This window comes from Phyllostomus discolor, chromosome 12 (genome assembly GCF_004126475.2).
Source record: "Phyllostomus discolor isolate MPI-MPIP mPhyDis1 chromosome 12, mPhyDis1.pri.v3, whole genome shotgun sequence".
NCBI lineage: Eukaryota > Metazoa > Chordata > Mammalia > Chiroptera > Phyllostomidae > Phyllostomus > Phyllostomus discolor.
The window spans coordinates 8,035,387-8,149,983 of record NC_040914.2 but is presented as its reverse complement, the minus strand read 5'-3'; the positions used below and the strand labels follow the sequence as shown (position 1 = coordinate 8,149,983).

Sequence of the window (114,597 nt, the reverse complement as noted above, 5' to 3'; positions counted from 1 at the left end):
TTTGTCTGCTAGAGGCAACAATATATGTAAACCACTAACCACAAATTAGGTGAGATAAAAATGTCCAATATTTACCCAAAACCTGGCAAAGTAAGCACTGGAAACATGTTTGTATGAATATTATTTATGTCCACCTCCATCAGTCTGACTAGGGAACTTGCCTTACCCTGCCCACCTCCACTGCCTTCAGGGAGTCCACCAGGCTTGCACTGGCTTCCCCTTCCCAGAAGCCCTCCATTTCACCAGTGCCAGTCAGTCAAACTGGATGCTTCCCCTGCCTGATGTGGGGCTAGCCACAGATGCCTCGCACCAGGGCTCCGAGACTGTTTTGGCTGCCAAGAGTCCAAACACTGGAGCTGGCACTGGCCCCACTCCCAGGGGGAACACTTGAATAAGCCAGAGTTTCTGGCAAATGACAGGCAGGCAGGGAGATCCACGGGAGGGTAGATGAGAGGGAAGAGGGAGCAGGATTGTTCTATCTGGGAGAGCTACCCTGTTATTCTATCTCCTTAACCCCTCTGGTTTTTCATCTCATTTATCACTATGAAACATATTACAGTAGTCTCTTTATCCACAGGGGACATGTTCCAAGACCTAGGATGGCCTGGGGGGACGAGGGTGGGTGCCTGAGACTGTGAGTAGTACCAAAACCTTCATATACAATGTTTTTTTCTGATATGGACATACCTACCTATTATAAAGTTTAATTTATAAATTAAGCAAAGTAAGAGACTAACAACAACTAATAAGAAAATAGAACACATAACAATATGCTGTCATTAAAGTTACACGAGTGTAGCCTCTCAAAACATTTTGTCTGGTACTCGTCCTTGTGGTGACGTGAGACAGTGCGATGCCTGCGTGATGATGTGAAGGGGGGTGGATGGCGAAGGCATTGTGACTCAGCGTTAGGCTGCTACTGACCCTCTGAGGAGAAGGGTGCCGTGGACACAAGCACTTCGATGTGTGACAGTCGATCTGACAACAGAGAGGGCTACTAAGTGGCCGATGGGAGGGCAGCGTGGACAGCGTGGATAGGCTGGACAAAGGGATGATTCACATCCTGGGCGGCAGGGAGCCGGATGCTGTGAGATTCCATGCCATTCAAAACGGCGCGCAATTTAAAACTTAGGAATTGTTTATTTCTGAAATTTTCCACTTAATATTTTCAGACAGTGGTTGGCCTCAAGTAAATGAAAGAGCAGAAAGCAAAACCAGGGATGGGAGGTGGAGGGCTACTCTGTTTCTGTTGTTTGTAGTTTGAGTCTTCCCACATCATTGTCAGCTACGGGAGGCCTGAGATTTTCTCGATTTTGTTTGTGGCTGTGCCTCAGGGCCTGGAACAGCGCCTGGTACAAAGTAGGCCTTCATACTTATTTGTGGGATTGGGGCATGAGTGCCCACTGGCCTCAATTTTTCACTGACTCCCTGCACTCTGTGGGTCCCTCATCCCCTTGGGCCACCCTAACCATCTATTCTCTTCCATTTAGTTGTCTCTGGCCACCATTGGCCTTGTACTGTCTCCCCAACCCCATGCTTTTCACGAGATGACAAGAGACCCAGGACTCTTAGGGTTTGCAATGATCCTAGAATATTAAACATGAGATTCCACCCAGAATCATCAATGGAGGCTTAAACCATTGATGAAAGTTCAGTGAGGAACAGGACATTTATCTAGTCTCAAAGTATCTTCCCACAGGTGACCTGTTTTCTACAAAGGAAAAATATAGTTAGTGCAGAATATTGGCAGACATCACCTTAACCAGGTGATAGAAGTTAACATCACCAGCAATGCAACAAACTGACATCATGTGCCTCCTGATGTGCACTGAGAAGGATGTAACATAATCTCTGTGGTTTTTCTGCCAAAAATCCATCATCTGAATCTAAACTTGAGAGAACATGAGACAAAGCCAGATTAAGAGACAGTCTGTTAAGTAGCTGGCTGGCCCTGACTGGTGTGGCTCACTTGGTTGATCATCGACTTGCAAAGCAAAAGGTCACTGATTCAGTTCCTAGTTGGGCACATGTGTAGGTTGCAGGTTTGGGTACAAGAAACAACCAATTGATGTTTCTCTCCTTATCTTTTTTCCCTCTCCCTTCCCCTCATTCTAAAAATGAATGAAAGAAAGAAAGAAAGAAAGAGAGAGAGAGAAACGGAGGGAGGGAGGGAGGGGGGAAGGAAGGAAGGAAGGAAGGAAGGAAGGAAGGGGAAAGAACAAAGGAAAGAAAGAAAAGAGAAAAAAAGAAAAGAAAAGAGGAAAAGGGAGAGGGAAGGGGAGAGAGGGAGAGAGAGAGACAGGAGTTTGGCTGTGCTCCTCAAAAATGTCAGTATCATTCTCCTCCATCTTTCCGTGTCACCAAAACGGTGGACATGAATGTCCTGGCTGATGCTCTCAAGAGTATCCACAGTGCCAAAACGAGAGGCAAACACCAGGTTCTTATTAGGCAGTGCTCCAAAGTCATCGCCCAGTTTCTAATTGATGATGAAGCATGCGCACATTGGTGAAATTTGAAATCACTGTTGATCACAGAGCCAGAAAAATTATTGTAAAACACACAGGCAGGTGGAACAGTGCAGAGTGAGCAGATTTGATGTGCCACTTGAAGATTTAGAAAAATAGAAGAACAACATACTCGCATCCTGTCCGTTTGATTTCATTGTACCAGGCACCTTGGCAGGTATTATGGTCCGTGATGAAGCAAGAGGAAAAACATAGGAGGGAAAATCTGGGATTCTTTTCCTAGGGATGTAATACGTACATGCAAAATTTTTTAAATTTATTTTATTTATGTATTTTTAGAGAGAGTGGAAGGGAGGGAGAAAGAGAGGGAGAGAAACATCAATCACACATCCTGTACTGGGGACCTGGCCTGCAACCCAGGCATGTGCCCTGACTGGGAATCAAACCGGCGACCCTTTGGTTCTCAGGCCCACACTCAATGCATTGAGCTACACCAGCCTGGGCTGTATATGCAAATTTTAAAAAGTCTATTAACCAATGCCACTCTAACACATTTAATAAAAAAGTAAAATAAAGAGCTTGATTAAGCCTGTAAAAACATGTCAATGTAATAAAAAAACAAAACAATAACAAAATTTAAAACCTGGCAGGCCTGTTCTAGATTCAAGGTGACTTAGGAAATGTGACAACTAAGAACAAAGTATGATCCTGGATAGATGGCAGATAGTGATAAAATATGTTATTGGGAACAATGGGGAAATTTTGAACATAAACTATGAATTAGATAATTTTATATCAATGTTAAATTGGTTCAGAAAATATTAAATTGGCATTATGATTATATAGGAGAATTCCCCACCCCCACCTTGTTCTTAGGAGAATTTGACTTCTGGAAATAATGTTTCCCTGGCTGGTGTGGCTCACTGGTTGAGTGCCAGCCTGTGAACCCAAGAGTTGCTAGTTCAAATCCCGGTCTAGGGCACATGCCTGGGTTGTGGGCCAGGTCCCCAGTAGAGGGCATGTGAGAGACAACCACACATTGATGTTTCTCTCCCTCTCTTTCTCCTTCCCTTCCACTCTCTCTAAAAATAAATAAATAAAATCTTTTAAAAAAACAGGCAAAGTGAACCGGCATTATTAGAAATCCGGTTAGTGGTTACCATTAGGGGGCATCCTGGGGAGCTGCTGGTGTTCTTGAGCCAAGCTCTAGTTACCACTTTAATTCAGTTTATAAAATTTAATCCAGCTCTTCATTTATGATATGTACACTTTTCTGTACATATATTATACTTCAAAACAGTGTTTTTTAAAAAGAGTGAGTTAGATATTTATACATAGACATAAATTCCCCAGATGTATCACTGAGTGAAAAAAGCAAACTGTAAAACAATATATACACTCACTATGGAAAACAGTCTGGCGGTTCCTCAAAACATTAAAAATGGACTAAACATATGACCCAGCAACTCCACTTCTGGGTATGGACCCAAAGAACTGAAAGCAGGGTCTTGAAGAGAGACTTGTACATCCATGTTCACAGCAGCTCTACTCACAGCAGCTGAAGGGTGAGAGTAACCCAAGTGCCCACCAACTGATGAGTGGAAAAACAAAGTGGGGCATATACAATGGAGTGGTATTCAGCCTTGAAGAAGCAGGAAAATCTGATATGCACAGTCACATGGATGATTCCTGAAACATAATGCTAAATGAAATAAGCCAGGGATAAAAGGACAAACACTAAATGATTCTATGTATATGAGGTACATGGAGTAGTCCAATTTCTAGAGACAGAAAGTAGAATGGTGGTTACCAGGGGCTGGAGGAAGGGAGAGGGGCAGTCGCTGTTTCATGGGTACAGAGTTTCAATTTTACAAAAAAAAAAATAGTCCTAGAGATTGGTTGCATAATTATGTGCATACACTTAATGCCACTCACCTGTACACTTAAAAATGATTCATGTGGTAAATTTTGTTATGTGTACTTTACCACAATTTTTTAAAAGTTAAAAATAAGAAATACATAAATATTCAGTGTGCTTCTTTAAAAAGTATGTAAAATATACCATTTCAGTAACAATAATAAACACAATCAATAATAGCAAACATTTTGCCAGGCACTGTCCTAAATTCATTACGTATTTGTATAAGTAATTTATTGCTGGGTAACAAATCATCCCCCCAAACTTAGTGGTTAAAACAACAAATATTTACCACTGACACAGTTTCTGTAGGTCAGTAACCTGGCGATGGGTTAACTCAGTGCTTCAGGCTCAGGATGTCTAACGAAGTTACAGTTCGAGTGTTGGCCAGGCGCAAAGGTTCTCTGAAGGTCTGACTGAGGCTGGGAGATCTGCTTCCAAGACTGATTGTTGGCAGGGCGCCTCTGTTCTTCCCCATTTGTGTCCTTCCATTGACAGCTTCACTATTGTTACATCATGATGGCTGACCTCTCTCAAAGTAAACCAACCAAGAGAGATTGAGAAGAATGCTTTTTAGGGCCTGGTTTTGGAAGTCATATAGTAACATTTCTACCACATTCTATTAGCTAGAAGTTAGTAGTTACCAAGTGCAATCTATACTCAAGGGGAAAAGAATTAAGCTCTACCTAGTGAAAGGAGTGTCAAAGAACCTGTGGACTTACTGCTACTTTATTTTATGTAAAATATATATTTTACTTATTTACTTATAAAGACAGGGGAAAGGAGGGAGAGAGGGAAAAATCAATGTGGGGTTGCCTCTTGTACACACCCTACTAGGGACCTGGCCTGCAACCCAGGCATGTGCCCTGACTGGGAATCAAACAGGCGACCCTTTGGTTCACAGGGTGGCACTGGTCCACTGAGCCACACCAGCCAGGGAGACATATTGATAGTTTAAAACATCTTCATACATTCTTTAAATCCAACAAGGTGGAGACCATCATTCATACATCACAGATGAGGAAACTGAGGCATTGAAGGTCACAAAGAAGGGGCAGAATCCAGACTAAAATCAAGGCCGTAAAACAGGGGAGCATTTTCTTAATCACTAATACCAACCAATAGGAAAGAAACCAATTGAAGAAAAAATATTTGAGAAAGAGAATTAACAGGCGTGGTAACAGGTTGGATATGGGAAGTGACAGCACCCAGGATGACACCCAAGCACAACTTCCATATTCCTGGAATCTGGGAGACTTGTATCCAGGAGTAACAGGAGAGCAGAGAGGCTAATAATATAAAGTTTACAGACAGAGTGAGACAGAACTATGGTCAATTTGGCAAGGCAAATGACTTTTGTCCCAATTTCTTCATTTTAAATAAAGCTGGTAATATTACTTACCTGGTGGGATGTCTGTGAGGATTAAGGGAGATCGTACATGCAAAATGACCAGTTTCTGGGGGACTGGTACAAAGTAATAGCTCAATAAACAGCAGCGTTCAAGTATATCTATTAGTAAAATAGTCCATTGAATTATTTTACCTATATAAATATTATCCAATTGAAATGCTGTCCCCTCCCTATGACTTTGAGTTGTTGAGTCTAACTTTCGCAGTCCCATTTTACTAAAAAGAAAGAGAATGCGTTCCCTTCGGTCTCCTGTGTTGGGCGGGAGGAATATGGGACTAAGGCAACTGACTGCTCAGTTCACCAAAATGTGTGAGTGCCTCCGACTCAGTCACTCTCCTTGTGCCCATTACATGGATGAGGAAACTGAAACCTAGAGCCGAGCAAGGTCACAAGACAAGTTACTGGCAGAGTCCAGTTTTTAAGAACCGGATTTTCTGCAGATAAAGAGGCCTCACTTCCTCATTTCTCACCTTCCCCACGCCCCCACCCTTGCTCAGAATCTGCACGGTGAAGAAATGGGCAGTTTTTCTGAGGAGGAAGTTTGATGATCAGTCCCTTCAAGCCGGAGGAACTTTCTAAAAAGGGAAGGAAAACCCCCTCCTCAACTTCTTGAGTACCTCTGAATGAGGAAGGACTTTTTTTTCTAGTTATGAAGCAGGAGGATGCACTCTCCTAAGGGACAGTGTTTGTGGCCCACGTTGGGGGAGAGACTTGAGGGTTATGGGGTATCTACAGGTTTATTTGTGGAGAGGGTATCTGGGAGAAACAGCTGCACTCAAACTTCGTCAGCCACACTGCAGATGGCGGCTGCTGGGCCACGCCCCAAATCGCTCAACCGTGTCTCGGAGCTGGACAGACTTTACCCAAAATGGAGAGGAGAGAGAATGTCCATCAGAGTTTGGCCCCGCCCCCGAGGACAGCTAGGGCCAATTAAGGACCCGCAGGGCGGGTACAAGGCCAGGGGAGGAGACTGCTGTTGCCCCAGCAACAACCAGAGAAAACGTAGGCGGGCGCGGCTTTGGAGGGATCGTGGTGCCTCGGTTATCTCGCTGCCGGGAAGATCCGGGGAGAAGCGCGAGCTAGGCCTGGGAAGTCGGCGCCCGCGGAGAGAGGGACAGGTCAGGTCCACGAACTCCAATCCCGGGGCCGCTTTCGCCTCTCCTAACCGTTCGCTGTTCTAAAGTGTGAATAGCGCATGCGTACGATTAGAGGCGGGGCTTTGGCGCCCTGCTCTTACAACGCATGCTCCTCGCGGAACTGAGGGGGAGGGAGGAGCTGAAGCAAGGAGGCGGGCCCTTAGTGCTTGTGGGCGGAGCCATTGACCTCTGGGCGGGGCTTTCCTGTGCGCTGAGCGAGAAGGTTGTTTTTGAGTTAGGTGTCAGCTCTTTAACCCCGTCCTCTCTAATCCCCTAATTTTTTTGGCACTCCCCTGGAGAGGCATTTAGGATAATGGTTAAGACCGCAGCATCAGTGGTTTGACGAAACTACTTTGAAATCCTAGTACAGTCCCTTGTTTGGAGGGTCTCAGTTTCCTCTTCCCACAGGTGGAAATAACAGTACACTTACAGGGTTGTGATTCTATTTTTACTCTCTCAGGGCCATGGCTGAGGTGCACGTGATTGGGCAGATCGTAGGGGCTACCGGTTTCTCCGAAAGTAGCCTCTTCTGCAAGTGGGGCGTCCACACAGGTATTCCCAGACCTAGTTCACTTCCCCACCAAGACTCCCAAGCTAGAGGTTTCTCGCTCCTTCCTTGACCCCGTGGCCCAGTCCCTGATCCTCGCTCTCAGGACCATCTACTCTCAGGACTCCAAGCTGCGGACCACACTGTGTCCATGTGTCTCATGTGCTCTTCTTATCACTTTCCATCCCTTCTCTGGAGACTCTGGTTTCTACTCTCTGAACACACAGCCCCTAAGGATTTGGAGCTGTAGGCTAGACCCCACACCCACTCCCAGCCCTCAGAACACTGCACAGCCTTAACCCTGCTGTTTGGACTGCATTTACTGTCTTAGGGGTGTCCTGGGTCTCCCCTCTTCTCAATTCTTTGCTTAAGTCTCCATTTATTGAGTTCTTATTGTAAAATGGAAGTTTCCATTCCACACTTACAGAGGAAAGGCTCCCCTCCTGTATTCATAATTCTGTGTGAGAAAGTAGGAACCAAGTTCTGGTAATCATCCCAGTCTGTCCGCATGGCCCAGGAGGGACCTCAGAGGCCCCATGTGAAGCTGAATAGTGTGGTGGTATGGCATAATGGGTTAGGGCTGCCAGGTCTGGGCTCAAATACTAACTCTCCCACCTAATAAATCGGGGGACCTCTCTGAGCCTCAGTTTCCTTGTTTTAAAATTAAGCTAGTAACAGAGGCAGCATAGTATTGAGGTTAAGAGTACAAACTGCCTGGGTTCGAACCCAGTTGTTTATTTATTATGTGGCCTTGGGCACTTGTCTTTGCCTCGATTTCCCTGTCTGTACAATGGTGATAATAACAGCACCTACCTCATGAGGTTGGTTGTGTGAGCTAAATGAGTAACAAAAGCACTTAAGAGGGGACCTGGCCTAGTAATTGTTTAGTAAGTGTTCACCCTGCTCAGGTAAAAGTTGGATGGGTCTTGTTGGTAAAGCCCGGGGTATGCTGCCCAGGACACATAAATGCCCATGTAACGAGTGTGGCTAATTGCCATCGAAATATTTTCAGGCCCCAGGCCCTTGGCGATTTCACTGGTGGTAGGGTGGCTGAGATTCCCTGGGAAATCGTGGCCCGGTAGTTGAGCAGATAAAGAGGCAGGCTCTGGAGTCAGGCTTGTTTCTAGTCTGGGCCCCACCTGCTCTGTGATCCTGGGCAGGTGCTGTTTCCTTTTGGAGCCTCAGTTTCCTCATCTGTAAAGTGGGATAGTTGTCCTCCATAGGGGTGTTGGAAAATACTGTATGTGAAAAGCCAGACTCAAGGCCTGGTGCTTTCTTTGCCTGGACCAGAGGCAACAATAACTCATATGGTTTTTACGACTTAAGGGGACTGTTGAGGTGGGAGCAGTTAATCCTGCAGAGAACTCAGAGGTAGATAAAGGGCTTGGGCCCTGCAGTCCAGCAAAGCTCAGTCTGAATCCAGCTGCACCACAGCACCCCACCTGGGTCTGCTTCAGTCCTGCTGTACCCTACATGGAGAGCAGTGCTTGGCACACAGTAGGTGTTCAATAAATGTCAGTGGAATGAATGGACAAGTGACTCTCTTTCCCAGAGTCTGTTTCTTTACATGTGAAGTGTGGGTTATATTAGCCCACCTCCCAGGCTCATTTATTTGTCCAAAAAACATTTTTTGAGCATCTTCTATATACTAAAATCTGGGGCTGATGTGGGGATCCAGCAGTGTACAAGATCCCTGATCTCCTGGGGCTCATAGGAGGAGAGACAAATAAATAAGCAGATAAAGAAATGAGTGTAATGCTCTGGCTGGTGCGCTCAGTGGATTGAGTGCCGGCTTGTGAACCAAAAGGTCACTGGTTTGATTCCCAGTCAGGGCACATGCCTGGGTTGGGGGCCAGGTCCCCAGTTGGGGGTGTGTGAGAGACAACCACACGTTGGTGTTTCTCTTCCTCTCTTTCTCCCTCCCTTCCTATCTCTCTAAAAATAAATAAATAAAATATTTTTTACAAAAAAGAAAGAAATGAGTGTAATGATTACAGATGGTGATAGAGATAAAGTAATAGGGGTAATAGGGGCTAATTTTGGATTGGAGGATAAGGGAGGACCCCTCTCTAAAAGTGGCACTTGAGCTGATCCCTGAAGGATGAACAGAAGCCAGGCATGGGGACATCCAGGAGCATGGCTTTCTAGGCAGAGGAACAGCCAGTGCAAACGCCCTGAGGAGGGAAACAAAAATAGGACCAGTGAGGCTAGAGATAGTGAGGGATCAGGGGAGGGTGATGGGATATGAGTCCGGGGAGGGGGGAACACAGGCCAGGTATAGGGCTTTGTGGGCTTTGGGGAGAGTTTGTAGACTGGGGTTGGGGTGGGGATTCAGAGTCCTAGAGGGCGGATTAAATGAATTCATCACTAAATTGCTTAGCACAGCGTCTGGCATTTGGTAAGCATTCAGTGCATTTTGCTCTTAGTTTCACCCTCAGTAGGACTGGTATTACTGTGTGCCTTTCTTAGTGTGCTCATGCTCTTTGTCGAAGGGCTCCCTTGGTACCATCCTAGTCCTTGGACCAGGCTTGTGAATGCAGGGTGAGAATAGTAACTATGACACCTGACACTTACCCGGCACTCACTGTGCCCCAGGCTCTCTTCTAAGTACTTTGTCTGTATTAACTCATTTAATCTGCTCACAAAGTAACAAGGAATGCATTATTACACCCACTTGATCAATGGGGAGACCGAGGCAGGGAAAGGTAACTTGCCTAAGTGTGCACAGGCAGGAAGAAGTAATGCCAGGTATTTGAACCCAGACATCTGGCTCCAGAGTCCATGCTTTGTATCTCCTGTTCCCCAGTGCCAAGGAGGAACGGGTCTCACAGCCACAGTGGCATCCCCTCCCTGATGGCTGCCTCCCACCCTTCCCTGCCCATCAGTGACCTGGTTCTCATTGCAGGGGCAGCGTGGAAGCTCCTGTCAGGTGTTCGGGAGGGCCAAACACAGGTGGACACTCCCCAAATAGGGGACATGGCCTACTGGTCTCACCCCATTGATCTGCATTTCGCCACCAAAGGTCTCCAAGGTGGGTTCCTGGCCTGGGCCCTGAGCCAGGCCAACAGGACGGGGGTTAGCAGCACCCAGTGGGGCTGGTCCTGACCCTGCTTCTCTGCCCTTTGAGTCCCTTTTCCAGCCAGGCCTGGCCCTGGAGAGGCTGAGCTGAGGCCTCCCATGGCTGGCTTTAGAGTGTGCCAGAGGCCAGGGGTGGAGGGGGAGAGGGGAAGGAGAGGACCAGGGGAAGAGGGGAGGTGGCTTTCAAAGAGAGAAACCAAGAGAGTCTCAATCAGGAGGAAGCTGGAGGAGTTATGTGAGAGAGAGAGAGAGAGGCAGGGCTGCTGGCTCTTCTCAGGCAGGGCTCCTCAGCTGTTCAGAGGAGAAATGAGTATTCGGGGGAGGAAGGGTATCAGCAAATCTTTTTCTGGTGGAAAATTTGGGTCATTGGAACGCAGTGGATTCCAGGAAATAGCCTGGGTAAATATGCCATATATTTCAACAATATAAATAATATTTACTGAGTCCTGCCCTGAGCCTGGCCTGTGATTTCTGGGAGATGTCAGTGATTGAGACTGCCCCAGCCCTGTCCTCACAGGGTTCGCCATCCCATGGGGGAGACAGACCTGTTCCCACACAGTGGCAGCCCAGAGTGGGCAGGGATGGGATAGGGAATTCTCGGGGGCAATGGGAGCCAGAGATGGGAGGCTCCTGACTCTGCTGGGGAGTTCAAGGAGGGCTTCCTGGAGGAGGGGATGTTTGAGCTTTGCTGTGAGGGGCCAGTGGGAGCTAATAAGGCAGAGGGAAGGAAGAGGGTTCAAGGCAGAGGTCTGTGTGGAAAGCTCAAAGGGTAAAGTGAGCCAGGGCATTTAGAAGATGGAGGGAAAGCAGGAGGACTGCAGAGGGTAAGAGGACAGGGAATGGGCCATACAGGGCCTTGAATGCCAGGCTGCAGAGCTGAGGCCCTCCCCTGAAGTGGGGGGAACCACAGGTGACTGACAAGTCAGATTTTGCTTCTAAAACTCCCTCTGGCTGCTCATGGGTGGAGGATTGGAGGGTGAGGCAGGCAATTATCCTTCCATTCTTCAGACCCCACTGGGCAGCTTCCACTGGAGGGCCTTTGTACAGGCTATTCCCTCTGCTGGGAATGCTCTTCCCTAGATGTCCTCATGGCCCACTCTCTTCCTTCCTTCACTCAAATGTCCTCTTCTTAGTGAAGATTTTCTTGATCAGTCCCTAAAACTACATCCCACCCCCACCCTACCTAGCTTTATTTTTCTCCAGAGCAGTTATCACCATCTGACATACCCTATAATTTGCTTATTTACTATGTTCGTTGTCAGCTACAAAGGCAGGAATTTTGGTCTGCTCTGTTCACCTCTGTGTCCCCAGCTTCTAGGACAGAGCCTAGCACAGAGAGGCTCAGAAAGGAAGGCAAAATGGAACTGGATCTCCAAGGGCTTTGCCTACCAGGCTAAGGAGCTAAACTGTATTCTTAGGACACTAGGAAACCTATGGGAGGAGAAAGATGCTTCCAGGTGCCAGGTGGAAGACGGATTGAAGGGGGCAAGAAGGAAGGCCCTGAGCCCAGAGAGGGCAGGAGGGTGGGAATGGGGGAGGTGTCCAGGACAAGGCCCAGGGAGCTTACTCTCCTCTGGGCTAGGCTGTCCTGAGATGGGGGCACAGAGGAGGCCACAGAGAGGGAAGTCAGCAGAGGCTAGTTTCAAAGAGCCTTGAATGCTGAAGTTGGATTTTATCCTGAGGACATTAGGGAGCCATGGAAGGGTTTTGAGCAGGGGAAGAACATGGATTCAGAAATATCCCTTTGGCCTCTGTGTGGGAGTGGAAGTCCCGAGAGGAGGCTGGGGCAGAAACCTAGGGAGGAAAGGACTGAGCCTGGAGTCTCTAGTGGGGATCAAGGAGGTGGGAGCCCAGGATGGGGAGCTGCACGCATTCCTCTCTCCCTCCTGTCTTGCAGGCTGGCCCCGGCTCCATCTCCAGGTGTGGTCCCAGGATAGCTTCGGCCGCTGCCAGCTAGCTGGCTACGGCTTTTGCCACGTACCCAGCAGTCCAGGCACCCACAAGCTGGACTGTCCCACATGGCGGCCCCTGGGCAGCTGGCGGGAGCAGCTGGCACGGGCCTTTGTGGGCGGTGGGCCTCAGCTGCTGCATGGGGACGCCATCTACAGTGGGGCTGACCGCTATCGCCTGCACACAGCCGCTGGCGGCACCGTGCACCTTGACCTGGGCCTGCTGCTGCGACACTTTGACCGCTATGGTGTGGAATGCTGAAGGACTGCCTCCACAGCTCCCATCCACATCCCTGGACACCCATGAGGGGCAGACTTATACAGCGGTCAGAAGCGTGGGCTCTGGAGACTGCCAGACCTGACCCCAGTCGGGCATGCCTCGGCTTCTGTCCTGGCTAGCACCTCGTCTCCCAGCTGTCCCTCTGAAGTCCGGTTTCCCTATCTGTGAAATGGGGGCAGCAAGTGTGTGGGGGTCCCAGGGATTTGGGAAGGAGCCTGCCTCCTGTATCGAATGCTAAATAAAAGAGAGCTGTTCTGACAGGTGTGGGTGCCTTCCTGATTCCTGACCTGACCATCCTTCCACTGACATCCTCCATTCCCTGATCCCCACTTTCTGTCAGATTCGCCTCCCCGATCCTTTGCCTCAAGCTCTGACCCCCTTCCCACTCCGTGACCTCTTATGAGCTCCTCTCCTTGGGGGCGTTCCCTTACCCTGAGCCCCTCTCCCCCGGTCTCCCACTCCCTCCGTTCTGGGTCCCCTCCTCTGATCCCATGTACTCTTTGTTTCCATCCTCCCATGGAGCCCTCCCCGCCAGGTCTGCATTCTCTCGGTGACCTCCGCACAGCCATCAAAGCCACATGCATCCGGGTCGTCCGTTTTGGTAGCTCTTAGCCGCCAGGAGGCAGCACCCTGTTCGTGGGGCGGGGCCGAGGTGCCAGTGGCTTAAAAGACCCCCCTCAGAGCCCGCCCACGCGAGCTGAGGACGGTGGCCCGGCCCCCCCATGCCCTCCCTCTGGGGGCCGCCCCCGCCCCGCGCGCTTCCTGGGTGGGGCCGGGCGGCTTCAAAACCCCCTCGCCGCCGCGGCTGGTCCTCGCGCCGCCGCCCTTCGCGCCCCGGGTCGTCCCACCCCCTCCTCCCAACGCGATCCACTAGACAGGGAGGCCTACGGCCCCGGGCAGGGGGGACGCCCCCTCTGGGGCACCCCCCCCCCCGCTCGGAGCCACCCGCGGGGCCGGCCTCGGCCAGGAGCGGAGGAAGGCGCAGCCTGAGGCCCCAGAGTCTGCGACTAGCCGCCACCGCCCCCGCCGCCGCCGCCGCCGCCACTGTGGGGAGGAGGGGGAGGAGGAGCGGGGAGGAGGGACGATCTGGTTGGGAGAAGAGGAAAAAAGTTTTGAGACTTTCCGCTGCTGCCGGGAGCCGGAGGCTCGGGGACGGCTTGGCGCGGTGCTGCCCGGAGAGGAGACAGGACTTGGGGGCCCCAGATCGCTACCCCCTCACTGCCTCCGACGCTTCCTCTCTCCCTGACCCCCTACGCGGCGTCCCGGAGGCGCCCCCATTCCGGACCAGCCCTCGGGAAACGCAAACCCGATTCCCACGGAGACTTGAGTGAAGACTTCGGGCGCATCCCCCTGCACGCTCCCCACCCCCAGCCTCTCTTCTGAGCCCCTACGCATCCAAGGATCCTTCTCCCTCGGGGTCCGGTTGACTGAATCTCTCATACCTGCCTCAGCTCCCCTGTTTGGGACCACTCACCTCCGGTACCAGATCGCTCCCATTTCGGGTTTTTCCGTGGGATAACCAGAAGCCACCCACCAGAGCCTCCCCTGCATTCTCCCTGAAGACCTCAACTCTCCCTCCCGCCCCCGGACCCTCCTACCTTTCTTCCGAAGACCCCCTCAGCCCCAGGAGGGGTGGGGCCTCCCTTTTCCCACCCTAACCTGGCTCGCGCTCTCGGCGGTGCCGGGAGCGCTGCCTCCCCCATGCCGCCCTCCGGGCTGCGGCTGTTGCCGCTGCTGCTGCCTCTGCTGTGGCTACTAGTGCTAACACCTGGCCGGCCGGCCGCCGGACTGTCCACCTGCAAGACCATCGACATGGAGCTGGTGAAGCGGAAGCGCATCGAGGCAATCCGCGGCCAGATCCTGTCCAAGCTACGGCTCGCCAGCCCCCCAAGCCAGGCGGAGGTGCCGCCCGGCCCGCTGCCGGAGGCCGTGCTGGCCCTTTACAACAGTACCCGCGACCGGGTGGCTGGGGAGAGCGCCGAACCGGAGCCCGAGCCAGAGACGGACTACTACGCCAAGGAGGTCACCCGTGTGCTAATGGTGGAAAACAGCCACGGTGAGCTCCGAGGGGCAGGGGACCCCGGAGGGGAGCCCCCAGGGGGCGCCGGCGTGCTGGGGGCAGGGGAGGAAATTACCAGAGGGGGAAACTGGCTGAAGGAAGAGAACCCCTGGGGGCGTCGGGAACGTGGGAAGGGGTCCCCAAAAGAATAGAGCTGAGCTTCCTCCCCCCCAAGTATCTGGTCTTGAACAGGAGGAGATAGTGAGCAAAGTGGACCTCTTCTAGAGGCCAACAGGAGCATGCGGGATCGTGGGGGAAGTCCCCTAGAGGGAGCGAAGCAATTCGGGGGAGGGGGAGGACAAGACTTTCCGCTCCAGGGAGCACTCGAGTGCAGGGGTCGTGGGGTGGGGCCTGCAGAGAGGGAGCTCGCTTTGGGAGAAGCGAGGACCCCAGTTTTGGGCAAGGAGTGGAGCTCCACACCCGGAGCTCAGGGGTCCTGAGGCAGGAAGATTCAAGAAGGAAGGAAAAGCTAGGTGGAGAAGCTCCCGGGTGCCCTCAGGATCAAGTTCGGCCTCCACATTCAAGGCCCTTTGGAGGTGACAGGAAAATGGACAGAGGACCGGCTTGCAGAGGACGCGAGGAACATGCAGGATTTGGAGGTGGGATGCAGAGAGAGGGGTTGCGAGGGGGTGAGAAATGCTGGGAAGAAAGGGGCGCGAGTTCGTAGGGAGGGAGAAGCTAGCCGGAGATAAGCCGAGACCGCAGAGGGTGCCGGGGATGCTCGGTGAGGCGCCCAGGGTTTTTCACAGATGGACGTGCAAGGAGGAAGCCAACCCCCAAGAAACCTAGAGCACTGGGGTCGTGGGAAGGGGTGTTACGGAGAGGGGGGACAGGCGTGGGAAAGGTGGACCTGGAGGGGGGTGAAGGAGAGAGAAACGGCGCTCTGCTGGGCGCAGCGAGCCCTCACGCCGCAAGCTGGAAGGGAATGGGCTGAGTGAGGCCTCGAGCCGCAGGGGGCGAGGTGGTGGGTGCGACTCTGCAAGCTCGCGGCGAGGAAGCCCCACGTGGGTGCCACGCGCGGGGGGAGGAGCTGCGCGCCCGGAAGGGAGGAGAATGACCCCGCTGAGCTAAAGGCTGAGAATCTGGACCCCGAAAGTGTCAGTTCCTCTCCTGGAGGCTGGGGAAACCCCAGCGTCCGGCCGCCTCGCCCGCCCTTCCTCCCTTCCCTTTCCTTTCCGTGCCCCCGGGGGCGGGGATCGCGCGGGGAGCCTGGGGCGAGACGAGGCAGGTCCGGTCCCCGCCCTCGCGGCGGCTGCGCCTCCCGTCCTCTTCACCCCAGTTCCGGGCGGAGCCACTGTGGGCCCGCCCCGTTGGCGCCCACGCGGGGACCCGGGAGTCCCAAGGAGCCCAGTGGCTTGCTTGGGGCGGTCCCCCTCCCCCTCGTTTCACTTTCCCTATTGGGCGGTGGACTTGTGGGTCCTCGGCCCATTCCTTTGCCCAGTTGATGGCTCCAGCCAAAGAACGCCCGCCCCCACCCACATTTCACCTCACCTTTCTCGTCCTGGCTTCACCTTCGTTGTAGAGATTCAACACTTGCACCTTCTATCCTCTCCACCCGACCCCCAAACCCTACGTGGCTCTCTCCGTGTGGCTCCCACCTCTGTCTTTGCATCTCTCCCACATCCGCAGTGGTCTCCATCCCTTTCCTCCCTTTCTCTCTTTCTCTTCCACACTTCCTTCCCCTGTCTCTGCAGTCTCTCCCTGACACCATCCGCGGGTCCCTGCCCCCTCCTTTCTCTCTTCCCTGTTTCTCCACCCCAGGCTCTACCCTTCCTCTGGGGTGCTAAAGGCTGAGAATCCCTGAGCCTTGCTGAGTAGCCCCTGGGCCAAGATAGTGCTTATTTGCAGGGGAGAGACTGGCCTGGCAAGAGTGGGGAGGAGTGGAGGAAGGGGGTCCCAGGAAGGGGATCTCATCAGATCCTGCCTCTGTTTTCACTTCCCACCCTCCCCACTGCAGAGACCTAAAGCCAATGCCCCCACTTGATCCAGGAGTTCACAGCCTGTCCCCTCAACCCCAACCTCAACCCCAAACTTTCCCTAGACTGGAAAACACTTCCTAATTTCGCCGTCCCCCACCCCAGTCCATTCCTTCCTGGAATGAACTCTGCCTTTTCTAACCAGTTGAGGGAGGAAGCAATTAATAATAGTAATAGTGATAGTAATAGTAATAATGACATCACATTAGCTAGGAGGTGGCATAGCGTAGGATTTGTCTCTGGATCCAGACTGCCTAAGTTTGAATCCCCATTCTGCAGCTTCTTAGGTATGTGACCTTAGGGCAAATTACTTGATCTCTTTGTTGCTTCAGTTTCACCACCTATAAAACAGGTATAATAGTATCTTCCTCACAGAGTTGTTGTGAATTTTAAATGCAAAGTGCTTTAACACACACCATAGAGGGTCTCCTGTGGGCAGGCTGTGCTACGTGCTTTATCTGCATCATCTCATTTACTTCACACTCTCACCCTGCAGTCTGTTCTGGTTTTATAGGTGAGAATCTGGCCCAGAGGTATTCACTTGTCCAAAGTTACACAGTGCTTCTGTTGGGAGAACCTGAGTTGGAAGACAAGGGGCCTGAAGTGGTTGCTATTTTTCAAAGAATAGAAGGAAACTGAGGCTCTGAGAGGGGATGTGACTTGCCAGGGTCCCAGAGCTGGAAGTCAGCAGAGGCATGGTCTGCTTCAAATGCCCTTGACCGTACACTGCCATGTAGTTGCATTTGAGGCTCCAAGTGCTGGAGAGGTCTGAGCAGGCGAGCAGACTGATACCTTTGTTGCCAGCTGTACTTTACAGGTGATGGGAGAGAAGAGTTTGACAGAGAAGAAACAAACCCATAGAGGGCAAGCCACTTGCCCAAGGTCAGGGTCGGATTCCAACCCAGGGCTGTCAGCTCTGGAGCCCACCCTCTTATATTTGGGTTGCATCAGCTCCCCTGCCCCCGCTACACCTCTGACACTCTGCTTCTCCACTCCTTCCGCCTAGAAATCTATGAGACATTCAAGCCTAACTCACACAGCATATATATGTTCTTCAACACATCGGAGCTCCGGGAAGCAGTCCCCGAACCCCAGTTGCTCTCCCGGGCAGAGCTGCGCCTGCTGAGGAACAAGTTGAAAGTGGAGCAGCACGTGGAGCTATACCAGGTGGGGGAATGGGCCAGGTGCAGCAACTGGGTCACGGGGGGCTGCAAGGTCCACACAGATGAACCCTGAAGGATGGAGAAGTGCAGACTGTGGAGTCATAGGGCTCTTTGAAACCTTCAGACTCCTAGCACCCTAGAATGTTAACCACTTAGAAGGCTGGAATCTTAGCAATTGGATTCTAGAGCACAGGACTCTTGACAGTTGAAATCTCCTCAACCTGCTCTGTCCCATTCGGAAGCCACTAGTCACATATGGCCATTTAAAAGACTATACTTTCAGGGACCATTTCTATAGTTACATATGGACATTGAAGTTGATTACAATTAAATAAAAGCAAAAGTTCAGTTCCTCAGTCTCACTGGCCATATTTCCAATGGCTGTAGTCACATGTGGTCAGCGGCTGTCTTGGATGCCTCAGATCAAGAACATTTCCATCATCACAGACAGGTCTCTTGAACAGCTCTGTTGTGGGAAAATGTGTAGTCTTCAGGAGGACTGGGGCATCTGGAAGGGCTGGAGTCTCTAGAAGGCCAAGTGGCCTAGAATCCACGTCACAGGGAACATTAGACTCAACAGTAGATGGCAGACTCTTACAAGCAGGGAAGTTTGTCTGAGGTTAGCTTCTTGGTGTCTTAGAGAACCCAGCTTCATGCTGCCAGCCCCTGGGGTGTTCCGTCCGGCCCCAGGAGGTCAGTCATTCTACAGCTGTCAGGTGTCTGTAGCTTCTGGGCTTCTGGACTCCTGGATTCCTGGATTTATAGAATGTTAATCTCTTAGAACTTCTTAGGCTCATGGACTGTGTCATTCTTGGGATGCTGCCAAACCCTGGAGTTACAGAATGACTTCTAACACAGGCCCCTAGGAAATCATAGACTCAGAATACAGGGTGTCAAATTTGCAGAACAGTATGCTGAGTGAAGCCCAGGCTGTCTGCAAGAAAATCTGAGCACTGTGGGCCGTCCAGGCTCAAAGGGACCTGGCATTTTGCCAGCAAGGAAACTGAGGCCTAGAGAGAAGAGAAAAAGGAATTTCCACAGCCCCAAAGGGTCAGGGACCAAGGCTGAGCCGCTCAGGTAGCTTGACTCCCAGCCTAGGGCTCACTGTTCCTGCAGGGTCCCAGAGCATGGATGTCTGGGAGGGGACTGTCCAAGGGACTGTCTGAAGATCCATTCAGGGGAGCAGATAGAGTGGGGGTACAGGCTGTGGACATGGGGCCACATGGCAGCATCCCCCCACCATCTCTCTCCTTCCATTCATCATCCCCCAGAAATATAGCAACAGTTCCTGGCGCTACCTCAGCAACCAGCTGCTGACCCCCAGCGACACGCCTGAGTGGCTGTCCTTTGAGGTCACTGGAGTTGTGCGGCAGTGGCTGAGCCACAGAGGTGAGGACCACTTGTCTGCCCCATCCTATTTTGCAATGGGGTCGACCCCATTGTTTGTCCTGGGGATACTCTGCCTAGCACCCCCTACCCTATGGTGGTGCCAAAGAACCAAGACCTGGCCCTCCCCCAGACACTCAAACCTGAGTGATTAATGGATCGATCCATTTCCTGAGCACCTGGCCTGTGCTGGGTGATCCTGGGGACACAGCAGTGACAAAAACAGCCCAATCCTTGCCCTCACAGCCCTCATGGTTCATTGCTGGAGCGGGGGAAGGGGATGAAAGACCTGTAAGTCAAGCAGTAATGATCCAGAGGGATCAGACCTGGAATGGGGAGCCCAGAGGAGGTGGCTGCACAACCTGTGATCAAGGAGAGCTTCCTGGAGGAGGGGATATCAGAGCTGATGTCTGAGGGATGAGTGGAACCAGCCCAGAAAAGAAGGAGGAACAAGACTGTTAGAGGCAGAGGGACAGGATGTGCACTGGCCCTGATTCTGGGAATAGCCCAACACAGCCTATCTGTCTTTGTGGAAGAGGACGGTGTCTGTCCTGTCCTGGCTGAGCCCACAGGCCCACACGTCCTTTCCCAATCTCCCCCTTGTTTACGCAGCTGCTCAATAAACACTAGAAGGTCCCTGCTCTGTGCCTGTGTGGCAGGGCAGATAGTGCTGCCAAAGTCCTAGCAGGCAGTGATGACCAGAGTGATGAGGGCTGGGATGGGGGCCCAGAGCAGATGCCCAAACCCATCTGGAGGAGGCGGCCTGGGAGGGCTCCCGAGGGTCAGGGTGACTGGGTTGAGCCTCATGGGATGAGTGCTGGTTTGGCCCGATGGAAAGATGGGGGTTAGGGAGCAGGGCCCTGGGAGAGTAGCTGGGGCCACTGGACAAAGGCCTGTCTTGGTATTGCTGAGTCCAGAGCACTCAGTACAGGGTCCAGCACATGGTAGGCAGCTTAGAAAATCCACTCATTCATTTAAGAGGCTAGACTGTGTGTTCATCCCAGCCCTGCCTTTTCCCACTTTGGGTAGGCCACCCCCTCTCTGTGCACCTGGGCACCGTCTCCTGGAAAATGGGTGGCTTTGGTGAGGATTAAAGGGGGTAGTGCCCACAGAGTGTTAAGGACAGGCCTGTACCCCGTGTACACTCCTGCACTTTGTAGGGGTTTGTTTTTATGATGGTGGGCCAGGCTTGTAGGGAACAACAAAACAAGGATCCCTGCCCCTGTTCATCCTGCTCTCCCCTGAGAACAATGTAGGAAATAAATAGCCAAATACAAAGGAACCAGAGGGTCAGTGTTATGGAGAAAATAAGGTGATGTCACAGTGGGAGTGGGGCCTGCATCCTGGAGGGCTTCTTGGAGGAGGTGACATTTGCTCTGAGACCTGAAGGTAGAGGAGGAGGCAGCAAGGCAAAGAACTGGAGCAAGAAGGTGCAGGAAGAGGGTCAGGAAGGAGTCCCCAGGGATTTGCTTCTTCCTTCTCCTCCAGGAGCTTGGTGAGCCACAGCCTCACACTGGCTCCCCTGTCCTCACTCCTACAGGCGAAATCGAGGGCTTTCGCCTCAGTGCCCATTGCTCCTGTGACAGCAAAGATGACACACTCCATGTGGAAATCAATGGTGAGGCCCACCCCTCTGTCCTGGCACCATGTGCAGTGTGTGTGTGTGTGTCCAGCCTCCACCCCCTGCCCATCGCCCATTCACCATCTGAGAGTGTGTATGTCTCTCCACCCCCCACCTGCTGGCTCCCAAACTCAAACAGGAATCAGTTACGGCCGCCGGGGTGACCTGGCCACCATTCATGGCATAAACCGGCCCTTCCTGCTTCTCATGGCCACCCCACTGGAGAGAGCCCAGCACCTGCACAGCCCCCGGCACCGCCGAGCCCTGGACACCAACTACTGCTTCAGGTGAAGACCGAGGCCTTCCAGCCTAGGGGGACCTGAGGCAGCACTGCAGGGTGGGCGCCTGGCCAGTTCTGTGCTTGCTTGGGCTGGCATCTCCTTGGGCCTGGAAAGCTCAGAGGAAGAGGTTTGAGTCCTAGAATGCAGGCATGTGTGACCTGGGAGTCCTAGAAGGTTGAGATCAGGTGGTTCTCTTGCTGGAGTGTGGGAGTCAGAGACTATTAGAATGTTGAGCGCTGAGAATGGGAGTTCAATGTTGGGAGGCCACAGTGTTCAATTTTGGTATTATTGACAGGTTGAAGTCCTAGAATGTTGGGATTCCAGGATGCTAGAATTCACTGTTAATTGTTGAAACTTGACAGTGTTGGACTCAAAGAGTGCTGAGATCCTCATTTGGGAATTTGGGATTGGAAGGTTGCCCTTACTGGGTTCCTGTACCATCGACAGGCTGGAGTCTCCAGTGTTGGCAGATTGGAGTCCTTGAGTCTTCCGCTCAGAATGGTAGAATCACGTGTGAAAATACTAGCACTCACAAGTAGAGTTGGAGGAAGGCAGAATGTTGGTATCCTAGAGAGTTGGGGCTCAGTGTCAGAATGCTACATTCTTGGAAGGCTGGGATCTTAGAAAGCGGAAGCTTGGACCTCTTGAGTGATAGGCTCAGAACTGTGGAATGTTGGAATGTCGTGTTGAAATATTGGAATTCAGGAATGCCAAGATCCTCGAGAGCTGGAATGTGGGACTCCTAGAAAGCTGAAAATGCTGTTGGAGTGTTAGAATCTTCAGATGCTGGTATCTTGCAGTCTAAGAAAGTTGAAAAGTTGGATTGCTAGAATGTTAAAATTAAGAGTTAGAATATTGCAAATTTAGAATGATAATCCGACCCTGTCCCTCCCTTGCTTAATATTTTGATGGTGCCTCTGGGCTTTGTCACATGCTGCTCCTCAGGTGGAAAGTCAGCTTTTCTCCTAAGCTCCTCCCAGACCCTACCCTCCACCCAGCCACTCTATGAATGAGGAACAGACTGAGGTCCTGGGTGCTAACAGCTAGTAACTGTGCAAAGACAGGCAGCCAGCCAGCCATGTGAGCCTCTGTTGAGAGGGACACAATCTCACCTTGGAAATCTTGCAAAAAAAGTTGATCCTGAGCTGATCAAGATGGTAGATCTGACTAACAATTTTCCAGAAATAGAGGGATGGTGGGCCATGTTAAACACCGCCACAGGCGCGCTGCTAGAGGCTTCAGGACTTCGGGAAGCCTGTCTCGTCTTCAACAAATACAATGCAAAGGCAGGAAACAGACAGAAAGACGGTTCTGTGGATTGTAAACGGGATCTTGAGGGGTGTATTGACCGACTGCGATGTGTGGACCTTATTTGGATCTTTATTTGTACAGACTCAAAAAAGAAAAGATGTTTATGAGACAGTTGGGGAAACGTGAACTCTAACTAGATATTTGATGATATCAAGGGATTACTGTTACTTTTGTAATGTGGTATTGCGGTTATGTTTTAAAATAGTCCTGAAATTTCTTGGAGATACACATGGAAATATTTATGGGTGAAATGATATGGGAGAGAGGAAGTAGGGCAGGGATAGTGATACGAGGCAGGACCAAAAAAAACCCCAAAACGGAATTATCTTCTGGAGGGTGGCCCCTTGCAGTGCAGGCTTCCCCTACTGGGTCAGCGTTCGAGGAACCCATCTGTGACAGTGCATCAGCTGGCATTGTTGTGAGAGGCTGCGTTCGGCTTTACTGAATTTTCTTGAAGATTCTTTCACCTCGTTTGCCCATTTCACCATGTGTAATTTATGAGCGCACCTGCCCACACCGTGCTGAGTGTTTAGCAGTTTTTGACCAAAACAGCGGGACCCCTGTGCCCCACCCTCCCTATTCACCTGATCTTACCCTGAGCAACTTTTTTGGTTCCCCTGGATGAAAAAAAGTTCTCAGAGGGAAACGGTTTGCCACAGTGGAAAAAGTGAAACAAAAAAATGGCAGAAGCACTAAGCAAATTTTTATAAATCAGTCCCGGGTGTTGTGGGCCCCCTGGCGTACAGTGAGGTTAGGCATGCTTTGATGAGTGTTGAAGCTGGGTGATAGAGATGTGAGGGCTCAGTGGAATGTGCTCTGCTCTTGTGCATGCTTGAGGTCCACACACCGTCTTGTTGCTCTTAGCTCGAACCCCATCTCCACTGGGGAGCTTCCCTGACCCCCTCACCAGCATCCACAGTGAATGGGACACCCCTCGGCCTGCCCTGGGGCCCCACGTGGGCTTCTTGTGCTCCTCAGGTCCTGTTGGGCCCTGATGGGCGGACTGGATGGGGGAGAGCTCTGCAGAGCCTGGGATGCAACAAGCCCCCGAAGTGCAAGTGCCTGGGGGTCACTTGGCAGGCCTGTTAAATCTGGCCTGCACTGTCCCACCCCGCCCCCAGTTTCTGGTTCAGGAAGTCTGGGGCAGAGCCCGTGAATTTGCATTCCCCCTAAGTTCCCAGGTGATGCTGCTACTGGACCCCATGTGGAGAATAGCTGAGTTGGATAATAGAATCACAGACTATTTAAATCTCAGAACCTCAGAACCTCAGCCAGAATTGGACCAGAAATGAAAGCTTATTCTGGACAGTGGGTCTTCCACTTCTGTGGGTCCAGGACCCCCTTGAGACACCAAAAGCCAGGAACCTTTTCCCCCAGAAGTATGTGCATATGTACACATATATGTGCATATGGTCTGGGGGCCTCAGGACCCTCCCTAAGCCTGTACACAGGCTTCCTTGGGCCATAGGATATGGATGCCTTATTTGATTCAATGTCCTCTGCATCTTTGATGGGGAAACTGAGGGAATGGCAGAGCTGAAGGAGCTCAGTTTCCTCATTCCCTTCTCAGGTCTCTGTGGCTCTTAGAAAGATCTTGCCCCAGGAGATCCGTGTTATCATGTCTTTCTCCTCTTGTGAGTTGACGCGATTGTTCTGGGCCACTGAGGCCACAAGCTCTGGGGCGGCACAAAGTTGGCTGTGAACTGGGCTGAGAACCTGACTCCACCCCTTACACACTGTATGTGAGCAGGCAACATCCTTCTGATGTGAGGCTCAGCTTTTCATCCTTCAGATGGGAATAATAGCCCTGGCCAGGTGCTCAGCTGGTTAGAACATCATTCCAGTACACCAGGGTTGCGAGTTCAATCCCTGGTCAGGGCACATACAGGAAATCAATGTTTCTTTCTCTTCCTCTCCCTCTCTCCTTTCCCTCTATCTATCTCAAATCAATCAATAACAAATAACTTAAAAATGGGAATAATAAGAAGGCTCGCCTCACAGGGTTTTGAAATTTCTTGATGAATTCTCTGTTGATTACTGTGTGAATAGATAAATACAAGCACATGGACCCAGCCTAGAAAGAATCTCAGAGAACCTCCAGCTCTGACCCCCAAACTCTCTCTGAAGAAGTGTCCACTTTTATTATGTTTGTGTCTCCTTCCAGAGAGTATCTGTATGAGGCACTTTTATGTGTTTATTTATTTAGTCCAAATGGTAGTCTTGTTTGGTGGGGCAGAGGTGGGGGTGAAGGGCTGCATTTTCATTCTTTTAATTTCTTTTCTGATTCTAAAAGTAACACATATTCACTGTTACGAATTTGGAAAAGACAGAAGGACATCATCCATCATGCTAAATGCAAATGTCATAGAAGTAGAAATACAAACAATATTAACCATCATGCCACAAATAAAAAGTCACCATCAACATTTTAATATATTTCCATTTGCTTTATGCAAAATAGAATTCGGATTATACTGTACCTTCAGCTTTGCATAGTGTTTCTTTCACATGTTACAGCCGTGGAATATATCGTGTTCTTGGCTGCAGGAAGCTATTTAGCCAACTCCCTGCCCATCTCAGCCATGGCCCCAGGGGCCATTAATGCCCAGGTCCTTTCAAACAAGCAGAAGCCTGGGCCCCAGCTCTGGAGGACTGGTCTCTGGATCTGAACAAAGGACAGAGATTACAAGTCCAGAATGGTAGCATCTTATACACCACTATTCTCCAATGTGCTTAAAAAAAATCTAACACATTGAGCAATGGATTTATACATCCAATATTTGCAGGGTGCCTACGGTGTGCCAGGCACTGCTGTAGGCACCAGAGATACATTAGAGGACAAAAGAGAAAAAAAGGCCTGTCCTGCCTTGGCTGGTGTGGTTCTGGACTGAGCACCGGCCTGCGAACTGGATGGTTGCAGGTTTGATTCCCGGCCAGGTCCTCAGTTTGGGGTGTGTGAGACGCAACCAATCAATGTTTCTCTCCCTCCCTCCCTTCTCTTCTCGCTAAGAATAAATAAATAAAATCTTTAAAAAAGAAAAGAAAAATGTCCTGTCCTCAGAGGAAGGCAGATAATGAATAGATAAGCAAATCAGTCTCTAACAAATAAAAGAGCAGGTGGCTATAAGTTCTAAGAAGGAAACTAAATCAGAAAAAAGAGACAGAAAGAAAGGTATTGGAGACTATTTTTCCTATTCTGATTTTCATTATGAAAAATTTGAAATGTATGTAAAAGCAACTAGCGTAGAATAATGAACTCTCATGCAGCTTCCACAGGTTTTAAGATTTTGTCCTACTTCAAATACAGTAATTTTTAAAAAGGTTTTATTTATTTTTGGAGAGAGGGGAAGAGAGCGAGAAAGAAAGGGAGAGACACATCATTGCTTGCCTCTTGCACACCTCCATCTGGGGACCTGGCCGGCAACCCAGGCATGTGCCCCGACTGGGCTCAAACAAGGGACCTGTCAGTTTGTGGGAAGATGCCCAACCCAGTGGGCCACACCAGTCAGGACCAGACATTTTCATGTTTTCTTGCATACCTGCAATGCTTTTGCTACACTGAATGGAATTGTATTTAGATGGGTTTTTTTTTGATCAGATGGTCCAGGAAGGACTCTCTGAAGAGATGACATTCATTTGTTTCACTATTTGTTGGGCAGCTGCTGCATGCCAGGCAGTGTTCTAGGAGTGAGGCTCCCTGAGTGGAGGTCATTTGAGCAAACATTTAGAGGACGTGAAGAAACAAGCCAGGGCAGGCATCTGTGGGAATAGCAAGCCAGAGGGAACAGCAAGTGCAAAGCCCCTGGGATGGGACTGTTTGAGGAACAGTGAGGACACCAGTGTGGCTGGAGTGAGAATGGAGAGGGAGTGAGATTAGTCTGATCCAGTAGTGGCTTGTGGTTCATGACAAAGGCTTCTGGTATTTGTCCTTACTGAGGCGGAGCCACTTTGGAGCAGAGGAGCAACATGACAGGCTCTCGAATGTGGCCCCAGAGGGCAGGGTTTCTGTCTGTTTTATGTGTGCTGAGTCCCCTGTAGACCCCGGCCCAGCACACAATAGTTCAGTAAACATTTGCACACATGGAAATATCAGTACATATGGAGCTGCACTATGCTTCTTTAAGAAAAAATATATTTTATTTTTAGAGAGAGGAGAAGGGAGGGAGAAAGAGAGGAAGAGAAACATTGATGTGTGGTTGCCTTTCATGCACCCTCTACTGGGAACCTGGCCTGCAATCCAGGCATGTGCCCTGACTGGGAATCAAACCAGCAATCCTTTGGTTCGCAGCCCATGCTCAGTCCACTGACCTACAGCAGCCAGGGCTACACTGTGCTTTTTATGTCCCAGTGTGTAGATGTTCCTCTTGGATGGTCACTGGGCTTCTTTTGGGCTTGTTTTGAGCATCACATGAGATAGTTTGTTATGATGCTCTGAGCACAGTGCTTGACCAGAGGAAGTGCTTGGGCTCCATCAGCGACGGTGATTATCAGTACTGTTGCTGTTGTTATCACAGGGGCACAAGGGAGACCAAGGTGGGGATGGCGCTGGGGCAGGGACTCTCTCTCTCTCACACGCATACACACCCCTGTGGGGAGAAGGGGCATGGCCAGCTCACCTGGGCCCCTCTGTCCTCCTGACCTGGTTCCTCACCCATGCCCGCAGCTCCACGGAGAAAAACTGCTGCGTGCGGCAGCTCTACATTGACTTCCGCAAGGATCTGGGCTGGAAATGGATCCACGAGCCCAAGGGCTACCACGCCAACTTCTGCCTGGGGCCCTGCCCCTACATTTGGAGCCTGGACACACAGTACAGCAAGGTGCGTCTGGCCGACGGGCTGGAGGGAACAGGGATGGAGGGAGAGGAGGGAGAGAGATGCAACTGGAGATAAAATGAGGAGAGAAAGAGAAAAAGGGAGAGACCGGGAGACTGGAGGAGGGGGTGATAAAGAGATGGGAGAGGAGCTACAGACTGGGTCTGCGCAGGTAGAGACACAGGGCGCAGAGGGAGATCGAGATATGGCCAGACCCGTGGGGACAGAGTAACCAGTAGGGGGTGAGGGGACAAGTGAGGAGTTGGAGGGACAAAGAGAAACCCAGAGGCAGAACAAGATAGAAAAAAGCAGGAGAGCACCGGTTGATACAGATAGAGTTAAGAAGATGAAATTAGACCGAAAGATTGAGGTACAAGCCAAGAGCGTGAAATGGGGAGAGGCAGAGATTTAGACCTAACTGGTGAGATGAGACTAGGGAGATAGGGGGCGACTGGTAGGGTGGGGGCACTGTGCTCCGACCTCGGCCCTGACCCCGCCCTCCCGCCCTCAGGTCCTGGCCCTGTACAACCAGCACAACCCGGGCGCGTCGGCAGCGCCCTGCTGTGTGCCGCAGGCGCTGGAGCCGCTGCCCATCGTGTACTACGTGGGCCGCAAGCCCAAGGTGGAGCAACTGTCAAACATGATCGTGCGCTCCTGCAAGTGCAGCTGAGGCCCTGCCCCCAGGCCCCGCCCACCGGCAGGCCCGGCCCCGACCCCTGCCCGCCACGCCGGGCTGTATTTAAGGACATCGTCCACCCCAAGCACACCAGGGGGCCCATTAAAGGTGGAGAGAAGACTAGGGGTCTCTGTGTCATTGGGCGCCTGGCCAGGTCTCTCACTACCGTTTCGGGACTCCGGCTCCACCTGCCTCCTCCAGTCTCTCTCCACCATTCATCTGCCCCTCCTCAGACACTTACTAAGCACTTCTTATGTTGCATGCACTCCTGGTAAACATTAGATTTATTTATTGAGCACCTTGGGTCTTGTTCTAAGTGCCTATGTTAATTAACTCATTCAATCACCATAACAAAGCTCTGAGACACTGGGAACTCTAATAACGCCCACTTTAAAGGTGAGGAAACTTGAAGCCCAGAGGAGTTAAGGGAATAGTTCCTGCCCACCAGGAACCTGCTTTCTGGGGAAGAGACTGACATGGTGAGTGGGTGGCATGAAGACAGGAAAGCAGGATGGAGTGAGGGAGGGAGGAGGGAGGGCTTCTTGGAGGAGGTGGCATTTGGGACTTGAAGACAGCTCAGGGGAGAGTGTTCTTGGTAGGAGGAATAAAAGGTCTGGAAGTGAGGAGAAACTTGGGGTGAGGGAGGAAGGAACAGGCCAGAGTGGTTGGAAGGGAGGGGCGAGGGTAAGGGTGTTGGGAGCTGAGTCAGATGGTTACACTCCCAGGCCAGAGAGTAATAACAATCCTCCATGCCAGGTATGAATCTACCAGCTCACTGTATTCCCCCCACAGCACAGCAGAGGCAGGGGCTGACAAACCGTGGCCTGCAGGCAAATTCTGACCCGATGCCTGTTTCTGTAAATAAAGACTTATTGGAGCACAGCCGTGAATCGGATCATCTTGGGCTGTTTTACTGCTACAAGGCCCAGGTCAAGTAGAAACTATGCAAAATAAAAAAATATTTGCTATCTGGCCCTTTATAGAAAAACCCTGCCAACTGCTGCTATAGAGACCACGTTATAGGTGGGAATACCGAGGCACAGAAAGGTTACTTGTTAGCTAGCAACACAAGCAGCAGAGAGGGGACTCCAACCAGGCAGCAGGAGTTAGGGAGCTTGGCACTGGTGCTGACCTGACCCCTTCCCAGACCGCATGGGCCCTGAAGGGTGTGGGAACCTGTGAGAACCTGCACTTGGGGGAAGATGGCAGCCATGGCAGGGTTCCATGTAGAGGAGGGGTACAATCTCACTAAGGTGCTCAGAGGATCCAACTGGCTGACGGCTGACAGTAGATCGATAGGGAGAACATGGTTCAGGCTAGAGGCGCTGGTGCCTGCACCAGGGTGGGCTTTCCTCTGGGCCTCGTTTCTTCCCATCTGCTATGGTCTTGCTGGTGCCTTCTCCCTGGTTCCTCTTTCTCTAGGCTGTTGGTTTCCCCTCTTCCTCCCGGGTTTCAATTCCTCCATCTCTCCCTCCCCTTCCCAGGTCCAGGGCCCTGAACTGCTCCCTTGCCCACAGGGGCCCTGGGGGAGGGCTGTGTGGGGGTGAGGCTCGTTTGCCTATGCACAGCACTAGGTCTGGGTGAGTGGGCCCTGGGGTCCTTCCCACCCAGCCCAGGGTGTCAGTGGCATTACTCCTCCTGCCACAGGTCTGGGAGCCACAGAAGGTAGGGTGGGGTGGGGTGGGAGAAGGAGGTGCTCATTATGCAAGGACAGGGAGCCATTGTCACTGGCCTCCTGTGTGAAGACATCTGAAAGGACACCGTGACCTACCGCAGCCCCGTGGTACATATTCACACACAGGGGTTGAAGTACGGACAGTGTCCCACAGCCACGCAAACACACTGACCTCTCGGAGCCATGGTGAGCACACCGAAACTCCTGCAGGACACCTGGCAGCAGGCACAGCCGCCGAGTGCCACCCCATTACACCCACACAGCCTGGCCTGGAGCTTCCCTGGGACCCCACATAAGCAGAGACTTTAGTAGGGACATGGCAAGACACACTCACACAAACACAGTCTGTAGGGTCAAGCTCACAGCCACCACACACCAAAGATTGAGAGACAGTGCCACCGCCCCCCCCCCCCCCCCCCAGCCCCTCACAGCATGAGGAAATGAAACAGAGCCTCTGGCAGGGACCCATCAGCAGTTACACAAACATCCTCTGCGGCTGGGGTCAGTCACAGGCACAAACAAACGCACACACATGACCTGACCCGTCTGTCCCCCTGGGCACACACCACACACAGAGACCTGACACGTCTCGATCGCACAGCCTGCCAGGCGGTCGTGCCCACTCGCTCTGACATTTCACGGCCCCACACACTCAGGCCTGTGGTGTCCCACGTGACCTGGCAGGCAGCAGCCAGCCCGTCATAGCCAGACACACGGTCACGCCCCTGGTCCCAGACGGAGCAGTCCCACACACCCGGACACACCCCCAGGGTCTCGGCCCTCACACGCCCAGCTCGTGCCTGGGCCCCAGGACAAGTCCTGGCTGTGTACTAGGATTCAGTCACACTCCTGGTGCCCGAGCGCTGGCCACGCCCTCGTGACACACCCGCCCACCTGCCTGCCGCCTGGAAGGAAACTTGCAGGCTCAGCACCTTTGCACCACATGAGCACTGCTCCTGCCCTCCCCCTGCTCCCCAGGGTGGCTGGGAACCGGAGGGACAAGGCAGCTCAGGCTCCCAACCAGCCGCATGGGCCAGACTGGGGGGTTCAGGGGGCCCCTGCTCCCCTCCCCTGCCTCTGGGCAAGCCGGGAAGTTGTGGGGGGAGCCTGGGTTCCGGCTGGAGCCCCGGCTTCCTATCCAGCCCCCACAGGGCAGGAAGCAGGGCTGGGGGAGGCCAGCTCAGGCCTTCCTGCCCCTCCCCCAGACAGGCCTGGGCCTAGGGTCAGTGGGTGAGAGAGACAGAGAGAGAGGCACACACACACAGACAACAGCCCGGTCCTCTAAACCTCTAGACCTCCTGTTAGTCTCGGTTTAGGACACCTTTGTGCGTGTGTCCCCAAGCTCTGCGGTGCGAGTTGTATGTGTCAAGCACAGGGGTCTCTTTACACACCAGCTGGGTACCTGAAGGCTTTGTTGCGAATTTCCAGCATGTTCAAATGCGTGTGTAGGTGACTGCCCTGCTCCTGGTGTGTGTACCTGCTGCACAAGTTGGTGTGCTCCCTGGGCTCTGGGTCCTGACACATGTGACTTGGGAGGTCTATGTGCAAAGTGGGTCGTGTGCTTGGGGCATCTGATGTGCCTGAATTTTTTCTTAATATTTTTGCTGCTCTCCTACAGGTGTGAGTTGCACATCCCTAGTGTTTGACTTGAAACGGGGGTGTCCTCTGTGTATGTTTGTGCGTCTGTGAGAAAGGTGTTTCCAGGAGGCAGTGTTTTCTCACAAGAGCTTTGTTTCCCGTGTGGGTGACAGGTCCCAGCATCTGCGGGAGACCTGTTCCTGGGCTACACTGTGACCATCGTGTGTCTGGCGTTCTGAGCACGTGTCCACGAGGTGTGTCTAGCCTGCTTGTTGTCACTCCCAATGTGTGTGTGTGTGTGTGTGTGTGTGTGTGCGCGCGTCCATCTCGGGGACTGGTGTGCATAGCCTCTGCAAGCAGGTGCAAGCGTCTGCATCGGGCTGGTGGCTTCAGTGTGTGAGCAGTTGGGGGTTCTGTTTTGTGATCCCCTTGGGGGTGTTTGAGCTCTCAGTGGGGTGTGTGCACACATTTTGTGCTGGTGTTTCCCAGTGAGGGGGCATCATGAGTCCTCATGAAGCCACTGGCATCCTGGGCAGTGCGCCTGGTGGCCTCCATGCTGAGTGGAGGCCACATCTGCGGCATATCCCCTCGCCGACTGGTGCCACGCTGGCTTGGGGCTGGCTGTGGCGGGCAGGGCAGGGCAGGGCAGGGCAGGGGCTGCGGTGGGCACTGGACCCGCGCCCAGCCCTCGGTATAAATATCCCGGGCTGCCGGCAGCGGTGTTTACTCTGTCCCGGTCTGGGGGCGGCGGCCGCCCAGCAGGTCCTGGGGCCGGTTTGGGGGGGGGGGTGACCAGGCCACAGCACAGACACTTCCTTCTGGCCAGACAGGCCACAGCCTCACTGCCCCTTCCCGCCCCCATTCTGCCGGGGAAGGCGACCTCCGCTTCTGGGCTCCCAGGGGCCACCAGTGAACCTCTAACCTGGACATCCCCTCTGGGCTTCCCAGGATTTGGGAGCCAAAGAAAAGGGGACAGAGACCGAGATGGGGTGAGGGGGCCGGGCCAACAGAGACGGCAGGGAGAGGAACAGGAAAAAATGAGGGTGAAGAGGAGCAGAGTGACAGTGAGGGGAGGCCCCGACAGAAAGGCAGGGGAAATGGGGTCACCAGACAGTGCCAGAAACTCAGGCTCAAGATGCAGGGACCTACGAGGGAGAGAGGAAGCAGGGCCCCGGAAGAATGAGGAGGGACAGCGGGACTGCAGGCAGACATCAACAGTCAGAGGTGCAGACACTGAACGGGTGACAGAGAGGAGCGTGGGGGGAAGAGGAAGGAGAAGCGGACAAAGGGCAGGGGCGGCGGGCAGAGGAGGAGAGGGGTGGGGAGCCCTCCGTGTCAGCTTTGGCAGGACCTACAGAGGTGTCACACGTGGGGGGTAAGGAGTGGGGGCGGCGGCTAGCAGGACAGACAGGAGACCGGGGGTGGGGGCCGGATGTGCCAGGAGGGGCTCTCCCCGCCAGGGCCCTCCCTCCCTGACTCAGCCTCTCCACCCACCCCAACCCGACCTGGGAGCGAAGGACAGGCCACTCAGGCACCTCCAGGTCTCGGCTGCGCTGCGGCTGTGACCTGGGGGGCGGGTCTCTCCTCGTCCCTCCTGACCAGCTCCACCTCCGTCTCAGCTACTGACACTGACGCTCCCGCCTCACCATCTGACTCACCCTAATTCTTACTCAGCTGCGGTCCCTCATCACCTAAAGTAAACAAACAAATCTATGTATGGCAAAGTATATCACAAATTTAATGACTGAATGACAGACTGGCGAGAAACGTGCACTGATGCCCGTACCATGGGTGTGCTCACAGCTGGAGTGCCGAGCACAAGTCCCAGGAGACGAGGGTCTCTCCTGTGACCTGCCTGGCTCTCACGCTGGGCCTCCTTGGGGAGGTGGGTTATCAGTAGTGATAGCACGCAGCCCCCAGGACCCTGTGACGTCTGACTCAAGCGCTGCCTTCTCCACCAGGACGGCTCCGTCACATCTGCGTGGATGGCCTGGTGCCAGAGGAGGGCCCCCAGACCATTAGCTGCTGTTACCAACAGCTAGCTCTTCCCCTTCCCCATCTGAGGACGTCTGTGTCACCTGCCCACCCTGAGGGGCCTGGCAGCTGGCAGGCGGGCCCTAGAGAGCTCTCTCTCTCTCTCGGATTTGTGCTTCTAGACCTGAACATCCACCTTCCTTCCCAGTCCCCTCTACGAGCTGAGTCCCCAGTTTGAAGGGACGTCTGGGGGATTTGGCGTAGCCGCAGGCACCTTGCTGGAGCCTGGCACAAAGTAAAACTGCTCAGATACCACAACTTTCCTTTTCTGAAGTCTCACTGAACAGCCTGAATGTCCCTTGGCCCCTTGTAGCTTTCACTTTCTGTGTCTGGCTCTAATTCTGGTTGACCCAGAGGGCAGATCTGAGACCCAGGGGTCAAGAGTCAGGGGCGCCAGGAGGCCTTGGGATCTCTGCTCACTCTGGACCTCATGGTTGGAGGCAGCCTGGAGGCCCCTCAGGCTCGGATGGGGAAGGATGCTGTCGCTGCAGTGCCCAGGACCTAGTCCCCGATGCGCCCCGCCTCCCCGACCCCTGGCCGTGCCCTCCCGCAGACAACCCTTTTCCGTGTGTCTACTAGGGGAGCACGAGCTGGGTGTGGGGGCATGGGAAGGCGGGACGCCTGGGTTCCCACAGGCCAGTGGCTGAGTCACCAGGCGGCCATCTGGCTCTCATTAGCCTGGGGAGGCAGGGGGCTCCGTGGGGCGGGCCCTGTGGCTGGCTGGGGCAGAGACGAGGGGCAGCCTGTGTGTGTGGGATGACTCAGGACCCATGATAACAGCCTGTGAGTATTTGGGGAGTGTAAACAGGACAGGGAGAGGGAGGCAAAGGAAGTGAATGAAGGGAAAACTGTGGCTGGGCAGAGGGGGGCCATGGGCTGTAAGGGGAGAGCTCCCCTCCCCTACACCCCTCCCCCCACACCCAAGCTGGCAGGCCCACGATACCCAGCGTGCCCCTGCCCACTCCTCCCAGGCCAAGGTCCCGATGGAGAGGTGACACCTGTGGCCACCTCTGGTCTTACCCCCGCCTGCAGCGAGGTCCCACTCAGGGGGCACACTGGAGCTGACACTGAAACCCAGAGTGATAAAGGCTGAGACCGGGACGCCACAGGGGCTGGGAGATAGAAAAGGACTGGCGGGGAGAACCACAGGCCCACGAGGCTGAAGGATGGAAGGGAACTTAGAGGCAAGGAGCACTCAGCACAAAGGGGACAGGTAAAGGACTGAGGCCAGGACCGGGAGGGCAGACAGTGAGCTGCTCTGGGTCCCAAGGGCCAGCCCGACCCCAAGTTGGGTACCGGTGTCAGCCTGGCTGGCTCCAGCCACAGAGTCCTGCTGCCTTGTCAGGGAAGGACCTTCGCCCTGCAGTGGGGGCGGAGGCCAAGGCACAGAGAAAGGGGGAGAAACAGAAAGGCCGAGAGGAAACAGAATGAGGTGGAGAGAGGGAGACTCGGAAAGCAGGACACAGAAAGGCAGGGAGAAAGTGACGGAACGACTGAAGACCAGAGCTGGCAGTGAAAACGGGGAGGCAGGGCAGGATTGGGAGGGGCGGGGGGGTGGGCCGAGAGCTGCAGACACGGGCGGAGGGGCAGCCTCAGATGGGACCAGACCCAGAGGGAGGCCGGCGGTGTGGGCGGCTGCACGGGGTCCCTGAAGCAAGTCTCTGAGCCAGCCTCCCACCAGCTGCCTCATTTGGGCCGGGACAGGGTGGGTGGCTGGGCCGTCAGTCCCCGTCTGGCTCTGGGCTGGGCGCATCCTCAGGCTCCTCCTCATCGAAGTACCTCTCCTCCTCATCCCGAGCCACGATGTCCAGATTGTCGAAGTCGGGGTTATCGTCCACCGCGCTGTGGAAGGAGGGCGCTGTCAGGGGCTGGCTCTGCCTGGGCCCCAGTCCCCACCACTGCTCCTCGCCCTCCAGAGAAGCAGGGGACGAGGCCCCACAGTTGGAGGCCACAGGCCACAGCTCCGAGCCCCAGCTGACCCTTCCTTGAAGGGGACGTTGGGTCTCCCAGGGCTTCCAACAAAAGGCGACATTTTCCAAATCAGAGATTTTACATAAAACTTCTGGTTTCTCTTGAAAAGCTGGCAGGTGTGACGTCCTAATGCTAGGGCCCACATTGTCAAGGCACTGGTTCTCACCCAGGAAGGCACTGTCCCCCCAGAGGACATCTGGTTGTCACAACTGGGGCCTGCTGCTGGCTGCCAGTGTGTGGAGGCCAAGGGTACTATTCAGCATGCTGCTGCACACAGAACGGCACCTTCCCCCGCTCCCCGCAAAGAATTATGCAGCCCCAAGATCAATAGTGCTGAGGCCCAGAAACTGCGCTAAGGTGGCAAGTGACCCTAACCTGTGAGGAACCTGGCTCCACTCTGAACCCCCCGCCCCCAACACCCCCAGTCAAGCTCACTCCCGTGCAGGAAGCCCCATCCCGTGATGAGACCTCCTGCCCCCCCCAGGAGCCTCGCCAGGAACCAGGTTCGCTCTTCCCCCAGGTGTCTGCCGCTCCCCACCTCCACTGCCTGCCTCACTGCTCTCTGTGCTCAGAGGGCCTTCCCGCCACCGTGTCACCCGCCTCCTCACCTGCCCCCTTCGTTGTTCTTCATGGCCCATCATCACTAAATGCTTGATGCTTCGTTTTCCTCACTGCCTCCAGGGCAGGCAGCCTCTCATCAATTTTGTCCCCTGCTCTAGCCCCAAAGCCTGGGCACAGCAGGCACAATGAGGGGACCACTTGGCGCTCTGCCTAGTAGAGCCCTCTGGGGGGGCAGGCTTTGGTCCCCACTGTTCCCCATTCCTCACGACAGGCCTGGGTTCTCTCGGGGTTCATGGCGGCAGCAGTGTCCTCACTGGGGGCTCCCACAGCCCAGGCTCTCTGCTCACTACTCTGTGGGCACTTGGGTCGCAAGGCTGGCCCCAGGGGGAAGTGGGCCCGCCAGGCCCAACTCCGGAGCTGGGCGAGTCCGCGCTGCTGCCGGGCGCCCAGAGGGCTGCTAGTTCACGTGGCATCAGAACTGGGTTTGAAACCAGTGCCTCTGTGGCCACGCCGGTGTTCAGCACCACCGGCCTTGCCAACAAAGCCCCTTACTTTTGATTCTGATGTCTCAGCCTCCTGTATCCTCCCTGATGACAAAGTCCTTCTCGAGTCAGGTGGCCCATGTGTCCTGCCCTGGTGTTACACTGGAGAAGTTACCCACTGGCACCACAGGGGCAGCCACCACAGGCCCTTCCCTGCCACGCAGTACTCTGCCAGGGGTTACTGCCGGCAGCACAAGGTCTGGGGTCCTGGGGGCACTTGTGAGGCCTGGGGGCACTTGTGAGGCCTGGGGGTAGCAGCATCTTGCCAGGCCACCCCACCTGCCAGGATGGAAGTGTTTCAACGCTATGTCAATACTGAGCTGCATGTCAGCCCTGCTCATTCCCTCCTTACATTTGGGGAGAGGACTGAGGCTCTCAGATGCACAAACTAGTCCAGGGTCACCCTCTGACCTGTGGTTGATCTGAAACCCTGAGGCTGGCAGACCGGGAACTGTTCTGAGGCTCCATGGAGGTGCCTCAGGTCTAGCATGTGGCCGACGCCTGTGAGGTGCTGGGCTGGGGGACAGGGAGGTAGGGGCACGGGAGCACCTGTAGTCAAAGTCTCCGTCCTTGCCATCCAGGAAGCGCTGGTGCATCCGGCTGGTGAACTCCTCCCGCAATATCAGCCGCTCTTCTGAGTCAGGGACCCAGACTTCTGAGTCTTTGCCGGAGCTCTGGTCTGCAGGGGGAGATATCCATGGTGGGGGTGTATGAAGGACACACGCGGGCAGACGCTGGGCACAGTCCAGAGAGAGCTGCTTCTTGGTGCTGGGCGGCACCAGGAACATAGCAGTGACCAAAAAGCTTCCAGCCCCTGCTGTCCCAGAGCGTACACTGAACACACAATGACAAGCCAGTGCTCTGGGGGCTGCAGAGAGTAGGGCCAGAACGGGGCGCCTGAAAGGTGGTGGAGGGAAGGCATTCCTGGCAGAGGGAAAGGCAGGTGCAAAGGCCTGGAAGCGAGGGATTGCCTGGTGCTTTTGAGGAGTGGGGACATAGATGCTGGAGAGGCTGGGAAGGGCCAGGGCACAGAGGGCACTTGGGTCAGGCGGGGGAGGGACTCGCTGTCTGCTCGTGCAGGTGGGACTCAGCCTGGGCCATGGAATGGGAGGTGTGCAGGCCCAGGACTGTGGAGTTCAGGTACTAGAGCCTCCCTGCCACTGGCCCTCACCTTCCTTGTCACTATCCTCTACCTCCTCCTCTTCCTCCTGGCAGGCCTCTTCCTCCTCCTGCTGCTGGAGCAGCCGTTGCTGCAGCTCCCGCTCCTGGTAGGACTGGAGCAGCAGGTCGGAGAGCGGGCAAGCGGGCGTGCCATGTGAGCCGGGCTTGGGTGGCTGGTGGGCTGGGGTGCGGGCGCTGAGCTCCTCCTGGGTGAGGTACTGCCCGATGTACTGCTCGTACAGCAGCGGGGCCCGGAACCGCATCTGCTCGTCGCTGAAGTACTCGCCCCCTGCATGGAGAAGGCAGGGTGGGCATGGGGTTGGGATTGTGTATAGTGTGACAGTGTCCGTGTGTGAGTGATCGTACTGGTAGGAAGATATGAGCACATGCGTGCGAGTGTGCACGAGTTCAGATATGTAGGAAGATAAGCAGACGCCCGAGGTCGTGTGGGCACTAGTACTCATGCACGCATCTGAGGACCTGTGCTCGTGTGTCCCAGCATGTCTGCACACAGTCAGACCCACAGACACCCTGGCTCATGGCACCGGTGGCCTGGGGCCTGCGGACAAGCACCTGCCCACACCCTCCCACATGTGTCAGGGCACTGCCACAGGCACCTATACCTGGCGTGCAGGATGATGCAGGCAGGTGTACACACAGGCTATAGGCTGTGTGCTTGTTTGCTGAGCCCCATCTGGCTGTGGTGCACACATCTGGAGACCCCTGCACTGCTGGGCACCTAAGTGTACATCTGTGTGGAGCCGGCATGTGTGTGCACGGGATCAAGTAGGGCAGGGCGTCTGCCCAGGTGTGGTGTGCCTGCTGGCCTTCTAGAGCCTGGCTCTCACCTCTCCCTAATAGCTACCTTTCTGCAGCTACCCCCCAGGGAGGCCTGGCACCCTCACCACCCCAAACCCAGCTTCTCTGCATCTCCCCTGGTTGCCTATTTCTGCAGGGCAGCTCTGTCCCTCACGTAACAGTTAAACTGAGCTGGGTCCCTCCCACCTACTGGCCCTAGCCCGATCTTCGAAACACAGAGGAGGAATCTGCCAAAATCCTGGCTTCAGGTGTGACTGCCCTGTCCTGCCTTCCATCTTGCCTTCTCTCTTACCCCCGGCTTTGGTGTTTCCTACCAGATTGTTTCTCTCCCTCCTTTCCCCTGGCTGACTGATGCCCCTGTCTCTGGGTCTCAGTTTCTCCCCCTCCTTCTCTGACCCTGGTTTCTGTCACCCATCCCCCCTCACTCATCATCTCTCCTGTTGTCATTTTGCTCATCTGTCATTGTGTCCCACTCTTTCCATTTCCCTCAGCCTGTGCCGTCTCCCTAACCAGAAACTTTCTCACTCTCTGCTTCATTCACTCTCATCTTTCACCTTTAGTTCTGCTGTCCTTGGTCACAGAGACACCTGTTAGGCTGCGGTCAAACATGCTGATGTTTGCCTTCATGCTTTTCACATGTGTGCCTTGTTTACGAGGGCCTATGTGTCCTCAGGGTCACAGACATGCCCCCTAGGTATCCAGCAATGCCTCTGTATTCAGTGGGAGGGAGGGATCTGATTTTCCTGAGAGATAACCAGCCACCACAGTGCAAGTTGCTGTGCCCTTGGCCCACAGACCTGAAACGGTACTTCTGTCATTCCCACTTGCTTCCCCCAGATCCCTGTTTGTCTAATCTGCCCGTCTCACCCCATCACTTCACATTTGTATCAGTCTTCCCCTGTGTCCCTTGTTGCCACACTTCTCTCCCAGGATCTCTGTGTTTCTGCTCTTGCATCCTTCTTATTTGCTTTGCCTCAGTTTCCCTTCCCCTCCAGCCCATCTGCCCCCACACCTTGGATGAGCTCACGCAGGGCAGCGTAGCGCCGGTTACGCAGGCGGGTGCGCAGGGTGCGGGGTCGGGCAGTGCCCTGCCGGGCCACCTCAGCACAGTAGAAGTCAGCACGATGGTCACCACGCAGATGGTCAAAGCAGGTCAGGTGTTCTTCACGAAGGCCTGTGCGGAAACGCTCCAGGAACACCAGTGGCTTCTCGTGATAGAGTTGGCCCAGGATGGCCACCTTCTCCTGCTCAGTCAGGTCAGGCTCTCCCTGCTGCTGGCTGCATACGGGCAGGCGGCTGGCAGCCACAGCACGAAGCATAGCGCTCACTTCCGTGGTCTTGGCCCCAGAGGAGTCGTTGTCCAGGGCCCTTGGCTCTCCTTCCGCTGCTTCTTCCTTGTCCAGGGGTCTGGATGGAACCGGCATCCAGCTCAGCTCTCCCCAGTGCCTAGGACTGGGGCCCATGCAGCCTGTGGGGGAAAACGGAGATTTCTTAATCTAGGGACAGGAGTAGGGGATGGGGAGTGGGTGCTCAGTCCCTCACTCACTTCACATTTACCGAGCACCTACTCCAATCTGGGCACTGTGTTAGGCCCTAGAGACATCACAGTAAACAAGAAGTTGACATTTTAGTGGGGGACACATAATTAAAAACATAATTACTAAAAACATATTGTGTGTTAGAAAACATACAGTGTGTCTGGTGTTTCCAAGAGCTGTGCAAAAAAAAAAAAAAAAAAAAATCAGGTGGAAGGAGAAGGGATGGGGAGAGAGGCTGCAATTTTAAGAGAGAAAGCTTGCCAAAAAAGTGACATTTTAGTAGAGATGTGAGGTGGTGAGGGACTGAGCCATGAGATTTCTGGGGAAGAAGAGTCCAGGCAGAGGGAACAGCCAGTGCGAAGGCCCTGAGGCAGGAGTGCATTTGGTGTGGTTACTTGGTCCTTTACCACCTCATTCACGGATTCACTCAATTCTTTGCCTTTTCTTAATACTTTCACTGACTTGTTCACTCACTCACTCATTCGTCCTTTCCTACTCATTTACAATTCATCCAACTACCTTTCAGGAACTGTAAATCTACTCAAGGCCCTGAGCTGGGTAATGCCGAGGAGTCACAGGGAGAATCCAATCCAGCTCCTGCCCTCAAGAAGCCTCCAGTCAATGGGGGAAATAGGCAAGATCAAAGACAATACAGGAACTGGAAAGAAGGAAGCTGAGCACTAGGCAAACCTGGGTGAGAGCTGCTTCTTGAAAGCAGTGGGAACTGGAGCTGGGCTGCAGCAAGCAGGAGCCAAGTGAAGACAAAAAGTACAGACAACTCCTTTAGGTAGTTTGGCTGGGATGGGGAAGAGCAAGGGGGTGGTGAAGGTTGCGGGTGCATGGGTTTCAGGGAGGGCTTTACTCACTGGCAAGAAGAGAGTGCACTGGACCAGGGCAGGGCCTGTGGAGGAGGGGACAGGAGGGGTGGTGGTCAGACAGATGCCTGGGAGGCCAAGTAGACAAGCCCTGGGCTGAAGGGCTGGGAGGTGAGAGAGGCATCCAATTAATATTGGGACTCTGGCTCCTGGACTAGTCAAGCTGTGACTCGAACGGAGATGTGGATGAGGAGCAGGTGGGAGGGAAGATGCTGAAGCCAGGTTGGGACATACATTGGGGGGACACCCCAGGGGAGACCTCTAAGAGACCGGTGGTACCTGGGACTAGACTTCTCAGGAGAGAAGTGCTGGGCTGGGGGCAGGGTTGTGAGTTACAGACCCAATACAACAATTAAAGCTGAAGGAAACAAGGGGTCATGGGGAGGACAGGGAATACGTGTGAGGGATGAGAAAAGGGGTTAGGAAAGAGCACCAACCAGATGTGCAGAAGATATGCCTGTGAAAAGCTAAAAAATGGTCCCCTAAAAGATAGCCATGTCTTAGTTCCTGGAACCTGCAAATGTAACCTTATATAGCCAATGACAACAACAAAAAGGTCTTGCAGATGTGACTAAGTTAAGCATCCCAAGACAGGAAGATTATCTTGCATTATCCAGGTGGGTCCTAAGTGCTATCCCAACTGTCCCATAAGAAAGAGCCCAAGATTTGACACACATGGAGGAGATGGCAGTGTGAAGATAGATGGAAGTGGAGATTGGAGTGACGTGGCCACAATCCAAGGAATTCCAGAAGCTGCCAGAGAGTGGAAGAGGCAAGGAATGGGCTCTCCCCTAGAGCCTTTGAGGTTGCCTTCTACGGTCTTGCTGACACCTAAGTATTAGCCCAGTGATACCAGTTTCAGACTTCTGGCCTCCAGAACTGTCAGAGAATAAATTTCTGTTGGTTTAATCACCTAGTTTGTGATAATTCATTATAGCAGCCATAGCAAACTAATAGAGGCTGACAAGAAAAAAAATTGGAAAGAAGGGTGTCAGAGAAACCAAGGGAAAACATTAAAGAAGACCCTGGCTGGTGTGGCCCAGAGAACTGAGTGCCGGCCTGTGAACCAAAAGGTCGCCAATTCCATTCCTAGTCAGGACACGTGCCTGGGTTGCAAGGCCAAGTCCTGGTTGGGGGCCTGTGAGAGGCAACTGATCAATGCATCTCTGGCACACTGATGTTTCTCTCCCTCTTTCTTCTCTTCTCCCCCTCCCTTCTCCTCTCTCTAAAAATAAATCTTAAAAAACAAAACGAAACACGTTAAAGAAGGATGGAAGGGTCAATGGCATTGAATTCTCCATGTGTTCTAATGAGAAAAAACTGAATGGGGTAACACAGGGAGGTCACGGGGCACCCTAACCACAGCAGTTTCAGAAGGTCAAAAGCCAGATTGCAGTGGGTGGGAGGTGAGCAGGTGGAAGCAAGTATGGGTGACTCTTTGGGAGAGAGAGATGGTTTCTGGAAGGGAACATGGGATCAAGGGACAGATTTTCTTTTTAGTTTAAACGATTTTATTATGTAAAATTTCAGACATGCACAAAAGTAGAAAGTTCAACCCTTCACCCTTCCATCATTCAGCTTCAATAGTGACCAATTCTTGGCCAGTGAGGTTTCTGCCTGCCAACCACATCTCACCTTACATGGGATTATTCTGAAGCAGCGTGATGGAATTTTAAAATGAGTGAAACAAAAGCAGTTTAGATACACATGGGAAGGCATCAGGAGAAGCAGAGACTAAAAATGCAAAGGAGACAGAATGGGGGAGCACAGAAATAGATTAAGGACCCCGAGGTGGCAGATGGGACTGTGACCTTTGGGGGAAGAGGAAGTGGAATGAAATGGGGGAAGCCGCTAGTCTGGGATAAATAGAGTTTGCATGGGTCAGGAGGAGGGTTAGTCCAGGGAAAGGGAAGGGTCAGTTTGACAAAATGAAAGAGGCAACTTGAGAAAGCAGGGCTGGCTGAGACAATGGTAGAGTAAGCCCGAGGCAGGACAGAGGTTTACGTTACCTGAGAATTAGCCTGTCAAGGAATTGGCTTAGAGTCGGACACGGAAAAGGGCAGACTGGAACGCGAAAGAGGTTAATATCGCGGGAGGGGATGGGGTAAAGGAGGTCAGCCCGCAACAAGAGGGGTGAATCTGGACAAAGTGGTGAAGGGACAGGGTGAGCCTTGGGCAGGTGTATCACTATAAAGAGTCCTTCTTCGCACTCTGGGAATCATTTCCCAAAGACATCGCAGCCCCATCCTCCCCGCGCCTCAGAGTCGCCCGGACCTCACCTTCATCGGGTTCTCTAGTCGTCGCCGCAGTCGCCACAGCTTCCATCCTAATTTTTTATGCTTATTTAACCGCCGCGGTAGGCTCAGCACAAAAAAGTCAACCCCATACCTTCAGCGGCCACTTCCGGCTGAGCACACTACCGGGTCCCGATGCTCCGCTGCTCCCGGAACCAAAGTTCCGGGCCAAAGACGGACCTTCCTATGCGCATGCGTTCCTCGCTCCGCAGCGGGAAAGAAAAAGGGCACTTGGGTCAGAGGGGCCCTTTCGTTCTGCACCCTTCAACCCCACCCACACTCTGAGCTCCTGGAATATTGGAGTATCAGGAGGGAGATGAACTATTGTTCAACCTGTTCACTGCTGGGACTCCAGAGCTTGGCACGCTTAATTTTAGAGGGGATGACTTGTTAGTCGAATGAGAAACACTTCAAGGTCTCAAAGGGTTTGTGCTCTAGTTTAGGCCTCAGTCTATCCTCTTCTTTCTTTACCATTTCAGAGAACATTTATCAAGCTTTGTCTTTGCTCTTTCATCACACCCATTCCCTGGCTAGCATGAGATAGGTAGTGAGGACTGGGACAATTTGCAGATGTGGAGGGACAAAACCGTGGCCTTAGAAAACTGATTTGCCTTAGGTAGGGATTCATAGTGTTACCACAGTAGACCGACATGTCACCAGTGACTGCCCTGAGTGTCAGGGCTCATAATGGAGCGAGGGGACTAATAGCGCTGCCATTCTGGGGGGCCAGGGAAGTCTTTTGGGAGGACAAGACGCCCAAGCTGAGATATGAAACATGAATTAAGCCGAGACATATGGAGGTAGGGAACAGTCTCGTGCAGGGGGATGGGTCAGGCAAAGACCCAGGAGGAAGGACATGTATGGATAGTTCTGGTTGCTGCAAGGACTTCGTATGGCCAGGAATAGTAACGAGTTCCAATTGAAGGCCTTGACTGGGATGCACTGAATCGAGAACCTCGCAAATCTTTATGCAAAATTCCACGAACATGTAGATTTGACTCATGACATTTATAGATTCTTCAAGGGATTTGCGACTCCTGGGAGCAAACCACTTATCCGGAGTTCAAAGGAGAAGCAGCAAAAGACGAAGCCAGTGAGGTCATCAGGGGCTATGCATGGGGCCTCATACACCATATAAAGTAGCTTGAGCATCTCTGTATCTGTGGGGAAGGGGCAGGGGTATTAGGGTGAGACTCGTGGCAGGGATCTGTGAGGCTGGTACAGTAATGCAGACACATGCTAGGAGCAGTCCGCAGCCCCAGGATGTTTGCCACATGGGATAGGTGGGGACTGCGTTTAGACATACTACCAGGCAGCCAGCAGAGGGGGCGGTTGCCCAACATATGGACTAGAGTCCTTAAGAGGATTCCGAGACTAGTGGATTGGAGGCCCTCCCTGAGCAGGGAAAGAGGGGCACTTAGTCTGGAGTCCTTTAGTCCAACTAGCCACCCATCTTGACTCTTCTTACTTCAGGTATCCCACCCTAACCTCAAAATGAGTCAGCCTTTCTTTTTTTTTTTTGTAACCTGTGTCCCCTTCACAAGGTTGAGATACTTCCTGTGCAGGATGAGATGGGGCTGAGCTGGCCACTCTTGTGCCTCCAGCACTGGCCCCTCAAAAGGGGCCAGGAACACAGCATGTCCAGAGGGAATGAATAAATGACCCACGTTGCTGGGGAAGGATGACAGGCTGTGGGAGTGCCATCAGAATGTCCTTTACCCTGACTTACTCCTATTTAAAAATATTTTCACTTCTTGCCATATTGATGTGGTGGTTGTCATCCAACCAGGTAAGTCTGCCAGTTTGCTTCTGGGCCAAGGCACATGCCTGGGTTGCACGTTTGGCTTCCAGTTAGGGTATATACAAGAAGCAAACAATCAATGTTTTCCTCTCACATTGATGTTTCTCTTCCACTCTTGGAAAAATATCCTTTGCCCTGGCTGGTGTGTCTCAGTGGATTGAGTGCTGGCCTGCAAACCTAAGGGTCCCTGGTTCCATTCCCAGTCAGGGCACATGCCTGGGCTGTTGCCAGCCCCCCAGTAGGGGAAGTGGGAGAGGCAACCCCACATTGATCTTTCTACCTTAAAATCAATCAATCCATCCATCCATCCATCCCCTCCTCCCCCAGGAACCGCCCCCCCCCCCCCCCCCAGGCTTGGTGCTATCATCAGTTATTTCTGGGCTGGGAGCCCAGGGTCCAGGACTGCCTTGGCCATGCTCTGTACCCCAGCACCATCCAGACCAGGTAAGGAACTGAGCAAGTACCTAACATATTGGCTGGATAGAGGCTTCTGGAATCTCCACTAAACTGGACCCAGGTGCAAAGGCAGAACTATCCTACATGCAGCTCACAGGCCAGGCTTGGAGTGGAAAAGCAGTCGCACCCAGTGATGACCCCCAAGAGATCAGCCTCGGTGCCCACCCCACTGGCCTTACCTCACCCTCCACACCTAGGGACCTGGTTCTGTGCCTTCTATACAGAATCCTGGAGATTTGGGGCTGTGAGTGGACAGGATCAGAGAACCACTTCAAAAAGAAACTAGTGGGTTTTAAACTGAGCCCCAGGTTTAAGGGGGCAGCCCCAGCACCAAAAACAGGGCCAGGCACATGAGTCCCTCCATAAGAGTTTAATGAATGAGTAAATAAAGTCCCCTTGAAAAGGCCCCACCCCAATTAAAGGCCAACTGCAGTAATGCTTCCAGGTTTCAACCCTTCTTCCTTCCTGCTAGGAGGTGCCATGTTTTATTGAAACAGAACAAAACAAAACAAAACAGGGCAAACACATTTCTTAATAAGTGCAGTTTGTTAAAATCCTGTTAAAAACAAATGGGTCAAGGGGAAGTAAAAATAATCAGAGGATCACTGTAGGAAAAATGTTTAGGTCTGGCACATGGGAGATCTCTGGAGAGGAGGCAGTGGGAGAAATTTCATACTCTGAAGGGAAGGAGTCCCCTCCCCGCACCTCCCCTTCTTCCCTCTTGCCCCATTCATCCCACCAGAAACTACCAAGACGCCTGGAATAAAAGGTTTCAAGTTCAATAGTCACACTCTCTCCAAATACAAAAAGCAGTTACAATTCAACTCAACACAGAAGCTTGTGTGCAAAGTTACGTACGGGAAACTGAGACATCGTATAAAAAGTTAGGTTAAAGATGATTTTGTGGTTTTGTTTTGAGGGTGTGGCTCTTTGTTGGTTGCTTGAACTCAGCAAAGTAACAGTTATCCTGATGAAATATCAACAGCCGACCCACAGTAAAAACAGACAAATTCTAAAAATTAAAAAAAGCATAATTACCAAAAAAATGTCACTGCTTCCTCCCCCACACTTTGCTTTTTAAATTTTTTTTTTTAAATTTTTGATTTTTTTTTTAATCCTGAAAAGTAGACAGTAAAACAGCTCCTGGAAGAATTTACAACCAACTGCATGAGGGCCTGGGAAGCTGAGAGGCTGGAGCAGGGCTGGGACAGTGGACAGGAAGGGCCCCCCAGTCACTGTATGACCAAGGGAGGGCAGGGGAGGGGTGCCTTTAGTCAAAAAGGAGGGAGAAAAAGGAGGAGGAAGGAGATAGGGAGAGAAAGAGAAAATAAAAGGTCACTGTTGTTTGTTTGAATCCAGAGAAAAATGCCCAGCCCTGTGGGAGAAGAAGCCCCTCAGAAGGGAGGCAGCCCTGGGTTGGCCTGTCCCCCAGCACCACAGGACCCTGTGGGGCAGATGAGGGACCGAGGTGGGCGCTGGTGGAGGAAGCCGGCAGGGGCCTCCGGGTCACACTGCTACTGAGTGCTCGTGCCCCCCTGTGTGTTCCCGGTGTAGCTCCCGTAGTCGTAGTTCCCGTAGTAGGGTGGCCACTGGCCCTGGTTCTGATAGTACTGGTTCCACTGCTGGGCATACTGAGGAGAAACCAAAAGTACCAAGTTGACTCTCATCCAGACCTGTATTTGGCTCCTCCCCTCACCCCTCTCACCCAGGGCAGAGATGGGTGCAACGACAACAGCTGATACACGGGTCCCCTGATAGAGAAATCAAGGCACCTAGGGAGAACAAGGGACTGGCCTGATATTGGTCTGGTCAGCAGGTAATGAGGGACCGAAGCCCCGTCTCCTGGCCTGCCAAGTCTAAGCCCTCAAAGGTGTAGGTAAATTCCACATTCAAAATACTTAACCACAGGAATGGTGGGCTAGCACCAATCATCAGAATGGACATGGCGATGGTGCTGAGACAGGACCAGGAGGCCTTGCTGCACTGGGGGGTGGGGCTCAGATACCAGCTGTTTAGTAGCTAGAGCAGAAGTGGTCACCACATGAATCGACTACATCAGATGGATGCCTTCAGGCTGCCCATCTTCTTTGGATAAGCAGGGGCTCAAGTCTGGGAACACACATCTACAAGTCTCTCCATTCCACAGCCTCCACCCACCCCACCCTGCCCGGTACCTACCTGCTGATACTGGTTATAGCTGGGCTGAGGGTAGGTCTGTGCAGTTGGGGGCGGCGGCGGGGTATATGGGGCCGGGGTGTAGGCACCGTAGCTCCCATAGTTGTAGGCAGGTGGTGGTGGAGGTGGAGGTGGTGGAGCCGTATAGCCCTGGCTATAACCTCCCTGGTTGTAGGGTGGCTGGCTATAACTTGGCTGGAAAGCAGGGGAAAAACACAGGAGAAAAAAACAGGGCTGTGAAAAGGCCAGCTCAGTTGAGATGAAGGAAGAGCCTTTGTAAGCAATGGGCCCACAAGAGACTTCCCTAGTGGAGGTAGAGGACGGAGGGGGAGGTGGGTTAGCCACATGGTGGGACAGGCAGGGCAGGATGCAGGGCTGTGGTCTGGATTCTAATCTGAGACCCTGAGGGAATAAGGCACATTTTGAAATTACAAAAGAACTACCCTTCAACTGCCTTGCATATCCAATAAGCTGGTGTGCACGAACCACTGAGTGCTCAGTAAACTGGTAGTCGTTATGAGAAGAGCTGCTGAGAAAAGTAGTTGTAGCTGTTTCCTCAGGGTGTCCTGTGTGCAGGCTGGATCATCACCCCACCCCACCCCCACCAGCCTCACAGTACTGGGGAGGAAGCTCAGAGTCAGGGAAGTGAGGTCGCTGATTGGGTCAAGTCACATAGCTAAAAAGTGGCAGAACCAGGATCTGACCCCAGGTTTGCCTAGTTCCACAGCCTGCCTCATGAAGCTGTAATGCACCACCCACCTCCACAACAAATCTAGGATGTAAGTTCTACTATAGCTCTAGTCTTTATGAGAAAAATGAAGTCCAGAGAGCTGAAGCTGTCTGTCCAAGGTCACAAAATCAGAATGTTTTAGGTCTGGGGTTTGAATTTGTGCCTGCTCAACTCCTGTTCTATTCTGGTTAGGTCAGGAATAGAGAACCATTCATCTGTCTCCTGGCAGCTGTTCCCAGGCCTGGCATGTGGAAGGTAATTCAGGAAATGGCTGCGCAATGAAAGGGGATTGCTGATTGACAGGGGTCTGTCTGGAGCTGCTCCACATGAAGGCCTTCAAGCAGAGGGCAAATCCTCTCTAACCTTAGGGCCTGCCTCCACATGCTGAAGACAAGGGGATCAGACCATTCCAGCCTGGGCAAGGGGCAACTCCAACTAGGTGCTCTCTTGGGGATTCAGTGAACCAATGACAATGCCAAGAGAAATGCACTTGCTGCACGGACCCACAGGCGGCTGGGAGCATCCTGGTTAACAGTACTCTGTCTGGGAGAAAGAAGGGCAGAGCCGGAGGTGGGAGTGGACACGGACTGAAGCAGGTGCTGGGGAATTCCCTGGTCCCACCTCATCTCACCTGTGGAGGGCTGTAGCTGCTGACAGTGGGGGTGCTGGTACTGGCAATCGAGCCAGGGATGTTGCTGTTCTTGCTGTAGCTGACAGCCCCTGGTGGGTTCCGGGCAGGGCTGTAGCTGGGTGGTGGCGGTGGCTGCTGTGGTGGTGGCTGTGGCGGTGGTGGCTGCTGAGGAGGTGGTTGCTGCTGGGGAGCTCGGTTGTAGCTGCCTCGGTTGTTGGAGTTGTTGTTATCCCGGCTATTGTTACCCCAGCGGTTCTGGTTGTAGCCACCACCTCCGCTCCGGTTGAAACCTGTGTTGGAGAAACCAGATGAAAGGCCTGTCATTCTTGAGTTGGACCTGCAACTTAAGAATGGGCTGGGCTGACCTGGTGACTGCTGCAGTCCCAGTGTGCCCAGGTACAGAGCAGAAGTTCTGTCCAATGAGCAAACAAAACACCCCCTCTGGGAGCCCCCAGACCCCTGGGCACACTCCCCCATTCTGCCTTGGTTAACACTTAGTCATCACTGCTGGCTGAAGGTTTGTCTTGGTTTCTACTGTGTGCCAGCATCTTGATAATTATTTAATGAGTTGGAAGAGATGTTCTGGAAGAGGGGCTGCTAAGCACAGAAGACAGTCCTTGGAAGGTTTGTCCCAATGGGCCAGTCTCTCCTGAGCCCTCATGCAGTTGTGTCTCGAGCCTGAGACCCTTCCCTCTTCCAACTCTTATTGGCCTCTGGACCTTAGTGTGGGCATCAGCATCTCAGGAGACCTTTCTTGAGCTCTGCTCTCCTGCCGACTGGCTCCTTGGGCTTTCCAATTAAGCCCAGAAACCTTTTGGAGTGTCACTACAGGGTGATGTGTGTGCCTAGGTCACGACTGTTCCAAAACTACCCACTACAAGACTGAAACATAGTTGTGCATGCCTGTTAAATTATGATTATACACTTTATTGCAGAGACAGCCTAACTTAGTCACAAAGAACTTAGGCTTTGGGTCACCTGATCCCAATTCTAGATTTAGCTGGGCAAATTAACCTCTCTCAGCACCTTTCTACATTTGTTTTAAAACCAAAAACCAAAAGCAGGCCTAACATTTGTCTCAAACCAAGCCCTGAGCTGGGACCCAGGACTGGCAGTAAACTCAGTCTGGCCCCTCATCTCAAAGTCAGATGGTAAGATTCACAAAAATGGCAGCAATGAGATACCCAGATGGGCAAACGCCCAGGGGAGCAGGACAGTGGGAACGTCTCTCTGAGGCCCCAGAGTCTGACTCATCCTGGCTCTCCCCTGGAGTGCAGCCCAGGGCTGGTGCTAGGGAACCTTCACCTGCTGCCTAAGTACACAGTCACCGAGCCCAGCTCTGACCCAGGAACCAGAAGTGCGGAGAACTCACCTCCTCGGTAGTTGTTTCCTCCACCACTGCCTCCCCCTCGGTTCTGGAAGCCTCCTCGGTTGCCCCCCGGTGGACCTCGGTTGTCGTAGCGCTGGAAACCGCCGCCACCCCCACGGCCCCGGAAGCCACCGCCGCCTCGGTTGTCAAAGCGCTTCTCGGGGGGTGGCCCGGCCTTGCGACCCTCCTCGTTGTATTGCCTCACCAGCTTGTCTGCTTCGTCCCGCTGCAGCTCAATGAACAGCACCTCATCCAGGAAGTCGCCAACATCCGGCAACGTGAAGTTGGCTAGGAGGGGGGGCCCCAAAAGGAACAAGTCAGTAAGTACCTTTTGAGGTGTGGTGCCCTCCACAACCAGCACACTAGTGTAGTGAGCAAGAGAGGTGAGACAGGATCCCAACCTCAGCCTCTGACAATGGCCAGTGGCTAACAATGACCTCTTCTCCCTCTCCTGAAGGGGTAGCCAAGCTCGCCAAACCAGTGCTGATAAAGCTCCCTCCAGCCTCCCCTACGGAGTAGGTCAGGCAGGTGGGATCTGGGAAGCGAACCAAGGCTCCCTCAGGCAGCCCACCCAGTGGGGGCCAGAAGCAGGTGCCCGTACAGGCCTCTAGCATTTGCTCCCACACATTCCCTTCCTCACCCTGCTCCAGTCCCATCTAGTCTGAAAACCTTGCCACAAGAGAGATATGGGCAACGTTTCCATTCATAGCTGTACTAGATGGGGGAGAGACAAAGCAGAAGCAAATAGAGATAAAAAAAACAAATCGAGGGGCAGGAGAGGGAAAAACTACATAAGGAGCTTTTTTCCAAGGACCCCACTGAGATGTTCCTCTGGGAATCACTCATCTCCTACCTTTCATTTCCAAGACCGCGTGATCCGGGACATCTTTCCCTTCCTCGTCGGTTCGCTTTATTGTTCGGTCTTTTAGGTCCTCATCAGTGGGACAAATGACAATAGCTTTGCGCTGGAAGCCTTCAAATGGTCTCATTTTTCGTCTCTGAGCTGATCCATAAACATTTGTCTAGGAGTAGGTAGCAGAAGAGGCAAGAGATAGTACATTACAGGATGGTTTTCTCATCTATGAGGTGTTATGTGGGCCAAGGATAAGAAAAGGGCGCTAGTTCTTTTGAGCAGAGAAACCCAGGAAACTGCCCTGACTTGGGAGAGCGACTGCTGACAGTCACAGGGATTTCAGTGGTTGGGCTTCGCGCTTTAATCCTCTTGTTCCAGGTGCTGCACCTTACAGTGCCCCCCACCCCAAAGGAATCCAGGCCTTGTTTTATTGACGTCACAGATGTGTGTGTTTTACAGATTGAAGGCAAGACCCTCCACCAGCAAAAATATCACAACTCACTTCACTGCAGCAGTCTGGAACCGAGCCCACTGTATCTTCAAGGAATGCCTGCACATGCTCGTTGAAAAAATCCAGAGTACAAAACTTGAGAACACCTTCATCCACCTACTTCCAGTCTTAGTTGCCAGGGAGGAATTGTATTAAACTTATGTCCTTCTAAAAACACCTGTTATTTTTAACACGAGCTGAACCATACTAATCATACTCTTCTGCAGCCTTTTTTTTCATTTAATAGTTCTCTAGTATTTTTCTGTGCCAGCGTTCTCTTTTTAATGGCTGCATAGTATTTATAGAATGGCTATCATAATTAAGCAGCCCCCTCTAACAGTTGTGTAGACCGTTTTCCTCAACACTGATTCTTTTATTCCCTCAGTGCTTCTCTGAAACATCAGTCTCACCCACAAATTTCTAACCAAGAGGACTCACAAGGCAACAGCCCCGGCTTCTCACAAGTATAGTTTTAAAAAAGATTTTTATTCATTTATTTTCAGAGAGAGGGGAAGGGAGGGAGAAAGGAGGGAGAGAAACACCAATGAGAGAGAGAAACGTCAGTTGACTGCCTCTTGCAGGCCTCCAACCAGGGACCTGGTCCAAAACACAGGCGTGTGTCCTGACTGGGTATTGAACCAGCGACCCTTCAGGTTACAGGCTGGAACTTCATCCACTGGGCAACACCAGCCAGGGCACAAATGCAGTTTTGCCCTTAACATTCTCCCCCTTCCCCTAGGTGATGGGCAGGTGTGTACTGGGCTGGTGCTGGCACAGAGCAATGCCCTAGGACACATCTGATCAGGAGCCGTAGTAAGAATGACTTCTACTTATTGAATACCTCCTACATGCGAGGCTCCTTGGGAATACATACATGCATTTAAACAACTTTCAGTGGCCTGACAGGGGCTCAAGAGAAAAGCCACAGAGGGGACAAATAGTTTGTAAAGGGGAGTAAACAAAGGAACAAAAAGAGGTGTATTTTGAAGATGCAGCCTGGCAAAGTGGAAGAAGCCCAGGATCAAGTCTTGGTGTGAGACAAACTCACTCTGGCCAGTCCCTACAGTTGCTTCGCCTGTAAAATGGGAAAAAGCCTTCCTCCTGGGCTGGTGAAGACTAAGCAGGAAGAAGGCCACACAGCATAGACCCAGAGTGAGGACTCTGAGGTGGCCTCGAGCGGAAGCCATCTGGACCAACGCAGGCCTTCCGGAGGTGGTGTCCTGGCATACCCTGGTTCTAACCTGATTTGGTCAGTCATACCTGTGTGGCCTGGGGCAAGTGACTTCCACTCAAAGCCTCAGCTTCCTTGTCTGTGAAGTCAACCTACTGTGTATTTACTGAGTTGCAAGCCCCGGACAGGAACAATAGGAATGTCATACAGTCGCTATTAAAACTGAAGGAGTTCATGTGAGTAAAAGCTCCTAGTTAGCCCAGGGCCTGGCTCACAGCCAACAATCAACAAAGAGGAACCACCGTTGGCACTCGGTGGGGTACTGCTGATATTCTCATCGCAATGTTGATGAGGCAACCTGACCGAGGGAAGGTCAAGCTACTGTGTCTTCTCATCAGAAAGGCAGGAACAATGAGGCAAGGTACAAAGAACACAGGTTTTGGCGAAGAAGCTCACACCCAAAAATCCCAGCTGTGTCCTTTACAATTTGTCAGACTGCAGACAAGTCACCTAATTAGTCTGGGTCTCAAATCTCTTCATCTGGAAGACAGGGATCGTATCACTTCCCTCCTAGCTCTGGCAAGGATCTGCAGGTGTGTGGCAGAAAAAAAAGTCAACACATACAAGGTGGATCTGGAATAATGGCCCACAGGACTGACACTGTCCTAGAAGACCAAACAAAGTTAAGTTTGAGGAAAAGATGCGGCACAAGAGCTCCTCTTCTAAGACAGAAAGAACATGGCTGGGTTGTGGGTTGGCCTGAGGCCAGGGGCCCCAGGGCACGCCTGATGGGTGATTATGGCTCTGGGTACTAAAGTCCTCTAAACCAAAGGTCTCCAACCTCCGAGCCACGGACTGGTACTGATCCACGCCTGTTCAGAACTGGGCCGTACAGCAGGAGGTGAGCTTCAATGTAATGTGCCTGAATTATCCCGAAACCATCCCCTCCACCCAGGTCTGTGAAAAACAAAAACAAACGAACAAAAACAACAACAACAAAAAAAACAAACAAAAACAACAACAAAAAAACAAAACCCAAAAAACAACAAAAAAACCCCCCCGTCTTCCATAAAACTAGTCCCTGGTGCCAAAAACGGTTGGGGATGGCGGCTGTAAACCAGTACCTCCATGGTACACACACACACACACACACACCCCAGGCAAAGACGTTCTTTCCTATTCCCCAGGGCAAGTGTCTCAACCTTCAGGAAGGGGAGTGAGAGGGTGTGCGGGGGGCACACAAATGCTGTGTGATGTGGGCTTTGGGCACTGGCCCACAGGTCAGGTTACAGGACAGAAGTCAAGTCCCTCTTCCTACTGCTCTTCCTGGACTCTGTTCCTAAAAGCAGAGCAAAGGTGGCATGTGGTCACAGGAAGATAGAATTTGGGTTCCTCCAGGCTAAATAATGTTTTCTCCTGACACAAAAGCCTGAGTGGGCGGGTGCCTAAAAGAATGTGTCCCCAGACCATTTTGTGAACCGATTCCATGGTTTATATGTCCATAAGAGATCCTATTTTGATTCTTTTGAACCCAAAGATAAACACCTCCTGGAGGGTTTCTACGGGGCAGACCTGCTCTACCAATGTCCTGATGAGGGGCAGAGAAGAGAACACTGCCCAGAAGCCAGTCCCTGAAGATTCATGGGATGGGAGGGATGAGCGGAGAGCTGGCCTCTGCCCTGGGAAGTGGCTAGACTCTGAAGGATGCCTCGTCAGACACTCTGGGTCTGAGGTGCGGAAAACCCTGTTGGCCAGAGTTTCCAAGACTGCACCTCCCTCCCCATACTCCTTGGCTTGGGGAAGGCAAGAGTGTCTAAACTACACCAGCAGAAATGCAAATACTTGCCTTTCCTGGAGGAAAGGGAGTTAGCTGCTCATGGCTGTTGCCACAGCAAACACAGTGAGGTCAGAGACCCCGGGCTGGCCCGGGACTGCTGTGGTCACTGGGGGATGCTGGTGTCTGTTGCTAAGAGACCAGCACAACAGCTAGATCAGCTTTTCCAGCTGTGTGAGCTCCCTCTGCCTAGCTCGTACTTTCCCCAGTCCCATCCTGCTTGAAGATGCTGACTCTAAAAAGGGCTGCTGGGGCTGTGTCCCCTGACCCCCAGCAACCCCCAATCTTTAGGAATGTGGGCCAAAGGACAGGACAGGTTTCTCAGAGGAACCGTATGGGTAGTTTTGGTGTGTGACAGCGTGGGGTGGGGGGTAAAGCTGGAACACAGCAGGAGTCCCACTGTTCCACTTCCATCTCATTTGTCCCCTGCCTCCCCCCATCTATAGCTCAACAGGGTCAGTGGGAGACACCTGGATGGACCCCAGAGGAGCAAACTTAAAGCTGGTGATAAGAGTGCACTCTGGGCTCACTGTAAGGTAAACCCAGTGGAAGGAACCCACATGTAGGGAGGGAGCTAGATGAAGTGTCAAAATGGAAGTGGCTGAGGCTCTGGAGACAGAGGGTAGAGGAGACGAACACCCCTTTCTCTCAACGTCTGCTAGTAAGAGGTGGTTGGGGCTTCCCCTCTAGCCTGGGGTTTGTTTCGGGCAAAGGCATGGCACCTGTCAACAAGGACGCAAAGCAGGAATAGAATCACACATTTGGAGCCTAGGTTGGTGATGTTCACACCCAGTCCTGCCTCTGGCAGACCACTAGAGTCCTAAGGGAGCTCCTAGCCTGTAGCCTTCAACGCTGCAGTGGTTTGGGGCCCTCACATGTGGCCCTGCACAGGCCTTCTCAACTGCCTCCTGGAGGACGACTCTGTGGCCTCAGAGGGCCAGCTCCTGCTGTGTACTGGCTCTCAAGGCTCCTCAGTAGGAGGAGCAGGCTGGGCAGCATCTCCTTCTAGAGAGGTTTTCTATCAGCAAGAAGACCACAAGAGCCACTTCAAGCAATGTAGCCTACTTCCCCTTTTCCCTTTCTCTTTAGCCTTTTAGTAGGCAGGCAAATTTAGCATGTCCCTCCCTCATTAAAACATGATTGTGGCTCCCCACTGCCCACAGGACAAAGCCTCAACTCTTCTTCCCATGAATCCTACCTCCCAATTTCCCACCACAGCTCCAACCTTTCTGAGTTGTAGCCACCTGAGAAGTGGTCAGAGGCAAGTTCTACTAGTAAACCCATGGCATAACTTTGACCAGGTTCCTTCCCTTTGAGGTCTCTGTTTCACTTGTGGTTTATCTTCTTTTTCTCCTCGATGTCCCATAGCTATAATACCCACATGATCTGAAGAGGATACTCAGACCATCATGGAATGCAGGTCAAAGCCCCGACAAATCCAAGAGCTTGTACCCAATGAGACATATTCTGAGGTAGGAGCTGGGGCCAGAGCTGGGGCCCTAACCAGACATAGAGGAAGTCCTGGCTCACTAGGCCTCACCGGCCTTCTGAAGGCACATTTTCCTTCCCTCTCAAGAATGGGCATTTCTGCCCTGGCTGCTGTGGTTCAGTGGGTTGAGTGCTGGCTGTGGACTGACAGGTTGCCAGCTCCATTCCCACTCAGGCACATGCCTGGGTTGCAGGCCAGGTCCCCAGCTGGGGCTTGTAAGAGGTAACTGATCAATGTATCTCTGGAACATTGATGTTTCTCACCCTCTTTTTCTCCCTCCCTTCCTCTCTCTGAAAAATAAATAAAATCTTTTGAAAAGGTGAACTACTGGCTTTAGATCTCTTCTCAGGCCTGAGTAACCTATAGTTTGAGGCCCCATGTCAATCTATGGTTAACAGAGAACCCTCCTCCCCCCACCTTTAGAGTTTAGATCCTTTTGCCTCACTGTTGGCCTGGATCACTTGGCCCAACTTGCATATTCCTCCATCAGGAGGCCCACGGCCCCCATCCCTGAACAAGCGAGCACACACTCCAAAGACCAGCAGTGTGTCTTTACAGAGCTCAGCTGTACCGTGCCCACCTAAGGAGCTGAGGCCTGACCTCCAGGGAAGGCCCACTCTGAAATGTTGGACAGAGATATTAAGATGATCTACACCCTGGACTACAATCCTTCTCCACGGAGCCACATATCTGAAATGGGTTTCACGGCTGATTTAACCAGCAAACTGACAAAATGACGGGCAGGAACACTTGCTGGGAATCCTCAGGGTGCTGAAACAACACTGCACCCCCCTGCAGGACACTGCGTCCCACTGATGCCAAGTCAGACAACAGCCCCAAATTCCCTGACAAGAATGGGCAAGGCAAGGTCAGGGCTAACAAACAAAGTGTTCAAAGGGCGATAAGGCTGGCTGTATGCATTACTGATAGGGCCAAGCTGCAGGAGCAACCCTGGGTGCCTCTTGGAGCACCCTGTGCTCAACAGTTCCCCTAGCCCCCAGAATGAAATATTCTGAACATTAACCTAATTAGTTGTTTTCATCAAAATTTAGTAGTGCGGAATCATGTGCTGTCTTCTGCATAAATGTGAGAGTCTTTGGGCTCAATCCCGGTTTCAGAACCCAGAGCTTATCTCACATGCCCGCCATCACAGAAGAGGGCCAGGGTATGGCCCAGCCTCGACCAACGGTCAGTTTTCCCAGCATGGCTGTTCCATCAGCAAAGAGCAGGTTTCCACTCCCAACACCTAACTGCCTGGCAAGATCATTTAAATTAATTTGTCTGTCAAGAACTAGAACCAGCCAATAGCCTTTTTCCTTTTTGTCTTTAAGAACTAAGTTCTTACTGTGTGCTCCTTTCAAATGCTGGATGTAAGGAATCATTTCAACTGTAAACACTAGATTACCAGTTTAATATGAAAGGATGTAACTCAGGATCAAGCACATGGAACAGATCCATAGGGCAAGATTGTGTGGGAAGGGGTGCAGAGCTTCCTCCATGCTCTTTGAGTGCACCACTCTCTCACATCTCCACGTATTCGTGACCTGACACACTCAGTTGTTTTGTGTAAGATGCTACGCTTACTCCTGTGCACAGGCAACTTGGTCCTCTAGAGCTGCCAGCCATGATCTCCAACTCCACTCTCATCAGGAGCCCTCTGAACTCCCGGTAACCAAGCATCTGAGGCTACACATATGGAAGGCACTCACTTTATGTACCTGCACATTCACAGGTTTTTTATTTTTAATTTTATTTTTTAAAAAGATTTTATTTATTTACGCTTAGAGAGAAAGGAAGGGAGGGAAAAAGAGGGGAAGAGAAACAGCAATGTGTGGTTGCCTCTTGCACGCTCCCTACTGGGGACCTGGCCTGCAACCCAGGCATGTGTCCTGACTGGGAATAGAACCTGTGACCCTTTGGTTTGCAGGTTGGTGTTCAATCCACCATTGAGCCACACCAGCCAGGGCCACATTCACAAGTTTTTAAGAAAGCATGAATGCAAGGCATAGGGGAAAAGCAGTTCATTCACAGACCCAATACAGAATCTGCTACTTGAAACCTTCAGGATACACGGCAAGAATGACGTCTCATAGGGAGTACACATGAGGGAACTCATTACCCTGAAACAGGGATCCTTAACTACGTTTGGGTTACTTATATTTTTGAAAATGTTGAAAGCCACAAGTGGTCTTCCTATCCTAACTCACAGCTAATTTTTTTAAAAAAGGACATAACTGCATATAAAATTGTGTTTAATTTCAAAGGTTCCCAGATCACCCAATGTGAGCAACCCTCCTCTTAATTTAAACATGGGTACAAACATGTGGCTTAGCGATGTACCTGATAGTTATAATAAAAATGTGCTGAGTGTTGGGAACTGCCCTGCCTGGTTTCAGAAGCTGTAATCCCCCATGGTTAAGGCTGAGTAAAGATCTTGGGACCATAAGCCACTTAGGAGACAAAGCTTATCTTCCTTGTAGGGGCACCACCTCTGCCCCCTTTCTCTTCAGCCTGCTTGGCTCACGGCCAATGACTGGTTAGTCAATGAGGAGTAAGATTCCACAAAAGAAGGACGACCTAAGACAGGCATGGCCTCAAAGGGGTCCTCAGGGAAGAACTTGGGGGGCTATAGAAAAAGGGGGTAATGGACCCTCGCCCCTCGGCTTTAACATAGCCTGAGTCCTCATTCTGTTTGCAAGAAGTCTCCTAACCTCTTGGCTGCCTACTTCCCCTGCCTGACTGAAGCCTGAAACAATGCTGGAGGTGGGTATGGCCCTGTGCTGGAAAAGGTGGGTTCCCTAGGGTGATCAGGCCTAAAAAAGAATGCATAAAATCCTATGAAACCTACTTTGCTAATACTCTCAATTTAAATGATAAGGGTCCAAGCAGGAAAAGAGTTTGTTCCCCATAGTTTTATGACCCGTTAACTATCTGACCTTGACTCAGAATAAGCCCTCAGAGTTCTCTGAATGTTATCTATTGTTCCATTATTTCTGCCTGACAATGACTGATTAGCTTTACGTATGCACCCTGTATTCCTGTGGGAACTGAACCCAATAAAAGCCTGTCAAGGCAAAGGTCGAGGTGCTCTCCTCTTGAGAGAGAAGCCGCGCCGTCCCTTTTCTTCCACAGGACTTGGTAGTCCATGAGAATTTGTCTCGTCTCATCCGTAACACCAAGGACCCCAGGAGCCGGGATCTGTGTCACTAAGAGAACCTAGGACATACCTATTGTATAGAATAATTAGTAATGATATCCAGTTACTGTGTGCCAGGCCTGTGTTAGGTATGTGGGTACCATTATGACCTCCATTTTACAGACCAGGAGGCTAGGATTTGAAGGATGGAGTTGGCTGTCTGTAGGCATGCAGCTAGGAAGTAGCAGAGCCAGGATGAGAGCCCAGGTCTGCCCACCTCAGAAATCCATGCCCTTTCCATTTCACTCAATAGCTCTCACCTGATGATATTCTGTTGGGCTGCTGAGGGCCTCTGCTGGACCACAGCCCCAGATCCCACTCGCTGACAGGGCTCAGAGAGCTGTGCTAAGAGCCACCATGGGTGGCTGACCCCCTTACCAGCACTACCGTCCAAGAGCATTATGGTGAAAAAATAGAAGGATAAGAGGGGAATATCCAGGCACCCAAAAAACCCCTTCCCTCTCCAGGAGCATGATGGTCACCAGTAAATACCTGGTCTAGGATATAGTTGCGTTTCTTGCGGGCAGCAATCTGGATGAGGCGGTTGAGGCACTGGGTGGCCTGCTGGATCAGGACGTCCCAGCGGCCAGCGTAATTCCGCTGTCGACGTAGGCCCATCACCTGTGGGCAGGGGATGGTGAGAGGTGGGTGGCCCTGGCTGTAGGGCTTGCACTGGGGGGTGGGGTGAGGGCAGTGGCGAACAAAAGACCAGGGGCTGCCCTTACCCGCATCTTGTCCATGATGGCATTGGTACCCAGAATGTTGTACTTCTTGGAAGGGTTGGAGGCTGCATGTTTGATGGCCCACGTGGTCTTCCCGGCAGCAGGCAGGCCCACCATCATCAGAATCTGGAAGAACAGGACAGGGAGGAGCACTGAAGCAGCAGCAGGGTATGTCCTGGCGGCCTGGCACCTCCCTGACTTGCTGGTGACCATGAGGGTGAGTCTAAACTTCATGGCCACCTCTGGGAAATGAAAACAATAGCTTCTACCTCACAATGTTGCTGCTGGGATTCAAAGAGACAAGGCCCCTCAAACCGTCACTAGATGACCTGGCCTGGGACAGGGCCTGTTATGCATGCGTCTTTACATTTTTGTTTAGCATGATTCAATGGCCTCTAACAGGGAATACCCAAGGAGGGACAGGCACTGGGAGCGGCCCACAGAGTGGGCACAACTTTCCTCGAGTCTGAGGTGGAGACAAGCTGCATGTACAAGGACAAGCATCGTATCCAGTCAGTACACTTAGAATTTGTAGAACACCAGACACAACCTCAATGCCAGTAAGAGGGAAATCATTAGTTTGTGGGGCTATTAAAAATGAATTTATTCCTGGGCAGTATGGCTCACTTGGTTGGAGTGTTGTCATATAAACTGAAAGGACTGCAGGTTTGGTCCCTGGTTGGGGCATGTACAAGAGGCAACTAATGTTTCTCTCTCACATTGGTGTTTCTTTCCCGCTTTCTCTCCTCCCCTTCCTCTCTCTCTAAAATCAATAAGCATACCCTTGGGTAAAGATTAAACAAATTTTTTTTTAAGTAGGCGTTCACAAAACATTAAGTGAGAAGGGTCAGATATCAAAATGCTTAAACCATGAGATCACAATGATAATGTGTCTGTGCATGAAAAAAGCACTTAATTCAGCTACAGGATAAAGTCTAAAACTTGAAGCCCTGGCTAGTGTAGCTCAGTGGATTGAGTGCCAGCCTGTGAACCAAAGGGTCCCCAGATTGATTCCTAGTCAGGGCACATGCCTGGATTGCAGGCAAGGTCTCTGGTGTAGTGCGTGAGCGAGGCAAGCACACACTGATGTTTCTCTCCCTCCCTTCCTCTCTCTCTAAAAATAAATAAAACCTTTAAAAGTAAACTTTTTTGCAAATGGTGGAATGGGAAACTTAATTAATTTATGTATGTATGTATGTATTTATTTAATTTTTTAGAAAGAGGAGAAGGGAGGGAGAGAAACATCAATGTGTGGTGCCTCTTGTGCACCCCCCATTGGGGACCTGGCCTGAAACCCAGGTATGTGCCCTGACTGGGAATAGAACCAGCGACACTTTGGTTCAAAGGCTGGCTCTCAATCCACTGAGCCACACCAGCTAGGGTGGAAACTTTCATTTTCTTTCCATTTCTTATTTCTTAAACAATAAAATCACTTATATTTCAAAAAACAACTGAGAACAAGGATCACCAGTACAGCTTTTGCAGTTAAATCATCCCTAAAGCTAGCAGTCATTTTTGTGTGAGAGTGTGAAGCTGTACAAACTACTTGAAGAACACAAACACCAGGAAGTACCTTCACATCCTCTTCTGCTGGGAGGAAAGCTTCTTGTTCCAAGATGCTGACCTCACCCAAGGAGCAGTGTGGCAACTTCCTTTTGGAAACTTTTCAGGATTTAGGCCTCTTGCCTTATCCCCTCCCTCTTTGGCCTCAGCCATACCCACAGCTCTCATCTCACTCTCACACACGGCAGCTTTCAACTCAGGCCAGCCCTGAGGAGCCAGGAAGAAGAGGGCCCCTTCTTGAAGGCTGCACACACAGGGAAGTAGTGCTGCTTTCCCCACACCCAGCTGCCAAGTGTCTCCCCTCTGCCTTGGCAGTTAGGTGGCCCAGGAGACAGAGCCACCAATGCCATCCTCTGGGCCCACTCACCTCACACTCTGCCTTGGTCTTTGGTCCAACAGTGCCCCGGATCCGCTCACTCAGGGGAAGGTGCTGGATGAAGGTAAAGCCTGGAAGGACAGAGCAGTAGGGCTCTGCCCTCTGCCCGAAGTTGAACTCCACTGCACAATTCTTCACCAGAACATGAGGGTAGAGGGCCTGACCACCCAAGGCTTCCTTCTGAATTCGGAAAGCAATGCCCATCCACTTCCCGTTCTTGGTGAAGGAAAGTTCCACGTCATTTCCACATTCAAAGTCCTAGAAGAAAAAAGCCAAAGGAAGAAAACCTTAAGCCAACACTCAGCCGAAGGCACTGGAAACCCCAAGTTGGAGAGAGCAGATGCAGAGTAGACACACAGTTGCCCTCCAGATTTAGCCGTAACCCTACCCACAGCACACAGACACAATGGGCTACACCAGCAAACAATTCAGAGAAGTGCAGACCACAGACCCCCTTGCCCAAGATCCAAAGGCTGGTAGATGTGAATCATGTAATTTTAGGGAGGTCTAAGTATCTGAGTCTTGTGCCTAGCCTGAGAGGAAGACAAAGGAAAAGGTGATCTTGTCCAGCCTCAACCCCAGTGAGGGCCATCTGTGAAGGTAACAGATGGAAAGAATGCCACAGCAGGGCCTTGTAAGTCAAGTCCAACTCCACAAATGCATTCATTTGTTTGACACATGTTGCCGAACTCCTGTTCTCCCTGGTGCACCTATCTATGGTGATCTGCGCCTGACAGAGGTCAAGGCCTCCTGGGGAACCAGATAAGGACACAACCTAATTCAGTAACAGTACCTACACAGGAACTAGATTCCTTGGGGTGGTCGGAGGGAACCTGTAAGCCAAGTCCTGAACAACAAAATGAGCCAAGTTTGGGGCAGGAGGATAGAGTCCTAGAGAAAAGTATTATCTGTACACAATTATGGCAACAGAACAGAGGATTAGACAGGCCGAACCATAAAGGATGAGGGGGAATTTCAGGTACAGCTGCAGAGCCTGGTAGGGACCACATACATTCACTCAATAACTATTCATTTGAGTTCTTACTGAGCAGTTGAAGTTTAGTGGTTAAGATCCTGTTTTGGGCCCTGGCTGGTGTGGCTCAGTGGATTGAAAGCCAGCCTGCAAACTGAAAGGTCACCAGTTCGACTCCCAGTCAGGGCATATGCTTGGGTTGCAGGCTGGGTCCCCAGTTGGTGGCGTGCAACAGGCAACCAATCAATGTATCTCTCACACACTGATGTTTCTCTGCCTCTCTATCTCCCTCCTTTACTCTCTCTAAAAATAAACAAAATCTTTTAAGAAAATTCTTAAAAAAAAAAATCCCATTTTAGAAGGCCAGCTGCTTTAGCTCTGTCATTTACTATCAAAAAAGGGAGGCCATTAAGATTCTATACTGTACAGGGTTCTTCTGAGGAGTAAGTGGATTAGTGCACTTACCCCACAGTGCTCACACAATGAATGGGGGCTCCCACCCCAAGATGCCAGGCACTGTGGTAGGTTAAAGTGTGGGGAGGAGACATAGCCCCTGCCCTCAGTATGTGAGTCTCTCTGTCACTTTAGGAGTTAGCACTTCGTGCTGATGCCAAAGAAGAGTCCCTGACTTGTTTCAAATAGCGAAGGTGCCTGGTCAAATGCTTCAGAAAGATCACTTTGGGTGCAGGGTAAAGATTTACGATTGAGCTCAAAACCTGCAATCAGATAGCAGACCAAAGCAAAGTCCTGATGTAAAAGTAGAAGATGTGGTATTCCTTCTCTCTCAAATGAGAAGACCACCTTGGGACTTGCTTGTCAAGAAACAGTGAGAGCCCCTTCTCCCAAGGAGCTTCCTCTGCAGCCTCCTCAGTGCTCAGGGGTGCAGCTCAGTACAGTCATTTATATCTGTTTGTCTCTGAGTGCTCACACGGCTCAATACTGAGCAGGGCAGACACACAGACGTTTGCTAGACTAAATCCTGCCCTTACCCCTGCAGCATGGACCTTGCTGGGGCTTCTCACCTGAGCAGAAGTGGCCCAGGTCACCTTTGCTCCAATGTGGAAATGAACATCATGGGGATTAGCCTTCATTATGGCCACCAGCTTTACTACAGGAACTTACCGTATTGTACATAAACCACCCGGCAAATCTGTAATGACAGGGCCATCTGTCCAAGAGGCAGGCACAGTCCTGTTGCTCTGCCTGACAACCCCAAGTGCTTAGGCCTGGCATTGTTCAGAGTGTGCCATTTTTGTTTCCTCATCTGCCCTGTCTCCCTGTGTCATTCCCAACGCTCCATGTGTTGTAATTGTAATGCATTATCTTGTTCTCTCGACCTGCAAGGCCATTTTGTTCTTTTTGTTTGGGGAATGTTGGAAACTCCAGATCTGACACGGGTGTCCTCGCCTCAGGTTCCCTCAGGTCACTGATTTTTATACCTCCCACAACCCGACACCCTGAGTCTTTTAAAAATTTGTAGCCTTCTTCGAACAGAGGAAATTGCACATATTAACAGAAGCAGGGATGATGTGGTTGAAGCAGGAGTCAAGGCCTGGAGTTTAAAACTGCCACACACTGACAGCACCTCAGGTGAAGACAGGAGAATTTGGGGAACACTGTCACCCCCAATGACATGTTAAATTGCTGTAACTTCTCGGCAGTGCACTCTTGGTGTTAGCTATCAAATACATACCTTTGACCCAGAAGTTATGCTTTTGGAAATAAATACAACTATATTCATACAAAAATGTACAGATGTGCAAGTCGCTCACCCCAGCATTGCTGAATGTGTTCCAGCAGGGAAGGGGACACACAGGAGACTGTGTGTGGGGACAAGAAAAGATCTTGAAGACACTCCAGCTAGTGGTAAAAAGATAAGCTATCACAGCAGCATCAACCACTTGAGCAAATAACTCTGAGGCCCACCAACACCGAGCCAGGGTAGATAGACGCGGGCATCAGAATTCCAAGCAGGCACTAGGCAAGAAACTAACTAAACATCTACTTAACAGAAGGCTGATTCCATAAACACAGTTGATGCACACAACCGCTACAGATGATATAAAAGAACAGAGAAGTCCTCTAGGCAAAAAGCTACGCTGCATACCTTTTTGTATTTCCTGGTGTTTTTGTAAACCCTGTCAATCTAGTAACTATTCAAAAGTGTCTTTTAACTCAGTTACATCTATATCATCTGCATAGACAGGGAGAGACAGCTAAGATTTAATGTTAAATGAAAAAATTCAAGGTTTAGAATAGAGTATAAACATGGTTAATTTTTGTTTAAGAAAACACGTTTTTTATTAGAAAGACAATGAAGTCATGAAAGACAAAGGAAGACTGAGAAACTGTTTCAGACTAAAAAAATGTGACATGAAAATGCAGTAAGTGATCCTGGACTGGATCCTGAACCAGAAAAAAAACTGCTCCAGATAATATTGCCAGGACAATTGACAAAATTTAAATGTGAAGCCCTGGTCGGGTGGTTCAGTTGGTTGGAGCCTCATCCCAACATGACAAGGGTTGTGGGTTAGATCCTCAATCAGGGCACATACTGGAATCAACCAATGAATGCATAAATATGTGGAAGAACAAATCAATGTTTCTCTCTCCTCTCTTTTCCCTCCTTCCCTTCCCCTCTCTCTAAAACACAGGTGGCAAACACAAGGCCCGAGGGCTGAATCTGAGCCTCTGTCTTGTTTCTATCCGGCTGCAGCACCAAGCTCCTTGTCCTTAGTTAAGGAGTAGATACATTTATACAGTCCTGAAATTACATTCGGCCCTTTGAAGACAACCCTTTGAAAGTGAGTTTGACACCCCTGCTCTAAAATCAATTAAAAAAAAAAAAAGTAAATATGGACTAAGGAGTAGATAATAGCATTACGCCCATGTTAAATTTAATGACTGTACTATGGTACAAGTTATTAAGAAATGTGTGCTAAACTTTTAAGAAAAAAAGACACGATGTAGGCAACCTACCCTTGATAGCCACTCCCTGCCAGGGTCTCATGGCACGTTTTATGAACACCTCTAACTCCTAACAATAAGAGTACTACTAAGTAGGATGTACTGAGTACACATCACATGCCAGGCATTATTCTAAGTGCTTCTAACAGATGGACTTAATGATCCCACACAAAATTCTGAAGTAGGTGCAGAGTCTCATTTACAGCAGACACAAATACAGGAAGGGTGAGCTGCCCATGGCTGGAAGCGGAATTGCAGGGACTGGGTCAAGGGAGTCTGGCAGTAGCTCAGGCACCATTTATCTTATTCGCGTGTACACCCACCCCTGGACCCCTAGAAGGCAGCGCACTGTAGGAAGCCTGGCTCCACCAACAGGAGGCGAAGGAAGAGACAAGTGCAGGGATGAGATAAAGCCAAAGTGAGGCAGGAGCTGATAGCATTGCCTTTGAGAGCAGACAAGCTATTCGGTAGCAAAGAAATGTCACAAATTCCTGGGTTTGCTTAAAAATGTTACTCTGATATCTAAGAATGAAGGAAGGGTGTGCACACCTGACAACCCCAAACCTCTTCAAGGCTCCATCTGACACATTTATACAAAAGACCAGGCATGTAGAATGGTAGGTTTTTGCATAAAATGACAGCAAATGTTCCGGTCTGTCAAAGAGACAAAGAGGTATGGCGACAGAGGCTGGGCATGGTGCAGACAGTGAATGGAGTTATTCTGAAAGAAATATCTGCAGGTCCACCTGGTAGGACCAACATTCTGTTCTGCAAACTCCCACAGGCTGCCAGCACTCACCGCAAAGCAGCCAATCACATCATTCTCTGCAAACTTGTCTCCGTAGTTTTCAAAACGGCTATTGGTGGACTTCTTTCCAGTGCCTCCATAGCCGTAGGAGAAAGGCTCTTCACCTGATGAAAGAAATAGGCAAAGGTAGGTTAAACTTGCGAGGGCCACAACAGCCTTTATGGTTGTCACATACTTAAAAAAAAAAAAAGTTTTCTTTCCTAGTTTACTCATCAGAAGTGTTTTAGGGACAAAAGGGAGGAAGTTTTCATTGAAAGGAAGCCCTTCACTGCATATGTAGAACTCCTGAGGGCTTGATGGGCTTAGGTGTTAAGTCTGGGAGCAGGAACTGAACTGCTCTGCACAGAAAGGGGGGATCTGGAAAGAAAGGGAGGGGAAGAGAAGAGCTGGGACAGAGAAAGGCTGTATACTGAGATGCAACCCTTCCCTGTGACACTCAAAATCAGTCAGATCTACTAATGGCACCAATTTTTGATGCCAAGGGTGTTTTTTGGCAGCAATCAACAGAGAGACCAGGTTTCTTTCTGGAGACCATGAAGTCTAACCCCGAGATGGACTCTGGATTTCTTCAGGCTACAGAACTGGAGAACTAGAGCAATCTGAGATCCCAACAGTCCCGGCTGACACCTGGATTATACAGAGATCCTTGGCCAGGAACCCCAAGAACACCCTGCCAGAAAAGCAGGACCCAGCAAGTGTTGTTCCAGGCCCAGCTCTTCTCTGAAATGTGTGTGTGGCCCTAGACATCTGCTTGACCATTCTGAGCTTTTTTTTGCATCTGTGTCAACTACCCACTACTTACATCTCAAAACTGAGAAAAAGATAAAATGAGATGGCATATAAATCTTAAGAAAAGCATTAACCTGTATCAAAACTTGACATTCCTTTTGAGATGCCATTTTTCCTTTCAGAAATCAGTCTTAAGTGAAGTCAGAACAATTATGTACGAGGACAGCTTAACTGTTTAATAGCAAACAACTGCAATCAACTCAAATGATCTATAAAACATTTACAAGTGCTACAACTACAAAGTAGAAAATTATAAAGTGGCCAAAAGCTTACTTACAAAAACAAACTGACTATAGATCAAGTAAGGAAAAGAAATCAGGCTTCAAACTAGTCTCTGTGGTGGGACCCAGTGTGAGATGCACGAAGGACGAAAGAACCGTCCAGAAGACGGTGGGTGAAAGTGCTAACACTGGTTATCTTTCAGGTTTAGGAGGTTTCAATTTTTGTAATTTCCCCCTCTGTATGGCCTGAATTTTTACAAGCAGCATGTGCGTATTACTTCCATACTCAGAACATTCATTTGACTGAGGCAGAAAGAACCAGCACTGGTCGCTGAAATCAGTCACTTGCGGACAGAAGGTCATGGAGGCCTGGGGTCCTGGGAGAATTCCAAATCTCTCACCAGACAGCCCCTGCTTCTGCCAGCCGGCCCTGCAGAGCCCCTCTGTTCTCTGCTTCTCCTTTTATTTTGGGTTAGACTGTGGACAAAAAAATCCTAGCCAGAACCTAATGGGACTTAAAAAACTTATTTTTATCTTCAGCATGGTTAGAGGACAGGAAACAACTAATCTTTTTTAAAGAAAGGGAAAAATTTTCTAAAGAGAACTTTGGAACCCCTCCTAAAAGATGAAGGATGAATTTTCCATAGAGAAGCTGTCATAAAACTGTGGTCTGTCCAGATGAACCGTTTGCCCAGTTGGAGGTGGCATACATGTAATCCTTCTGCCTGTTCCACCCCAGCCTAGTTGAGTCCAACACTGGAAAGAGAAGTTTAGGAAGCTCAAGAATCCAGGGACATAGGCAAGTGCTCTCCTCTGGGCTGCTCAGCTGCCCTCCCCTTACCTAGCTGGGTGCTGCAGGAATCAAGGGACCAGCCGATGCGGACGACGTGTGGGTCAGGCTCCGTGGATGGAAGGTGTTTCACGGAGATTTCCTCATTGATCTGGGGACGGAGAACAGGAGGGTTCAGAATTGATTCATCCTCTGGGGGTGGTGGGTTATGAGGCAATACAGGGGGGAAGCACATATGCATTAAAAACAGGAATGACTGTTATTGCCGGGGAAAAGACATATAAGCTGCTCTAAATGGCCTGCTGCTCCAAAACCAGGGCCTCCAAAGGGCTAAGGAGAGTGCAGGGCCACAGAGATAGGTATTTCAAAATACAGTTATTTTTAGTCATAACACTTGCTGCAAGGAAAACACGGACTCAGAATATTTGGTGTACATGGGTAAATTGGTGCAGTACCTTTGGAGGGAAATTTGGCAGTCTGTTAAGTAAAATAAAGTAAAATAAGCAGAAAGGATTAAAAAAAAGAGAGCACCTTTGACTTAATGTCTAATTAGGTTAGAAATTATACTGCCTAATAATCGTGTCTATTTCAAGTCATTTGTGACTTCTGAAAATGTACCCTGTGTCACTGACTTTGAGATTCCCATTTCCCACACATCAACATCTCCAAAACCAGCACATATATCACAACTGATGTGATAAGAAAGCACTCTGTCAATTTCATCAGCAGTGCTTCTCTGTGAGTAGCACACAAAACACGTAACTTAAATTCGATGATGTCTCCCCATCCATGAAAAACGATACCCCCAGGTCTCAGCCTCTACCTCTAAGAAATGGGGTAACAGTTCTTACTTTTTGACGACTCTGTGAGGACTAGTGGAGATGCCGTGTAAAGAGCTTGGCACCCAATTTCGTGCATGCAAAGTGCTCTATAAATATTAGCTACAACAAACGTTTTGAAACGCAATAGAGGGTACACAAGGAACTATTAATATAAGTTACCTCTGGAGCGCACACAGGGGAGGGGCGCTGGGAGTACCCGAGCAGAACTTTTGCTTTTCTACGCTATGCTGTTCTGTGTCATCTGAACTTCTCTTCAACACAAACGTGTTATTTTCATAAACATAACCTGATGTGGAACTGGGGAGATGAGGGTGGCCTGATGGCAGAGACTTTCTTTGCCCTGCTCTCCCTCTAGCGCCCCTCTAATTGGTGATGTCCAAGTCCATTCTTTCTAGCTCACTTTTCTTCCAAATGACTGCATTTCTCAGTTCTATAAACATGTCCCCCTAGAGTGGTTGGCTGTATAATACCTGAGTCAAATCCCAAGGAAAAACCTGCTTCACGAAGCAGCATATGGTTGGCCTGCTCTTCTGATATAGTGATCTGCTTAAGTTCATTATACTTTTCCAGTGGACATAAAGTCTATGCTCAATTAAATCTCTTAAAATTCTGGGTCTGACCATGGTAGCTGATGGTAGGCTATTCCAAAGGATGGACCTGCTTTCTGTCCCTACCCCCTCTGTTGTTCCCACTCACCTTCATCTCGAAGCACACACGACCCCTTCTGACCCCGTAGCTGGCACGGGCTCCAGACCACAGGTATGCAAAGCCCTCGATTGTAAGTGGGTAGCCGCTACTCCGGTCTCGGGCCACCTTAAAGTGGAGGTCACAGTTATCTGTGGAGGAAAAAGCTGGGAGTTGGCTAATGTTTTAAAGGTCCCAGAGAGACAGGCACAAAAGATTAGGTCCCCAAGAGTGTTGACCAGCAGACACACGCTAACACACTGTGGGGACAGGTTCATGAAAAGCCAGCTGTACTGCCTAGCCGACCCCCTTCCCGTAGAGAGGGCATGGACTGCTGTGAACTGGCCTGCATAGGATCGCAGCAGCCACTTCACATAGAAAGTGATGTTCCTCACCTGGATGGGGTCTGAGGATGGCCATCGAGGGGCACTGTTGAAAATTACACACAAATGCCTTTTACAGGGATATACACTTACCTGCTAGGGTTAGGGTCCATATTCTCACCAGTTTCAAAGGATTTCATAATTTTAAGAAAGCTAATGCCCAACGCCATTCACTTCAACCATCTCCCTGAGCTAACTCTACGAGACGCCCACCACCAACAGCTGCACAAACACCTGACCCAGATTCACACTTGCCACCCAGGCCCCATAGGCCCCACCTCCTCCTGTAAGCCTAAGACCCTGCATGTAGCCACTGCTGTATAAACATGAGCTACACCACAAAATACGTGAAGCAACTGCTGTTTACTTTCTGCTCTGTCAAAAAATGCAGTGTTTTTAGACCTGATTTGGCTTCTGGGTGCATTTAAAAATTCAGATTCACAGGTTCTACCATTCTGCTCCTGTCTCGGAGGTCTGAAGGCCAGGACCTCTACAAACATCCCACTAAGTGTTCAGATGCAGAGTTAAGGGGAAAGCCACGCATCCAGTGGAAAGAAAACTGAACTGAGGACAGAGAGCAGGAGGGGCCAGGTTAATGCTTCAGAGGACAAAGTGGCATTGGTTTCACCAGGAACGTGAGCAGCTAGTGGAAACTGGGGATCTGGTCATCAAAGAGTTAAGTTTCCCCAGCAGCACTCAGGTTCCCTTCCTGATTAGATGACAACCCCCTGTGTGTACAGGGTGTTCATGTGTTTCCAAATTGCTCTCGTATCCACTCTCTACTGAGTGTCACCGAAAGTCCTCTGAGGTATTAGGACAAGGTTGCTCCTCTGAGAAGTAGAATCACTTGCCCAGGATCCCACAGTTTGAGTTGGAAGCAGGTCTTTTGTCTCTAAACCAGCACCCTACCTGGACTAACACTGGCTCTGGATGGTGCCGGGCAGAGATTCTGTGAAGGTCAAGGCAGTTTCCAAACACTAACTAGAAGGCAGAATCAGATAGGCACACAAGGACTCACACGTGTCGATGGCAACAAGAGTGTCGTCAAAATCATCTTCATCCTCTTCAGCGGGAGGCTGAGGAGAGCGACCCCTGTGTAGGAAACAGGAGTTAAGTCTCACTAGAATGGTTTAACGCGCAGAGGAAGGGAAACGAAGATTCTGCTGGACTTTACAAGTGGCTTCAAGACTGATTCCTGGATTTTAATTTGCTCCCACAGAGGTTAGGCAAAAAAACAAAGTAAAACAAAACCCCAAACACCTCTGTAACCCTACATCCTTGTGATAACAGCAATGATTGTTAACTCCTGGGGTGAGACAGGGACCAGAGAGGGCATGCTTTGCTAAAGATGGCCATTAGCATCATTTGGAGAACTTTTTATTTATTAATTTATTTAAAAATATATTTTATTTATTTTCAGAGAGAGGGAAAGAGAGGGAGAGAAACATTAATACATGACTGCCTCTTGTGTGTCCCCTACTGGGGACTGGGCCCACACCCAGGTACGTGCCCTGACTGGGAATTGAACCCCGTCTGGTGTGCAGGCTGGCACTCAATCCAGTAAGCCACACCAGCCAGGGTGAGAACTTTTTAAAAGAGGACTTTTCTCTCTCACCCCAAGATTCTGACCAACATCCTCTGCATGCTGAGAGCTGCCTCCATACTGAACTCTGTTACTGATGGGAAGCTGTGGTAGCCCAAAGGGTACCAGGCCAGGAAGGGAAATGTGCAAAGGCTTAGAACAAACTAATTATAATCTGTCCACATAACAGGCTTCCTAAAACTCCACATCTGAAAGGATATGAAATGACCCATTTTTTCAGTCTCTTTCAAAAGTGTCCTGAATTATGAACAAGAGTCATCTTCCTACCAAAACACTGAAAGAGGACTAATTTAAATACTGCTGGTTCCTAACATATGGGAAGAAGGGTGGGGTCTAATGCCCAGGGTCCCACCTGGGACCGTCAGGACTGCCCTAATCTACTGTGAGATCCACATCAGGTGCCCCACGCCCCTCTCACTATTGGCACTCCGTGGGCAGCAGGTTTCTCTCCAGTGGAGTGCCCTCCAGTCCTGCCAGTGCGGGGCTAGCGCAGAGCCTGATGGATGGAGCTTATTATACCGGGAGTCCCCTCTATGAAGCTTTCCCTGCCAGCCTGGATCACAGCAAGCATTCTTCCTCTGCCCTCTATCCATCAGCAAGTAGCTCTAGGCCTCTACTCTGTGGCAGGCAGTGGGAGAAACTCAGAAAAGGTAGGTACCATGTCCCGACTTCAGTCACAGTCCATGAGACCTAGGCCCTATCTGTAAAGAGTCACAGCTAGTTAGAGGATAAACTCCCCCAGGTTGTAAAAAAATGTGTCATATGACTAGTAGAGGAATGGTCATTCCCACTTTCTATGATCAGAAGGCTTCACATAGGAGCTGAAGGAGGGAAGGAGGAAGGGGTAGGATAAGACCTGGGGTGAAGGGAGGGGAGGGCTTGTTAAAAAAGGGAAAAAGCAAACAACCAGGGCAGAGAAGCCCTCCATCCTGTGAGCTCCCAACAGACACCCTGACTAGTGTGGCTTACTTGTGTTTATGCCTGAGTCCCTGTATTGTCAACAACAGAAAGACAAACCCACCACCCAACTCCTCTGTCCCGTGTGCAGCCCAAGGGTGAAAGCACTATGAGAACCGACAATGAAAGAATGAGTAGATGGGTGGTGGGGTGTGTTTAAGAGAAGGGTCAGGAAGTAAGTCTTTTTTCAATTGAGGGCTATTGAGCAGACTTAAATAGGACACTATGCTGGAGTGCAGGGCAGTGGGGCAAAGGACGGAAAAGGTAGCCTAACATCTTCCATGTGAAAGCTGTGTTTGGACTCGAACATGCAGCTAATGGGCAGGGTGGGGATCAGAAGTTTCGCAAAGCTGAATCTGACAAGTGAGTGCAGGAAGAACTGGAGGAAGAGGGCAGGGACAGGGAGAACCCTGCTCTGCTGCCCTCTTGGTTAGAATAAAGGCCCCAGCAAGCACAGGGCTACAGGCAGAGACCTACTGGAACAAGGGTAACTGTGGCCCCCCACACCCACCTCCTGTCCTCTCGGTGCTCGAAGTACCCCCTTCCCCGGTTTTCTTCGTAAGGCCTCTTGCGACTCTGGAATTGTTGTCGGTCTGCCTTGAGCTGAGATGCATCAGGGGGAAGGAAGCTGGTGGGTGGTTCTTGCTTCATCTCTGTCTTCACTTCCACTGTCGGGACAATTCCAGATGGTCAAGACACTCGAAAACTCCTCAGTTATCAGTTTTCTGGGTCCCTTTACCTGAGGAGATGTTGCCAGGATCCTGACTATAGTGATGAAAGGCTGGATGCAGGAGGCTTGCTGGGTTCAGTGGAAGCCTGCTGAGGGAGCTCGAAAGCTGTACTGGAGAATGGGTTAGGACAAAGGGAGGCTGCGGATGGCCAGCCAGGCACATCAGTACTGGCAGTTGATGAGGTTATCTGACAGATGTCAGATAACTCTCGGGCTTCATGGGGAGGCAGACGGGTTTTCAGCACTAAATTAAGGACTAGCTCTCTAAGGGCCAACCTAAAAGTGGCGTGCCTGCCTTTGGCTACTTTGCCAAAGAGCTCATGAAAGTTGGCAATGACTTTAGTCTGTACCCACTGGGAGGGAACCCTGGAGGACTTCTAAGACCCCTTGAAACTGAGATTCCACAAGCCTACCTTCTCCAATTTCTCCTCCCAAAGAATCTCTCCACCTCAGTTCTTACAAACCCTCTTCAGTCTTATAAGGAGGGGGAAAGGTCAAATCAACAGCATATTCTCATCCTGCAGCTACCTCCACTGGCTTTAATCACTCTACCACAAAGCCCAGAATCACTCCAGGAGGGAGGGTCTTCACTTAAGCCAGCACACAGGTGCGATGGCCTCGGTGAATCACACTACGAATAGGAAGTCAGGATGGGAAAACACACTTCGGACCACAGGAATGTGGTCTCAGGCAGACTCCAAGAATCAGTGCCTAACCGAGAGCAAACTGTGGGGTCAGCCTAACCTCGCTGCTCCCATGGTACCCACACCCGATGCTGTGGATCCCTTAGATCTGCTCATCTCAGTACTCAACCCAAGACCACCCTGGGCCACTGCCAACTTTGGCATGCAGACCATATTTCTCAGAGTTCTCCAAGATAGGGATGGTGCTCACCCACCTGAAGAGGGCCTCCCAGCACAGCGCTGAGCTCATAGGAGGCCCTGATAAGTGTCTGTTGATAATAGCACAGGAAACATTTTCCTTGGGCCAAATGATCCCACAAGTCTCACAGAGCTTGACATAAATCTGCAGTTTAACCTACATTTATTAAAATCCTAACCGACCCATAAGAAACATCTGGGGATTTCACTTTGTGTATGAACCAGAATGGAACTAGAGAGAATCAACTAGATTCACTAAGAAAAGGCACTAGGGCCACAATGCAGTGAAAGGAACATAAGGCTAGGAGTCAGTCCAGGCTCTGTCATCACTCAAGAGAGGGACCCAAACAGTGGGACACAGTGATGAGGAATGCAGTGCCCTAGGAGCCAGTTTCTCAGGTTCTAACCCCAGCTCTGCCATCAGAGAAGCCACCTCTCCAGTGGACACAACAGGGAGAGAACTAGATGACATCTGTGTTCCTTAAACTGGCATTAATGAAGAACTTTGTTGTGCAAAGGCATATTCCCATGTTTAGGAAATCCTGGGTTTAACCCACATGACAGAGCTTGTTCTCAATCCAGGACTTCACAGAGCTTTTAATGCTCTCATGGGCACAGCAACTCTCGAAGAGGTGGCAAAGCACGTGCGGAATCTCCAAGTATGTTTAGCCAAGGAACCCTCTTCTGAGAAGTCCCTAGTAACATCTCCTAAGCAATATTCTTCAGAGCATGGGAAAGACCCAACTGGATTTAGAAGGTCCCTTCTGGCTTCCACATTCTAAGATTCTAAGTAAGAACCTTCCGGTCTAAACTCTCCAGGGTGCTGAAACTAACATCTAAAAACATAACCAGGGAAGACTCCACTCTCCCAACACCTGGGAGCGGGACTAAGTTCTTTCTTTCAGAAGAACCTTGCCAGAGTGACAGAGCCCAAATGAAGGATGAGAAGTCTCTCTGGGAAGACGGGACTTAGGCAGAGGGTAAAGGCCACACATAGAGGATGGGGCAAAAGTGGGTTTACAGTTGTGAACACAAAATAGAGTGTATTCTTTTATTAATCACTCTATTATTTTCCATAAGGCAAATGTAAACCTGCTTTTGCCCACCCTGTAGATCCCATTTCCCTCAAAAGAGCTGTACCATGTGTACGTTCCTACCTGGGCGATAGGCCTGCTGCTGCTCCATTTCCAGTGGTCTCCTCTCATAGCCTGACTCATTCTCTTGTTTGATGACCTGCGTCTCATAGAATTGGTTCTGCCTGGTAATATTGTCCATGACATCTTAAAACAAAACAAAACAAAAAAACCCCAGCCAATTAGAAGGGTCCTTCTTGGGACTAGAGGTGGCTTTTTAACGCTACCCTGGGGACAGATGGTCTGCCAGAGGCTCAAAGTTGGGACAACACCTTCAGATGAAAACCTCGCTGGGCAGTCAGTAGCCCTAGCTGCCTGAGGACATGCCCTCTTGACCCTCAAAAGGTTGAAGATCCACCTGTGACTGGGTTCTACAGAATCCCAATATGCAAAACCAACTGAAGCAGAACTGCTCTGGTAGAAGCGAGCAGATGGGAGGATCGGAGAAGGGGCCCAACTTGACCTCGCCTTCTAAGACCCCACTCCAGGGTGGGAGGCTACCACTCTCCATATACACGGGACTCTGCAGAGCAGTTAAAAAACACCAGCCTAGCTATTCTGACAAGCTACACTGCTTAGGGAGCTGCCTTCATGGCATAATCTTTAAGATTGTCCAGAGCACCAATCAGTCCTCTGTTCAGCCCAATTCATTATTCCCACCTGCACAGCCAACCCTCTTAAAGATTGTCTTCCACACAACAGCTGAACATAAGGGGTAACCATCTCAGCTCAAGGGGAAATGGGAGAAAGGAAATAAATTGTTAAGAAAACAGGAATCAATGTAACAGTGGCCTTCAGACTCATTAGAGATAAGTCCTGAAATATTTGGACCTAGGTGGGAAGGGTTCCAGGAAGGTGTCTTGTGGTGCAGGAGGAGCTTGGCTGAAGGGTAGTAAAAATAACAATATTAACTATTCACGGACTGGGTACTACACACCAGATCCTGGGATACAGCTGAGAATAAACTGGCTCCACCGCAGCCTTTCATTTAGAGACAGACCCACATTAAACAAATATTTACACACTCACTCACACACACCCACCCACCCACCCCTAATTATGATTTTGTTAAGGGCCACAGAGAAGTACCAGGAGCTAAGATGGGGACCAGATAAGTAAAGAGAAGTGTTGAGGACAGAGTAAATATTCCTAGGGTTGGGATAACACATGTGGAAACTCAGAGGTGGGACTAAAACCAGAGTACCAAACTTGAAATTCCCTTAAGAAGAACCTTGCAGCCAAACCCAGGAAGAAGTTTGGAAACCTAGGATGAGCAGCAAGCAGGCTCTCCACCCCAGGGGCAAGCTAGGCTAGGAACCTCTAGTGCCCTAAGTGGCTGTGTCAGGACCAGTGAGGCAGAACCACAGGGAAGGAGAGACTATTTTGCCATTTGCTAACTGACTGGATCTTTTCTCAGAGGACAAATACATCTGGGCACAGACTAGGTGCAGCCCAAAGGGAGGAGAGTCACTGATCACATGATCTGCAACAGGTCTGTTTACCAGAGCTGAAGGAAGCAGTGGACGGAGGCATGAAGGGGGCTCAAAGGATTCTGTTGTAGGGGAAAGAGAAGGAAATAGAATAGCTCCTCAATTGTACTACATGGTGCCCTTTCAAACCATTTTGTTTCTCCCAGATTCCAAGCATAGTACTCTTCCACAAAGCCTCACATCTCTCTTCCCAGTGAATCTCTTCTGTGCCCACAGAGGAGGCCTCGCCCACAGGAGTTGTGATTCTGGGGTCCTTCACTCTCTAAAATGTCCACCTCCTAATAATAGGCAAACCCAATGCTAGGCCCCTTAGACATGTGATCTCATTCAAAACTATCCAGCGGGCACTGTTATTAACCTTATTTTATGCACAAGGAGACCAAGGTTCACAGAGGTGACTTTTGCCCAAGTCACAGAGCCATATTCAAAACAAAGTCTGTCTGAGTCTAGAGCCTGTGCTGAAGCATCTCAGTCACTTTCCTGAGACACCTCTGGCCACTAGATTTTCTTCCTAGGCATTCCTGCCAGGGCCTCTCCTGCCCTAAACCTGCACAGTGGGCCACTCACTCCTCCTTCTGTCACAGGTTTCTGCAACGGGTAGTATGCTTCCCAGCACCTGGGTCCTGGACAATCCCCAGGCCACCTTCCACCCCAAATCTACACTCAAGTTGCCCCCCCTCAGGAGATCCCATCTCTTGTGAACAAGAAAGTACCTAACACTAACCCCAAATCTTGCCTCTTCCCTGACCCCCTTGTTCTCATTCCTCCCTTAGTACCAAGGTCCAGGGTGCCCTCTTTTCAGAGAAACCCCACAAACCCTGGATGCCAGAGTCCTTTCTTATTCCTTAACCTCTCTGATGTCCATTCCCAGGTCCTGCTGGAAAGCCACCTTTTTCTAACTCCAGATTTACTCCCTCCCATCCCAAGGTCTTCTCTCTTTAGACAATCACAGATCTACCCTAACTGCTCACTCCCAGCCACACCTTCTGGGTGATGCAGAAGTTCCTTGATACCTTTCAGCATCCCTGTCCCCCATTTCTAGGCACACAAACAATGGCTTTGGGGACAAAAGAGCCTTCTCAGGGAGAAGCTCAGCCACAGAAACACTCCCCCCCAGCACCTGGCACCCCACCCCCCGTTTTCTTTCTGCTTCCACACTGTACACCCCCCCAAGTACTAGACCAGCTACACACACCTATGGGGGAACACAAGGATACTGTCCCCCAGAAACTCAAACAACTTCAAACTCCAACTTGTTATCTGCCCTCCCCTACCCACCTGTTTTCCACACTGATAATCCAAGATCATTCAGCAGCAGCCACTGAGTTATTTGTTCTCAGAGCCTTGCCAGCGCTAGAGCCCTGGGTCCCTTGTCCAATGAAGCGTCTTCTCCCTTGCCAGCTTCCAGACACCAGGGCTCCCTTTGCCTCCTCTATAAGTCAACCGGAAGGTACCCAGATTACCCAGCACCAAATGCCCCTGCCACAAGGCTGGCCTTCAGTCCTGGATCTCCGAGTCCCCCAGGCCATCCTCAGACAAATGGGGGTCTCCCACATCCCCTAAATGCTCAACAGCTAAATACCCCGGCACTAAGTACATCAGACCCTCGCCGGCCAGACAGCAGCACCTCCATCTCGCCAACCCATCCCAGTAGGAAATATGAGAAGACTTCCCGTTGCCCCATCTGGCAGCAAACTCCAGGATCCTCCATCCTCAAAACACTCCCATCCCTGGACACCTGGTCATTCCTTCCCCAGCTATGAAAACTCGGCTCCCAACGCCCAACCCACAAACTGGGCTAGCACAAACCCTAAGCCCACCCAGCTTCAAACCCTAGGATCACCGTTTCCAAGACCCTCCTCGGTCCCCCGGAGAAAACCTCTTGTTCTTCCGACTCTCTTCGGCTCCAGAAACCACGGCTTCCGGTCTCTGAGCCCTAGGCTTCAGAATCCTCTACACCCGCCCCCACCCCTGGACTTTCCTCATCTCCCAAACCGAGAGCCCCCACTTCCAGCATCTCCCCTGCACCAAATGCCAGGATCCACCCTCCAGTCGTCCCGAGGCCCGTGTACCCAGATCCTTTTCAGCGGCGGTTAACGGGATCCGCCAGGCGCCAGACTCCCGCGTCCCACAGCCCTTCCTCCGCCCGGACTCAGGGCTCCCGGCCCCCGCCCCGCGCACTCTCACAGTGTGCGTCCGGCCCCGAGTAGCCGCCAGGCTCCGAGTGCGGCTGCAGCCCCGGCGGCGGCGGCTGCGAGGTCCCCTCCAGGTCGGAGCCCCCCTCGGTCTCGACCTCCTCGTTGTTGTGCCCGGGTCGCCCCTGTTTGGGCTCTTCGGCCTCCAGCGTCTCCTGCAGCCGCTCAGCAAGCTCGGCCTTAAGGCCGCGAGTGTCCAGGCCGCGGCGCTGCAGCTCTTCGCGAAGTTCGTTCACCTTCAGACGGCGCACATCCATGGCCCGGGCCCACGGGGGCCCCCGAGCCCGGCCCGGCCTCCCAGGGCCCTGTCCCCCTTAAACCTTTACTGTCAGAAGGCAAAGGGGGAAGAGGGGGGGGCCCTACTCCAATGGCGGCGGCAACTCAAAATGGCCGCCGCCACCTCCCCCTCCTCCGTGGTTCCATGCTATGCAACAAGAGTGCCAATTGGCCACCGCATGGGGGCAACGGGCGCGGGCTGGAGACTCAGTCAATCAGAGAGTGGCTTTCAAAAGACCGTCAATGAAAAGGCTCCGGAGCTGCCGGGGAGGAAGCGTTGGCCTACGTCGATACAGCGGGCACAGCAGAGGGCGGGAAAAGACGGGAGGCGGAGAGTGCGGTGATTGGGTAGCGGCCGTGCAGTAGGGTCAAATGAGGGAACGGGAGTAAGGACTCGGGCCAACCAGCGATGAGATCCAGAATGAGCGCGTCCCCACTGCCTTTCCTGCGCAGCCTCTACCCCAAACTAGTGTTTCTGTAACACATATCCTGGTTGGTCTAGATCTCCCGCCCCTAGGAGCCTAAGTGGGTAAATCCACTGGAACCAATCAAACGGAGTGTGGGCACTCCCTCCTTTCACTATTGCCTTTAGGAAACTGGAAAGAGGTGAATTCACGAAGGGCCGATCCCCTTGCCGTTAGGGCGGTTTCAAAAACAAAATACCTACCAATGGCTATTATTGTCTTATCTCACTAAAGCTCGTACAGTTTGATCGCTTCAGGAAAAGCTAATCAGATTGGCCATTCTTCAGCGGACGGCCTCAAAAATTTCACTGTGGAAGGAGGTATATGAAATAGTTATTAAGTAGATAAATTATTTATCTGGAAGATACTCAGTTGCCCTTAGGCAAAAAGCAACCCCTGGACTTAAGAGTCCTGAAGGTTTGATAAGAGACTAACGGGAGAAAAGTTGTAAAGGAAAACGCATCCTCTCCCCTTAATAGTGCATCTCATAGGGCGCCTTTTTCCACGATCCTAGCTTGCCCCCGTCTTCCTCTATAGTTGGAATCTTACGTAGAATAGGCACTGTGCATGCGACTATAGAGCCTTCCCCTCGGGGAAATTCGCGAGTCTATAGCCCCATTCCTCTAAATTGCTATTCAGTATATCTGGATGTTTGACGTCTGTACTGACAAGCTCAAACACACAGGTCGGTAGCTAAGCCTCACGCTACTAAATATAAACGCCAGTTTCACAGTGTCTAACCTTTCACAGTGTCTAACCGTGCACCACCTGTCGCCTCTAACTGAAAGGACACAAAACTTCCTGTAAGGTACACAAACAATATACACATGGAGACTCCGGCTGCCCACTGAGCCCTACCTTAAACTCACAAAAAAACACACACACCACTATGAAGACAAAGACACATACAACACAGATAAATAAATGACCGTGCGATCATCACATGCATTAATCCAGGGGACAATACACCGAACTGCAGTGTAGGTGCGCCTACTAAAGTGTGCATGGGCAGGCGGCATCAAATGATAGACACACAGGGTAGTTACACAACAAGCTTACACTACGGCAACCTAGATACACAGCACCCACTCAGAAGCGGGGCAGACACTCACGTGGGCCCGGAGGTTCCAGTCCAGACACCCCGCCCCTCGCCCACGTCCGACTTCCTCTCTCCTCCCAGCTTCCCACAATGATTTATCCTAAAAAAGTTTGTGGCCCGGATTGAACTGTTCTCGGTTCTCAGGAGCCGCCACCGGGGGGCGCCCGGGCGCTGCCACATCTGGTGCGGTACACACCCAGGAGTGCCAAACAGTGTGGGCTTGCCTTGGCAGTTACTTTGCGGGCCGGGATTATCGTGGGTGTTCTGTGCCTGTGTGTCTATGTGAATCTGAACGTTTGGATTTGTGAGTACCTGTTGCACTCTATATGTCTCTGAGTATTCGTGTAACTGTCTATTTGTGTTACTCTACTTTCTTCCTGTTCCTGGTTAATATCTGCCTGTGTATATGTTTGTATCTATAATTTTGTGTATCTGTTACTCTGTGCATCTGAATTTTAGTGTCTCAGTATTTGTGACTAGGTGTGCCTGAGTATGCCCATGAATTCCTATGTTTGCCACTTTAGAGGATGGGTGTCTCTGTGTGATCCTGTATTATTTATGTGCCTATTCCCCAATAGGGGTTTGGAGAGTCTGCATTTCTTTGCTTGTGTTACTTTTTGTCTATGTGTATGTTCATTTCTACCTTCTTTATAGAGGGGAGAACTCCTACACCCCATCAAACTCTTCTTTTTACTGATGGGGAAACTGAGTTGCCAGAGAGACCACATGACTATTGAGTTGAGACAAGAACAGGCATAAGTGTGTTTACAAAGTTTTATGTGATCTAAGCCCCTTTGGAGGCACCAGAGTCCACACTCTGTACATGGGGTATGAGGGACTGGCTCAGGGGGGCAGCATGGCCCAAAAGGAGAAAGATTGTCCCCTGGGGAAGGGAGACATCCCTAATGCATTGCACAGGCTTCAGGGGAGCACACCCCCACATGAGGGTAGGAGGAAGCAGAGGTGGCTTGGGGAGGGTCACACAGAAGAATATAAAGTTAGAACCTTGGGAACTTGGAGTTCTAGACCTATAGACCTTTAAAATCTTACAGCATTTGAATTTTAAAACTAGAATGCTTAGAATCTTAAGATCTAGAATTGTGGATTCTTGCACCCTTAACTAAAATCATAGAAAGGTGAAATGCAGCATAGAACCTAAAGGGATCCAACATTAGAAATGATTAGAACTTTGGTATCTCGTTAGTCACAACTAACTGTAGAGTCTTATCCCTTAGATGCTGAGGATCCAGAATCTTGGACCCATAGAATGTGGAATGCCTCAGAATATGGAAGTGAACATTAGAATCTTACAGTTTAATAATCTAGAACTTGGAAGCATATGATCTTGAATCTTAGGCACAGAGGCTCTAGGTTCTTAGATTAAGCCTTAGAACATCCCCTTAGAACTTTTCTAAGTTCTGTAGATTCTCAGAACTTTTGAATTGCAGACTCTAGAATCTTAGACCTTTAGAATCCAGAGTCTCATAACAAGAGCTTCGAGGATCATAAAGCCTTAGACCCTATAATTGACCATCATTATTATCTTAGAACTTGAAAAGATAATATTTTGAAGCTTTGTGCTCTAGAGTCTAGAGTCAAAGGATTTATACTCTAAGAGGCTTAGAACATCAAAGTTTAGAACCTCCATTTTAGAATTGTAGAATTTAAAGCGTCCATGTTTGGAATTGTAGAATTTTAGAATCTAAAATCTTTTACCCTAAGGAAAATAAAATCTAGCATTGCAGGTTCTTAGTGCCTAGCCCTAGAATCTTAGAACTTTAAAACCCCCACACTTACAGGTTTTACCAAGAATCTTAAAACCAGAAAAGTCTAGTGCCATAGGATCTCAGAGCTTTACAAGAGAGGTCTTAGAACTTCCATGTCTAGAACCTTAGCATTTTAGAATTTAAGACTTTGGAATTTCTGGTCCTTAGAACCACAGACTCATAGCATCTTTGAAACCTAGGACCTAAACTCTTTAAACCTTAGAAGCCAGCATCTTGGAATGTAAGATCTAGGAGGACCCTTAGGGATTGTAGTCCAACTCTCAAGGTGTGGAAAGGGAGAGGATCTGTGTGGGGTGGAAGTGGAACTGACAGGACAGGAGGTCTTCAGGTGGAAGTAAGGCCTGGAATGAGAATGTGGGGGGGTCCCCCAGTGGCAGTGCCTAGCTTGGGTCCTGAGAGAAAGTCTCAGTTGGAGGGTTGTCTCAGGCTCCATCCTCCTGCCCTGGGGGTGCGGGGGAGCCCCTGTCAGCAGGCAGGGTGGGGCCAGGGGCTGTGGAAGGGCAGAGGACATAGCGTCCAGCAGGATGGACCTCAGCTGCAGTGAGGCAGCTGCAGGAATCCTTAGGATCGGGCTGAGTTGGGAGGTCAGCTCCTCCGGCAGCTCCAGGTGGTTCAGCGTGACTCCCACCCTCATCCATGTTGACATAGAGGATTTCGTCAGGCTCCTGGGCAGTGGGCAGGGCCTTCAGCGTGTTCTCCAGATCTTCCCGCAGCTCTGCAAAACTTGGCCGGTCCTGGGGGTTTAGCTCCCAGCACCGGGACATCAGGGCATACCTAGGACAGCAAAGCGAGGGGTGGGAGACTGAGCAGGGGCTTAGAAGGGGAGTATTCTGGGAGTTTGGGGGCAAATCGAGGATACTCAGGAAACCAAGGACATTTCATGAGACTGGAGGAAACTATAGCAGTTGGGGGGCATAAAGGGGACTGAGAAATTCCCCAGAGTTTCTGAGGGGTTCCTGGGACACTCGAGGGCTGAAAAGGGTCTTGGGGAACCTCTCTGGGTATAGGGTGGTGGTCTGGTGAGGGTTTGCTAGAGCAGAGCTTTTCAATATGGCTTTCCAGAACAGACTGGTATCAAAGATTTGTAAGCTGGGTTGGTTTAAAATACGTGCTCATTCTTTGACATTCCTCTCTTCAAAAGATGGAGCCTAGCCCTGGCCAGTGTGGCTCAGTTGGTTGGAGCATCGTTCTGTACATGGAAAGGTCATGGGTTCCATTCTCAGTCTGGGCACATGCCTAGGTTGCTGGTTCGATCCCTGGTAGGGGAGCCTACAGGAGGCAACCAATGATGTTTCTCTCTCACATCAATGTTTCTCTCTGTGTCTGTCTCTCTCCACCCCCTCTCTCTTCCTTCCTGTCTCTCTAAAAATCAGTGAAAAAAAAATGTCCTCAGGTGAGGATAAAAAAAAAAAAAGATGGAGCCTAATTGTTCTCCCTTTGAGTGTGGGCTGGACCTCTCAACTTGATTCTGACTCAGCAGCTGTGGTGGGGTGTGTGTGACTTCTGAGACTGTAAAAGGCACTCTGGTTTCCTCCTAGCTCTTTCTCTTAGAATGCTCACCTGGGGGAGGCCAGCCCCCATGCAGTGAGGAAGCTCAAGCAGTACTATGGTGGGGTCTGTGTAGCAAGGAACTGAGGCCTTCTCCCATGGCCACACGAGTGAACCACCTTGAAAACGATCTCTAGTTCCAGTCTTCAGATGGCTGCAGCCTCATCTTGACTCCAGTGTCATTAGAAACCCTGACTGAGAATCACCCTGAATCTTGGCTTTAGCCTCATGAGAAACCCTAATTCAGAATCACCCTGCTAAGCTGTTCCCAGACTCAGACCTTCAGAAACTGTGAGGTAATAAATGCTTATTGTTTTAAGCTACTGGATTTGGGGGTCTAGATAACTAATACACCAGCTCGGCAGCCTTCGGCAGGTGATTTACCTCTTGGTGGGCCTCAGTTTCTTCACCTGAAAATGGGAATAATAATGGTACCAACCTACCTCACATGGCTATTGTAAGGACCAAATGAATGAATACATGCAAAGCACCCAATACAGTGCCTTCTAGTAAGTTCTACAGAAACATTAGCTATTATTCTTACTCCCTGTGCCCCTGGAAACTCAAGGAGGACTTGGGGAGTCTGCAGCCCCAGGCTGGCCTCTCTGACCCAGCAACATCATCTCCTTACCCCCTGAGTACCGGATAAACGTTCTGCTCTTCTGGGTGTCAAGAGATGACAAAGTTTGATAAGCACTATCCCAAAGGAGCCTGAGAACTTCTCAGAGGAGATCTGAGAGTTTGGAGAAGCTCAATATAACAACACAAAGGGTTTCACGGAGGGTCCTGGGTGTCGCAGAACATGTGGGGAAAGCATGGGGGCTCAGGAGTTTGGGGTGGATTATAATTCTGTGAGAGTGGGGGGCTCAGAGGCAGGGTCCCCCAGGAAGGTTGTGTAGTTATTCCTTGCTCATGCGTCACTGGCTGAGGGGGCTGATCCAGCCAGTAGTGCACACACAAGGCAGAGGAAGAAAGCGTGCCTGTTGCTGATTCATACCCTCTTACACCCTTTGTTAATTCACACGGTGGTGAGCGGGCAGGTGGCCTCCTCAACCGTCTCAGGGATTCTGCACAGGTTTTAGAGGGTTCTGGACATATTGGGGCCAGGTGGGGTGCTCAAGGCTTCGGAATGAAATCTGGGATTGGGTGGGGTTGGGGGGTCCCAAGGGTCCTCACAGTCCATCCAGACAGTCCACAGGCTGCTTCAGGCGGTTTCCCTGGCGCAGGTAGTCGTAAATCTCACTGTTCTCCACGCCGGGGTATGGGGTCTGGCCCCGGGTGGCGATTTCCCACATTGTCACCCCAAAGGACCACTGTGGAGGGCAGAGGGGAGAGAATTAAAGTGTTTCTCTTGCACAAAGACACCTCCCAACACACATTCATGTGCACATTGAGGTAACTTTTGTGTACACACAGACTTGCTCACCCAGGCACACATTTACGCATTTAATGGACACGTGGTCTCCTGTGTCACCCTCCACACTCTGGCTCCTAACCCACACTATCCACACGTCCCACGCAGAGCCTGCCACCATGCACACATGGCCTGCACATATCCGGGGCACGTCCACACCACTGTTCACAGCCACCCACCACACCCCAGGGAGGGGAGCCCACGAGGACAGGCCCCGTGAGCCCAGGTGCGGTGTGAGATGATGGGGCTGCACCATCCCACTGCTCCCCCCTCTGTCAGAGGCGCACATACCACATCGCTCTTGCTGGTGTAGACACGGTCAGCCAGGCTCTCGATGGCGATCCACTTGACTGGCATCTTGGCAATGCGTCCCTGGCGGTAGTAGTCGCCATTGTAGATCTTCTTGGAGAGTCCAAAGTCCGCCACACACACGGACATGTTCTCGTTCAGCCTGCCAGGGTTGGGGAGGGGAACAGAGTCACAGCACATGGCATCCGCTCCCTCCACCGGGAAGCCTGCCTTCACTCTCAGGCAGATCTCTATCTCCCACCCTGGCTCCTGCTCGGGGGCTGGGGTCTGTCTCCCTCCCTCACCCCAGAGGCAGGGGGAACTGTGTTACTTCTTGTTTCCTCCATATAATGAGGGCAGGACAAAAAGCTACTGAGGGCCTTCCCAGCTCTGGCTTTTTGCAAGATTCTAAGGCCCTTCATAAGCTCCTTGGGTTTGGTTCCTTGATATAAAAACAAAACAAAACTGTTTTCTTGATGTATAATATATGTACAGAAAATTCAGCTTACTGAATTTTCACAAACACATCATGGAACCTGTACCTAGATTAAGAAACAGGATATTGTGGGACATCCATATAAGGAATATTACACAGCAAAGAAAAAGAACAAACTACTGATACATACACACTACATGGACTCATCTCAAAAACATCATGCTGAGCAAAGGAACCAGACACGAAGGTCTACAAGTTTCACAATTCCATTCATATGACATTTAAGAACATGTACCAGAAGCTGGTGTGACAGAAGTCCAGAAGAGTGGTTATCCCTTGTATCTCTTAGGGACAGCTACTGGGAAGGGCATTAGGGAGCCTGCTGGGGCCCAGAAGTGTTCTTTATGTTGATCCAGTGGTGGCTGTTTAACGGGTCCACAGACATGTAAATATTCATTGAGCTGCACATGTCAGATGTTTATATTTTTGTATCTAAAATATACATTTTTTGAAGAAGGAAACTTTATTCAAATGCAAACAGCTCAATTGTGTACATCAATTTGTTTTTAAGTCTCACCTGAGGATATATTTATTGATTTGAGAGAGAGAGAGATCAATGTGAGAGAGAGACATTGGTTGCCTTCCATCTGTACCTCAACCCAGATATGTGCCCTGACTGGGCACTGAACCCACAACTTTTGGTTTATGGGATGACACTCCAACCAACTGAGGCACCCAGCCAGGATTATACGTAGATTTTATTAAGTATGAAAAAGAAAGAAACACATTGCCAGTGCTCCCTTCCTGTGACTAGCTCTCTAAGGGTAACCATGATCTTCACTCCTAACAGCATGGATTATTTTTTCCCTTGTTTTGTGCTTTATATAGATAGAAGATTCCCTGATTCTTACATCTAAGTTTCTGAGATTCAATTTTTTTAAGAGTTGGTGGTTTCTAGCCAGTGTGATGGGCTTTGGGCAATGACCAATTAGAAGAGACCCCAGAGGCCCCTGATAGGCCAGGAGTTAATCTGCAGATGCCCAGGGGAGCTCCAAGGATCACGGCAGGGGTGGAGAGGGATGGTGGTCAGGCATCTGGGCTGCCGGCTGTGGAGCATGTGGATGGTTTGTGGTATGGCCAGCTGCTGACTAGGTAAGGAAGCAGTTCAATATTTTAACTTAAAAGTTACAGGTGCACCACAATTTTCATTCTGATTTTCAGGGTCATTGTTACATTGAGAGCTTGATTTGGATCAGCCCAAGTTATAGAAATAAAGGAATTTCCATTGTGATTGAGTCCGTTCAGGCTTTCAGACCTACTTTCCCCTTAACAGGAAATACAGGGAACAGGGGAACAAGGCAAATGCCACCACCAGGAAACACACATCCTATATACAGGACATCTTAAAAGACAACCAGCCTGGTCAATTCCAAAAGAATATGTCGTAAAACTACAAACAGGTGGTGGTGAGGAGGCTATGCTAGCTTAAAAGAAACCCAAGGGGCATACCGACCAAATGCAATGTGGGGACCTTGAATAGAATCCTGATTCAGGGGGAAAGTAGCCCTAAAGATATTTCAGAAGACAGCTGGAAGAATGTGAATAGGGATTGGATATTAGGTTAGGTTAAGGAATTATTGATAATTCTAGGTGTGATAACAGAATTGTGATTATTTAGGCTTAATTCCTTGTTCTTAGGCGATGCCTACTGAAGATTTAGGGATGAAGTGCCACCATTGTGGCAACTTACTTTCAAACGGTTAAGGGGGAGAAAGGCAGAGAAGAGAGGAGAATCTCTACAAGGAGGGTATATGGGTGTTTGCTGTACAGTTCTTTAGAGTTTTCTGTAGGGTTGCATTTTTTAAAATAAAAAGGGGGAATAAAGAAATTTTCATATTTCTGAGAGTTGTGAATATTTACATACTTTGTAGAAGATTCTCTGATTCTTTAGCTCCAATTTCTGTGAGTCCAACATTGTAATGAGTCTAATATTCTAAGCCTGTGTTTACACCCATGTGCACACGCGTCTATTGATTTGCCGGGAGTGGGGGCCAATCTCCTTATGCAACATAGCTCCTCCCAAGGGCAGCCCCAGGCAAGACACTCAGAGTAAGGGGGGGACAGGGATGAAGTTTAACTGTCACCATTCTCGTTGGTCACTTCGGTCCCTTTGTTCACCTCATGCTGCCCACTGAACCTACTCTCTTGCTTCTTTTCTCCCCACATTCAAAGACTCCTTTAATATGTCAGTTCATGGCCCACCTCCTCCAGGAAGCCTTCCCCAACCTCTTCACTCACCTCTCTATTCCAGTCCTGACTTCTGACCTGCACCAGGGGTATGTGTGTGTCTAGCCCCCTCTTCCATCCTGGACAGGAGGGAAGAAGCTCCCTGAAGGGGCAAGGCGTGTCCCTGGAAGGCTCAATACTCACATGCAATTCCTAGCAGCCAGGTCCCGATGTATGAATCTCTTGGTACTCAAATACTCCATGCCACTGGCAATGTCTGCCATGAACTTCACCAGCATCTGAGTGGGCAGAAACTGGGAGTGGGGGGCAGGGCAGGAGTGGGCAGAGCAGAGGTCAGCAGAATCCCCAAGATCCATCCCTTCTCCCTTCCTGTGTGTGCCTAGCTCTGCCCAGCAACGGTTTCCCATGACTCCAAGAATTAAATTCAACCCTTTTCAACAAGACCCTACATAATCCCATCCTGCCTTCCTCCCTAACTCAGTCTCTTACCAGTCTTGCCCTCGATATATGCTCCTCCCAGGTGCCTCCTTTCTGGTCTTCAAACAAATCATGCTTCTCCCCGGCACCAAACATTTGCCGATGCTGTTCCCTCCAGGGTTGCTTCCTCCTAGGTCTCCTCACCTCCCACCAGCTGGCTCCTCCTTCAAGGTTACCTCCTTAGTCAGACCTCTTTGTCCATCCAAACTAATTGCCTGGCCTTCTATCATTCATCCTACTCTGTAATTCCTTATAGCACTCAAATTACCTTATTTAATTGTTAACTTGTTTACTGATGCCCCCCCACCCCAGCACACAGCTCCATGAGAGCCAGTTGTTGGTCACCGTCATCTTCCCAGTATCTGAGTAGCACCAGGTACCTGGTAGATGCTCAATTAATACATGTAGACTAGACGATTAAATGCCCCTCACCACTGGCTGGTCCCCAAGTCGAGAATAGAGAAGGAAGCTGTGTAGGTCTCCGTGTTTCATGAAAGGTAAGATGACCACAGGTGCTGGAAAGCCTTCTAGTTCAGAACCCTGGAAACAGACACCTGAGCCCCCCAGGAAGCCTGTCACTCCAGCTGGACAGAAATGGAAGCCGCCCTTGCCCAGCTCTGTGTGTCCCTCTACCCCAAAACTGGCCTCCAAATTGTTTGGGGGGCGGGAGAGGCAAGGACCAAGCTTCAGAGAAGCAATTTCTAGCACTGTTCCGGGGAATGTTTCCCCAGTCCTCCTGAGGACCTCAGCTATTTCTGGGAAAGGTCAGAGGTCACATTCCAAGCTGAGGAGAGAAGGAGGGGAGAGCTTGTTGACTCTGAGGGAGGGGGGAGCAGGGAGCCTGGAGGTTTGATCTTTTCAGTGCCACAGGGGTCCTGCCTCTAATGTTGCTTCCACATGGCCTCTAGGCTCCCCAAAATCGATTGCTCCTCACCGATGAGCCTCATGACATTTGGGTGGTCAAATTCCTTCATGCAGACAGCTTCACTCAGGAAATCCTCCAGCTCTGACCTTGTGCAGATGGCAACTTGGGGAAGAAAGGAAGGGGAGTAAGAAGGAGGGGATAGGAGGGGAAGGGGGGAGGAGAGTATGTCCCCCACCTTCTTCACCATCATCATCATCATCATCATCATCATCTTCTTCTTCTTCAACAAACATGACTGCTAAGTGCCAGGTGTTATACTCGGTTCTTTACATATATTAACTCATTTAATCCTCTGAGGTGTTCCTATTGTTTTCTCCATTTCAAAGACTGGGAAACCAAGCACAGAAGGTTAAGGAACCTGCCTGAAGGCACGCACAGCTGCAAGTGGTACAGGCAGAATTTAAAGTCAGGTTGAATCCTCCAGGTCCATGTGCACCCACCACAATAACCACAACAGGCTGAGTCCCAGCACATTTCCAACAACTATGAGGGAGGGGGAGGGCAGCTGAGTTTTCCTGTTTTACAGGACAGTGGTTCACAGAGGCAAAGTGACTTGCCCAAGGCCGTACAGCTGGGATTGAAACCCAGGTCGAGAACATAACCTGGTATATAGGAGGTGCTCAATTATGAATAAGTGAACCCTGGCTGGTGTGGCTCAGTGGATTGAGCATCTGCCTGCAAACCGAAAGTCGCCGGTTTGACTTCTCAGTCAGAGTGTGTGCCTGGGTTGTGGGCCAGTCCCCAGTTAGGGGTGTGCGAGCAAGCAACAGATCCATGTTTCTCTCCTTCTCTTTCTCCCTCCCTTCTCCTCTCTCTGAAAATTAATAAACAAAATATTTTTAAAAAATGAATAAGTGAGTGAGTGACTGAGTGATGGCTCCATAATCCAAGCTTTTAGCCCCTGTGACTCAGAAGGGTTGTTCCTCCCTCACCTCCAGCCCCAGCCTGACCCTAGATGCTTTTTCCCTGTGTGGAAAGTACTACTTGCTGTGGACTTCCTGTGCTGTGTGACCCTGGGCTGGCTCCCACCTTCTTTGATGATATAAATAATATAGGCACAGACCATGTTAACGGCGTGTGCTACGTTCTACCCCAGGATTAATGCTTTGCCTCGAAACCTCCTAGGAGGCAGGGCCATTGTGATTCCGTTTTCACGTGAGGAGTGGAAGGCTCAGAGGGATAGTCACTTGCCCGCGACAACAGCTGGTAAATGACAAAGCCAGTTGTACCCCATTTCAGACCTTTCCTGCTCTGCTATGTATCACAGGGGGCTGGTCACCGAAAACGACATTTCCAGGCTCCCTTTCCTGCTGGCTTCCTGTTGGAGTTTGCCAATGGGAGGCCCTAATGGGAGCCTGGCAGGTGGGAGGTGGAGGGGAGAAGCCAGGGTACTTCACCGAGTCTGTTTCTGCTTCCAGCATTGTGTGCTGGTGGCTGGGTCTCCTTTGTGCTTCAAGCTCCCACAAGGTTGCCCTAACTCTGATTCCCATATCCTGCCGGGCATCCCTGGGCATGGGATCTGGTGACACCACTTCCTCTCTCTGCCCTTCAGGCCCAGGGCTGGAAGTGACTGCTGCTGCTGCTAATCTCCGGTTGCCTCATTGCTCCCAGGTGTTCTTTCAGTCCTCCCTACACCTTTGCAGTAATCTCCCCATATTGAATTTCTTCCATTGAAGTGCCTGGCATGGACTTCATTTCCTGCCTGGAAACACGGAGGTTCTGTGGTGGGGCTAATTTGCTGTTAACTTTCTGTTCTTCTGACTCAAGGGCTCAGGGAAAGGGTCTAGACTGGGGGACGGGGTCCCACCGTGTGCACATACTCACTCTTCATCGTCTTCACAGCCACCTTGAGGATGGAGTCATCCTGATTGAGCTGGCCCTCCATCACAGCTCCAAACTCTCCTACAGGGGACCAGAGGGAGACACTGACCTCAGGGCAGCCCATGGGGATGGCATTTCTTGTGGTTGGGTAGGTGCAGGGAAGTGAAGGACGCCAGGGTGCAGGGGGTGTGTATGTGTGCTGGGGGTACTCACCTTCTCCCAAGGTCTTCCCCAGGGCCACCTTGTGCCGGTCCACCATCACGTCCCGCAGCTTCTCCTTCAGCTCCTCGCTGATACCCAGGCTGTTCACTGCGTGGGGAGTGGGGGTGGACAGAGCCATGGTGCTGGGTTGACATTCAGGCGCCACTCACCAATGGGCACATACCCATTGTTAAAATACCGAAATGCTTCTGCATTCATTCAAAATTAGCTAGTGCCCTGAGCACCCCCACCCTAGCTCCTCCTCTAGGCCCCCCATAATCTTCTGCAAGAGGGGCAGCTAAAGAGTGGGAGCCTGTCACATAATCTCACACCAGTGGGCATCCTGATTGGTCAGCATCCTGCCATATCAGTTGTTAAAAATACATATTAATGTTTTATTGAGGTATATAGTCTACACAAATCATAAGAGAGTAAGCAGCTCGATGAATTTGCACAAACCAACACAATAGTATATGACTAGCACCCAGATGAAGGGCAGACCACAACCTGCCTTCTTGGGGGTGGCTACTTCCCTGATCTCTCTTACCACAGCTCAGCCTTCTCTCTTTGGGGTTGTTACAAACATGCAATCACATATTATGCCCTCTTTTGTGTCCAGCTTCTTTCAACACGATGTCTGTGAGACAGCTGATCATATTCGCTGTATGTAGTTGCAATGAATTCATTTCCATGTGCGATATAGAAACAGTTCCCAAACTTAGTGGCCTCAGGACCCCTTCACATTCTTAAAATTACTGAGAACTGCAGAGAGCTCTTGTTTATGTGAGTTATGTATATTGATATTCACTGTGTTCAAAATTAAAATGAATAGGTTTTTGGAACACGGGAATACACGGAAGCACATGCTCCGTCAACCAACAGAGGGATGACATCATCATATATTAGTAAGCTGGAAAACTCCATGGAATCCTTGTGAGGGAATGAGAGTGCAAAAGGGCAAACAGTGTCTTGAAAATAGTTTTGACCTCATGGACCCCCTGCAAAGATCTTGGGGACCCTCAGGGACTGGATCATACTTTGAGAATGGTCGCTGAGTGTGATTCCATTAGATCAGGGTGACCTGCTTGCTTCCTCTTCCTTCTCCTCTTAAATTAATGGCTTTCCCAGACCCTTCCGATATCTCCCTGGGGCCTGGCAGCCTTCTCACTGTGTGCTAGGAAGAGACCTAACTCTGTCCTTTTCTCCCCCTGGATTTAAGTTTCCCTAAATTGAAAGATGAAGGGATTTGACTGGGTGTCCTCTGAGGTCCTTCCGTAGCTGGGACACTCCATCACTCTACAGTCCTCCAACAGAGAGCCCATAGTTTTAAGATTCTATGATTTTCAAGATCTTAAGGCTCTATCGTAGATAGAGCCTTATAATTTTTTAGGCCAAGGTGTAGTCTACCTCTCTACCATTCTACAATTTCAACACGCAGCAAAGAGGATGGATGTTAGAGCCAAACTGCCTGGGTGAGAATCCCAGCTTGCCAGCTGACAAAGTTTCTTAACCACTCTATGCCACAGTTTCCTAGTCTGGGAAATGGGGGGCAAATAACCTACCTATCTTGCTGGGTTGCTCTGAAGATTAAGTGACATGTGTAGAGCACTTAGAACAGTGCCTGTCACATAGAAGTGCTATGGTTAGCTGTCATTATCAGCATCATAATCATATATATCATCATCATCATCATCACATTATTTTAAGACCCTACTGTGCCAAGATTTGGTCTTCCAAGATTTACTGTGTCTAAGATTCTATTATTCTAAGGTTATGTGTGGTTCCATAATTCTGTTGGTCTTAGGGTCTGTGGTTCTAACATCCTAGTATTCCAAGGCCTTCAGAAATGTTTGGTTCACACATGTACAGAACCCTAAATCTCTACAGTCATTTATCCCCAAACCAGGGCAGGGAGGCATGGGGTTCACTTACAGGTGGCTTCAGTGGTCCGGCGACTGTAGGACTTGCGAACGCGGTACCTGACCACCAGCTCACCCCTCTCCACTGTTGGTTCAAACACCTCTCTGGGGGGGGGGGGGTGAGGGCAGGGCAGAGCCATGTGAAACCCCATTTTTCCATCAGCAGTGAAAGCAAGCACCATCCCAACCCCAAGCCTTGCCTGCTCTGTCCTCCAGTATTTGCTAAGCATGTCTTGGACTGCTCTGCTACCTTCTTCCTTCCATTCATTCCCAAAACCCTTGCCCTCATTCTAATTCTTGGTGATCTCTCATCCTGCACCAGCCTCTTCATGGTCTCCCTGCCTCCAGATTCTCTGCCCTAGTCCACATGAGCCTCCTTACCCATGGAGAGTTCCAACTCACCCATAGCGTGTCTCCTTCTTCCGCCGGTGGATGAGGAACAAGGCCAAGATGAAGACACAGGCAGCAGCCACAACTACTCCCAGCAGTACATACCACCAGGGCCACGAGAAGGAAAGGGCTGGAGTTTCACTCACTGTCAGGGGCACGGGGGACAGGTCATGGCTGAGGCCCTGGGACCATCTCCCTGGGACCCAAAGGGGCGATGTTGGAGGGAGGCAGATGTGGACATATTTGATGAAGCCTGTGATAGGAGCATTCACATATCTGGGGAGGCTGGGCCGGGCACAGCAGGGCATGCAATGGATGTGACATGAGTGAGCGTTCCAGTAGGAGTTTGACACTTCTAGGGTGGGTAAGGTCAGTGAAAAGTGGGATAGACATTTGAGGAGTGTGTGATGAGTGTGAAATGAGTGTGGGATGGGAGTGAGAGACTTGTGCAGAATGGGTTATAATAACACAAGGAGGGCTGGATGAACATGAGATGAGTGGGAGTAAATCACAAGTTGTACAGAAATGTGTGATATGTATGATAATTGTGCAAAGAGGGAGAACTTGGGCATGGAAAAACCGGTGAGTGGGGGAGAGAATACATGCAATATAAGATGGGTGCATGAAGCACGGGCAACAAATATACAAGGACTGTGAGGTTCCTGAGGTAAATGACCAAGAAGTATTTTGGGGGAGCATCTGAAGACTATGGAAGCACCTTCACAAAGAGAGGGTGAGAGTTAAGTAAATAAACGTACAAAAGAGTGTGGTGTGCATAGGAGTGTGTACAGAGTGCAATGGGTGTTGGAGGAATTGAGGTCGTGCGAATGGGGAGTATTCAAGGAGTTTTAGATACAGGGGGTGGTTTGGGCATCATGCCACAAACCAAAGGTCACTGGTTCAATTCCTGGTCAAGGCACATGCCTGGAGTATGGGCCAGGTTCCAGGTGGGGGAGTATGAAAGGCAACCCACCGATGATTTTCTCACACATCAATGTTTCCCTCCTTTTCTTCCTCCCTCCCTCCCCACTTCTCTAAAAATAAATAAATAAATAAATAAATAAAATTTAAAAATTAAAAAAATGTGGGAAGGGCAGATAAGGACCAGAGGATGTGCAAAAAAGTGGGAGTGGGTGTGTAAGAAATGGAGAATGGGTGTGTGTTGAGTGTACTAGGAGTTTGGTGTGGATGTGTGAGAGGGCGAAAATAGGTTAGGATTGCCTAGGAGTGAGGGAGTAACATATAAGCAATTGGATGAGTGTGTAAGAAGAGTTGTAGAGTGTGGGATAGTGTGGGCTGAAAGTTTTTCAATGTTTGCGATGTGAGGTACGGTGAGTGAGTGTGTTAAAAATGTAGAGTTTGTGAATGAGAAGTGTGGGCATGCATTGAGTTTGGGAGGTGTGTGAAGTGTGGAGGATCATAATGGAATGTGCAGGAAGAGAGGGTGCATTAGTGTGAAAGGGTATGCAAATAAATGCAGGAAGGAATGTGAGAAGTATTCAATGACAGTGGGATGAGTTATAAGAGGTGGACTGTAATAGTGCTAGGAGGGTACAGTGAGTACAGGGGGAATGTTTGAGGATCATTGAGAAATATTTGAGAGGGATAAATGTTAGGGGGATAACTCATCTGTTTGTCCATCCATTCATCCATCCATCCATCCATCCATCCACCCATCCATCCATCTATCCATCCACTGAGCATCACAATATACTGGGCTATGCCAGGCACCTCCATCAAGGACCACAGAAACCCAAGAAACAGAGGATTAGAGTGATGAGTTTGAGAAACATGAAAGGGATGTGCAAAAGCATGTGTGTGGTGATGGGGTCCTCACTGGGTGTAGAAGGGAGGAGAGGGAGTGCGAAAGCCCTTACCCAGCTGGTGCACTGGCTGTCCTTGCCCTGTGAGAAGAGAGGACAGAGGAGGACATGCTCAGGGAGAGCAAGACTGGTGTGACGCGAGTGAGGGTGTGAGGCTCAGTAAGGTTCTGGGTAGGAACGGAGCCTAGATTGGGGTAGCACTGAAAGTTGCAGAGAGCAAGTCAGGGGCATTTGGGAGGCACAAGATCCTTGCGGGTAGTTTGAAGGGGGCTGGCATGGCTTTGGAGTTACCTGGGCGCCAAGGCTCCAGGGACACAGGGAGGCTCCAGGGTCCATCCCCAGAGGCGGTGTAGGCCGCCAAGGACACTGTCAGGTTGGGCACAATCCTGTCCTCCCGCAGCTCCAGGGTCACCTCCTGCTTTAGCCCTATGTCCATCAGTACCTAGGACATGCAGATGTGGCATCAGGTTCCTAACTCTTAAGCCTTCACCCTTGGACTTAACTCCCCAAACCTTCTGGAAACCTTTTAATCGCCAGCACCTTCTCCCTTCCTCTTCCTGTCCTTCATGCCCATTCCTTTCATCTCCATTTCTCCATCCCCTGCCCGGGAAAGCATCTGCTCCCATAGGACAGGACTTCGTCTCATTAACTGCCGTGTCCTCACGTCCCACAACAGCACTTCGAACACAAGACTTTTGTTGGAGAACTGAATTCTCACCTTTTTGTCCTCATTGTGCCATCCTCCTCTAAATCCCACCCTCTTCTCCACCCTCTCTCTCCACACCAGGGTGGGTGTTTGCACAGACAGTACCTTTGTGCAAATGAGAATAGGCAGCCCTTCCACAAGATGCTATACAACTACCTGCTGTAAAATCACCCTATTAACATATGTGTCTGCTGGACCGCTTTTTACAATGACTCATAAATAACGATGCCCTAACCCTCACCTGGAGCTCTTGGATCTCCCCGCAATGTGCTCTCTTAGGCAGAGTGTGATCATGCATTACCCAACTTGCACAACTGTCCACAGCTGCCCTGTCATCTTTCCCCCACTCCCCTCCTCCCCAGCTCCTCCACCCCACCCCAGCCAGCAGCACCCACCTCGGGGGTGTCCTGGCCTCGATAGGCCAGGCGGTACCCTAACAGGGTGCCCTGTAGGGGTGCCACTGGCTCCTGCCAACGCACGATGGCTTGGCTCCCATTCCGCATGGCACTAACGTTCTCGGGGGGGCCCAGGGGCACTGGAGGACAGGAAAGAGGGGAAGTTGGCATCCCTACCTCTCCCTGAACACCCCTGTCCCCAGGAAGTGGAGGCAGGGTGCAAAGGGTGTGCGCGGGGGTGGGGGGCGGGGGCAACTCATGCAGGGGTCCCAGAGCAGAAGCATAGCGAGGAGGTCTGGGAGAGATGCCAGCGCTGTGCTGAGGAGTGGGGACTAGACAGGAAGGAGAGGGAAGCCACAAGGGTAAATGGGTGAGAGGAGACACTGGCGGTAACACTGATGTGAGCAAAGCCCAGAGGGGCAGCAGGCAACATCTCCCTTCACCAGCTCCTTACCTCCCTCAGGTGTCTCCACAGGAAGCCAATGGGTCCAGAGCGAGGGGCCCTGGCTACTGGCACACGCCAGCCGGATGTGATAAGTGCTGTGAGGACGGAGGCTGTCCAAACATAGTTGGTGAGGGGGAATGGATGCTTGAAAGGTGAGGGGCTCCTCTGGGGGGTCTGGCTCTCCCAGCCTGATGCCCGCCCCATCGTCTGACAGCATAGCCTAGGGAGAGGAAAAGGGCATGAGGACAGGATGGCCACACAATCGCACGAGCAGTCAGACAAGGCCCAGTGGTGGTCCTTGTTATCACACCCAGCCTTTGCAAGGCTGGGTGTATGCATGTGTGTGTATGTATATCACAGCTTCATTCTCATGCTCTATGGGCACTTGCATTTGCAAAGTGAGGAGACCATCCAGCTGCACCATGTGGTTCTCTCATCACTTGCAAAAGCCACCTCTGGCAAGATGTTCCCTGTCTGAGCCTCAGTTTTCTCATCTGTAATATGGGGTACAACAAGGGCTCCCTACTTCTCAGGGTTGACTGGAATGTTGCTTCTAGGTATTTGGAAGAGTGACCATATGTACTGAGTGTTTGCCATCATTAGCATCGTGTGTGTGTGTGAGAGAGAGAGAGGTTGCCTGGCAACAAGTGTCCGACTCTGTCCACCCTGCACAGTGGCACAGGTTGGCATGCCCACATGGTTCCTAGGACCAGCACAGTCAGGATGGCAGGACCACAGCTGGGGGATACACCCTGTTTTGCACATCATATCAGCATCTAACATTTCTTGAGAGCTAACTGTATGCCAAGCACCCTGCCAAGTGCATACTCGGGTGAACTCAGTATCTTCTTATCACCATCCTGTGACATCAATTTCTTTATTCATTCCCATTTTACAGATGAGGAAACAGAAGCCCAGAGAAGTTCAGCCACTTGCTCAAAGTCACACAGCCCCCACATGTGGGGATAATACCACCCCGAGGCCTGAGGAGGAGGTGGGCAGATGGTGGATAGCAGGATGCAGGAAGGCTGTCCCCATGCCTGCTCTCTGACCTAGTGACAGACGGGAAGAGGAACCTCTGCTAGGACAAAAGGATGCAGACAGTCAGCTCCCCCGTGCCCACTCCCACTTCTCTTTTCCCTGATGCCTGTGACCCTCCCATCTGAACCCATAAGCCCCAGCCTATGCACAGCAGGAAGTGAGACCTGCAGAGGGAAGAGGACATACTTCTGCTTTCCTGTGGACACTGGGTGGGTATGGGGTGGGGGTACAGCTGATGCCTGACCTGACATTTGAGGTCTCCCAGATTGGCCTGGCCTTTGGGATTGAACCCGTTTCATTCTCTTTAGCTGCTGGGGCTGATCATTTCCCCTCCTTGGGCCTCTCAGTTCCTTACCTTGAAAATGGGAAGATTAACAGCCACTACTTTCTAGGGTTAAAATGACAAGTGAATGAGGGGATGAGATTGTTTCCAGGGCATGAAATTGTAGGAAAGACAGCTGCTGTTTAATCAAGCACTGGCTCTAAAGGGTCTCTAAGGAGATAAGGAACACGGTTTGGGTCTAGCGAGACAAGGGTTTTAATCTCACCTCTGCCATTTCCTAGCTGTGACCTTGGGTAAGTTGCTTAATTACTCTGAACCTTAGTTTCTTCATCTGAAAAATGGGTGTAAACATACACCATACTTCACAAACACACAAGGGGGTGTGCATAAAGCCATAAGACAAGGCCTAACACATAGTTGGCACTCAATGAAAGTTGGCCATTATTAATTATCATCATCTCCCATCACGAGCACTGTTCCACTGACTTCCAAATCACAGAGAACTTAGAACCAGAACTGGATCTCATATTCAGAGATCTGTGTGCTTTTCTTACTCTAGAGCAGAAGCAACTTAGGTGAAGAAGGCTGGGTCTGGCTGGCCCATCTGAGCTGCTGGGCAGTCTTCAGCAGAAATTCCCTGCTCTGACTGGCCCTGAGCCAGGAGATAAGGAGGACCTAGTGGTGACCGAGACAGCCAGGCCCTGCCCTCCCAGGGCCCACAGTCCAGTGGGGAGACAGACTCATCCCCACCCAGTGACAGCCCAGAGTGATCAGGGCTGAGGTGGGAGAAAGAGTGTTGAGGATGCCCAGTGGAGACAGGGATGGCCCTTGGCCTTGCTGTCTCAGGGGTCCCAATCGGCTAGAGTCAAGACCACTAATACTAAAAGAAACTGCAAACAGCTAATAGTTCATTACATGTTTCCTATGTTCCAGATACTATTTTAAGTTTGTTACTTGAGTTTACTCATTGAATTCTCATGAGTCTTTTAGGTAGATGCCACCATTATGCCCATTTTATAGACGAGAGAACTGAGGCCCAGAGCAGTTAAGTCACCTGTCCAAGCTCATGCAGCCAGAAGCTGGTGGAGGCAGGATTTGAAGCCAGGACATCTGGCTTAACCCAAAGCTCTACTGCCTCTCAACACACAGACAGTTGGGAAGGGCTGGTTACCCAGGGAGAGGCTGAAGGCTCGTAGGTGTGGGTGGAAGGGGGTCTTAAACTGAGGCTAGCAAAATCTGAGTCTCACCTGCAGGATGCAGTGGGTGAGGGGGTAGATGCCGCTCAGGCCTGGGGTCCAAGCCACTTCCAGCTCTGTGGGCCGGCTGGAAACCAAGTGGAGGTCGTGGGGCCGCTGTGGGAGCACTGCAGAGATGAGAGGAAGGGCTGATCTGGGGGGTCTTTGCCCAGAGCTCCCCAGCCTACCTTCTGGCCCCAGCTCTGACCCCAGCCCCACACCACCCAACACCCAGCTCCCAGCTCCCTTTTCCATCACCTGTGATGATGGCCGTTCGGGATGTGGTGACCCCCTTGGCGTTATAGGCCTCACAGGAGAAAGAAGATGTCTTGTTCAGACCTGGGGAGTCATATGAGGGTGGGGACCAGTGTCAGAGAGGGAGGCAGGAGCTCTTGGGCCCTGCTGGCCAACTCTTAGCATGCCTGTCCTGACAGGGTCAGCTCAGCCCACAGGGCACCTGCTTGGAGGGAGACTATGGGAAGGAGAGGCAATGTGCTGGGAACACAGGCCCCTGCCCTGAGGCCCCACCACACAGACACACACACAGGCAGAAACCCACATATGTATACACACAGAAACACACAGAAACCGATACTGATACACACAGAGACAGACACTCATGCACAGAGATGCACATATGTACTCATTCAAACACACAGACACACAGAAACACACTCACACACCAAGACACACATATTCATGCATACACACACAGGTACATGGAGTTACACATAGGCACACACGGAAACACACATACTATACAGAAGATACCTACACCGATACACGGTTATACCCACAGACACACAAAGAAACACACTCACACACAGATTCACACACATATATAGCCGGACACACTGACACACACATCACATAGACGCAGAAGCACAGACATGGTCACAGTGAGCCACACAGATACACGCAGAGGCATGTGCATCCCATAGCTACACACCTGAGAAGCAGGCCCTTGTGGAGCCTGTAAATGTGGAGACATTTATTTGTTTATACGTTTGGTTCCTAGCAACCTCACTCCCCCACCACACCCCGATCACTCACATGCTCACTCACTCTGCTCTCTGCTCTGGCCACAGGGCCACCTGGTGTTACTGGAAGGCACATACTGAGCACATTTCCGACTCAGGAACTTTGTACCTTTGTTCCCTCTGCTTCTCCCACAGACGGCCCAGTGGCCCGCTCTCCCCTCCTTTGCATTTGTTCCTTAGATCCACCTAGTCGGCCACTCCATCCCTGACCACCTTGTTTGAAATCGGAGCCTCCCTCCATAGCCAGCCTTCTTCCTGCTTTGCTTTTTCTCTTTGGCTCTTCTCATCATAATGTACTTATTCGCTGCCTGTCACCTCCACCAGCATGTTGGCTCTAGGAGGGCAGGTGTTTCTGTGCGTCGTGTCCCCTGCTGCGCCCGCTGTGTCTAAGATGGCCTGGCACAGAGCAGATGCTCTATAAATGCTTGTCGAATGAGTGAATGAATTTATGTGTATACATTTATGTACTGATGAGCGTTTCCGGCTGTGTATGCAGAACGGTGAGCATGCACAGTTCTGTGGGTGAGTTAATGTATGTGTCATGAATAACAGTTTTGAGTATCTGGGGGCGGGTTGCCCCCCCTCCCCATTGTGGGGATGTTCGGAACACAGGCAGACACACACACATTCACATACAAGTGCAGGGACAGGAAAAGCACAGACACAGACACACAACACACACAGCCACGGTGCATGCACAGAGGCTCACAGAGAAATGCAGACACATGCCCTGTCTGGGCGGATGGAGTCTCCGGTCTGCATGTGTGACCGCGCGTCTGTGCCTCTGTTTCTGTGTGGGTGTGTGAGCAGCCCTGTGTGTGTGGGTGTCGGGTACTTGCGTGTGCCTCTTGTGTTTGTTCTGTGTGTGTGTGCCTGTGTTCCCACCACCATCTACCCGCAGACACAAAGTTTCCTTTTCTTAGTCAGCTCGGGGAGTGGAAGGAGGGAAAGTCGGCTGGCCAGGCCGGAAGGGGTGGGCAGGGAAGCTCCTCAGCTGCAGGGCCCAGTCGCCAGTTCCCAACCAAGGTCAGGTGCTTGCCTGCCAGCCCACAGCCCCCGCATCCCCTCTGCAGGGGTGGGGGCAGGGCAGCCTTGGGCCGATGGGCAGTGGGGCGGGGACTGGGAGCTGGGTCTCCTCCAGCCACCTGGCACGTGGGGGCCCGTCAGGGTCACTGCGCGGGAGCCGGCTCCGCCTGCCAGAGGAGTCCTGGGGCGGGATGGGGTTCTGGAGACCGGTGCTGTTCCGACCGCAGCATTCCTGCCCCCCGGAGTAAGTGAGTCACCAGGCGTCGCCGCCCCTCCCCCGGCCCCCGTACTTCCGGCTGGCCCTAGGGGGCTCGGCTCAAGATTCCCCCTTCCAGGCTCCGGATCGAACACCTTGAAAGAAGAGGAGAGCAGGGCTAAAGGCTCCCCGGGCCCCTTAGCTCCATGGGGCTTTCCCTCACAACGGGAGCAGGCCCACTCCGGATGCGCTTTCCAGATGCATGTCCACCTCCCGTAGCTCCTGCTCCTCCCCCTAACCCTGTGCTCTTTCCGAGGGAGTGAGAGGGATGGAAGGAGAGAGGGGGCAGGCTCTGAGTCAGCTCAAGGGACGGATGCACACAAACAGGCTAAAAATTCCTTGATACAGCCCCCCAGCACCACTCAATGAATCACACTTAACACACAAGGACCGTTATTGGCACAAAAACAGAAAATGCAGCACTCAGTAAGTGACCCAGGGCTGACGCTGGGGCAAGCAAGCAGTGACACAAATACACACTCAGTGTCTACATGGATAAACACACAGGGGTGGACACACAGAAACGCAGGGCACAAACATAAACACACAATCAAATGTGCACACACTGACTGCAAACACCTAGCAAGACCAAACACACCCAGGCTGTAACGGACAGACACACAAACCTCCCGGCGTGTTAAGATGCACACACTGAGCCACAGTCATACATTGAGGCTGACGTGGACAAACAGATACACACCAGAACCCGAAGAAACTAACATGGACTTGCTCACACACAAACACAGCCAAGCCTTCAAAACACAGCTGGATATACTCAAGATGCTTAAGACAGCTACGGAGATGCAGAGTGATACAAAAACACACACTTGCGTAGGCAGGCAGGGCTGCGGCAGACACCAAGAGGGGACACGTGCACACAGGACGCACAGGCAGACATCTACATACTGGCTGCTAAGCACCCGCTTCTCGTCCACTAAGAGGGCACTGGGGCCAGGCTGGTGCACAGGGGCAGGAGGGTGTTGTTACTGCCTGTTGTGAGTCACACACGCTGATACAGGGGGTCCCTGTGACAGAGTCACGCACCCACAGGCTCACCCTGTGACACACACACAGACACCACAGATGTCCGTGGACACAGGCCTGTGTACACATGGACAGCCACAGTCAGTGGAAACACACAGGAAGCACACCAAGTGGTCTGCTGTCCATGGACACATTCTAACTCCACAAGGAAACAGAGACTTGCACCAAGACACACCCCCCACAGGTGGACACCTGTCAGCTGACATTGTCACCTCTGTACAGGGAGGTATAGGAAATAGCCACAAAACTCTGCCATCCCTCACTCTGCCATCATCTTGCCTACCACACACACACACACACACACACTCCACCCTCACAGTGCATCACAGCTGTGAGCACACAAACCTGAAGGACATACACAGGCCCACGCCGGTACACCTAGTCGCACACACATGCGCGCACACAGACGGCCCCTGAGAAACTTGCTGAGACAAACTATGAAGACCCAAACACACAGTGGGACCGATTCTCAAGCTGACTGAGACATACCTAGTGAGACACGCACACACTGAGGCAGCCCATAAGCTGGCCCTCGCTAAGACACATCCCCACACAAAGGGGTTGATGTTGATGGACACTGAGACACAGATCCAGAGGGACTCGGAAACACACCCAGAACACCCCCCCCCCTCACCACACTCTAATACACATGCACACAGGTCAGCCCTCACAGCTGCACCTCGAACTGATAAATGTACAGACCCTCTCCCACCTGTGGTCCTCTAATTTCTCCTTCTTCCTGGGATGGAATGGGAGAAGCAGCCTCTTCTCCCTCCCCCTCTCCGGGGTCCTGCCAGGCTGACTCAGGCCTCACAGCCACCGGCCTGAGTCAGCCCTCTGGGGCTGGCATACTCACCACCTCTTCCTTGCACACTCAGGGTCCCCAGAATGCTGGGAATGTGGGCACCTCCCTCCACCCTGGGAGACCCTCAGGCAGGAGTCCCTTCCCCACCCCAGCAGATGCAGAGGCAGGTTGGGGGTGCTGGGAGCTGATACCCTGCAGGGTCCGGCCACCTCCCTTTGACTGACTGAGCCTCCCCCTTCTGTGTTCCTCTCTCTCCTTCCAGTGAGGGGGAACCCCCTCTGCCCATGGTCTCCCAGCACTGCCACTGACCACTAGGTCCTGCCCCATCTTGGGTCACATCTGTGGTCAGTCCCTCTCTAATCTCTGGTTTTCTTTCTCTCTCTGTAACTGTCATTCTCTGTCTCCCACTTTCTCCTTATTTCTTTGCTTCAGGTTCTGTCCCCATCAGTGGGGCCCTTCAGTGACAGAGGTGGGCAGGATGGGGAAAATGAAGGAAAGGAAGGCACGGTTGATTCTGGTGTGTTGCTTGGGGTCAAGGGCTGACAAGGGGCTATCAGGCCTACATATACTTGGCTTACAGAACAACTCAGAGGAAATGCTGGACAATGAATTCTATTCAGAGACTGGCTGGGGTAGATGGAGGGGGAAAGAGCAGAGAGACAGAAGGACACAGAAACAGAGAGCGATGGAAAACAGAGACGGAAAGAGATACAGAAAGCAGACAGACAGAAGTGTGGAGATGGGGCAAAGATACAGAGCAAAGACACAAGGACAGAGAGAGACAGAGGACAGAGGGACAGACAGACACTCACACTGGGGCATGAAGGGCACCCTTGCTCTCCACTCCCATCCTGCCAGGGCCTCTGCACTGAGCTGGCCACATCTGTGGACTCACCTGGAACATGAAGTATGTGCTGGGGGGTGTGGCCTGTGGTCGGAGCCAGGGGGACAGCATCCTGGAGCCAGAGTAGGTCCACAGGCTCTGGGGGACCCTGTGCTCGGCAGCTCAGGTTGAAGGGGGTATTGGCAGCAACGGTCCTGTCCTCGGGCTCCTCCAGGAAGTAGGGCAAGCCTGGGTGCAGGGCGGTGGTAGAGGCTGGGGTCCCTCTGAGCACTCCAGGTATCTGACTCGCTGCCTGGCTGTTGGAGGCTGCAGGGTCTTTAACCCTCCTGTCTGTCCCCTCAGGCCTCTACTCCCAGGACACATGATCCCAGTATCTGTTTCCCTCAACCTGTGTCAGGCCCCCAGGACATCTAAGCCCCTCATATCTCTACTCCAGAATGTCTGACTTCTCATCCCATTTTACCAACGAGGAAGCAAGACCCCTGAAGATGGGGGAGAGGGTCATGTCATGCCTCTGACTCCTTATCTGATCCCCGAATGTCCTACTCCGACCATGGCTGACCCCAGGATATCTGACAAATCCCCAAGATGTCTTCCTCCCCAGGACATATAGCCCCAATAATTTATGGACCCCAGCTTCCCGATTCCCTAAGATCTCTGACACTCGTAAGGTATATGACCATGGGAGACATCCTGGATCTCCCAGCACCCTCTGGCCCCTTGGGATTCCTGGCCTCCCATGACCTCCGAGCCCAGAGCTCACCCTCCAGCCCGATGTAGCCAGGCTGGGACTCGAAGGTCCTTCCTCCGAGGACCACTGCACACTGGTACCATCCCACGTCTGAGAGCTGCAGGGATGAGATCCTGACAGGGACAGAGGAGGGACAGAGAGGTTGGGGATCAGAGCTGGACACTTGGTAGGGGGTAATTGGAACTGAAAGACGGGAGTCTGGACTGGGAACACGTAAAAGCCGAGAAGTGGGCACTTATTAATTCCCTTTATAGAAGAGGAAAGTGAAACCCAAGGCTACATCACATGCTGAAAGCCAAGCCACACAGCCAGCGAGTGGCCAAGCTGGGGTTCCAACCCAGGTGGAGCTCCCACAGGTGACTTTCCACCCACCATGCAGTGCAGGGGACAGGGGTCGGGAGGAATGTAGGGCTGTGGCTGGTTGGGGAGAGGCTGGTCTGGTCACCTGAGCTGGCTGACCACTTTCCACTCGTCCTGTTCATCTTCGCCCAGAGGCACCTGGATCTGGGTGCTGTCCGCCAGCTCTAGGGCCTGTCCATCTCGAAGCCAGGTCACCTCAGGGGGTTCCCCACGAACCAGAAGCTCACATTGAAGGGTCCTCATGAGTTCCCGGGCACCAGTGATGTTCCTTGGGCTTTCCACAAAGGGATCTGTCTGAGTCTGTGAACCTGCAGGGAGATGGGGAAGAGTTGGCTTAGGAAACCCGACTTCCCTCCAACTCTTCAATTGCACCCCTCCTGGCCTGACTATGGCTGCCAGGACCCTGCCAGGCCTTTAGGCCCACATAGTTATAGAGTGATCTCAGCAGGGCTGGAGGGAGGAGGCTTTGAGGGGAGGATGGAAACCTTCCCAGGGGACTGGGGTCCGGCTTCCATCCTTCATCGTTGGGAAGTAGGCTCAGATCTGGCAGCCTCCCACGCCCTAGCCTGCGCGGCAGGGCCAGCCCTTGCCCCCTGCCTTCTCTTAGGGTCTCCAGAGACTTGACAGGTCAAGCTGGTGGATAGTGGGGAAGAAAAGAGGAGGAGGGGGTGGAGAGACAGACAGAGAGAAAGAGAGAAGAAAGAAGCCAGAGAAAAGTTGAGTATGGGGAGTCAGAGACAGAGTGGGACAGAGATCCAGAGAGAGACTGAGGATGAGAAATGAAGAAAGAGGCACCCCAGAGGGGGAGAGCTGGGGGGAGAGACACACAGGAGAAAACAGAGATATTGATAGAGAAACCTAGAGAACAGGGAGAAATAAAGACAGACAGGGAGAGAGAGAAAGAGAGAGAGAGAGAGAGAGACAAAGGGAGACCCACAGAGACGGTAGGGCTGCACCCTGAGACAGAACTGGGGCCCCAGAGATGGAGCGGACAGACAGACAGACAATGGTGGGGCAGGGACAAGTGCCTGTGTGTGTGGGGGGGGGGTGACCCTGCTGAGGGCTTTCACCTAGGGGTCCTGACCCTCCCCATCCTGCTGCCTGACTGAGTGCTCCCTTCTGGAACATTCCTTCCCTGGCAGTCCCCATCTCAGCCTCTCTCCCTAGGGACCCCACTCAAGTTCAGCCCCCACTCCTGCCCTCAGCTTCTCCTGGGTGTCTGTCTCTGTGTGCACATCTCTTCCCACCTCTGGCCCTCCTAGTTTCTGTTTCTTAACCCTCTGTTCCTCTCTTGGAGCCCCTTTCTGTTCCCCTGTCCTCTCTGGGCTTGTCTCTGTGCCTCTCTGTCTCCCTCTCCCTTGTCCCAAGGAAATTCCCTGAGCCAACTCGGGACTCATCCCAACACCTGCCACCCATCCCCCCCCTCCCGCCTGCCCCAGCCCCTCCACGGGAGTCCTGCCCCCGAAGGCCCCCATCACTCACCCTCCGGGGCCACGCACCCCCAGCAGCACAGCGCCAGCCACCAGGCCAATGGGACCCTGCCCATCCTCGGGGCACCACACGATCTCTGCCAAACTTTCCTCAGAAGTTGCTGGGCACACGGCGGGGGAGGGGGCAGGGCCGGGCGGTCCCGGCCCTCCCCCCAGCTCCAGGCTCCCCGGCTTTGGCACTGTCTGCCTGGCACGGGGAGGGCTCCTTGCCGGCTCCACTCGGTGGCCGCCTTCCCCGCTCCCGGGCCTCCTCCTCTCCCTCCCGGACCGCGGCAGCTCTTTCCCCGCCCCTGGCGCCCCCTGCCTCCACCCTCCGGGCTGGGAGCCCAGGGGGGCCACCGGGACTTCGAGGAGTTAACTCGGAGAGGAGAGGACCGGCCCTGTCTTAAAGGGACCCTGGAGGGAGGCTGAGGAGGGGAAGGGGCCCTGGTGGCTTCGCCTTTAAGCCTGGGCCAGCGAGGCGGGGAGGCTGTGTGTCTCTCCACCAGACTCTGGGAACTGTCGCCCTGGGCTCACTTGGTGTCGGGTAAACATTCCTCCCGAACTCCACTCCCTTCGCAGCCTGTGCAGATGCCGCCCTCCCGGCCTCCACCCCCAGCCCAGCCCCAGCTAGGCACTCCTCTCACACTCACAGCTCCTCCTCCTCGGACAAGGACACACACACACACACACACACACACACACTCAGATGTCATCGACACGCAGAGGCTGGGACAGGAGGAGACACGCAGGGGAACGGTTGCCAGCCCACAGGACATACTCAGAAGACAAGCCAGGTCAGGAACTCCATTCCTGGACAAACCTCAGGAACCAGAACCGGGAGGGCACCTGCTGGGTGCACATCCCCCTACACTCCTCAGGGCACAGAAACAGGACCCCAGTGTATCTTGTGGGTGCGCCCCAGGGGGTGCCTGAAGGCCTGGGTGGGACTCCCAACCCTACCAGGAACTGGTGGTTTTAGAAGTGACTAGTCTCTGGGCCTCAGTTTGTCCATCTGTAAGATGGGAATAAGAATCAAACCCAGTTAACAGGCCAGAGGGAAGATGCCCTGGTCAGTGTACATGCAGTTCTTTGCACCTGGTGACGACAGCTGACCAGGTGCCCGTGATTGTCTGCATGCCCTCTGGTTGCTGCTCTGTGCACTGGCAGAACAGTCCCCCTCTGGCGGGGCTGTGTACACGGGTCCTCGCGGGCCTGGTACCTGTGTGCTGGCTCTGCAGTGCATCCATTTCCACGCCCACATGTGTTCTGCATGTGGGGGTCTCTATAAGCCTGTGTGTCTGTGTGGGAGATGGGGAGCTGGGCACCCATCTCTCCACTTTTGATCTTTCTGTTCGTGTCTTGCTGTCCCTACAGCTCCTCACAAAGCCCTGTCCTTTCAGCCTCCTCATGTCTCTCCCACCTGCCCCTTCTCCCATCCCAGGGTCCGCCCCATCCTTTCCTGCTGGCCCCCTTCCCTGGCCTCCTCCCTGGCCTCCATGCCTCCACTCTTTCCCCCTCCAAACTGTATTCCATCCAGAGGGATGTCTCTGAAATTCACATCTGACCCTGTCCCTCCCCTGCTTGACCTTAGCTCTTTTTTAAAAACTATCTATCTATCATCTATCTATCATCTATCTAAAGAGAGACAGGAAGGGAGGGAGAGAAATGTCGATGTGCAGGAGCTACACTAATCCAATAAGTTGCCTCTCCAGTGTCCCCAGTTGGGGACTTGGCCCAAAACCCAGACATGTGCCCTGACCAGGAATTGAACTTGTGACTCCTTGGTTTGCAGGCCGGCTCTCAGTACCCTGAGCCACACCAGCCAGGGCTTGACCTTGGCCTTTTATCGCCCTCAGGGTGAGCTCCCAGCTTTCTAGCCTGGCACTCAGGGACTCATCACCAGCAGCTTCCCTGAGCTGTCTCACTTGTGTCCCATTTCAGTGATGGCCTTAGCATCTACCCTGCCACCCAAACCTGACCCTCAGGGTCTTCTCAGATCCCTCACCCGACAGTAAGTTACCTAGTCCTGTAGAGGACTCAGCTTCACAAACCTCTCTTCCTCCTGACCCTGCCTTCCTCCCCACAACCTCGCCCTGGTCCTGCCCTGCTCTCTGGCCTGGGAGCCCTGCTCTGGCCCCCTCCCCTGTCTCCCAGCCTCCACCCACCCTTCATTTAACCTGCTCCCAGCAAGATGAATGTTTCTCAATCCCAAATCACCCTTCCCCTCCTTTGCCCCAAACTTTCCAAGATAAAACCTCAGACAGACAGCTTGCCTCACATCCCCTCATGTCCACTTGACCCTCCCCTCCCTGTCCCAAGGCTTCTTTCCCTCACCAGCAAGCCTGCAGATAAGGGGGGAGCTGCTATGTATTCACCCGTGTGACTGTGTCTCCTATCTGTCTCTTCTCCCTGGGCTCTGGGCTCTGGGAGGGCAGGGACTGGGTCTATCTTGGTCACCATTGCCTTCCTACTACCTTGTAAAAGGCCTGCCATACTTTTTATTGTGGCATTTGTGGGGGGGGTGCTTTGCAAATGTGTGTAAAGCTCCACCCCCTTGTTTGAGTGTCTTAGGGAGGCCCACCTATCCAGGGCTCATGGACCTGGCTCTGAGCGTGGCCAGCTTGATCTGTGTTTGCTCACTCAAGAACAAAGGGCTAGCAGTCCTGTTGCCCTTTGCCCCCACCTGCTGCACATGCCTCTGCCCAGTCTGGATGTCCTCTGTCCATTGCGTCACGGCCTGGCCTTTCCCTGTCTAATCTAGGTCCCATTATTTACTCCCAACACTCTTGTCTTCAGCAGCACGCGTGGTTTGTCACGACACAGTAGTCCTCCCTTATCTGCGATTTCACTGTCTGTGTTTCCATGGTCAACTGCCACCCAAAAATATTAAATGAAAAATTCCAGAAATAAACAATTGATACATTTTAAATTGCATGCTCTTCTGAGTAGAGTGATGAAATCTCATGCGGTCACTGGGGCGTGAATCATCCCTCATCTGGCGTGTCCAGGCCTGCGTGCACTCCCCCACCCATCGGTCACTTAATAGCCTGGGGTATCAGCTCCATTATCGGGAAAAAGGAAGACAGAGAGGGAGAGATCGGAGAGAGACAGACTAGTCATATAACTTTCATTACAGTGTATGTAATGATTGCTCTATCTCATTATTAATTGTTGTTCATCTCTTACTGTGCCTAATTTATAAATTAAACTTTATCATAGATGTGGATGAGGGGGCACCCATAAAAAAACAAAATTATCTTCTGGAGGGTGGGCCTCTTGTAGTATAGGCTTCCCCCACTGGGTGAGTGTTCTAGGAATCCATCTGTGCCAGTGCACCAGCTGGCGTTGTTGTGAGAGGCTGTGTTTAGCTTCGGTGAAATTTTTTTTGAAGACTCTTTCAACTCATTGGGTGAATTATGAGCACACCTGCCCATGTTGCACTGAGTGTTCAGCAGTTTTGGACCAAAAATGGCATGACCCTCATGACTCACCCTCCCTTACTCACCTGACCTCTCCCTGAGTGACTTTTTTTTTGTTTCCCCAGATAAAAAAATTCCTCATAGGGAAATGTTTTTTGGATGTGGAAGAGGTGAAACAAAAATGGCAGGGGTGCCAAAAGGCCTCAAAATCGATGGGTTCAAATGCTCTTTCGAGCAGTGGAAAAAACCATCTTGATAGGGGCACTGCATCAAATGGAGAATATTTTGAAGGTGACTGAAGTTTAAACATGTAAGAATAAATACACAATTTTTAATAAATACATCCTGGGATTTGGGGGGGGTCCCTCTTGTTTGTAGAGGAAAAAGTATAGTATATATAGGGTTCAGTACTACTGACAGTTTCAGGCACTGACTGAGGGTCTTGGAGTGTATCCGCTGTGGATAAGAGGGGACTGCTGTAGATTCACCCGTGTGACTGTGTCTCACATCTGTCTCTTCTCCCTGGGCTCTGGGCTCTGGGAGGGCAGGGACTGGGTCTGTCTTGGTCACCATTGCCTTCCCACTGCCTTATAAAAGCCCTGCCTCAAACAGCCAATGCACTATTGTGGCATTGGAGGGGGTGGTGCAAATATGTGTAAAGGTCTATCCCCTTGTTTGAGTGTGTTGGGGGGCTCGTGGACCTGGCCCTGAGCATGACCAGCGTAATCTGTGTTTGTTCACTCAAGAACTATTTGCTGAGCACTCACAATGTGCTTGCAATTTACTTTCTAATGCATTTAAAAAATGAGATGGACAGGTAGATGGAAATGTTCCCTGCACCAGGGGTTGGGGATTCCACAGTGAGCAAGACAAGGCTCTGTCCCCATGGGGCTCCTATCTCAAGGGGAAGAGAGACAACCCCCAGATAAGTACTTACCAGGATGCAACATGGGCAGTGAAGAAAAATAAAGCGGGGGAGGGGAGAGCAAAGGGGGGGAGTGCCGTTTCAGAGAGGTCAGGGAAGGCCTCCCTGAGGTTATGATCCAGATCTGAGGTAACTTAGCAAGTGAGTCATGTAAGGAAGGTCTTTCCAGGCACACGGGGCTGACAGGGCAAGGTCAGACCCATGTGGCTGGAATGAATGGAGGTCAGAGAGAAGGTAAGGTCAGGGAGGACCTTGGTCCGGAAAGAACTTTGGCTCCCAGGCCAGCACTCAGTCCACGGAGCCACACCAGCCAGGGCAGGCTTTCCTTCTTTATGGTTGAATAGTGTTCCATTTTATATATAGACAGTTGACCCTCAAACAACACAGTTTGAACTGTGAGGGCTCACTTATACGCTGACATTTTCTTTCGATAAATACGGTAAAGGTACTTTCTCTTCCTCATGATTCCCTTCATAACATGTTTTCCTCTAATTTATTTTAAGAATAGAGTATATAATACGTGTCACATGCAAAATACATGTTAATCAAGTGTTAATGCTATCAGCGAGGTTTCCAATCAACTGTAGGCTATTAGCAGCCAAGTTTTCAGGGAGTAAGTAGTTGTAGGAGGATTTCCACCTGCGTGGGCAGAGGTCGGTGCACTAGAAACCCCTGTGCTGTCTAAGGGTCAACCATGTGTCACCTTTTCTTTACCCATGCATCTGCTGAGGACACTTAAGTTGCTTCCGTGTCTTGGCTATTGTGCACACAGCTGCTGCGAACAGGGGTGCAGATATCTATGAGGTACTGATTTCTTTCCCTTTAGGCAGATGTCCAAAAGTGAGATTGCTGGGTCATATCGTAATTCTATATTTAATTTTTTTGAAGAATTCCACACTGTTTTTTTGTAGTGGCCATACCCATGCATACCCCCACCGAGAGGGCACCAGGCCTCCCCACTGGGTGGCTCTGAGCAGGGACAGACCTGAGGTGATTTGATTTTACAGGGTGAGTAGGTGAAACGTTGACTGGAAACTTTCTACCAGAGAGGTCAGAACCTGGACGCCCTGTGTGGGACCATTGTTTATTGTGTAGTGATGCTCCAAGAATGGGCCAGCACCTCCAGGTGAGGAGCTCTTGCCATGATGAACCTGAATCTGACCTAATTCCCAATTTATAGGGCATCCCTGGGAGTGGAAGGATATCTCAAGTGGCACCACAAAGATGCCATCAGCCAAATCCAAGATACGAAAAACTGTGCAGGGCAAAGGACCCAGTTTCTTCAAGAAATAAGTGGCACACTAAAGGTTAGGGAGTGGTTGAAGATTTAAAGACCTAAGATGCCCTGGCTGGTGTGGCTCAGTGGATGGAGCGCCAGCCTGTGAACCAAAAGGTCACCGGTTTGATTCTCAGTCAGGACACAGGCCTGGATTTCAGGCCAGCTCCCCAGTTGGGGGCGTGCGAGAGGCAATTAATGGGTATGTCTCTGACACATTGATGTTCCTCTTCCTCTCTTCCTTCCCCTCTCTTCAAATAACATCTTTTTAAAAAGGCCTAAAATGGTTTAAATGAAGGCACTGTGCGGTGAGGCCTTGTCTGAACAAACCCCATTATAAATAACATATGTGAGACCGACCGCCAGGGAGTCGTGACCACCAACACTGCAAAAATGCTTGCTGCGGTAGGTGTGAAAATGGGCATTGGGGCTGCAACTTTGTAAAAAGCAAATTTCAAAAGGGGAGTTGTTGTTTTAAGAAGTTAAGAGTCTTCTGTTGTGGGTGATGAAAATTTGGGGTATAGATACATTGTGAACGTATTTGGTGCCACTGAACTGTACACTTAAGGTTAAAATGATAAATGTGGGTATGCATATTTTAGCATGCACACACAAACTGAAGACTACACTAATTCTAATTCTTTAATTTGGGGCCCAATTCTCCTTTATTGTTTAATCCATTCTGAGTCTGTATTTTCTTTTGCTCGTGACTGAAATCATCCTGACACCTGTTGCCTTTCA

The 114,597-nt window shown here is 51.3% G+C and overlaps 5 protein-coding genes and 1 long non-coding RNA gene across 12 annotated transcripts; 2 read left to right on the top strand and 4 right to left on the bottom strand.

The window, feature by feature from the left end:
* The first annotated feature begins 6,743 nt into the window (after positions 1-6,743).
* Positions 6,744-13,044, top strand: B9D2 (B9 domain containing 2). Of its 2 annotated transcripts, none has more exons than XM_036012079.1 (4): positions 6,744-6,899; positions 7,391-7,482; positions 10,383-10,508; positions 12,453-13,044. In XM_036012079.1, the coding sequence occupies exons 2-4, from the start codon at positions 7,395-7,397 to the stop codon at positions 12,764-12,766; spliced, it is 528 nt and encodes a 175-aa protein (XP_035867972.1). In that variant the 5' UTR covers positions 6,744-6,899; positions 7,391-7,394; the 3' UTR covers positions 12,767-13,044. The 2 variants fall into 2 exon arrangements, with proteins under 2 accessions (XP_035867972.1, XP_028385495.1); XM_028529694.2 differs by having other exon boundaries at positions 6,756-6,912.
* A 542-nt stretch (positions 13,045-13,586) lies between these two features.
* Positions 13,587-28,366, top strand: TGFB1 (transforming growth factor beta 1). The gene is made up of 7 exons (XM_028529517.2): positions 13,587-14,840; positions 17,826-17,986; positions 19,254-19,371; positions 20,909-20,986; positions 21,129-21,276; positions 27,245-27,398; positions 27,904-28,366. Exons 1-7 carry the CDS (start codon positions 14,486-14,488, stop codon positions 28,060-28,062), a joined length of 1,173 nt encoding a protein of 390 aa, XP_028385318.1. The 5' UTR covers positions 13,587-14,485; the 3' UTR covers positions 28,063-28,366.
* Positions 28,367-33,036: 4,670 nt separating this feature from the next.
* CCDC97 (coiled-coil domain containing 97) lies at positions 33,037-43,320 on the bottom strand. 2 transcript variants are annotated; one of them, XM_036012078.1, is made up of 6 exons: positions 43,102-43,318; positions 40,814-40,848; positions 39,422-39,877; positions 37,601-37,879; positions 36,979-37,108; positions 34,882-35,197 (listed from the first exon to the last, which is right to left on the bottom strand). In XM_036012078.1, the coding sequence occupies exons 3-6, from the start codon at positions 39,870-39,872 to the stop codon at positions 35,077-35,079; spliced, it is 981 nt and encodes a 326-aa protein (XP_035867971.1). In that variant the 5' UTR covers positions 39,873-39,877; positions 40,814-40,848; positions 43,102-43,318; the 3' UTR covers positions 34,882-35,076. The 2 variants fall into 2 exon arrangements, with proteins under 2 accessions (XP_028385319.1, XP_035867971.1); XM_028529518.2 differs by lacking the exon at positions 40,814-40,848 and having other exon boundaries at positions 33,037-35,197; positions 43,102-43,320.
* A 2,411-nt stretch (positions 43,321-45,731) lies between these two features.
* On the bottom strand, positions 45,732-79,843 carry HNRNPUL1 (heterogeneous nuclear ribonucleoprotein U like 1). Of its 2 annotated transcripts, none has more exons than XM_028530435.2 (15): positions 79,411-79,843; positions 75,758-75,880; positions 73,501-73,657; positions 71,448-71,521; positions 70,059-70,198; positions 68,572-68,671; positions 66,712-66,824; positions 61,964-62,230; positions 60,037-60,159; positions 59,804-59,932; positions 51,132-51,300; positions 50,282-50,566; positions 48,910-49,199; positions 47,552-47,743; positions 45,732-47,004 (listed from the first exon to the last, which is right to left on the bottom strand). In XM_028530435.2, the coding sequence occupies exons 1-15, from the start codon at positions 79,673-79,675 to the stop codon at positions 46,888-46,890; spliced, it is 2,544 nt and encodes an 847-aa protein (XP_028386236.1). In that variant the 5' UTR covers positions 79,676-79,843; the 3' UTR covers positions 45,732-46,887. The 2 variants fall into 2 exon arrangements, with proteins under 2 accessions (XP_028386236.1, XP_035867970.1); XM_036012077.1 differs by having other exon boundaries at positions 79,517-79,651.
* Positions 49,488-50,274, bottom strand: LOC118497511. Its single transcript, XR_004900035.1, has 2 exons — positions 49,659-50,274; positions 49,488-49,628 (listed from the first exon to the last, which is right to left on the bottom strand). It is a non-coding gene; the product is annotated as an uncharacterized LOC118497511 (long non-coding RNA).
* A 2,174-nt stretch (positions 79,844-82,017) lies between the features above and the next one.
* AXL (AXL receptor tyrosine kinase) lies at positions 82,018-108,765 on the bottom strand. 4 transcript variants are annotated; one of them, XM_036012075.1, is made up of 20 exons: positions 108,247-108,765; positions 106,850-107,072; positions 106,417-106,517; positions 105,705-105,881; positions 100,897-100,977; positions 100,651-100,766; positions 98,089-98,299; positions 97,635-97,774; positions 96,825-96,975; positions 96,588-96,614; positions 94,723-94,906; positions 94,334-94,425; positions 92,414-92,509; positions 92,204-92,281; positions 90,389-90,481; positions 89,887-90,008; positions 89,161-89,270; positions 86,298-86,457; positions 85,769-85,905; positions 82,018-83,818 (listed from the first exon to the last, which is right to left on the bottom strand). In XM_036012075.1, exons 1-20 carry the CDS (start codon positions 108,308-108,310, stop codon positions 83,467-83,469), a joined length of 2,715 nt encoding a protein of 904 aa, XP_035867968.1. In that variant the 5' UTR covers positions 108,311-108,765; the 3' UTR covers positions 82,018-83,466. The 4 variants fall into 4 exon arrangements, with proteins under 4 accessions (XP_035867968.1, XP_028385272.1, XP_028385273.1 ...); XM_028529471.2 differs by having other exon boundaries at positions 94,723-94,855; XM_028529472.2 differs by lacking the exon at positions 96,588-96,614 and having other exon boundaries at positions 94,723-94,855.
* Positions 108,766-114,597: the final 5,832 nt, after the last annotated feature.

What these genes read in the sequence shown, in the direction of transcription:
- HNRNPUL1 (XM_028530435.2), bottom strand. Translation starts at nt 79,675, where the DNA reads ATGGATGTGCGCCGTCTGAAGGTGAACGAACTTCGCGAAGAGCTGCAG. An exon ending in CTCGGGGCCGGACGCACACT is followed by an intron (nt 75,881 to 79,410) that starts GTGAGAGTGCGC and finishes TTTTGTTTTAAG; the next exon opens with ATGTCATGGACAATATTACC. An exon ending in ATGTGATTGGCTGCTTTGCG is followed by an intron (nt 62,231 to 66,711) that starts GTGAGTGCTGGC and finishes TTTTTCTTCTAG; the next exon opens with GACTTTGAATGTGGAAATGA.
- B9D2 (XM_036012079.1), top strand. Translation starts at nt 7,395, where the DNA reads ATGGCTGAGGTGCACGTGATTGGGCAGATCGTAGGGGCTACCGGTTTC. An exon ending in CAAGTGGGGCGTCCACACAG is followed by an intron (nt 7,483 to 10,382) that starts GTATTCCCAGAC and finishes TTCTCATTGCAG; the next exon opens with GGGCAGCGTGGAAGCTCCTG. An exon ending in CGCCACCAAAGGTCTCCAAG is followed by an intron (nt 10,509 to 12,452) that starts GTGGGTTCCTGG and finishes CCTGTCTTGCAG; the next exon opens with GCTGGCCCCGGCTCCATCTC.
- TGFB1 (XM_028529517.2), top strand. Translation starts at nt 14,486, where the DNA reads ATGCCGCCCTCCGGGCTGCGGCTGTTGCCGCTGCTGCTGCCTCTGCTG. An exon ending in AATGGTGGAAAACAGCCACG is followed by an intron (nt 14,841 to 17,825) that starts GTGAGCTCCGAG and finishes CCTTCCGCCTAG; the next exon opens with AAATCTATGAGACATTCAAG. An exon ending in GCAGTGGCTGAGCCACAGAG is followed by an intron (nt 19,372 to 20,908) that starts GTGAGGACCACT and finishes TCACTCCTACAG; the next exon opens with GCGAAATCGAGGGCTTTCGC.
- AXL (XM_036012075.1), bottom strand. Translation starts at nt 108,310, where the DNA reads ATGGGCAGGGTCCCATTGGCCTGGTGGCTGGCGCTGTGCTGCTGGGGG. An exon ending in TGGCTACATCGGGCTGGAGG is followed by an intron (nt 105,882 to 106,416) that starts GTGAGCTCTGGG and finishes CCCTGCACCCAG; the next exon opens with GCTTGCCCTACTTCCTGGAG. An exon ending in ACAGCCAGTGCACCAGCTGG is followed by an intron (nt 94,907 to 96,587) that starts GTAAGGGCTTTC and finishes TTTGGGTCCCAG; the next exon opens with GGAGATGGTCCCAGGGCCTC.
- CCDC97 (XM_028529518.2), bottom strand. Translation starts at nt 43,147, where the DNA reads ATGGAAGCTGTGGCGACTGCGGCGACGACTAGAGAACCCGATGAAG. An exon ending in GACTAGAGAACCCGATGAAG is followed by an intron (nt 39,878 to 43,101) that starts GTGAGGTCCGGG and finishes TTTCCCCCACAG; the next exon opens with GCTGCATGGGCCCCAGTCCT. An exon ending in AGAGGATAGTGACAAGGAAG is followed by an intron (nt 37,109 to 37,600) that starts GTGAGGGCCAGT and finishes CTCCCCCTGCAG; the next exon opens with ACCAGAGCTCCGGCAAAGAC.